Genomic DNA, 144,179 nt, shown 5'->3' with positions numbered 1-144,179 from the left:
GTTGTGGTAATATAGTTACTAGAGTTGTGTTAATATAGTCATTAGAGTTGTGGTAATATAGTCATTAGAGTTGTGGTAATATAGTCATTAGAGTTGTGGTAATGTAGTTATTAGATGGTGTGGAAATATAGTTACTAGAGTTGTGGTAATATAGTTACTAGAGTTGTGGTAATATAGTTACTAGAGTTGTGGTAATGTAGTTACTAGAGTTGTGGTAATATAGTTATTAGAGTTGTGGTAATATAGTTACTAGAGTTGTGGTAATATAGTTATTAGAGTTGTGGTAATATAGTCATTAGAGTTGTGGTAATATAGTCATTAGAGTTGTGGTAATGTAGTTATTAGATGGTGTGGAAATATAGTTACTAGAGTTGTGGTAATGTAGTTATTAGAGTTGTGGTAATGTAGTTATTAGAGTTGTGGTAATATAGTCACTAGAGTTGTGGTAATATAGTCACTAGAGTTGTGGTAATATAGTCACTAGAGTTGTGGTAATATAGTCACTAGAGTTGTGGTAATATAGTTATTAGAGTTGTGGTAATATAGTTATTAGAGTTGTGGTAATGTAGTTATTAGAGTTGTGGTAATGTAGTTATTAGAGTTGTGGTAATGTAGTTATTAGAGTTGTGGTAATGTAGTTATTAGAGTTGTGGTAATATAGTTACTAGAGTTGTGGTAATATAGTTACTAGAGTTGTGGTAATATAGTTACTAGAGTTGTGGTAATATAGTTACTAGAGTTGTGGTAATATAGTTACTAGAGTTGTGTTAATATAGTCATTAGAGTTGTGGTAATATAGTCATTAGAGTTGTGGTAATATAGTCATTAGAGTTGTGGTAATGTAGTTATTAGATGGTGTGGAAATATAGTTACTAGAGTTGTGGTAATGTAGTTATTAGAGTTGTGGTAATGTAGTTACTAGAGTTGTGGTAATGTAGTTACTAGAGTTGTGGTAATATAGTTACTAGAGTTGTGGTAATATAGTTACTAGAGTTGTGGTAATATAGTTATTAGAGTTGTGGTAATATAGTTACTAGAGTTGTGGTAATATAGTCATTAGAGTTGTGGTAATATAGTCATTAGAGTTGTGGTAATATAGTTACTAGAGTTGTGGTAATATAGTTACTAGAGTTGTGGTAATGTAGTTACTAGAGTTGTGGTAATATAGTTATTAGAGTTGTGGTAATATAGTTATTAGAGTTGTGGTAATATAGTTACTAGAGTTGTGGTAATATAGTTATTAGAGTTGTGGTAATGTAGTTATTAGAGTTGTGGTAATGTAGTTATTAGAGTTGTGGTAATGTAGTTATTAGAGTTGTGGTAATATAGTTACTAGAGTTGTGGTAATGTAGTTATTAGAGTTGTGGTAATGTAGTTATTAGAGTTGTGGTAATGTAGTTACTAGAGTTGTGGTAATGTAGTTATTAGAGTTGTGGTAATGTAGTTATTAGAGTTGTGGTAATGTAGTTACTAGAGTTGTGGTAATGTAGTTATTAGAGTTGTGGTAATATAGTTACTAGAGTTGTGGTAATATAGTTACTAGAGTTGTGGTAATATAGTTACTAGAGTTTTGGTAATGTAGTTACTAGAGTTTTGGTAATGTAGTTACTAGAGTTGTGGTAATGTAGTTATTAGATGGTGTGGAAATATAGTTACGAGAGTTGTGGTAATATAGTTATTAGAGTTGTGGAAATATAGTTACTAGAGTTGTGGTAATATAGTTACTAGAGTTGTGGTAATATAGTAACTAGAGTTGTGGTAATATAGTAACTAGAGTTGTGGTAATATAGTTACTAGAGTTGTGGTAATATAGTTACTAGAGTTGTGGTAATATAGTTACTAGAGTTGTGGTAATTAAGTTATTAGAGTTGTGGTAATTAAGTTATTAGAGTTGTGGTAATGTAGTTATTAGATGGTGTGGAAATATAGTTACTAGAGTTGTGGTAATATAGTTATTAGAGTTGTGGTAATATAGTTATTAGAGTTGTGGTAATATAGTTACTAGAGTTGTGGTAATGTAGTTATTAGAGTTGTGGTAATGTAGTTATTAGAGTTGTGGTAATGTAGTTATTAGAGTTGTGGTAATGTAGTTAATAGAGTTGTGGTAATATAGTTACTAGAGTTGTGGTAATATAGTAAATAGAGTTGTGGTAATATAGTTACTAGAGTTGTGGTAATATAGTTACTAGAGTTGTGGTAATATAGTTATTAGAGTTGTGGTAATGTAGTTATTAGATGGTGTGGAAATATAGTTACTAGAGTTGTGGGAATATAGTCACTAGAGTTGTGGGAATATAGTCACTAGAGTTGTGGGAATATAGTTATTAGATGGTGTGGTAATGTAGTTATTAGATGGTGTGGAAATATAGTTACTAGAGTTGTGGTAATATAGTTACTAGAGTTGTGGTAATATAGTAACTAGAGTTGTGGTAATATAGTTACTAGAGTTGTGGTTATATAGTTACTAGAGTTGTGGTAATATAGTTACTAGAGTTGTGGTAATATAGTTATTAGAGTTGTGGTAATATAGTTATTAGAGTTGTGGTAATGTAGTTATTAGATGGTGTGGAAATATAGTTACTAGAGTTGTGGTAATATAGTTATTAGAGTTGTGGTAATATAGTTACTAGAGTTGTGGTAATGTAGTTATTAGAGTTGTGGTAATGTAGTTATTAGAGTTGTGGTAATGTAGTTATTAGAGTTGTGGTAATGTAGTTAATAGAGTTGTGGTAATATAGTTACTAGAGTTGTGGTAATATAGTTATTAAAGTCGTGGTAATGTAGTTATTAGAATTGTGGTAATATAGTTATTAGAGTTGTGGTAATATAGTTACTAGAGTTGTGGTAATATAGTTACTAGAGTTGTGGTAATATAGTTATTAGAGTTGTGGTAATATAGTCATTAGAGTTGTGGTAATATAGTCATTAGAGTTGTGGTAATGTAGTTATTAGATGGTGTGGAAATATAGTTACTAGAGTTGTGGTAATGTAGTTATTAGAGTTGTGGTAATATAGTCACTAGAGTTGTGGTAATATAGTCACTAGAGTTGTGGTAATATAGTCACTAGAGTTGTGGTAATATAGCTACTAGAGTTGTGGTAATATAGCTACTAGAGTTGTGGTAATATAGTTATTAGAGTTGTGGTAATATAGTTATTAGAGTTGTGGTAATGTAGTTATTAGAGTTGTGGTAATGTAGTTATTAGAGTTGTGGTAATATGGTTAGTAGAGTTGTGGTAATATAGTTAGTAGAGTTGTGGTAATATAGTTACTAGAGTTGTGGTAATATAGTTACTAGAGTTGTGGTAATATAGTTACTAGAGTTGTGGTAATATAGTCATTAGAGTTGTGGTAATATAGTCATTAGAGTTGTGGTAATATAGTCATTAGAGTTGTGGTAATGTAGTTATTAGAGTTGTGGTAATGTAGTTATTAGAGTTGTGGTAATATAGTTACTAGAGTTGTGGTAATGTAGTTATTAGAGCTGTGGTAATGTAGTTATTAGAGCTGTGGTAATGTAGTTATTAGAGTTGTGGTAATATAGTTACTAGAGTTGTGGTAATGTAGTTATTAGAGTTGTGGTAATGTAGTTATTAGAGTTGTGGTAATGTAGTTATTAGAGTTGTGGTAATGTAGTTACTAGAGTTGTGGTAATGTAGTTATTAGAGTTGTGGTAATGTAGTTACTAGAGTTGTGGTAATGTAGTTATTAGAGTTGTGGTAATATAGTTACTAGAGTTGTGGTAATATAGTTACTAGAGTTGTGGTAATATAGTTACTAGAGTTTTGGTAATATAGTTACTAGAGTTTTGGTAATGTAGTTACTAGAGTTGTGGTAATGTAGTTATTAGATGGTGTGGAAATATAGTTACGAGAGTTGTGGTAATATAGTTATTAGAGTTGTGGAAATATAGTTACTAGAGTTGTGGTAATATAGTTACTAGAGTTGTGGTAATATAGTAACTAGAGTTGTGGTAATATAGTAACTAGAGTTGTGGTAATATAGTTACTAGAGTTGTGGTAATATAGTTACTAGAGTTGTGGTAATATAGTTACTAGAGTTGTGGTAATTAAGTTATTAGAGTTGTGGTAATATAGTTATTAGAGTTGTGGTAATGTAGTTATTAGATGGTGTGGAAATATAGTTACTAGAGTTGTGGTAATATAGTTATTAGAGTTGTGGTAATATAGTTATTAGAGTTGTGGTAATATAGTTACTAGAGTTGTGGTAATATAGTTACTAGAGTTGTGGTAATGTAGTTATTAGAGTTGTGGTAATGTAGTTATTAGAGTTGTGGTAATGTAGTTATTAGAGTTGTGGTAATATAGTCGCTAGAGTTGTGGTAATATAGTTATTAGAGTTGTGGTAATATAGTTACTAGAGTTGTGGTAATATAGTTATTAAAGTCGTGGTAATGTAGTTATTAGAATTGTGGTAATATAGTTATTAGAGTTGTGGTAATATAGTTACTAGAGTTGTGGTAATATAGTTATTAGAGTTGTGGTAATATAGTCATTAGAGTTGTGGTAATATAGTCATTAGAGTTGTGGTAATGTAGTTATTAGATGGTGTGGAAATATAGTTACTAGAGTTGTGGTAATGTAGTTATTAGAGTTGTGGTAATATAGTCACTAGAGTTGTGGTAATATAGTCACTAGAGTTGTGGTAATATAGTCACTAGAGTTGTGGTAATATAGTCACTAGAGTTGTGGTAATATAGTCACTAGAGTTGTGGTAATATAGTCACTAGAGTTGTGGTAATATAGTTATTAGAGTTGTGGTAATATAGTTATTAGAGTTGTGGTAATGTAGTTATTAGAGTTGTGGTAATGTAGTTATTAGAGTTGTGGTAATGTAGTTATTAGAGTTGTGGTAATGTAGTTATTAGAGTTGTGGTAATATAGTTACTAGAGTTGTGGTAATATAGTTACTAGAGTTGTGGTAATATAGTTACTAGAGTTGTGGTAATATAGTTACTAGAGTTGTGGTAATATAGTTACTAGAGTTGTGGTAATATAGTTATTAGAGTTGTGGTAATATAGTTACTAGAGTTGTGGTAATATAGTTACTAGAGTTGTGGTAATATAGTTACTAGAGTTGTGTTAATATAGTCATTAGAGTTGTGGTAATATAGTCATTAGAGTTGTGGTAATATAGTCATTAGAGTTGTGGTAATGTAGTTATTAGATGGTGTGGAAATATAGTTACTAGAGTTGTGGTAATGTAGTTATTAGAGTTGTGGTAATGTAGTTACTAGAGTTGTGGTAATATAGTTACTAGAGTTGTGGTAATATAGTTACTAGAGTTGTGGTAATATAGTTATTAGAGTTGTGGTAATATAGTTACTAGAGTTGTGGTAATATAGTCATTAGAGTTGTGGTAATATAGTTATTAGAGTTGTGGTAATATAGTTACTAGAGTTGTGGTAATATAGTTACTAGAGTTGTGGTAATGTAGTAACTAGAGTTGTGGTAATATAGTTATTAGAGTTGTGGTAATATAGTTATTAGAGTTGTGGTAATATAGTTACTAGAGTTGTGGTAATATAGTTATTAGAGTTGTGGTAATGTAGTTATTAGAGTTGTGGTAATGTAGTTATTAGAGTTGTGGTAATGTAGTTATTAGAGTTGTGGTAATATAGTTACTAGAGTTGTGGTAATGTAGTTATTAGAGTTGTGGTAATGTAGTTATTAGAGTTGTGGTAATGTAGTTATTAGAGTTGTGGTAATGTAGTTATTAGAGTTGTGGTAATGTAGTTACTAGAGTTGTGGTAATGTAGTTATTAGAGTTGTGGTTATGTAGTTACTAGAGTTGTGGTAATGTAGTTATTAGAGTTGTGGTAATGTAGTTATTAGAGTTGTGGTAATATAGTTACTAGAGTTGTGGTAATATAGTTACTAGAGTTGTGGTAATATAGTTACTAGAGTTTTGGTAATGTAGTTACTAGAGTTTTGGTAATGTAGTTACTAGAGTTGTGGTAATGTAGTTATTAGATGGTGTGGAAATATAGTTACGAGAGTTGTGGTAATATAGTTATTAGAGTTGTGGAAATATAGTTACTAGAGTTGTGGTAATATAGTTACTAGAGTTGTGGTAATATAGTAACTAGAGTTGTGGTAATATAGTTACTAGAGTTGTGGTAATATAGTTATTAAAGTCGTGGTAATGTAGTTATTAGAATTGTGGTAATATAGTTATTACAGTTGTGGTAATATAGTTACTAGAGTTGTGGTAATATAGTTATTAGAGTTGTGGTAATATAGTCATTAGAGTTGTGGTAATATAGTCATTAGAGTTGTGGTAATGTAGTTATTAGATGGTGTGGAAATATAGTTACTAGAGTTGTGGTAATGTAGTTATTAGAGTTGTGGTAATGTAGTTATTAGAGTTGTGGTAATATAGTCACTAGAGTTGTGGTAATATAGTTACTAGAGTTGTGGTAATATAGTTATTAGAGTTGTGGTAATGTAGTTATTAGAGTTGTGGTAATGTAGTTATTAGAGTTGTGGCAATATAGTTAGTAGAGTTTTGGTAATATAGTTAGTAGAGTTGTGGTAATATAGTTAGTAGAGTTGTGGTAATATAGTTAGTAGAGTTGTGGTAATATAGTTACTAGAGTTGTGGTAATATAGTTACTAGAGTTGTGGTAATATAGTTACTAGAGTTGTGGTAATATAGTTACTAGAGTTGTGGTAATATAGTCATTAGAGTTGTGGTAATATAGTCATTAGAGTTGTGGTAATGTAGTTATTAGATGGTGTGGAAATACAGTTACTAGAGTTGTGGTAATGTAGTTATTAGAGTTGTGGTAATGTAGTTATTAGAGTTGTGGTAATATAGTCACTAGAGTTGTGGTAATATAGTCACTAGAGTTGTGGTAATATAGTCACTAGAGTTGTGGTAATATAGTCACTAGAGTTGTGGTAATATAGTTACTAGAGTTGTGGTAATATAGTTATTAGAGTTGTGGTAATGTAGTTAGTAGAGTTGTGGTAATATAGTTAGTAGAGTTGTGTTTATATAGTTACTAGAGTTGTGGTAATATAGTTACTAGAGTTGTGGTAATATAGTTACTAGAGTTGTGGTAATATAGTTACAGTAACATAGTTGAGGTTAGAGAGTAAGGCACCACCGTGTACGGTGCAAACATACTGGGGACATATTGGAGCTCCTGGTGATGAAAAACAGACAAAACAAAAACGTACGTATCACATGAGCGACCTGTGTGAGCTCACCTTTGGAGGAACCTCAAATGAGTAGTTGGGACTCATTTCACTGGAGGTTGGCAACACAATTTTCTTAGCACTTGCAACCTGGAGCAAAGTCAGTTTCAGTGGAGGGAAACAAAAGATACAAATTTAATAGCCAACTCAAGAAGGCCTTATCCCAACAATAAATTAGTTTGTGTATTTTGTGCTGTATCCTGGTCAATCATTCTTATTGAAACAGCAAATTATGTTTTATGCCAATTGTCTAGCAATGCACCAATCTTTACCACAAGAAATTACTTGCATGTGAAAATGTACATGGCAAAATAATCAGAATGACTTTATTTCGCAAGGTGCATTTTTTAAATGAATTTATTTTATTTTACCTTTATTTAACCAGGAAGCCCCACTGAGATCAAAAACCTCTTTTACAAGGCCAAGCTAGCAGCCATACAAAATCAACTATATAATACAGAAACATGATAAACAAATGAACAATAAAACTACACGTACAAATTACATGTACCAGGAATTTGTCATTTTGTGATTATTGCTGCTTGTTTACAGACGATTAGCACTACAAAAAAGAGGTGGTCTGAGAAAAATAAAATAAAATAAAATAGAATAAAAAGTAAGCAAAAACTAAGGAGATTGATTGTAAAAATAAACTCGTTCACATTGGCAGTAGTACATTCAAAGACAGTGCTCGTCATGCAATTTTGAATTATGTCCATGTCAACAAGAACGTAAATCCTGCAAACCATTTTGTACTCAGTTAAATACCATAAATACAATACATTCTCATCCTGAACATGGCAAGTAATGCACTATGGTCAAAACGTCTACAGATACAACTTAAATTCCAACCAAAAAATGACCAAGAACATGATACAAACCAGTATTTTACGCTCATGGCTGACTTGTGCCACGTTACCTCTTTGTATTGCTCGTTCTCGGCCATCAGCCGCTGGTTTTGCTCACTCAATTCCCGCATCCCCTCTTCCTAAAATGGCATCGAAAGGGTTGATTATCATTTAGTTACACTTTTAGAGCATTGCTACCATAACACTGGGTAAGGTCGAGGAATGGGTTGACTAAACCAGTGGTAACCAAACTGGAGTCCCGAGGGGCTCCTCAAAGCTATTGTGGGGGTTGCAGCAAAAACATTTTTATTTTTTCTTCATTATCTTTTTGACATGTTTTGCCCACTATCTATCTCTAGCAATGTTTAAATTAAATGTCAAGCCCAAAATTTAATCAAAGGCCGAGTGTGTTTGTACAACTTTCTTTGGGATTAAACAGTTTATCATGAAAAAGTCGACAGACCTGTGTGTTGAGGCGCTGCAGCAGCTCCCTCTCCTTTTTGGAAGTCTCCTCGTCTGCTTCGGCACATACAGGTTTGTTCTGGAGTTGGTTTAGGAGGTACAGAACCTGGCCGGGAAAGAGGGGAGTTAACAAAACATCATTTATATTTATTCACCACGGAAAATGTAACATGCATGGAACACACAAACACCTTCTCCTGATGCCTTTGCTCCAACTCCACCAGCTGCTGCTGGTGCTCCATGTCCATAATGGACATTATGCTCCTCTCTTCAGCCAGCAGCTTCGATAAGTCCTGTATGTTCGCATTCGCCTGTTTGAGCTCGCTCTCCACCCTGGCGTTGGACGTTTTAGAAGAAACCAACTAAATAACAGAAATGATAAAAATATTAATAATAATAAACACTACTGGATCAGAAACGATGACTTGAATACAGATATTTTGTTATCAGAGATGAAAAATCAACCTCAGACATGAGGACTTTGAGAGCACATTTGGAATCCACGATGCTTGTGATGCTGTCCCAGCGCTGCTTCGGGCGCCCTTCATTGTCAGCATCCAGAACTTTCTGCTGGAGATCAGCAATCTGGGCACTCCTATCACCGAAAAAAGAGTGGTCAAAAAAGATTTGTCTCTGCCTAAGCCAGTATAGTTGTAGCTAATATCTTCTTCTTACGGCTGGTCCCGTTAGGAGTCGCCACAGCGGATTATCTCCCTCCAATACCTTCAGTTCATAGTTGTAGCTAATATACAGTAGCTAAATGTTGAATTTAAGGCTTCATTACAGTAAAGTAATGCCTTTTTCTTGACTTCATAGACTGTTCTAATCCACGCAGCTACCTGCGTGGTTATAATATCCACATTACAAATGTACTTATGAAAGTACCAATAGACATCCTCAAAATAGCTTCAAAATATCCAAGGCAATGTTATCAGTCAAGAATTATATATTGTAGTTTTACTTTAACTAAGAACTATGAAAGGAGCTGATCTTCGGGGCCCACCTGAGGTCCATTTCAGTTTCCAGATTCTCCACCTGTTTGCTCAGAGGCGTTTCCAGCTCGACATGGTTTTCTAGCTCAGAGATGATAAGCGTCCGTCGCTGAATGTTGAAAAAATAAGAAAATGTAAAAAAAGGAAAACAAAATTTAAGACTGTTTGCATTCAGTTATTACTGTCTTTTATTCATTCAAGTATTGCAGGTAAGCGGTATATATTTGGTACATGGCAAAAGCAAGTATGAGTAGGCAGAACGGGGTTAGGAATCTCTCTCTAATCTCTACAAGTAAATATGATGGGAACGTTCCGGTTCAGCTGTAGTTTTAGGGTTTTATAACACCAGAAATGTTGACTGATGCAGAAGAAGTTGACTCAGTGAAGAAAAATCTGATAAAATGTTGAAATTAAATTAAATATTAAATTCAAACTCAAGACTGTAATCACTTTTAAGGAGATAATATATGTACATCTGAATTCAAGAAATTTTAAGTAAAAGCTGGAAACCACCAATCTCACCCTGATTTTGGTAGGCTTTTGCTCGCCGGCCTCCACCTGTAGTTTGAGCTGGCTGATATCCTGCGCCAGCATCTTGCGGTCCTCCAGCAGGTCCTTCAGGTGGCGCCGGGCTTCCTCTGTGCTGACCTGAACCTCCACGTCATTCAGAATCCACTTCTGGACACATGAAGTCACACAGTTGAAGGCAGTTGTCACATTGGGTGGGGGGAATCCTCTATCCGTTGAATATTTACTCTATTAAACAATCATTTAATGATTAATGATTCTTTGGCCATTTAAGATTAAAATGCATTAAAAGTTTTTTTAATATTTACGTTTTCCCCTCAGCGAGCACAAAATTTTGTCTCTTTCAGATGCTAACAATTCAAATAAATGCATGGGCAACTTGATCCCCACTAGAATGCATATGTCAAGTCAAAACACTGCTCAAAATTTTTGTTTTTTTGTTAATTGAAAAACAATAAGTTCATCAAAAACACCTTAAATAAGGGATCGCCGAAAGTTTAGATGATTAAAATATTTTAGTTTGAAAACATCAGGGAAGAAAAATAATAATTTCTGACCATCATATGCATTCTAGGATTAAGGTCTTCATTTTTACTTATCAGACATGTTAATGTCACACATATATCTTGACATAGAATCTTTATTCATGAACGCTCTGAAAACAAGGCTGAGCACCTTCACTCTGGCGGCAGGTCCCTCGGCTCCTCGGTTCTGGACATCCCTTCGTTTTTCTGTTACTTCGCTTCTCTTCTGCAGAGCGTTTTTCAGACGCGTATTTGCTGCTGCAGCCTGTAAAGGGGACGCCTGGTTAACCTCTTACAACACGCATCTGGTTCCCGCACACGCCTTTAACAAAATTTGTCTAAAGGTCCTTAGTCATTTTAAACATTTCCTTACAAATCACAATTTTCTTATTTCCTTTTAATATGCATCTTGCTATACCTCTTCTGTTTTGCGTCGCAGGACATTGGCTTGTTTCTGGAAATCCCTTTCAAGTTTCAGCAGCTCATACTGACGTTTACGATCCTATAAGAGGAAAGCGAGCGAGTGAAAAAACAACACTGTTTTGAATAGCTGACAGAGAGCAGAAATAGTACAAATCTCATTTTTCTCAACAGGAAACAGCATCGGACATAGGGGCGTAACGATCCACTCAGCTCTCAGGTTGGTACGATGCACAGTATAGTGTTCACGGTTCCATTCAGTCACAACATTTGCAACTAAGTTTGAATGGAAAATAATTATGACGGTAGAAGATTGCGTCTTTATTCCTCTAGCTTTAAATATGCAAATACAATTATTTAAACTCCAATGAGTTTAAGCTTAATTGTTATAAGCAGTTTATTTCGTTTGTTTAGTTAATATCATTTTACTAAATAAATCAGCTTTTAAAAGCACACGATTGTCGAAATAAAACAATTGCAATGAAATTAAAAAACTGTGCATTTCAGCTTTTCAGGACACATATTGGTCGCTGTCAACCTGTGATTAACCTGAGAAAGCTGGATTGCCAGTTATGCCCTCTGGTGGAACTAAATATGTAAATGAAAAATAGTTAAGACCGTGATCCATCGTTTCACCCCCAATTGGGAGTGTGATCGAGAACCAGCTGGTGATGGTGACACACCTTCTCCTTGAGCTGCAGAACCTCCTTGTCCTTCTTGCTCTTCCACACTCTGAACTTGTCCGAGTCCGTCTTCATCTGCCGCATCAGCTGCACACGCTGGGCCTTCATCGCCTGCATGGACACGTCCAGAATGCACAGACAATTTCTATACATCATTATATGCATTTCACAGCAGGACAAGGCAAGAAGTTGATCCCCCTCTAAATGGTTCATGTAGCACTATGTAACTTTTGTTTTTTGGGATTTGGTGGTCCTACAGTTTCTGAGTGCAACTGCAATTTACACCAGTCTTAAAACTCTTACCGGTGTCTGAAATTAATTTATTTTGTCTGACAAATTTGAACCTTATCAGTCACGTATCACGGTCTGTTACAAATGCTCCCCTGGAGCCGTGGGGAGAGAGGCCGCAGGGATCCGTCCTTTGTTACCGGTGTAGGTACCAGATGTGCACGGCCTGGCAGATCGCTCGAGTCAAAGGGTGAAAACAAAGCCTGTGGTGCAATGAAAGTGAGTGCCGGCTCGCGCTGTCGGGGCTTGGATGAGGTGGGATCCCAGCCGCACAACTGGCCTGTCTCATCGCTGCCGTCGAGGAGGTGGAGCATTATTATTGGACATTAAGTAATTACCGGAGCCAAACATCAAGGCAGTGACGTAGTGCCATAAAGCGTAAGACACTTTTCCTGTAGTTTTGTATCCGAACACAGAAGTTACGTACGTCCACCTTCCACCACGGCATATTGGGGGCCGGTTCAGAGCCATGCCTAATCTGGAACCAGTTGGCATTTCGACAGCAAAAGAACCAGCTCTGGAACCTGACAACTGGTTCCAGAGCGGCATCACTTCGAAGCTGGATTAAAACCAAGAACCGCTTATGACCGCCATTTCCTTGGTACTGCTTCAGCAGTACGGAATGCATAGATGTAAAATCTAGTCCGTGGAGCTCGACAAATCAACTGGACATATTGTTAAATATATCATTATCATTCCAGCAGCTTGCTCGGCAATGGCAGCACTGCTGGAGTTTGAGCCCCCCTCGGATTTAAACATTCACAACCAAATTGTCTCGGTTTTCACCACAATTAAAATAAATTAATAATAATAATAATATTATACTTGCTTTCAGCACCAACATAGATGTTTATCATGTTCTGTCCCACTCAGCACCTAACCTAATAAAAAAACAATACAGGTACTCCTAACTTAACGACCGAATTAAAGTCGTTAAACAGGTAGGCCGTTAAACAGGCAGGTTGTTAAACAGGTAGGTGTTTAGCAGAGGATTACCTGTACAACACAAAACATAAGGGATAATAATAATAATAATAATAATAATAATAATAATAATAATAATAATAATAGTCCCCCATCCTGATGAAAAGACGTATGCTGACATCTGCAGTGACGTAATGACGTGGCTCTCGGACCTATTTTTCCCGTGGAAAAGCAAACCGGTTTTGAGAAGGTTCACAAGTTGAACCAACTGCAAACCGACACTGTTTGCATTAATGGAAAAGGGGTAATAGTGCAAGAACAGACGTTCAGGGTGGTGGGTGGGAATGAAAGAGGTGCCGTTCTCCATATTACAAGTCAGTGTACCATCAAAATGATTCTGAAGCTGTTATTTTAAAAGGTAAAAAAAAGTCACATAGTGTTGCTTTAAACAGATTAGTATTCTCATGCCATTTAATTGCATTGATGTGATTAAAACACGTTCGATGGATTTCAAGTGGTTCCAAAGACATTGCATCATCGGACCACGATATGGAAAAAGAAAAAGAAAAATCCTAAATAAAGTAGTTACATTCCAACATACACCTCACCTGAATCTCCTGCGTGAGTTTGGACACGTTGCGGGCAGAGGACTCCTTGAGTTTAAGCAGTTTGGACTGATCCAGAAGTTTCTTCTTCATATCTACAAGCTTGCTCTCGAGCTCTTGCAGCCTTTTCCTGCGTAGCTCGCTCACTCTTGGAGAAAAAAAAAGACAGAGCAGGACAGGGGTTTTATTGAAATAGATAGAAGTTTTGATTCGGTAGATTTTAATTACTATTTTTTGTGATAGGATTATCCGTGCTAATCAGGCGTACTTGATAGCCCTGGTCAAACTCTTTCTTACTTTGCGCTGTTGGTATCTTTCTTTGCAGACTGTAGTGCCAAAATAAGTTCCTCCTTCTCTTTCTGCAGAGAATCCACTGAAGACTGCAGGCTGGTTACATTTAGCTGTGGAGGGGGAGAAATAAAGACAAATGCATTACATAAAAATCCTAAAAATGACTTGGATGTAAGTGTAGTGTCAAACTAACAAAGCAGAGCCCTATAAAACTGTGTCTCCTCACCCTTTAAACATACAATGAATGGCACAGGGAAGGTACCCCAAAAGGTTTCATCAAAAAATAGGTGTTGCAACAAATATTTACTAATATTTGTTGCTGATGAATATTGGTTTAATAGTTATTAAAATATTACTGAACCTGCACTTGTATTTATATTAAACCTGGCCACTCACATCGTTTTCACTTATTTTAGCTTATTTGACCTCTTCTATGGAGAAACTGGGTGTGTACACAATACTTTGACAGAGTCCCATACAAGCACGTTTAAATTGTATGAATAAATATGGTATTGAATAAATATTCTTTCTAAAATTAATATAGTTGCACAAAACTAATTAAGTTGCACATTAGATTTAACTTTTCCAGGACAACTCTTGTTTTGGAAGAGGAGGAAAAAAGGAGGCATGCATTGGCACATTTGAAAAACAGAATGCTTCTCACCTGATGCTCTGGCTGCATCGACTCAAGCTGGCTGTCATTCTCACACATTTTCTTGACAAAAGCCTCCTTTAGAGCCAAGACTTTGTTGAGCTCAATGAGTTCCTTGGACAGCTGGGCCTGATGCAGGGCATGGTGGGCCGCGAAGCCCCCAGGCAAGTCACTGTCAGCTGGTGCATCAGCGTTCTGTTCAGCCAGCTGAAAGAGTGAACAGTGAAAATAACATTCATCTTGGACTTTAAAAGCAAGAGTGGTATTAAATACATTTCCATGGAAACCATAAAAGTATTAAAATCTGTCCCTAATGTCACCCCTTATCTAATGCAAACATGAGGAACGGAAAAAGAAAAGTCTACGCACTGATGGCGAGTCCTCTGTTGCATCTTTACTGCCGCTCTCAGATGCTGCATCTCCTTCCGTGGCCACATCATCAATGGAGGCAGCAACACACATACTTTCATTCTGAGAAGCAAAACGGTATGAAACAAAAAATGCACAGAAAATACAATCAACCTAGGGTGGGCACATTCAAAATAAATGAAGAGAAAATAGTCATTTGCACAGTAGAAGTCGCCTTTCCGACCATCTGTACATTTTGAGACAGCTGTAAGTTCATCAAAATTTCATCATGCCCATAAATATGTAAAAGGTTGGCCACCGAAATTTGATTCTGAGACAAAGCTCTTTCCACTCTGCTTGGATGACGGTCAAACGCATAAGACAGGCATTCTATCTCAGATACAATACCCTATTGTTTGTGAGACAGCATCTGGATACGTGTCTGAAGAAGACTGGCATGTGGCATTCAATTAAAATTTCAACTACTATTTATTTATTTATTTAATTTTATTTTTGCACTTTTGTATTGGGATATCAACATTTCTGAATGTTTTACTCACCTGCAGCTCCAGGAGGATGTCCTGCAGGTTCCTGATCACTTCCACCTTACACTTCAGCTCCGGGTCCTCCAGTGTCTCAAACACATTTTGGAGATCCAATTTACATCTGAAACAGTCAACAAACGTTACGTTTTGCTGACTGAGCTTAGTTACTATATAAACTCAATCTTCAATCTTTGTTTTAATCCACATATCCACGGATATGCTGGAGTCATGTGTATGAGCCTTAAACCAGTTTGATTTTATGCAAACGGACTGAACGACAAATTTAAAAGTACCCTACATCAGCAACCAGTGCCGATGGCGTCACGGTGCTTAATCCAAATTGTATTGAATTAGTAATAAGAGATATGACAACATGATTAACATATTATTATGTTTGTTTATAAACAGACTAACGGAGCCAGCACCCCATAGCCCAGCCTCCTCCTCCCAGCTAAATACTAATAGTGTGTGTGTGTGTGTGTGTGTGTGTGTGTGTGTGTGTGTGTGTGTGTGTGTGTGTGTGGAGACTTTGGTTAGTCGGAAGGTGAATCAGCGAGAGTAAGTTAGAAATTTGGAGGATGAAAAATGAGAGACCAGCCCCCCCATGGTGACGTCTGGATACCGCCTCCTACCCTCCATGAGGTGTGGTGTTTTGTGGTGGAGATGTGGTGTTTTGTGGTGGAGATGTGGTGTTTTGTGATGGCTTGAATGTGTTGTAATGTGAGGTGATGGAGGAGGAGCCGCCCTGTGCTCATCTGCTCCAGGCTGTTTATCTGTTGAGCTCGTCATCGACTGCAGTGCCAGTCGGGAACGCCTCGGTTTCCCTGGCGACCTGTGTCCGGCTGTGGAACTCTAGGAACCACGAAACCCCAGTTGAGGAATGCGTGTGCGTTTTTATATATATATATATATATATATATATATATATATATATATATATATATATATATATATATATATATATATATATATATATAATTTATTTATTTATGTTTTAAACCGGCCCAACCCTAGCCTTTATACTTACGCAGCATGTTGCCTCAACTGTTGAAATTTGGCTTGAAATTTTTCATTAGCTTGTTCTGTCTATAAAATAAGAAAAGAGAAAAATAATTATGATTATCATCGACTTCAGTCATGGCTTCGGTCACTTAAATGTCTTTAATGTACGTTTTTGAACTTCATGGACTGTTCTAATCAATGCCTCTATCTGCTTGGTCACAATCTCAACATTACTTATGATTGTTTGTCAGATATTTCTTATCTGTAAATATCTTATGAAAGCGCCAATATTGATCACCAAAATAATGTCTAATGGTACTCAAAAAATAGTATTGTGATATTTTATTTTGTCAATATCGCCGAGCTACAGTCTTCTTTATAGTATCACATTCAATGTGGTGGCTCACAATGATGATCTTTTCGAACATGACGGCAGTCTGTCCTGCCGCCTCGCTGAGCACTCTGCTCAGGTTGCTGTTCTCATGCTGAAGGGCACGGTTCTTCTCCAGGAGCTTTGTCACATTCTCAGCTATCTCTGACCTGAAGGTTAAAGGGGACACACATCCGCTTGTTATGGACATCTCCTTCCAAGCAAACCTTTATTTACCATCTCACTTTAATAGGATATTACTAAGGAGTGCATGTAGATGCCAAATCGTGCAGAACCCTTACCCCGAGAGTGTCGGTGCCACACCCCCACGGGCATGCAACAGCATCACTTGCAATTCCTGGACCTAGAAAAAAATAAAAATAAATGCATTATAGATAAGAGATACATTCAATTAAGGTTCAATCATTTCAATTTTCAAAGAATGTATTCCTTTGTGGGCGATTTTAAATGTTTAGAACCACGCATGGATTTGCAGAAAGTTTGTACAGCAAGTCAAGGAACACAAAAAAAATGCTTTGTTAGTGCAAACAGGAGCTCCAGCCAGCTTGTGGGGCTAATATCATAAAGTCAAACATCCGCACAAACCACCAACGAAAATCCACTGCAAAGGGTTTAAAACTCTTTTAAAAACTTAACAATGGTCCATTATTGTGTGAATATATTAGTAATTGCAGTACCTGTTGTTTCAGGTGTTTCATTTCCGCAGCTCTCGGATCCTCATTCCGTATTGGCTTGTTTTTTATCTTACGAGCTCTGTCGGCGTACCGCAAGGTATTGACAGTCTCGTCGATGTTGGAGTCTGCGGGGCTGATGCACGCAATCAGAAGCGTGTGGCTGTTGCCTCCCAGGGAATCTGACACAGCATAAAAAGAAGACTTTTAAAACCAACAATCACAAATCACTCACTCAACAAATTAACTGGCTAATAGGGATGCCCCAAAACTAGAGAACTGGCCGATAAAAGCATAGATAGAAATTGTGGAAAAAGCTAATAATATTGAGAACACTGATTTTGAAAAACCCTGCATAATGTGGCGTATGGTTTTCGATCATAGGACTCTGTGACTGATTTACATTATGACGACAGTATCTGCTGGTGCAAAATCACATCACACACTTGGGGCCCTCAGTACCTTGCAGCAGACGAGTAAGCTTGGAGTCTCTGTAAGGAATAAAAGTGCTTTTCTTGCTTTCGTCCCCTAGGGCGCTGATCACATTACCAAGGCACAGAAGGCCTCGGTTGATGCTTATGCCTAAAAAACAAAAAAATTAAATAAAAAAAAAAAAGTAATGAATATACCGTCTGTTCTGATCTTCACTTACTTAACATCCTATGATATCATATCAACGTCATATAATTCACAGCCCAGTAGAATAGTTATACATTTCATATAAATAACTTGCTATGTGCAATTCAAGGATTGACATCAAATTCGAGGTTGACAGCTTTCAAAACATTACAATTATGACATGTCTGAAACTAAAATGGTATCTACAATATAATGAAAGTATTAAAGCGTGATGTTTGCAATGACAGAAATGTAATTATGGCAGTCAAATAATATGGAGATAATTACACACGTTAACCATCAAAGCGAGAGAACCCTGTTATCAGTCTCTTGTTTGATACGTGTAATTGTTCCAACCTCAATGAGAATTTATATTCTGCCTGAGCATAGACGTAGCATTAACAGTTTAGGCCTACCTTCCTTTAGACGATCGCCCTCTGCCTTGGTTTTCTTCTGCCTCTCGGAGCCAGCCAGATCCACCAGTAGCAGCTTAGACACAACTGAGTCAGCTCTACAAAATGATAACATAAACACACAAGGTTACGACCAAATACTGGATTTGTCTTTGACATTTTAGACACATCCCCAAAGATCATTTGGGTTTATTCAATGTTCAATTCAATGTTCAATTCGATGTTGATGAGCCTATTTCATTAGCCCAGGTTGTGTTGAATCAGAATCTTATTTTGTCCCCATTTTCCCAAAATATGTGCTAGACCCATCACTAACTTGTTTTCAATCAAGCCTAACCCATAAATACCCACTGATTCATCAAGCTCGACTCTCTATCAGGCACATGAATATTTAAGATCTAAATAGAAAAAGGTCCAAGAAGAGATTTAACAGAAAGTAAAGTGCTGCTTGTTGACTGACTTATCTGTCCCTCTGCGTTGCTCTAAGGTGATGGTGAAGATTGCGTGCGAGCGTGACGAAGCAGCGTTCATTGCAGTTGAGCCGACGGTACGAGCTGAATTTCCATGTTCCAGACAGTTCACCATCTCGCAGGCAGAGAATACCTCCTTTTCCGTAAGTCCTACAATCTGTGAGAGAATTGAACTGTAGTCAGAACTACATATAAATTACCTGACATGACCTTTTCCTGCATATTCTCTATCCAGGTTTGTTACCTTAATGCCTCCCTTCGGGTCCTCACGAATGCTGAGAGCAGGTTTATCTTTAGATGTGCACAATAAGTCAAGTATCTCTTCATTATATATCTATAATTGGAAGCAAAGCATGACCCAGTTACATTAAAAACACTCATCTTTGCATTGAGATGCAATGTGTCTGTCTGTTGCCAAAGCCAAATCGTAATATCAGGGTAATGAAGTATGATGCACCAACACACCTCCAGGTAAGATACCCCAAGTGAGAATTTGCAGTCCGTCTGCTTCTCTCTCTCCTGGAATATCTTTTTAATGACTCGTGGAATGACCCCTACAGAATGCTCATTCTCTTGAGAAGACGTGTAAGTTCCTCCCATGGAAAAAGTCTTCCCCGAACCTGTCTGTCCATATGCTATAACTGTAGCATGGCAACCTACAGAGAGATCACACTGTCTTAAAATTGGCAAATCCATTTACTGTAATCAACGTCTGAGTCTAAGTTGACGATGCCACAGAAGAATTAAGATATATTGTAGCTACCATTAAAAAGCCCACAAAGCAACGGTGAGACTGCGGTATTGAAGACTTCCTCTTGCTCAACCATGGGGTCAAACACATAGTCATAGGTAAAAGCCTTTTCGGCACCAACAATCACCTGAAACAAACAAAATGCAAGTTGAATATACCAGCTTTACAAATTCAGAATTATCTTATCTAATTATCTTATTAAAACCTATATAATGGCAGTGGTTATTTTACTAAGTTGATATAGGTTAACAGTCGGAGACTACTTGAGTTTATCACGCTTCTGAAACACCTACCACCAACTACTACTTCACAACCAGTCAACTCCCTGGGGGGGCTATTCAATACAGACCTGTGGCTCCCCAGGCACAAATGTGAGACAGCCCTTGCATCCTTCATTGATTTCCTTGCGTACAAGTGGACGACATCGCAAGGCAACCCGCACTGGGATGACCTTTTCGTCGTCCTTTGTCATAATGCAAGGTATCAATTAAAATCTGTTATTAAGAAACACAGAAATGGGACAGCGGTGAACAGGAAGGATAGGGCAGGATTAACAGGAATAGAGCACTTTAGTTCTGACAAGTAGTGTATATAGTGTAATCACATTTGACCTATAATCTATCAGCAGTGACACCATAATTCACAACTTTTGACTAACACAGATTTTTGGGCAAATCCTCTCTCTCTTATTCAACAAAGTATTGCAGCTTAGTACTGAGTATTTGGTACGGGGCAGGAGTCAAAGAGTTTTATTGTCAGATGCATAGAAAAACTCAAAGTCAACTGGACACCGAATTTCTTAGGACAAAGGCACAGCATAGCTACTTAGGAGACAAATAACATTATAATAACCCAATAAGAGATTAAAACAGTGTGTTTATGTGTGGGTCACTGACTGACTGACCGTCCTCTTTCCTGCCCGACTACCTCCGGGTCCAACTTCTTTACGTCCCGATCCCACCCTAACCCCATGGAATATTCACATTCACATGCCACTTTAATTCACATGCCACTTTAATGCACATATCTGTATATACATAGGCATATTCCTTCTATCTATTCCATTTTATTTCAATTTATTTTTATTGTATTTTATTCTATATATTTTTATCTTATTCTATAAGTATTCCACTTACTGTATTACGTTTTAGGAGTCAGTTAGTCGGTCTATTAGAAAGGAATTTTTTACTTTTATTTTTTCCTAGGACATATTGTGTGCTATCACCGGGTGCGTTGCATTACATTTCACTGCATATATGTATGGAAGTATGTATATGTATGTGACAAATAAAAAATCTTGAATCTTGAATCTTGAATATAGGCTCCTATTATAATCTAGTCCAGGTCTGATAACTATAACCACAGTAGTTTTTGACTTAAACCTGGTCATACGTGGTCCGTGTGAACTAAAAAAAAAAGAAGCTAATTCTGAGGAATTTGACCATGAAAAAAGAAATTGCAAACTTCCGCTTGGTCTCCCTGAATATTACTCTTCGTATCTTCTCGCCTCCACTCCCTGTCACCCCGTCCACTCGCATGTCACACTTTTCTACACAGTCCGCGATAATCATCACACGGGAACTACACTTGTATATATGTATATATGAATAAATAAATATATATATATATATATATATATACACTTATATTCGGGTTGAAATGACATTTTCCAAACCTTCCACTTTCCGTTCGTCGACCGAGTCGAAGCGCCACTTTCAAACGCTTCTTCTTTTCTAATCTGACGGCGGTCGGCAAACAACCCCGGAGCGCGTCACCGCCACCTACTGGCCAAATGTAAACCAATCAAACGACAGGATTTCGCCCACTTCCGCCTCCGCTTCTTCCTCTGCTACTACAGTTTCGGGCGGACTAGACGCGACAGGGGGTGTTACTGGCCTCTTCCGTTCGGAAAAAAACCCTCCTCCTTTAACCCTTCTTATTGTAATAAATAGACTTATTTCGTTTAAATTATAGTTTATTATTTTCTTATAAGAATAACACAACGATACACAGACAGATCGGCTGGGGCTACAATGTTCCAGAAACATACCGTACATTTATTTTACAGAATGTTTGTTCATAAATTCAAAGACATTCAAAATTGTTTTGAGGTTGAAGCGTTAGAGCAGCACACACAATGACACATAGGAAATAACAATAAAGGAATACAAGCAGAAAATAGAAAAAATAATCCACAATAAACAATAAAAGTGCACCAAACCTCGTATATGTAAACGTACCTGGCGAAAAGGAACCGATTCTGATTCTCATACATTTTAGAACAAGGAATAAAACACCCTCAACAAGCAACAATTGGAAGTAGCGAATTGCGCATGTATGTGTAATACACAGGGTAATAGGCAGAGTGGTTATAAACAGTAATAATACAATCTTGCAAAAGGTGTAACAGCTGCAGCATTGATGGAACAGTTATAACAACTGACTCACATCACCCAGACCAAGATAGCCACCTGAATCTGTTTGTTGCAATGTTTAATGTCAATGAATTTCTCTTTTTCGTAATAATGTGCATTATGAAGCAATTACATTATAATACATCATAATACTACCTTGGATTGTAAATCTGGACCACATTTCGCACGTGGACATTAAAATTACCACTGTGGAATATAACACGGACTATACTGTGGACATTATTATATATACTTTACCATATACTTTTCTGTTCTTTGCATATGGACATGTTCAAGGTATTATTGTTAGTTGTACAATATTGTTCTATTTCTTACATTAATACTGTTTATCCCTATTACTATTGCTATTGCTATTGTGATTTAATGTCACTTTCCATTATGCCCATTGCATATTATTGCTTCACTGCTTACATGTTTAATGTAACTGCCATCTACCACATTGGGCTCACAATAGCATAGTGGTTTTATATATATATATATATATATATATTTTTTTTTTTACATTTTATTTCCTCTTACTTACCTCTTTCCTTACTTGCACTGTTTTTGCTGCCGTAACACCTGAATTAATATCTATTAAGTATTACTGTACCTTATTATCCATGTATACAATGATAAAGGCATTACATGAACAAATAGACAGTTGAACTGTTGATTATATTCATCCATTCACCCACTGTAAAGATACAATATTCCAGTATTTTATTTATTTATCATTACCATTTATACACTCTATGCCACATACACGTTGCAGACATCGTAAATACATGTTTTTTTTTACAGATCCTACCAAATGCATTTAATTTCTTCGCTTTTTTGGGGTCTTTTTTCTTTTACTTCTATTTACATTCTACTGCATGTTCTGCGGGCACTGGGGGTCACTGACACCCGGGGTGGAATTCGTTGTATGCGTGCGCATCATTTGGCCAACAAATATGACTCTAATCGCAATTGTTTATTTCAACATGTATGTCGCTAAAGTCCATGATCGCGGACGTCCTAGCTGAAGTGCATGTTTGAAATGGGTCAGGTGAACATCTAAGACAAGAGACGGTTCGGCGGAGATGCTGTGCAAACAGCTGCGGTCGATCCAGACGATTTTTTTTGAAACGACCACACGATCGAAGACGTTTAGTGACGTCACGGCACGCCTAAAACATGTATAACTGTGCGTGCGTTTTGCCATCACGGCCTCTAGTTCGCACTTTCAGTGTGAAACTTGAGTGTGTTCCAGTGAACACCGAGCTGGCGCCGATGAATTAATCCATATTGACATCAGAAAAGACCGTTGGTGTGGTATGTTTCTGCCTCGTTGCCGCGGGGAACCATTTCTTTTCTCCATCTATTTTTCACTTGGAAATGCGGCAGCGCTCGGGACTACGCATCATGTGTAGAAATCGAGCGCAAGATATTCTCTGAATCCAGTTCCACCGTGGAGACACGAACCGCGGCTGTGCCGACGGAGGAGCGATCACAGGACTTCTGCCCGAGCGGCGCTGAACGGCGGCAGCGGAAAGACGGGCTGCGGACCGAGGCTCGGCCCGATCCGGAGGATTTCACGTCGGATCGACGACCGAGAAACAGGAATGTCCCTCCGTTGTCCACGTTGAATGGACGACGAGCCACCGACAAGACTTAGAACAAACTTTGAGTTCGGCGTTTGACGCGGGGCTTGTCATCGGGCTTTTCTAAACCCAGCGGGTCCGCCCGCAGAGACCATGCAGGTGCAAAGTGAAGCGGGTCTAGGCCACAGACAGTGACATGGCGCGGTTCGCCGTGCCGTACCAGAGCTGCAGCGTCAGATGCCATTTTACTCTGCGTTACTCGGAACTTCCAGTGCATTTGGGGCCCGTCGTCTGAACCACAAGTTCGCAGGGGCGGGGGGGGCGTGCTGGTAAACAAGCGGCGGGTGGGTGATTTAGCTACGCTGTCAGATGCATTGTGCGCTATTCGTGCCGAAGCTTATGGGTCCCGCGTACTCCAGCTCCCGGCTCCCCCACAAAGAGGAGGCGTGCTGCGGGGGAACACCGCGCCGTGTGTCCGCCTCACATCTGGAGCGCCTGGCTGCACCCGTCTGCGGCCTGGTCTGATCCCGAGCTGCGTGGACTTGGCCCGGTGGATTTCGTGTCAGTGAAACGGGGAACATTTCGATTTTCATTGTAATCTACAAAAGAAAGAAACAAAAAGGGACTGATCGTGGTGATTGCTGAACTGGCTGTCTCGCCGCGAGGGAACGAGCCGCATCGGGCTATGGAGTCGTTTGCGTGATTTACGCGTTTTTTGAAAGGCGACGTCAGGGTGACATTGCAGTCCCCCCCCCAGCCGATATCGGTTATTTCGTCACAAAAGTGAACGCGAAACGATCCGTCATACGCATCGATCGCGGCACCGGGATTCCTGCGTGTGGTCGGCGGTCCGCCCCCCCCCAACCCCCACACACCCACCCGCCCTTCCTTCCCGCGGTGACGGTGACGGTGATGGGTCGGAAGCGGTGTGTCGGTGCAGATTGTTCCAAGATGGCGGCCGGGTGCTGCGGGGTGAAGAAGCAGAAGCTGTCGGGATCCCCCGGGTCGGCGGGGGGTCCCGGCGGGGCGGGGGCGGGAAGCGGGGCGGGGGCGGCGGGAGGAACCGGACACTGTGGCTCGGACCTGGGGATCGGCTCCTCCACGGCGGTCGCGGCGGGGAGTGTGAGCAGGGCGAACGGCCTGGGGGGACCCGGGGGGAGCAGTAACAGCAGTAACAGTAGTAGTAACAGTACTAGTAGCACAAGTACTAGTAGCGGCGGCAACAACGCGCTGTCCCCGAACCCGGCCGGCTACAATTCCTCCGGCCTCTCCCCCAGCCTCAGCCCGGGACCCGGAGCCAGGAAGATGGTGGTGTCGGCGGAGATGTGCTGCTTCTGCTTCGACGTGCTGTACTGTCACCTGTACGGATACCAGGCTCCGAGGACCCCCCGGTTCACCAACGATCCCTAGTGAGTCCCGGCTCTTTGTTGTGGCGGCCGGATGGTGTTTCTGTCTGTTTGTCCGCACATGGCTGAGCGTGCACCGGATCTCCTCTCAACGGCTCCCGGGTGTGAAGCGCGGTTGTACAAGCAAAGGACCGATTAGACAACGCGGACGGAGTTGATTGAAATTTGGACTTAAAAAAAAACCCCAACAACAACAACAACAACAAACTAAAGTGGCGACCACTTGCGTCCGGGCTGTAGTCGGGGCCTGCTCTGCTGGAGCCGGCCTAACCGTCTAACAATCACTGTGGTCGATACTAATCGATGACAGTCATCGGTGGTTGTTGTGACATCCAATCCGGGGTCCGAAGTATTAAGCGGGGCCCGCACACACTCCGCTGTTAATCAACTCAGATAACAGTTGATAGCGTTAAGCCTATTTGCCATTAGCATGCTAGTTAGCTAGCCACTCGCTACTCTCCCCCAAGCGAACAAGAGGTGGAACAAAACATTAGGATTTTATGCAAAAGTCAAAACGTCACCACGCCGCGATGGAGCATAGACAGATTAAACCGACGGCGTTAAAACCAGGCCCGATGTGTGTCTCTGTGGAGGGTTCGACAAACTAGATGCACTTTGGCTTAGCTCGCCCGGCTAACGAGCACACGGTGCTGTGCAGCAACTTGTATTGTCCTGAAAAGTCCTTTTGTGTCTCCGCTCGTTCCAGCTCTCGTCGGGACCAACACAGCGACCCGCTCTCACGGCTTCACACGCTGCGCTCGTCGTTGGGCTGGTTGATCCCTCTTTTTACTAGAACTTCAATTGTATTTTTTACATTTGTTTGGGGAACACAACAGTTAAATGGGCGATGGCTGCTGCAGTGTTTTTCAGCCGCTTCTCAAAATCACACTTTCAAACTAGACGCGGGCGGCTCTTGTGTTGCAAGATCTAAATGGCAAAGGCGGGCACGGACTCCCCGGCGGAGCAGCTGCCCCGGATTAACCGGGCGGTAAACGGAGTCCTCGTCGCGCCAATAAAGCGCGTTTGGATTTTGACGGAGAACCGGGAACTCTCGGAGAGCGACGATGGCCAGCGCGTTAGACGCGTTTGTGACGTTTTTTTTGCGGGGTGAACAGAGGAGGCGCCGCCCGGGGAACCTGGAGGCGCCGCCCGGGGAACCAGGGGGCGCCGCCCGGGGAACCTGGAGGCGCCGCCCGGGGAACCTGGAGGCGCCGCCCGGGGAACCAGGGGGCGCCGCCCGGGGAACCTGGAGGCGCCGCCCGGGGAACCTGAAGCTTCGGCTTCGGCGTCGGATCGCGTCGCGGCCCCAAACACAACAACACGTTGTTCGGCGGCTTCGCTCGATTCCTGCGCGTTCGGCGTGGCTGCGCGATGGCGACCCCTAGCGGACGCTGCCTCGTCCTGCAGCTACAGGGACTGGCTGCCAACCGGTGTTTTATGTTTTTTACTGTAACAACTTTACTTTGGTCATTTTGGCGAAAACTGAAGTAAAGTACCACTGAATAAGTATTATTATTATTTTTTAAATCCATTCACTAAAAGAAGTGTTTCCCCAATCTCTTTCTTCTCTTTTTTTTCTCTTCTACCAGGGCACACTGACCACAGCGGATGAATTAGTGCGTCCTTGCCATTTTGATCTTGCAACGCAGAAACTTATCTCTGTTAAAAAATTTTAGGTGGAAAATCATTTCGTTCGTCTTTTCGTTTGAATTGACACCTGATTGTATAAAAAAATAAATTCTACATTTTGTTAAACATATTAGTTTTGCCCAATTCTGGGCCACATGGTGTTTCATGACTCCTTTCTGAATCAAACTTACTTCTGGGATTAATATCTTTCATTTCGTTAACTAAAATGGTTCCCTTATATCTTATAATAATTGGACCTAAATTATATGTATAACAGTTGAGTTGAGTGCTCTCCAGGTTTTAATCAGTCATTTGATCAAACTCAGATTTGTTTTCCAGTAACTGAAAGCGCTGAAACAGTTTTCTTTCTTAATATTATAAGTGCTGCACGATTATGGCTGAAATAATAATCACGATTATTTTACTCAATAGTGTGATCACAATTATTTATCATCATTATTCATCCATTTTGGATGAATAATGATGAATTATTTTATTAACTTTGTAAGTTAATAGAAAATGGGAGCGGGAGCCTGCACAAAATGTATCAGGTCTCCATGATTATTTGAAATACTAATGCTACAGATGTTACTACGCAAAAACTTTGACAACATTCAATTTCCCAGTCCTATAGAAACCGGAGCATCTTTTCATATACTGGATGTCATACACCATCAATTCTAATGAGAAGCCATTTCTGCTTGAAGATCCGTGTAATGAGACCTGTTTCTAATTATAGAAATAATATATGCTTATAATATTCAGAATACCTAATGTTTTCCAGTAAGCCATGTTTTTTTTTTCCTTCCTCTTGATTTCAATCCATCAATTTCAATTATTTTTAAATTCAGATTTTCGCCATGTTCTTTTTGGTTGACCATGGTTTTATATCATACCATCGTTGAAGATACATTTTAAAGACTTCCATCATAATTGTAAGAGCTGCTGCTCCATTTTGTTGTATTATGTTCAGCAATATCTTGCTAAATGAAATAATGCTGTGGTTGAAGCCTAACAACCTGGTGCAGTTCCCATGGAATGACTCATGAATGAAATACCCAATTATGAATTTACAATACAAGAAAGAGTTGAGCAACTTGTTGTATTGATAAGAAAGTAGTTGCTTCAAAAGCAATTTATATTCTGGGAGTGTAATCTTGCTCTTCAGAACTAAGGCACAAGCCAGACACATTAATTTCAGGGGTTTTTCCCCTGAACTCATTTCTCAGAGTGTCAGCAACTTGGACAGTTAATTAGATTCCAGTCCTTCACAAATTCCTCCGAGCAGTTAGAAGAAATACAATCAACACACAACGCATTCCTTTCTTGGCTACAGTTTCCACTCTGTCACAGATTGCAAATCGATGGCGATGAAAGCTGTCGTTGAGTTAAACCGTTTTGCATCCGAGTCGTCGTCCTCCGTACATACACACAAATCGATTCCAAAGCAGAAGTTGCACATTTATCCTGCTTCGTCCATGTTCCTTCGTGAGATTGCTTGGTTATTTTCTTTCCTCGTGGCATTGGTTGTGACTTGTGAAGCGACACTAATACAGAATGAGACCTATATCTTTGTATTTTATCATGTATCCATCTGCCAATTCAATAAGATGCATGTTATCCAGCCTGTTTCTAGGACCAAAAGCTGTTGGAAAAGTGTGTTTGTGTGTTGACGTAATGCACTGCCTGCCTTGAGAAGGAGTACACTACGTTTAACGAAGCAAAAGTTCCTAAATTGCATCCTTGTTTCTTTGTTTACCCCTCCCCTTCAGTCCGCTGTTTGTCACATGGAAAATAGGCCGAGACAAGCGGTTGAGGGGTTGTATAGGTACATTTTCTGCCATGAATCTGCACTCAGGACTCAGGGAGTACACCCTTACCAGGTCGGTACAAAATGAAACTGCAAAATCGTTGGTGTTTTTTTCTTTTTGTTGTTCTTTTTTCACCTTTGATACAAAATAGATAAACAGAAATGCTTATTTACACATTAAACGTGATTGATTGATTTCTTCATAATTCATATTAGTCTGAGTGTTGGAATATTGTTTTTGTACCGTAGTGCAGGCTACCCACAAAACTAGTGAGTGACCGGTACATAGTGTTGAAAGCAGCCGTCCGCTCTCTGACAGCAGCGTTGGCTCTGTGCTGGTTTGTTGCAGTGCCCTTAAAGACAGCCGCTTTCCCCCCATGACGAGGGATGAGCTGCCTCGCCTCTTCTGCTCAGTGTCTCTTCTCACCAACTTTGAGGATGTTGGTGATTACCTTGACTGGGAGGTGAGTTGGCAGCAGCCACGGCCTATCAGACCGCTCCATCTTCCCCCCGCCTTGAAGCACAACCGCTAGAATGGCTTCCAGCGCAGGTAGTGCAGTGTGTAACGTTGGTCTTTTCCTGTTTTGCAGGGGAAAAAAGATTTGAGTGAATGAGCGGATACGTATTCTCCACTCTTTAGGAGGCAGAAAACAAATAGTGTCCTTGTGATGTCGTCTGAACCCGGAAGCTGGCTCCTTCCCCCTGCCCAGACCTCCCCATGTATTTCATTATTTTTTTTCCCCATTGAGTTTGAATCGATGTAGAGAATAGGATCGGGTGGATTTCACTGTAAAATACTTAATGCTAAAACAAAATCCTTAAATCATCAAATTAGGCCGCGATCGCTTCCTAAAAGAAATGTAGCTGATGGCAGGGATGAAGTTAAAGGCTTTTTAAAACACTTCTAAAATCAATTTCAAAGATGGTAGAAGAAAACCACGATAGACCTTCTTGTGTGGAACTAACCCAACCCAAGCTGCAGAAACCCGTTGCAGACGTCTGGATTTTGGGACTACGAAGTGTAACACGGCCTGCGATGGCCTTTCTGGCTGTAACCGATAAGGCTTCTATTTATAAATTAACTGGTTTTGACTGGACCTTGTGTCCGCCCGGCCCCCGAGCGCAGCCTGGTCCTCAGGATGGCCTGGGCGCGTTGGGCTGATGTTTAAATCAGCTAAAAACTTCGGACAAACATTTTTCGTGGTGAGTTGACCAGTGCGTGGTCACCTGACTGTCCACAGCCACCTCCATCTCACTTCTCTATGAGTGTATGACGTCAATGAGTCATTTCTCCACTAAATGACGTCCAATTTGAAAGAACGGGGGCAGAGGGTGCAATAGAATTAATTCATTAGTATTTTATTTCTTTAATTTCTTTTTTTTTTTTTTATCTTGACGCCATCCAGTCCTAAAGCACAGCAAATCAGTGACATTTTAAAATCTTGCAAAACGATAGAGTGGCTTCTGCAGGGTGAGAGTTTCCAACTCCACTTGCAGATGAATTTCATTTGGATGCAAAAAGAAAATCCAAACAACTGAGCCCAGTGTTGCTGCTGCTGACAGCACAGGTTAGAAATTGGCCTGAATGGGACGGGCTGTGCGGTCTGGGCCTTGGTGTTTTGGTCACCACCAAATCCTTTTTTTCCCCCCCGGCACAAACACTGAGCCGTGAAAGAAAATTTCACCCATCCCTTGGCCCTGCACGCGGCCAAAACCTTACATTTGGTTCTGATCCGCTGGCCGATTCAAATGTTCTTATTCTTTTTGCATTTCCATCATTTTGCATCAATTGGAAACATTGAAATCTTTGGAGCGAGGAAGGAAGCCTCCTGTCACGTTGTGCTGCCTCTGCTTGATGGAAGGAATGCACGTCGTTGCCTGAAGATTTGGTTGTGAGAAAACCTTGTTTTTTTTCTTGCAGGTGGGTGTTCACGGTATTAGAATAGAGTTTTTCAATGAAAAAGGATCAAAGCGAACCGCCACCTACCTACCGGAGGTTGCAAAGGAACAAGGTGAGGTCACCTGGAGCCGTACCCAATGGACCCTCACGTGCGGCGGTCGTTTTTTAAATGTCCTAAATGGATGCTGTGTTTTGTGTCCAGGTTGGGACCACATTCAGACCATAGATTCCTTACTTAGGAAGGGAGGTTACAAAGCTCCCATCACCAATGACTTCAGGAAGACCATTAAGTTAACCAGGTGAGACCAAGTTTACCCGGTTCCCCAAATACAGCTGGGCTAAACACTTCCCTCCAGGTCCTTTTTATACTTGTGTGTGTCGGTGCCTCACCGTTTACAGTTCTACCAAGTCAATCATCTTCTTGCTGATGCGTCGTATTTAAACTCGGTTGGAGTAGGTTCTGGCGCTCAGGATACCAACACGTGTGTTTTCCTCGTCCTCAGGTACCGTAGTGAGAAGATGACAATGGGGTATGCAGAGTACATCGCCCATCGCCAGCACCATCACTACCAGAACGGCATCGGGCACCCGCTACCCCCCTACAACCATTATTCCTGACAGCGAGCCGCATGACCAGTCACTGGACCTCTCCGCGGACCTATTCCCAGGAGAGCCCGCCCCCTCCTGGTCTAGCTATTTCTACTACTGTACCATTTTATGATGATAGTTTCCGTTGCCATGCTGGCTGTCTCCCAGACGTTGACATGGCAACGGGTGGCAACAAAGCGATATTTGAATATGGCAAGAAATCAACTTTTTTTTTTTTCTCCAACTTTATTTACCTTCAGTTAATTTTTTTGCAGCATATAAACGTATAAATCTATATCCCCTTTCTCTTTTGAATTGAACATAAGTTTTTTGACTCTGTGGATGGAAAGAAGTCTCTTACGGTGGAGTTGCCTCGCTCTTATATTCTTTAGGCATTGCTATGATTTCACATTTTGGGTGGTGGGGGGTGGGGTTCTATTCTTTAACTTAATGCAATGCTTTGTAAATCATGTAGCAAGGCCAGCGCAGCTCCAGGAAGCTGCATCTCCACTCAGTCAGTCCTCACAATAAAAACCATTGACTGTTAAGATGGGTTTGGCCTTGTAGACTCTGTGGTGTCCAAGTCGGAGACGGATTTTGAATCCAGAGTGTTGTTAATAGAGGTGTGTGTGTGTGTGTGTGTGTGTGTGTGTGTGTGTGTGTGTGTGTGTGTGTGTGTGTGTGTGTGTGTGTGTGTGTGACTTTGGTTGGTCGGAAGGTGAATCAGCGAGAGTAAGTTAGAAATTTGGACGATGAAAAATGACGTCTGGACGCCGCCTCTGACCCTCCATGAGGTGTGGTGTTGTGTGGTGGAGCGGTGGTGTTTTGTGATGGCTTGAATGTGTTGTAATGTGAGGTGATGGAGGAGGAGCCGCCCTGTGCCCCTCTGCTCCAGGCTGTTTATCCGTTGAGCTCGTCATCGACCTGCGTCCGGCCGCGGACCTCTAGGAACCACGAAACCCCGCTTGAGGAATGCGTGTACTTTAATTTTTCTGTGGTTATTTGTGTTTGGAGTTTACGAGCAGGGAGTCCATTGACGGGGACGTCATAACTACTAAAAGCCATATACTCATTTTATTTTGTACTTCATGGTTTGTTGGCTTGAAAGCCATAGAACTGTTACTGATCATGATATCTTTAAAAGGTCTGAACCCAGAATTGCTGCACCACTGTGTACCTGCTCACCCCGGGGGGTCGTGCTGTTGTCAGCTGGAGTCTCTCACCGTGACGTTAATTCATCATGATACCGATCCGTTGTTTCCCCGAAATGGCTCATTTTGTTGTTTTTTTAAGCAAACCACTTGATGCAGCACAGCAGTCGCTGCACCGTGTGTTAAATGTGCAGCCTTGCACAACCTCTTGGAATTAATTGTGGAAATGCTTTCCGCGCTACGCTGCTCTTTGAAGAGGCCGGGCCGCTGGGCCGTTCAGGTTGAGTTTCCCGTGTGTTGTCAGCTGTCAGGCCGTCGTCAGAGCAAACAAACAGTGGATTTGGCTTGGACGCGATCTCCGCAGGGGGCCTGATGAGGCCGTTTCCTAAACAGAGAGTCGCCTCCACACACCATCGCCGAGTGGGGAATATGCTTTTTGTTTTGGGGGTAGAAGCGGGAGGCGTCTGGTGTCAACTTGTGATGATGGGGTTCCTCGGGAGGTTCTTGTACTTGACCGACATCTTCTTTTGTATCAGCCTTTACTAACTGACAAGTTATTTTCTTTATGCAAAATGTCAAGGGCTTTTGGCACTCCATCCACAGTAACCCTAAACAACCCAGATTTAAGTTGTGTTGCCTTAAATAATTTAATAAACGATGGACCAGTTGATGGTGCTTTGAGTGTTCTGCTCCGTACTGTGTTGCTTCGCAGTCACACTCATTGGGCGTTGTTGACATTTACTGAAGCAGTTAGACTTTGTAACTACAACCTGATTGTACAGCTTTTTAAATCCAGCTGCTCGTCATCAACACTTGTTTTGCTTCCTTTTAAGAACGTGTGGCCCCAATACTTCAATTCTGGGGAAGACAAATTCAAGGTTTTACACATTGATTTATCACAAATACAGTTAAAAAAAAAAAAGGAAAAAAGAAGCATTTCCCAAACAAGGAACAGTCGAGCCATCATTTCCTGGTCCATTCAATACAGCACAACCTGAATTATCCTGCTGCAAAACCAAATTGACCATGTTCTTTCACTTCAATGTCTTTCTATAGACATGCAATGTATTCAGTTGCATGTGTGTATGAGTATGACCTATGGTTTAACCCATGATATGCTTGATCTGTGGTTCAGACACTCTTGAACCGTTAAGAGATTTAGAAGACAAACATGGTGCTATTGGACCTCATGCTGGGGCTGTTCACACTTGACGTGACTGGTCATGCGGACTCATCCATCATATCATACTCAAATATGTGACGTGTAAGATTTTCTCTCAAATAAAGCGTCGAGCGGCTCGACGTCGATGCATTTGCTCCGCGAAGCCGAGGCGGTACAGGATATTCCTGTAGGTTACACATGGAAGCGGTGGAAGCGTTAGCGTGTTCTGGGGGGTGGGGGGCGGGGGGGGGTTCTTGATCACAACAAGATGTATATTGAGGGACAATCCTACATGAGACCTTTTTTTAAATATCCTCGATATATGCAGATCTGTTCAACAGGTGTTTTGTTTTTTCCTACCAGTGCAAGTCGTCATCCCTGCAGGTTTGAAAGGACAAGAAGTCACTAATGCCCCCCCCCAAAAAAAAAAACCCCCACCCACTCTAGGAAACCCAGACACTGTGGCCCCCCCCACCTCGAGGCCTGGGTCTGTCAAGGTGTGACGTCTGTTCTTTTATAGTTTAAAAACTCGTTGACTGTAGTTGTTGTTCATCAACCCACAGTCGGCCCCACATTCAGCTCCGCCCGCCGAGCTCCTCCCGGGGGCTCGGCCGGTTCGATTCCCTGCCCGACGGAGAAGCATCGGCGACGTCGAACTTCAAATAAAGCTTCTGAATCGGTGCGTCCGGAGCCCGACCCCCCCCCAAGCTTACCTGTCTGGGTTGGTTCTACGCAGCGATACCTCAGAGGATGCTGCCAGGAAGTTCTTCTCGTGTGATGTAGCAGACTGTCCTTTGGTTCCATACCAGGGTTCGAGTTCAGCCTCGGCGTTCCCCGTGCGGCCGTTCATATCCTTGTGGAACGCTCAAGCTCGTGTTACCTTTGTATGTCGGCTGAACCAAAGATGCCACCGGCCACACCCCAATGCTGCTCTCCAGGCCTGGCTTCCTGTCCTTTCAAAAACACCCCTGCAAGACGTTTTCTCTGTCAAGGTGTGTGTGTGTGTGTGTGTGTGTGTGTGTGTGTGTGTGTGTGTGTGTGTGTGTGTGTGTGTGTGTGTGTGTGTGTGTGTGTGTGTGTGTGTGTGTGTGTGAGTGAGAGAGATCTCAACTGTCTTGATTTATAAAAGCGACCTACACATTGAGTGGATTTGTTCTGTCTGTGAAGCCTGTTTGACATCAAGGACGGGCTGAATGGTTGCAAATGTTATTGTTACTTACTTTGTTTATTATTGTTATTATAATTGCTATAATTTTACAAAAAAGAAAATCCCATGGTGTGCCTCCTAGCTTTATGGGTTTCTAAATGTTTTTTCCCCCCCTGAAGACCAGCAGTTATACTTTATATAAAAGATGGATTTTCCTTATTTTTATGCCATTTAAGAGGAAAAAGAAAAAAGCCTGTTTTCGTTACTCTGGACCCAGTAGCTGCACTGGTATACAATCGCACTGATAGATGAATACTTAAAAAAATGGATCAATAATAATGACAAATGAAATAAGAACTACAATAAACTTGTGTTTGGAACTTTTATTTAAAAAAAAAAAAAAAGAACAAAAAAGACTGACCGTTTTTGTACATCAAAATCAATTCTTTTCAAAAGAATATTTTTGATCTAGTTTCAAAATTATTTGAGTGATTTTTCTATGTTCGGAGTATTTGAGACACTTGAGTTACAACATGTCACTGTATACGACAAAATCCTATTCTGTTGCAGTGGCCTGATGGGCTGGGAGGGTTACCTGGTGTAACTCCTCATACCAATGTTTATTTCTCTTTTTTTGTTGTTTTTGTTCATTCATTTCCTCTTTGCTTTGGTAACTTAAAAAAATCTTGATGGAATAACATGAAAACGGGAATTTTAAGATACTCTCCTGCCCCCGCCCCACCCGTAGAGCTAGATCTCCCTTCCCCATTGAATTGCTGTTAGTGTGATGAGACTTGAAATGGGCATTTATTATTATAGTATGGCTCCCCCCAAAAAAAGGAAAAAAATTATCAAAAAGGAACACAAAAAAAAGTGTGGGGAAGGTGAAAAACATATATAGATGGGTTATCAATGAGTATGTAAGCAATGGCTGTGAAGACGATAATGTAGTTTTAAACCTTGTTATTACCTTTTAAAAAAAACATTTATTCAATAAAAAATACAAAACCAAGTGAAAACACATGTTTTACTTTTGTTGCAGTGTCTTCAATTGTCAGCAACCGTTTAAAGGAGCCACGTTATACTCTTTTTCAACAAGGTAATATAAGTCTTTGAGGTCCCCAAAACATGTCTGAAGTTTTTGTGCTGGAAATACCACTCAGATGATGCAGTCTAGCCACTCTAACATGCCTCAAAACCATCCTGTTCCTGACTGACTGCTTCAGTGTGCGTCGCTTTCTGAGCAAATGAGCTGCTGCAGCCTTCTGAGCCAATGGGGTTTGAGCACGAGGTCGGGCTCGTTGTATCAAGTATATAAACGTTAACTGATTCTACCTTATCAGTCCACCAAAACGAATTAGAGGTGAAAAATAAGCAATCCAGTTACTAAGTTCCCCATTTCTCCAGACAAAACAAGTGTTTTTTGTGTTAGATGTATGTTTCCTAACTGAACTAAACTGAAGAAAGCCCTGTGCCGCTCACGCACGTTAAAGCCTTAGAGCTGACCCTGCTTTAGCAGTGGGATCGTTCCATGAAACCATGTGCTTTTACTTCTGATGAAGCCCAGAGACCAGTTGATGGATTGAAATCACTTTTATTGTCAATACAGCACGACATGAACAGAAAATAAGAGGTACACAAGTTTGGTTTATCCCTTTTTATCGTGAAGTATGCGCCTCAACAAAACCACACATCCTCCACACTTGACCTGGGAAACCGACCGAAACGTTCTGTCGTCCATCAGGGTTAATACTTTGACCAGAACATCTCGCTGAACCAATGCCCCAAATTAAGATCATGCAGATACAGAAACAGAGTATATGAAGTATGCGGAACAATTCTATTAATTTCTTATGACGTGGAACTCTTGACCTGGGTACAATGAACTTGTGACAGGATGAATTGCCTGTTTTTCCAGCATCTACCCAAATTTGGCAAACCATACAATTGATAGCAATGAAACTGACCGTGCGGTTGCTGTTACACCTGACTGAACATGGTCCAGTATCACGGCCACATACAAAAACAATCAAAATAACAAGAATACACCAGTGTAAATCAACAGGGCAAGAGTCCTTACTCTTCCTTTCAAACGTCAGCGCAAAACGAAACCATGGCCCCTGGTCACTGGAATGTTCTTTATGGTCTGGTTACAGAACGCTGCGTCCACCTCTACATGGTGAGGCCAGGGCAGCGCCACACAGGGACGACTCGCTTTGTCATTTGTTCTTTTTTCCTTTTTCAGTCATGACACCAAAGAGGCAGACGGCAAACAGGCTACAACCATAAACAACTGTGGACTATACTACAATATTATACATCGCTGTATGTTAGACACACACACACACACACACACACACTGTAACAGTACAGTAACCGTGAAACAAGAAAAGAAAAGTGGAAGGACTTCAGAGCACTTGGGACATTTGTGGACACACACACACACACACACACACACACACACACACACACACACACACACACACACACACACACACACACACACACACACACACACACACACACACACACACACACACACACACCCCCCCCCCCCTAAAAAAAAAAGGCGTTGATCTGACCAGCTCAATGCCAACAAGCAGTACTGTGTCTTTATACATGCAAGTATTAACGGAAGCCAACTTCACTACTAAAAGAACGACGGGTTCATTGACCTGAAATACATAAAAAAAATAAACTAAAATAAAACCAAAGAAACAGGTGAGGAGTGCTAAAAGACATTAAAATGTTAACTAAAAATAACTCCTATGACAGATCAGGCATTTTGAATGGAAGGCTGTGCGTGTGCATGTTTAATGGAGCTTCTTGCTGCGCAGCCGGGCTCCGTCCAGCAGGGCCCGGCAGACGGGGCCCGTGTGCTGGCAGAGCAGAGTCAGCGCCTTCCCATGCACCAGGGTCAGCAGCGTCTGGTGGCCCGTGGCCCACACCCGGTACCAGGGGCCGTAGAAGGGGTCGGAGACAGCCGGACACAGCATGTTGTTCAGGTTGACCTCCGTCACCTGGTGGAGAGGAAGGAGGGGGAGAAGAAAGAAATAAACAAGCAAACAAACAAAAGTAAAAATGAATCGCTGATGAACGGAAACAGGAGGAAACCCCGAAAAAAGTATCACCCGAGTCTGCAGCTCTGTACAATCTTTTTTATTTGACTTTACTATTTATTATAGTTCTACTTTCACATGTTTCAAGCTGTTGCCAAAATGCTTCAAGGAACCTTTTTCCTTCATTGTTCTTTACCTACTGATGTCTTCTAAGAATTGTTTAAGCCAAAAACAAAACAGTGTTATCTTTTTCTTATTAAAACCAGATCATATATAAATATACATCATAAATAAACATATATAATAATACATATAAGTTAAATATATATATTTCTGAAATCCGGTCATTTTGAATCCATGCTAATGAAGCTTATCATTGTCATTAATGTCAACACCCAAAAGGAGCTCCTACGGTCAAGTCTATGGTGAAACTGCAATTTATATCAGCGCCATCGTACTCATTGAATTTGCACACAATTATTATGAAGATGTCTCTGACTAAAGACAAAAAAAAAAAATCAAATACCCTGCATCAGGCTAATACAGCTGAGCTGAAGTAGTTGGGTTTGGCACAAGATATTTGTTGATATTTCTTCAGGAGCTTATCAGTGCTGGGCATCAATATTAGATTCCACAAACAATTGAAACTTTTAAATGAATCACTTCACTCCTTCACGTCACTCAAAGTGTTTGTCATTCTATGAATACTGAGGACCACTGTGCACTTCTGTTCAATGTACCTTAAGTGATTAAAACACTTATTGATTGATAATGATCCTTGTGGGTCTCGTTTGTGGAAATCTGCCACCAGCTTGAATACTCATGTGCTACGATTTGAACAGATCCATTTAGATCCAGCAACAAAACTTTCTTGGTATTTCCAAGTGAAATAGCGAGTGCGTCCAGCAGATGGCGCTGTCTTACCAGGCCCAGGCCCTGCAGGAAGATGAAGTGATACAGGAAGAGGATGCCGGTGGAGAGCAGCGCCCACCACATGTCCCCCAGGGGCTCCGGCTTGTAGGCACCTGCACAACCAAACGGTCAAAAACAATCTTTTTGACTCATTTATAGGTTACGGGGGATTTGAGCCCTGTCTTTGGCCAAGCGAGAGGAAACAACTCCACATATTCATTTAGTTTATCAGTTCAGTGTCACAGCATCAAACTTCACACTTCAATTCAGGGGATTTAAGGTCCTGTAAGAGATGACACAGTTCATATTGAATGTTGTTGCAGCCTTATCATTCAGAAAATGAGAACCGATTCAACCAGGAAAGATATATTTTATGCAACATGCACGTTGTCACAAGGACACTGCACATGGCATCACAGAGGTGAACATGTTCCTATTGCTTTGCATCTTCTCCCAGTCAGAGGCAGCGACATTGATAATATAAAATCCATTCAATTGAATTGCTGGGCTGTGTTAACTCTCATTGTGTGCAGCCTTTGACTCACAGCAGATTCTATTTAATGAGGTAGTAGATTGAGCAACGTCAAAGCCTGAGCTGACGTACTGGATCACAGCTTGGACGGTGTAGAGAGGGGACATTTGAAGTGAATTTCAAAATCCGCTATTTATAAACACCTGAGGTAAGAACAGTAGCAATCAACATAAATGACAAGGCTTCCAATCATGATTTCTACCCGTACTGGATTTGACTGCTACAAAGGAGAAAACTATTTCAGAATGTACCGGTATATGAATTTAAATCCGCAGTGAATAAAAGCGCATGGTCGGCCGCTGGGGCACTGACTGGTGAGTGAGGTTTCCACCCGATCGACACCTTTCCTCAACAGATCTGGGTTCCAGTCAGCCAAGCGCCACTACACCTGTCTATGCCGCCTTACAAAAGACCTCGGAGAGCTACCGGCTCTGGATTTCCGGGTTGTGAACCGATCACGATACCAGAAGGTGATGAACTCCCTTCCTAGCTTGACATCACAGGCCACTGAGTTTTAGCAGATGGAAGCAAAAAAATGATCCATCACCGTTCTCCATCTTAGACACACACTAGTGGTCGACCGACTCACTAGTCTCATTCGCTCCACTTTGTCCTGGTGTAAGCTCATTCAAGATGGCCAAAGCAGAGCCTCCGCAGCCGACTTTGACAGAAAACAGCAGGAGTGCTGTTTGGAAATACTTAATATTTGAGGCAAACGTACACTCAAGAGAATTGGAGTGGAGTTTTTTTTTTCCTCCTCAAGACAGCGCTGCACGTGGCGGTTTTCCTGTGTTTTTATTTTCGATCTGTTTCTTAGCTTGTATTAAAATGTTTATTTTTTTTTTTTATTTCTTTTCTTAGACACAACTGAGTGAAGGGACTGTCCCGTTCTGTCCCTTACAAACAAAATCCCGGTGTGTCCCGTGCCGCGTCACACGTCTCCCCCTGTTGCTATGGAACGTCATTTAGCAAAAACTGTTGTTAGCAAAAAATGTTTTTGTGTTAATAATTTACCTGTAAAAAATGAATCCTGCCCTTCTGTAATGGGGAGACTATTTCCCAACCATACTTTAACATGACGCCATTTATTATTAGGTTTTTTCTTTTATTATTATTTATTTTTCATCCAACGTTAAGTTTTTGATGACCTGTGGACATTTATTTAGTTGATAAATGTTTTATATAAATGTATATAACATTATTATTATTACTTTTTATATAAATGTATATAATAAGTGCACTACAGAGACAATGCAAACAATAACATTAGTGTTAAATAAATTAAGTTCAGCAATTTTGTGTCTTATTTGTTATTATTAAATTGTTGTATTTTATCAGATGCAAAAAACAACAACAACAACAATATCAGCATTATATACCAGCCATCCCACTCTCTAAATATCTGCATCAGCCATTGAAAAACCCATATGGTTCGACCACTAACGCACATGCTCATCATTCTTTTTCAGCTCAGCTCAGTAAGATGTCTTGCATGAAGCGGAGCAGCACTGACAACATTCTAACGGGCTGCAATGGTGACAGAGTCAGAATCATGACGTTACCTTTTCAACAGTCAAATGAGGCAATATGTAGAATGTAGCCCTCAGTAAAGTACGATCACACAGAAAAAAAGGGACTCTCAATTGGACAAATAATAATTGAACTGATGTGTGAAACATGTGCACTGGTGGTTGTCAGCCAAAAAACACACACAGTGCATGCTGCATGTGCTTTGTCCAACCAGGCACTTCAAATTAGCATTCAAACACGTTGGTGCTGCTCCTTTTGCTAAAAGTAGTTGTTGACTTTCTTTTGCTCTGCAAGAGAAGGTAATATGAAAATGTCATGTGAACATAAAACCGTTGTTTTCACAAACTACTTCCTGTTCAAAGACTACGCTTAGTTTCCATTGTTGATCACATGCTACAAATTGCAGGGAGGAAATAAAAATGCTTGATACCACTTAGTCTGGGTCTCAGGAGGAGGATAGTAGCACTCAGCTTGCACTGCACTTGAAATGACATTTTGATCAGTTTGGCTTGCCTAATACTAGTTTCATATTCTACTGACAGCATAAATCTGTGTGTCTGTCTCTACCAAGAGCTTCCTGTGTTTCTCTGTGTAGAACACTTTGAGGTTGCTTTTTTCACACCTGAAAAGGTGACACCACAATTCTATCTATCAATAGAGAAACAGATAAAAACTGATTGGCTAACGGATTCTAAAAGAAAAGAAAATCTTAGAAAAACCCCTCACCTCTCTATTCTTATGAGAATGCATCCTGGCATTTTGTTACTTATAGGGCACTAGACTAAAAGAGCCTTGTGCTTTCCAAGCAGGCAGCAAAAGTGCCACAATCAGTGAAAATGCACAAAGGCCTGATGCGCCCGGGGCAGGCTGGAGCTCATCACACTCAGGAGCGGAGAGATTGTTCTGGAGTAGGAGACGCTGCCCAACCCCCACACTGAGCAGATCGGCAGTGGGCTCTGTGGAGTCATCGTCTACTCCCTGCACAGCGCTCATCTGGAGATGCTGGGGGCACCCACGAGGCCACCCAGCTACGCCTGCTCGCGTTCCAGGCACGCACACAAGCAGGCCACCATTTGTCCACAGGTCCTTTAATGTGGTCACCGGTTCATCATTACCTGGTCATCGGTGAGAGCGACGAAAGGGAGGTAGAACAGACACCTGCAGAGCAATGTCAGCAGGACAAAGAAGCTGGGGGGGGGCGTGTGTGGCAAAAAGGAGCCACTGGAAGCCCTCACCGTCCGAGGCGGCTCTGGTCCTTTGCAACTGCTCCGCTGCCATTAGAAGGTTTTACTCCAACAGCACCATCACTACACTCATCTTACACCTCCTAGAATCCTGAATATTAAAGTCAACGCTATGTACATAAAGAGTTATCTTCACTGACTTATTTATGTCTTATTAACTTATAATTACACAGTATTTCAGTGAACAGAGGCATTAGTGTGACGAGTCCCCGACAACAGTGAAATGTAAAATGAATGTGCATGAAGTGCCACAAGCAATCATGGAGCAGCTGTACCTAGTGCTTCACTCTCTGGTTCACTACCTTTGCTGCCCAAAACAAAGCAAAAGTGCTAGTCATCGCTGATCCATTGTAGATCAGAGTTTTCCCTCATAAGAAAACATGCTCATGCTCATGCTACCTGATCATTCTATTCACCAGGACCACAAGAGGAACAAACCATTTGACTGTTACCTGAATGATCAAGATGGAGCTGAGAGAGACAGTACCTTTTGTAACCTCCAGAGTCAGATAGACAGACACACTAGGGATGTGCAAAACTCATATTTATCATGGTCGAATAATTAATGGGTGGTATGAGTGAATAAGGGATTATTCGGATGTCCTTACCTCCTTTTCTTAAAAGGTAAACAGGCACCAGGTAGAGCATTGAGTGCTGGATGTAATAGATCTCCTTCTCAAATGGAAGCTGAGGATGAACAAAAATATAGTTATATTTAAAGTTACCAGCTCAACTGTAACAACATTTTCCAAAAGTACAAAACTATTTATAGCCATTCTGCAGGTAACTATTTAAAGTTTCCATTCAGAGGCAATAAAGGGTGAACTATAGGTCCGCCTCAAGGATACTTCTCAACACCTTGCTACCTGGTTTGGAACGTTCCTTATTTGGTTTCCTTTAGTCACAAGGTTACGTAATTGACTACATTTGGCATAGTGGTGTCGTAGGAGCCCATTCAAAACAGCACGGCCGTTCCAGTTACCATGGTGGTCTGAAGACCTCCCCAGTATTCTGAGTCAACCATCTGTAATAATTATAAGAACCCAGAGGTCCAACTAATGAGAGAATCTGTTGGTTCAGTGCATGGAATCCCCCTCCTCTGGTACCGCTAGTCCAGCACGGGAAACAGGACCAACTGACTCCATTTACAAATAAACTGTCAGTGTTGAAAAATTGAGTGTGAGCCATGGAGGACCTTTTGTTTCACTGGAATCTTTTTATACAAACTCTAAAACCAAATCCTAATAAAATAATTGTTAATCCTAATAAATAGAATTGTTTAGTTCTTCCCTGGTGTCATACAAAGGTAACTTTCCAACTTGGAAGTAAACGGTGCTGTCTACTGTAATGACTAAGTGATTAATTCATGATTAAGTACTAAGTGGCCCTATTTCCTCAAATTAGGTGTAAGTAGCTTTGCAAATGTGACAATACAATATGTATTCAGATCAGCAGTAAACATACGTCCCACTACCTCTGAAGGGTTTATTGCAAAGTGTCTTTGTACTTACCAGTCTAGTGTTGAGCACTGGGAACATGAGAGCCAGTAGTGCACCATTGAGCATGTGGACCTGAAGCCTGAAGAAGAAATAATAAAACACCCTTTAACTTAACTCAGTTTCAGAGTTCTGAGTGTTACGCCAACATGTTCAAACACACATGGCAGACAGCCCCGGAACCTGATGGGAAATGGTCATTCCACACATCACCTCAATGGAAGCGCAATCAATCCATCACATCTGTTAAGACGTGTGTAGGCAACTGGTAATTAGAGGATGTGACTTCAAATCATGGTCTAAATACTTTAAAGACCTGAAAATACAAGACATATTTCAGTCTTTTTTTGATCAGTTTCTTGAACCACACAGACTCTGTTCTTCCCGTTCACTGAGTGAGTGTGATAAGCAAGTGTAGTTTACCCACATATAAAAAAAAACAAAAAACCTGTAAAATGTTTGTTTTGATGAACAAAAAAATCACAGTGACACAGGTAGCAGTGTTGTCGGGGTATGACAACACTGGTCAGTGTCTGCTAGTGCTACACATATACTGTGGAAAGTCCAAGCTGCCACACAGGTTGGTGGAAATTAAGGACAAGGCTGAGATTTGAAATTCTGGATTTGTATGTATCTGTGCAAATAGTAAAAGGATCCGCCTGGCACTGGTACTCTTGATTCTGGTATTATGTTGGAAAATGTTTTTCATGATGTCAAAATGTCAGTCAAATAAGAATGAGAACGAATAAGGTGGTATGTTTTTTCCTGTTAGATTCAAAAGAACATACTTTGAAACAAGCAAATAACTATTTTGTTTCTAGAATTTGGTTATTATTAATCGACTACGAATAACGTTACTTTGATGTTCCTTTTGTATATTACAAACAGATTCACAATGAATTTGCGTATTTGGAGAGTATTTAATTCCATACAAACATAAAGTGAAATACAGACATAAGCTTAAGGAAATAAATATGTATATGTCGCTTCCACTTCTGGATTTCCTTGTTATAAGGACAATGACTGGTTAATACCTGGTCATTTGTTCTCCTTGATCGCAGTGATTTGTGTCATGGCTTTTATTGTTTATATTTTACTACACATGCAGATAATTACGGGGCTTAACTATGGATCACACAACCTATCATCAAGTCTTTTTTTCTTTGGTCCTGCCTCTCCACAACCACTCTTCTTCATTTCCTCACTGACCTTTGTTTTAATGTAAACATGTGAACTTATTTTCACATTAAAGGAGTGTAACCAGTAAGATGCGTAATCCATTCTTTAATGGTACAAATGACACATCCATATCCAACTGTGTACAGTTTCTACCACCAAGCCCTGGGTGCTGACACTCAAAATTCAGGAGTTGCTTTCTGACAGAAATGACTAGTAGTAGTATGGGTGCATCAGTGATGTCATGCTATTTCAAAGAGCAATGACGTTTGACAAAAACATCAAGTTGAATCGAATGAACTAGTACTTGCCCATTAAAAATGTAAGACTTTCTAAGACATTTGAATGGCGCAGTTTAACAAACCGTCAATGACTCAGTCCTGTGTTCCACAATGTAAGATGAAACTGCCGGTTAAAGTCATACCCCGCAGAAAGAGAGTCTTTGTGACTCAGTCGCAGAGCCCTGAAGCCCCGCCCCCTGCTGGCTCGCTGTTGATTGAAAGTTTATTAAAACACATGTGTGTCCAAATTGCACCAAATTCAACACGGCATGTCCTTGGGTCCCCAGCAATACACCGCGAAGCGTGAAGTAGATCGGACAGACAGACAGGGTCAGACAGACAGACCGACCGACCATCCTTTATAGTTAGATGTAGCTACATCACTTACCTAAATACGATCATTGCTGTTTTGCATGGCGGGCAGGCCAAAAGGAAGATCTGTTCAACAAACCACAAGAGCAAAAGGAAAATCAACTTCAATGTGTGCTTTAACACTGCACTTTCATTTTAATGACTGGAAAACTGGAATCTGGCACCGTTGTATGTGGTTGTGCTGGTGTTGACAAATACAAAGTAGTTCCATTATAATAGCTGCATGTTGTACATTCAAGTTCAACTTTTTGTTTTTGTTTAATTTAAGAACATGCATGAACATGTGTAATGAAAACTATTGTATTGATGGGTCTTACTAATCACTGCAATATACCAGCAAGCAGCCCAGCCCTGTCCCTCTGTGATGTGCTGCAAACCTCCCTGGGCAGAGATTGCTGTTGTCAGGTTTCGTGAGGCCAACTGACTCAAATACACAATGCTTAGCTCTCTTTGTAGTACACTGGATCAATTGCTTTGCATTGTATTCAAGTGCGAAGAAATCAAGTAGGTCTTAAACAGGTAAAGAAACAGGTTCCTCAAGTAGGATTAGTAGCAAGCGAACACCTTAGCCAAAACAATGTAAGAGCTGATGTATTCAAAGTCGTGTGATGATGTGCATGTTTTCTTTATGACTATAATGAGCCGCGGCCGTACATCTACACCAAATGCGGTGCAAATTTACAGTGAAAATTACGCCCTAGCTCTCACCTCTATTAGTAGAGTACGTTTCTCACCTACAGATTAAAATGAGGTCACGTCCAACTCTCCTACGTGCTGTGACTCCTGAGACACTGCCCTAATCTGAAGTGAGGTGAGGGCTGAACGGGGAATCAATTTCATTGTATCAAAGGCCCCTCTTAATATTATGTTTGTGAGCGCCCTCTTCCCCCCGACAGTGTCACTATGCTAACTTTAAAATCGCAGTTAAATCTTCAAATGCAGCACGCCTGGCTCAGGGAGTCTCAATGCAGCAGAATTTTGCTTTGTTTTGAATGCCAAAGTTTGCCCAGTGGCTAGCCATTACCTCTCAACGCACAGGGTGATACAGTGGAAGATGTCAATAATAGCCAAAAAAGACAAGCTTACTCACTGACTACTCAAAGTGAGACAAATAGTTCACAAATGAGAACATGTTAACACGATCTTATTTTTTCAGCTTTTAACACTGGAAAGGCCAAATCTTGACCCTAGGGGTGTTCAAAAGTTCAGTTTGGTTAGAATTAATAAGAAAGTAATTGAAAAATAAGCGAATAGTTTCAGGAGCCAACACTTGTCTTCTCCTTCTGCCCCCCTCTGCTGAGCAGCCAAAAGCTGCACTACTCTCCAACGATGAGGTGTTCGGCTTCATTCACATATCAAAACAATTTCACATATGCAAGGCTTCAAATTACTCAGATCCCTAAACAATAGAGATCATGATGATGCAGTAGGTCAATAAATAAATATGGAATTATACTGAACGGTAATCTCTATGAATTACCCACAGTAAACACTGACATTTCCGCGAACACTGTTTGATGGACATAGAGGAAATGTGAAAACAATGTTAGCAATTGAGAAATCAGAATAAGCAAACACCAAAGCAGAAGTCGACTTAGACAAACTATATTTACTTCCCTTTGGGGAAAATATGTATGGCCAATCAGGTAGATTCGAAGAGTAAAAGCAAAAGTGCCAAATGCAAATGTGTCTCACCATGAAAGTGGGTAAAATGTCAGTAGGTTTTGGCATCTACTGTCGGGAAATGAAGTAGAAGGTCTTTGGCATCAACAGTAAACCCTAATAAGATTGTGGAGACCACGGTGATAGTAAAAAAATATACATTGTTCAAACCGTGATGTACCAAAGTACACAGAAACAGACCATGCAACGGGCACAGTAAGAGAAAACCGCTCTGAGGTTCAGTGAATTGCTCATTTAGGTCTGGTGTGAATGGCGTTCGAACAGGAGAGCCAAGCGGCATTAGGCTTGTGTGAATTGTTGCAAGTTGCAGAGTAGAATAAAATCCCTGTAATTAGGTTTTTAGTCTGTGTGAAAAGGGTATAGAAGGTCAGCAGAACAAATTGAAGCACAGGCTGTTGAACTAGCGCATGCAATTGTCAACTGATCTTTGACGTTAAAAGGAACTCTAAGTTCTCTAAAGCAATGTTCAATCTTCTTTATTGCGTACCACAGTCAGGCTGCGGCAACGCCCAGGTCTGAGTGCCATGATACACAAACTCCTATTGCCTGGAGGCAAATTTTCCAAAGCACCAACAGCAGAAAATGATATTTTTCAACAGTTATAGTTCACAAATTCAACACCAACCCTCTTTTCTGTAGTTCACCTGCATATTTCTCGATTAAATGACATTCCGTTTATTCATTTCAACCATAAAAAGTGTAAACAGATGTTAAGTATTATCTCACTCAGAGTAGCAGGCTCCTTCCTAGCTATGCCCAATGCCTAATCTGAATGAATCATCACAAATACTGTGAAATAATACCATCCAATGTCTTTTGGGGCTCCAGACTCTAATATGTGTTGCTTGACTTGCTGTGTAATATCACATTTATTCACCAATTCTCAGATGGTGATAATCTGGTTTGCATTGGATTTGAAGAGCAACTTAAATGAATAAGGATAAAGGCAATGAACAGTCGAATAACCTCAAAGAAAAGAAGAAACCTTGACACACGTGGTGTTTTGGTATCTTTTGATAATGGTTTAACAACTATTGGGTAAACTATTGAGCATCCCTGTCCCTGATGACACCCACCCGCCCTGCTAATCACTAACTATGTCTTTAACAGATGCTGAGTGTTGCTTGACCTGCACCATGGTCACCACATGGCAGGTGTACAGCAGGGATTGTTTTTTAACGGATGTTGGGTGTCGCTTTGGTGAAGTCTTACCTGCACCATGGTCACCACATGGCAGGTGTACAGCAGGGATTGTTTTTTAACGGATGTTGGGTGTCGCTTTGGTGAAGTCTTACCTGCACCATGGTCACCACATGGCAGGTGTACAGCAGGGATTGTTTTTTAACGGATGTTGGGTGTCGCTTTGGTGAAGTCTTACCTGCACCATGGTCATCACGTGGCAGGGGTTCAGGAGGTAAATCACAGTCTTGGTGGCAAACTTGAACCCGACCTCGATCCCAAAAGTCATGCATAGGGCGACCAGCAACAGGTTCTTCCCCAGACTGTCATCCCTCGACTTAGTCCAGTCCTTGGCGACCACCTGCAGTTCTTTGGAAATGTTTATCTTCCTTAGTGACAGCGCAATCTCCACTATTGCGATCATAACGAACACCAGACTCTCGCTCATGCGCTGCTGGGGGGCAATGAACGCGGCGCACTCCGGGCCCCCGTTGCCCTCAAACTTGGGGTCCACACCGCCGTACACCCAATCCAGCAGGCTGTATATGTTATACCTGGACATGTTCCTCTTCTCGTGCTGGAAAAGATACAAACAAGACGGGATAAAAGACGTCACACTGACTTCTTGGCGAAACATTAACTGCGAGATTTCCGCTCTGAGGGGTGGACATGAACGCACCACCACGCACTGGCTGGTGTACTGACCTAACCTCCACCTTCTAGTTCAATTTAACTTCACCCTCGACCGGCCATTGACTATTCTGTTGAATACCGACTCGGTTTAAAAGTGAGCGAGCTAACCTCCTCCCGAAAAATGGAAACCGAGGCGTGTTCATATTCTAGTTGGGGGAAGAGGCATCTCGCTGCGGGGCAGTTGACGTGTTGACGCTCGGTTTGTTTCAGCAGCTAAGCTAAGCTAAACTAAGCTAAGCTAAGCTAAGCTAAACTAAGCTAAGCTAAGCTAAGCTAAGCTAGCTACCGGTCACATGACCCGTGCTGCCTTCCAGCTACCTCGGAACTTCACAACGGAGAGCCTCTCCAAGCAGGAAAGCGCTGCAATGGCGTCCAGCCGTAACTGGAGAACTCCAACCTCCTTCTCAGAAATGGACACATACCACGGCCATTTAAATAACTCCACGTCGGAATTTTCGGGGCAGATCACTCGCGCCCAAGTTTGCTAAGATAACTTAAGACGTGACGTCAGAATGACATGGCGTCAGACGCCGTTAACGGCGAACCAACTTATATCTGCGTCGGTTTTTATTCGAATAAATGTCTTAACCTCCAAATGAATTGCATATGGAAACGTACTTGGTCTGCGTTGGCCGTTGCATGTAGCATATGAATGCCTCTCTCATGACAAGCGGTTGGGTGTCCGTTGGAGTTTTCTATGAACGTATTGTGCACAGTGTCCGCAGCGACAGCCTCACGCCAACCGCCGCGTTCCTCCGCTTTAGAGCGACTCTGAACGCAGCACGACTGACCCAAACGCCACTTTTCAATTCTCAGTGTTACAGGCGTTTGCACTGCGACCGAGTACAGCGTCAGCCCAGGTGTCACATCGCAAACCGAGGCAGCAGGGCCCGCCGGCAGCAGGGCCCGCCGGCAGCAGGGCCCGCCGGCAGCAGGGCCCGCCGGCAGCAGCACCGGCTCCGGCTCCGGCTCCGGCAGCAGCAGGCCGCCGCAGGCCGCCGCAGGCCGCCGCAGGCCGCCGCCGGCAGCAGCCTCAGCGGCCCCCGGTCGCTCCATTCGCCAGGAAAGGATTCGATCCGATTGAAATGTGATGCCGCCTGGCGCCATCTGGTGGTTTGTTTGGGAACAACGCTCAACTCGCTCCTATTTGTTCCGCAGACGTTTCATCCTTTTAATACTTGAATCAGTTTAATAATGAGGGAGCTTAGTGGAGTTAGTTTAGTTCGTCTCAAATATTTGCCCCAATAATTCCCTCCGTGGACCAAAACGGGTTTTCTTTCCCTCTAAAATATTTTACGATCCAATTGTGATACAGTCATTGAATGTAGAACAATATTGGGTTTTAATCGCTGTCACTTACATTCAAGCAGGGAACGCGAGCAGCGTATGAGAGAATATTTAATCAACAATTAAATAACTTTTCCACCGCTTTAGTCAATGTTGGCGGGTTCGGTTGACACTTGGTAATAAACCATCGCATTCAAGTCAACTTGAACTTCCAGTTCTGTCGTTTTCGCCCAGTCCCTCCAAACCGCCGCCCTTGTGGTTTTTCTTCCCAAATGTTTTTCTGCGAGAGGGACACACATTAAGAAACGTCCTTTATTTTTCTACAATTCATTGCAAGTTAAAGTAAAATTAACACGCGCCAACTGAAAACAAATACATGTATTTATTTATTCAACAACCACAACACTGAGACTGGGGATCAGCTGTGAGCAGCAGTGACGACACAGTACCAGACACAACGTCACATCTCAAGCACCATGCACAGCGTGAGGCTAATGGGGTCAAACAAACACAAATACATCTACAAATTGAGCACAACAAATACAAGTAAAATAAATGAAGTTCCCCACTGTTTTACATGGATAAATTGTTGAGTCTTTGAATTTGTTGTTGTTATTATAATGATGATGATTTTTTTATCTTCATCATCATCATCATCATCATCATCATCATCATCGACCCTGTGGTAACTGTGAGTATTTGCACTTTTACCAGTAATGCACTGCACACAAGAAAGATTGTAATTTAGCCTCAATCTGTCACCGATAGGCCACCCTGATGAAAGCAAAGAAGAGGAACATGTGTGACAGTCTCTATTTGCTGTTGGGGGAAGCGATAACTTTTGGGGAGAGGTCTGGGACCTAAACAGGGGCTGACTGGGAATCCTGGCTCTCTGTGCAGGAGGAGCTTTTCCTCCTGACGCTTGGATGCAGCCACCAAGGGGAGACGTTTTCCCGCTTTAGGGGAGCATCCGCAGTCAGGCATTTTGAGGACATTTTACGAATGACAAAATTGAGACAAGCATCCTGTTCATTGTTTGTGTTTCACTGACTGTCGACAGAAAGGACAACGTTTTAAATCGATACTCTCAGGGTCACCAAAACCACAGAGCACGGCCCTTACCCAACAATCAACGTGTTGCTCTCTTATGAACCTCATTTCATATATCCGCTCGTATATAGGCCTGCGGTATATTATTTCTGCTGTAGCCAGTTTTATGTATTTTTTTCAAATTGCTTTGACCCCTTAAATATTTTGCTATTTTCAATATATCTAATTTCTTTCTTTCTATCCATATTTATGTCTGACTTTCTGCCTCCCCCCTTAATTTCTTTGTTTATTTGGGTTGTATCGCTTGGTTTTGTCTTTGTCATGATGGAGCTGTTTTTTTTTTCTAATAATTTTTTAGTTTGTCGTCGTTGTTGTTGTGATCGTGTAACCCTGTGTTCCTTGAGTTGCGACATGTTTTGTTGCATAGAACATCCATGTGAAAACATCATATCGTCATGGTGGTTGGTGAGGCTCTCTTAATATGAATAGCTGGCAGCACGTTGACCTGCAGGGCCGTGCAGGGACAGCTGTCCTTTGCGAGGCAGGTATGGCCGCCGGCGGCCGAGGACGGAGGGAACTCTGCGGAAACGACGTGTAGTCTTTTGTGAGTAAAGGGTATTTGTTAGCAATGGCATTGAAATCAATGGATTCCTGAGGGTCTCGCTGTGCTTTGATACTCCTCCTCAGCACGGAGCAGGAATCAGTCAAGGATATTAATTTGAACATCAGTCATGCATGGAAGCTCCCCACAAGGCGAATAAGCCTGCTCATCCATGCATCTCCTGGGGGAGGTAAGAGCGCTTCAGGGAGGGAGGATGGGTGAGTGTGTCAGCGTATGGTCTCGGGAGATGGGGCATGGGCTGACTTGAGCCACCCAGATAATACCATCCAGATTCCAGGTTGATTTTAATGATGTTGGGTTTCTTTAAGCATTTCTTTAAGCTAATACCAATTTACTGGAAGGATCTAAATTTCATTTTGAAAATAGAAAAAAAAAACCTTTCAAAACAATAACATCTACACTGACAACACCTTGTTTGTGGGTGTGCTGTAAAATAGACGTGATAATAATAATAATGATAATAACACAAATAATAACTTCATTTGTATAGCTTCTTTCAAACACGATAATGCTTTACATTAAAAGGCCATCAAATAGCAACAATAAAAGCAAAGCAAATAGACAAAATGCATTTACAAAGTGGAATAATAAAATACTCAAAAGAATAAAATGCATTATAAACAGGTTTAGAATAAGCTAATAAAATTAAATATACAAAATTGCATTATAAGAAGAAAATCACACACACAAAATGCATTCAGTAATATAGGTAAAGATTATACTAATTACTCTTGAATTGCTGCTCTCTTCTCAAATAATTCTCACTGGTGGACTTCTTTTATAAATGGTGACCTGGTTTATCCTACTGTCATGTGATCCTCCAGCCATATATAAATTGGTGGTAATGCTGTATTAAAAATCAAGATCAAGCCATCTTTTTATCAAGAATACACTGCATTTCTAATTTCCTCCTTTTTTTAAATCTCTGAAAAGAAAAGGGCCATTTTACTCAGAGTTTTCACTGAACATTTTGGGTTACATTCCTACAGCTGTGGAGTCCTTTCCTCCACGGGGGTCCCGAGCTTTCCACTCCACGGCTAATCCAATGTTCTGGGACTGTGTAATGTGCCAGCTGCTTCAGTCACAGGCAAACACAGGCCCTTCCCAATTTTCCAATCACTTCAGGAAACACAGTAAGCAAAGCAAATGACCTCAACTGGCCTGGAGGTTGAAGTACCAACTCATCTCTTGTTGATGAGGTTGATTAGAATCAGAATAAAATCTGTACGTTTTGCTAATGTTAAAGGCTATTTTTCGACAGCCGTCATCATTTGAAAGGAAGGTTTTACTGTGTGGAACTGTGTCTCTCTCCCTTTTAGAACAAGTACGTCCTAGGACAAGTAGAGGGTATTCCACTTGTCCTTTGGACAAGTGCCCAGAAAGATAATTTCCAGCCGTGCAGAGCATTATGCTCAGAGTGGAAACTGGACATTTAGGAGTCCAATTTGTCATTTTTAACACTCAAGAGGAGACTGTGAAAGGATGAAGTGAAATTCTGAGTTCTTGTCCAGCGGTTGACAGGAAGTGGAATGTCGTTTAGAAATCCGTCGAAGCCGATAGAAGATGAGACGGTGTTCTTGTTTGTCACGGCGCCGTAACCGACTGAAGAGACTCTAAGACTTAAAATGTTTCTGTAAAAAAAGGATGATATTTCACTGCCTCTGTCACTATCTCAGCAAGATTCAAGATGCTAAAACTCAAGAAAAAAGCAAGCGTCAGCCGTGCACGACCGCAGGAAATGGCTGTGAGCTGCCAGCTCCATTGATGGAATTTGGGAGAGTGTTGTATGGTGGCTGGGGCATTAGTTTAGGATGAGAAGGAAGAGGGGTTTCTTAACACCTAACAGGAAAAACATGGCCAAGTGGTAAGATGTTATATACTTGTAACCCTTGTCCACTTGTAGTTGTGAGGCAAGAGATAGACCAGAAGGCAGGTGAAAAAAAGAAACAGCCTTTAGCTGGGCGTTTATTACCAACAAACAAAGACGTAAAGCCACAAACCTTAAATGTCATCTGGAGTGGGAGCCCAGCCTCGCTGTCAGGAGGGAGGAAGATGAAACCACTGCAGCTTTTAAGCACTCTGCTAATCACCTCAATCTCCTGTAGCTGCATCCCCTTCCAGTTGCCAGTGCTGGCTCTTCCCACCTGCAGATGGCGCCAAAACCACTCCCAACTGCCACAATACTATACAGTGTACTGCAAGCCTGTTAAAATGATATGAGATATGAGACCCGCTAAAACGAACCTGATTCAATCGGAGACCCCCTTTTTCCCTCTGAGACCCACCCCTAGATACAAAACCCCTTTTCCCCCTCCATGTATTTATTTATGGTTGGCAGCCGCCTTGTCTGAGTTGATTCTATTTTCATGGATGAGAGAGCAAGGTTTTTAGAGTAATACAGGGCAATAAATTATAACATACAGTACTGTATAGCCATGGGTTTTCTTACAATTTACCAATATCTAACTATATGTAAACATGGGCTGTACCTCAAATCCTCTACGGCATCACCCCCTGCGCTCCTGAGCTGTGGTGAACCCCTGCAGGGTCTGGCACCACAGGTTGGGGGATCACTGCAGTCAGTTGCAAAGGACGTTCCTAATTTACCTTAAAGGCTGGGAGCTGTACCACTGTCATTATGCAAAACACCGCCCACACGCTCAGTGGCTCAGTAGCTCAGTGGCTCAGTGGCTCAGTGGCTCAGTAGCTGCTTTTCTCTAATATTAATACTCCTTGAGGTGGGGGGCAAATTTGTGTGGGTTTATGTTCTGTTTACCACCATTTGAACACAACAGTGGCTGTAAAGAACTCTGACTAAAAAGAGACACAAAATCACTATCTTTATTCAGCGTAAATAAGATAAGATAAGATAAGTGGAAATAATCAAGATGACTTAACAAGGTTTTAGTCATTAGAGAAACAAACTTCACTATACAACACTTAAAAAAAAACCCATTTCTGCACCACACATTCTTCAGTCAGTCATAATATCCTCATAAACACCAACTTCATATCTTCTATTTAAATTATGACTGTCTTTTCTACCGTTGACAAAGCTTATTGGATTTGGTGAAAATGTTTTTGTAAAATCATCTGAATATACGGTGAGCTAATAGATGTCTAATAAATGACATTATTTGTCTTCCTTTCTGAATCTTCCATCTCTTGATTTGTACATCTGGTACATCTGCAAACAAACGCCTCCCCCTTTCGTCATTACTCGTGCGAATCTATATTCCTGTATTGCTGCATGCAGGTTTTTTTGTTCATAGACAGTTTACAGTACACAGCATTATTCAAACTGCTCTCTGAAAAAAGGTCAAAACATTTCATTGCACTGACATGCATTTGGTGTTGCTGTGATCAACGTCTCCAATATATTTAATATGCTTGTGCTATGCCGTGGACACATCAATTCAGAATTTGATCCGACAAAAGGTGGACGTAGGCAGGTTTTATCAGGATAAATCCTTTGCTGTGTCAGATTGTTTGAGGTATAGGGTTGGTGTGGATGACAAAGATGGAGTTTGAGCAGTGTTGTACAAAGCGGTGACCGAACGGCGCCACGTGCTGTTCTCAAGAGCCATATTTTTCCTTTGTGCAGAAAAAAGGAGTGGATGCAAATAGAAGAGCCAGTTCAGGATGCTCCTAAAGCGGTGGTATTCAACCTTTCTTTGTTGAGCCCCCCTCCCTAGGATTTCAAAAAAGTACAAATAAAAAATTAGTCTTATACAAACTAATGTCGTTTACAGTAAACCAGGCTGGGCCTTCACATTCATTTGTGGCTTTTATTGCCTTTTCACACAGGCTGACAGGACAGAAAGGTGCAAAGTGATGAAAAAAAAAGAAATAATAATAATAATAATAATAATAATAGTGAAAACAAATTCTCAAACTAATTTCAATTAAATTATTTTAAACATTAATTAGGATCTTATTAGATATAGAAACATCATTTGAGGTCTACTCTTTGGTTTTCAGCTTTCATTTTCTTGCGACCCCTTGCAATTTTCCCACTCCCCACTAGGGGCGCGCACCCCACAGTTTGAATACCAACCACTGTCCTGAGGCAAAGGCTCTTTATCGTTCAACCTTATTCAAATGTCTGCCATTTGTAAGTGATCAAGACCTGGGTTTGAGAAAAAGGAGAACCTGCCCTTTAATAATAATAATAATAATAATAATGCTCACTCAAAATAATTGATCCACAATCCTGACCAAGAACCTATCCTTACGCATCCCTTATTCCTCCATTAGTAGAAGGTCTGCGCAGACTTAACCTGCCGTTTGATTGGGTAAATGAAATAAAAAAACATTTGATTGTTGACAGTTTAACCCGCCATAAATCACATTTGGGATTCATACATATGACCTCATGCACATGTATACAGTATGTCAAATTAGACCATTTTGTTTCTAATGTCTGAAGTTGTCACAGTTCTCACAGGTTTTTTTAGGATCGGGCTGCAAACAAACCTTGGTTGATAAATTTTGCAGTTGAGCGTAACCAAGTAAATCCACCAGACTCCAAGACAAAGTACAATGTTTTTTAATCGCCACTGCCATTTGCTACATCTCATACAGTGAGCACATGAAGAAGACGGGTTTACACAACACACAAAGTCCAGCCAACGAGCATCGGCGACTGCGTCCCAAAGCCCTGAAAAGTGACTGCTTCGGCTCCCTCGCCCGGTGCGTTAGTCCCGACGCCATTAAGGCCGCTGTCTCGATGGATTAGGATTCGGGAGGAAGCGGCTTGAACCCTTTCACAAATCTAAAGCGTCCCGTACCATTTGGACCGAGCAGATTACAACAGCGCCATGAACCAGAAACGGAGGTGGGACGACACGAGGTTCAGAAAGTAAAAGTCCAGCCATGCTTTACCTCCAGCCATGCTTTACCACCAGCCATGTTTTACCTCCAGCTGGTCACTGACCGCTCAGGAGTTGGACTCTGGGTCGATGACGATTAGCAAATCCACATGGTTGACTCCGAAATCCCAGCGTGGGATTTGACTTTCTGAACCTGCATCTTCCACCTCTGCACAGAAAGCACAAGAGGCGCGTGTAACAGTGACACGGTGATGGTAAAGTCGTGACGGGTGGTGACGGAACGACACTGAAGCAGCTCGGCCGTCTCAATTCCGCTGCCTTGTGAGCAACGTTGTCGGGGGGCAGAGGCGGCGGCGGCAGCGATAACTTAGGGCTTGGAGACGCAGCCGTGGAGAGCGACTCCTCAAGGCGGGGATCGGTAAAACATTGACCGACAGGAGTCCGAATCCGAGTCTGAATCCGAGTCCGAGTCCGAGTCGGAATCCGAGTGGACGTTCTGTCCTGGAGCTCTGTGGGAAAAGTCTGCTCTGCCGAGGCTACGGGACATGCAGTGAGAGGACGTGTCGACAGCTTCGCTCGTAGGGAGTCGCTCGTTCACAGTTTGGGGTTTTCTTTTTGAAAGTGCACACAAGTTACTGATTTTGTTTGAAGCTTGATGGAGATCATTCGGACTGTACATCTGAGAACACCATAACACTTAGTGTTACAGAGCGGAATATAAGACGCGTCACTTTATCAAATGTAAAAATAAATAACAAAAGATATTCATATTCACAGAAAAAACATTATTCGATTCACAATATCTACAAATTCACAACTATTCTGAGCATTGGAATCACTGCCATAGTTCTAACGATTTCTTAATTAGTTTTATCTAATTCTTTATCTACGTGATTTTTTTTCACCCATCAAGAGTCACTGCGGTCGAGGATTTGTATAAAACATATATAATGTTAAATGCTGTTTGGATTAGCATAAATATATTCATATATTCAAATATATCTTATACATATAGAGTGGAATGTTGCTGCTGTAGCTAATCTAACTCTGGTCCTAAATGGTAAAAGCTTTTCTGTCGCTCAGAGAGAGGTCGTCCTGGTGATCTGACTCTAGAACCTTCAGATCACCGTGTTCATCCAAACCACTCCAGAGGTCACCAAAGGTCATTCACAGGCTCAAAATCTTTGGATAAGCCAAGTAGTTTCAAGTGCCGGGCTGAGGGCCGTCCTCTAGAATGCATCTAGTTTGTGATCTTTATGCTTTAGATTGTTTTCCTAAACACATCCCACACAAATTCAATCCCTTGGCCAAATTGAATGAACCCAGTGTTGACGTTCTGTCCGTTCGGTGATCACCTCAGTCGTTGAGATCAATGAGGGTCCAGCGCAGCTCCCATCCAGCACAGACACGTGTGGTCGCTCGGCTCTGGACGTGTTTTCTCCTCCATGTTTATTCATACGGACAATAACTCCTCTGGCCACCGACAATAAAGTGTTTGAAATCGTCATTTGCTAAGTTATTATCTCGTTACATGTGGTCAACATCGAAATTGATTATCTCAAAACTTTGATTGGACTTTTTTGCCAATTATTACATCATCCAAAATGGATGATTTCTTGGACATTTTCTGTGGCTCATATATTCAATGTCTCTGTGCTTCGCTTGGCTGAAAGTGGAAAAGAGACACACGCCCCCTTTTTTACAGGATTCTGAGCCTCGTCTTTGCTAGCACTGCTCTTGCTCTTGGAATGACTCATATATCTACTTTGTATATTGCGTACATATGGTGAAAATGTTTATATTTCTTTGTATTTTGCTTCGATTCCTTATAATAATATAATTATGATTAAAAAAAAACATTGTCTGTGAAGAGGTGGCTGACGTCTGCTGAGCACTGCAACATCTGGTTGATAAATGAACCTTTACCGAATATCTTAATCTATTCACGTGAAGCACAAACTGAAGAAGCGACGGGATAACGTGCAAAGTCATGAAATCACTCACTTCAAATTTCACACATGAGGTCAAACCACGGTGTATCATTAAAGCCTGAGTTTTCAACCTGTAAGTAGGACGGTGAAGGGGGCGCTCGGCAGAACCAACGTCCTGTCACCAAAGAAAAGCGTCTCAGTGGATGAACTGCTCAACTCCTCACAACTAGTTTCATTTCCTTTTGTTTTTCTCGGCGTGGGTGGGTTTTGAAGTTTGAACGTAGAGAGCGACAAAGAGCGAAATCTTTGAACCACACGGCGGGATGGTAAAAACACTCCCCGGTGGCTTCCGTCAGCGTGGATGTGACAACCTCCTGGTGGCACCGGCACCTTAGCGGAGCTTATGCAAATTGAAATGGACCTTAATCAAGCTGTGATTACTGAGCAAGTTGGAGAAACAACATACAGTACATACTAATGCTCAGCCCTATTTGAAATTCCCCAGCGGAGGTTGCAGACATACACGTGTGCAGATTGTCTCCTCTAACCTCCACGTGGGGTCAACCCTGGGATGACGCCGGTTCTCCAGTCGGAAGGTGCTCGCCACCCAACACGTGGCTTGAACAAATGATTTAGACACGTGCAGAATAGGGCGTTCTACACAACAAAAAGGAGTGTTTGGGTTTCTGAAAACTGACACCAAATGGATTTCAAATCATGAATCAGTCATCAAGACAAAAAAAAGAAAAGAAGAAAACACCTCCACACCATGGGAAACACATGGAACAACACTCATGTTCGAGAACGATTCCGATTGTTTCTCTAATCTTTGCATGTAGACAAAGCGGTAGTTTGTATCTTGGTTTGTATATGTGCACACATATACTGTACATATATATGTATATTTATATACTGTATGTGTGTACATACAATATATATATATATATATACATACAGTATATATAGATATATATATACATATATACGTATATGTATATATATATTGTATGTACACACACAAACAGTATATATATTTATATATTTACTGTACATATAAATATATATAAATATATATGTACATATACATATATATATATATATGCTGTACATATATATATACACACTGTATATATAAGCAAAATTACAAAATCAACATGTGTACAGAGTCAAAATCAGCAAAAACTCAACATCAAGCTCCTTGTTTGCGACATTATTTTCACAGACATAAATGAAACAAACTCTTGGGATTCTAAATGTGAAAATGAAAAGGAATTGAAATTTCACATAACAACTGCATTCATTGATATAGAGACAGAGAACAGACTGATACACACACACAATAAATGGTCGGCAGGCACCGGGGCTCAACGTTCCGATCAAATATTTGAGGAAAAACGTGAGATATTCATTGCACGATTTCATGTAAAAAATAAACAAACAAAGAGAAAACAAATGAAAAACTTGGTTCAACTCTAATGAAAAATGAGACTTCAGTCTGAGGTAACGGTGTCTGTTCTTAATCACTGTCCAGCTCACTGAGACACACCACCATGAGCTAAAAACTAGAAATATGCACAAGGTTTTGGACGTTTGGCTGAGCTTCCTGTCTCTGCATCTCCTCACAGGTCCATCAGCCTTCCACACTAACGGGCAATTTCACCCTGGTTGGCCGTGGCCCGGGCCCAGCCTGGGGACGCAGGCCCTGCCATGTGGACACCAGCGTGCGTTGCATCTAATGTACACAATGGGATTCCTAAGTGTGTATTAATGTGTTGGTGTGTGTGCGTGTGTGTGTGTGCATGTGTGTGTGTGTGTGTGAAAACCTTTTTTCTTTATGACGTGGGTATTCACAAAGGCACATTGCTTCTTTGTCGCTGAACATACTCAGCCTGTTAAAACAATAAGAGTCACTGGACTAGAAAATGTACAGGCAGGCCCATGGGACGCAAAAGCAATTCCAGATGATATTGCATCGGGTCTGTTGAGATTCAGCGCAAGCTGAAGGCCAGACACTGACGATTATTAATGACGTTCCTATGGAACTATACAGGCTCCCCCTGGCTAAGAGCTCACTATAGCAGTAAACAGCCAACCAATAGCTTTGCTGGCTTTGTCCAATTCATCACTCTATTTGTGTGTGTGTGTGTGTGTGCATGCGTGGGTGTGTAGATGTGTGTGTGTGTGTGTGTGTGTGTATGTGCATGCATAGATGTGTAGATGTGTGTGTGTGTGTGTGTGTGTGTGCATGCATGGGTGTGTAGATGTGTGTGTGTGTGTGTGTGCATGCATGGGTGTGTAGATGTGTGTGTGTGTGTGTGTGTGTGTGTGCATGCATGGGTGTGTAGATGTGTGTGTGTGTGTGTGTGTGTGTGCATGCATGGGTGTGTAGATGTGTGTGTGTGTGTGTGTGTGCATGCATGGGTGTGTAGATGTGTGTGTGTGTGTGTGTGCATGGGTGTGTAGATGTGTGTGTGTGTGTGTGTGTGTGTGTGTGTCTAGACCTTACCTCTAATGAGCTACAAGGAGGATTTCAAACACATGCTTTGCCCTAACGCATCTCTAAGAGCAATGGAACAACCAAAACATACTCAAAACATGTTTTACTATTCTACAAGCAGCAGGCAAACAACGAAACGCCAAAGAAACATTTGTTTACTCACAATAGGAAATGTCAAGTCGGAGCGATGAGAAATGCTCCACATCCACGTTCCCCCCAAACATCTACTACTGTATGTCAGTCTATGCTAAAGTGGCTCCACTGATACAGACGTGCAAAATATCAACATTGCAGAAATGAGACACACACACACACACACACACACACACACACACACACACACACACACACACACCCACACACACACACACACACACACACACCACATGGGGTGTAATGGACTTGGACTCTTCCGAACCGAGTGAGTGTAACTTCAATTTTGATTGTTGGAATTCACGATGGTGGGCTTTCTATTGACGTACGTGGCCCAGTAGACCAGGTTGAAGATGAAGAACAGAATTGGGAAAATGATGCGCGATATCTTGTCCACCTTGCTGACACGGTTGTAGGACTTTTTGGCCTCCATGTATGGGTCTTCCATTTTATGGAGGTAAGGGTGTTTACCAGAGGCTGTGGTTGCGCTCTTGGAAACGGTGGTTAAACCTTGATCTTTAGCTACATTGATGGCGTAGGTGGTTCCCACAATGTTGAATGTGTTGTTTGCCTTTTTGGACAATGAGGCGGACTCTCTTCTCTGAAAAGGAAAACAAAGACAAACAGTAACGGGCGTCAATGCTCAAGCACGGAACTGAAACAATACTTCCATTTGGACTCATATAGAGGAAATAGAAGCAACACCACAAGACACGACACACTTAGAGAACAAAACAAAGCCTAACCATATCTTTAATCCTGGCAATGTTACTCTGAAAGGGTTCCTGAAAAGAAAAGTAGAAAAGAAAAAAGGTTTATCATTTATACCAAATGAGCGAAGTTACATTCTCCATTTGTTAACATCCAGTGTCTGGTGAAAACTAGAACAAGTGCAGTGTCATCTCACACCGGTGCCACCGCTGTCACTTCACACACGGGGCCGACGGCACCGGGCCCCGTGACCAGTCAGCACACACATTACATCACACGCCGCCGGCCTCTTCCCTGACGGCGGCTCACATGTTTGATTTTCGGTTTCTCAACATTGAAGACCATCTCTCGCCCGCTGACAGCTACGCTCCAATGTTTGCGGTTTTGTCACAGTGACTTGATTTTGCCGTGTCAGAATCACAATCACAATTTTTATTTGCCAAGTGCGAGATGTACAAGGAGTTTCTCTGGGTGCGGGTGCCAACAAACAGTACATAAAAACAACATACAAGTATTCAAATGAGAATAAGATACAAGCAATAAAAGAAAAAGCTGTAATAAAATATACAGATTTACAAACACACATACAGACAAGATATACAACAAGACTGCCAATACACACACAAGTGCACAGCAAAGAATTTCAAAATAGGTGTTTGAAGACAGGATAGGAAAGATATGTGCAATGACATATTTTGTATTGCAAATACAAACAGAATCAATGAATACAAAATCCAGCAAAATTAAGTAACTTGTGTTACCGTGGTTGTCAGCGGGACCAGGAGACAATTTTCAGAAATGTTTCTCACCGTAGCTCCTCACCAGGAATGCAACATAAATGTAACAGCAAAGTGCTGTATATCTATTTATTTTATTATTATTATTGACTATTTATGGTTATTTAAATGCCTATTTGTATTTGTATTATATATATTTTTTAAATTAATTTAAACTTTTTATTCTATTTAATTTGATTATTATTTTTATTCTCAGCTTTTTTTCGAGGTTCTGTAAAGCTTCTTTTTTTTTTTAATGCTAATCGTCCGTAGTGAAAGGCACCAAACCTCACCAGGACCAAATTCCTGGTCCATATGTAAATGCGCCCGGTGCAATAAAGTGATCCTGGCTGGCTCTGAAATGCGTGTGCTGACTGGCAAACGGACCAAAACTCCATCAGACACCGGTGCGGCCCTTTAAAAGTGGAAATAGAAACATGCATCGGTGGAAGCGCTGTGACACGGGGCCCAGTCGAGCAGGGGCCGCGCGACGGGGGACTTCAAACGGAGCAGCAGCACGGCGCCTTCAAACATCCCTGACAGAGTGGATCCATCAGGAGCCGCGCCGGCGTCTACGGGCCATCAATTGTCAGAGAAGATTAAGCTCGAGCTGCGACGCAATAAAAGCGGCTGTAAATGCTCTTTGGCGACCGCAGGGAAATGGTAAATTGTCTGGACAGGAAGTTACTCCAGAATGCTAATGCTGCCCTCGCTGTTCACCTGGCAGCTCCGTCCGCCTGGAAGAAAATTAAAGATTGATGTGGCGGCGGGACGTGGATTGGTGGGGCGGGGCAGGGTGGGCTGGGGTGGGTTGGGGCTGGGTGAGGTGGGGGGAGGTGGGGCAGGGCGGGGCGGGGCAGTGTGGGGTGTTTTACCTCGAGCCTCAACCAGTAAATATTAAAACAGACCCAATAAATGTTCCTCTGTTCACTACAGTTGTAGAGTGTGACGAGGTTGAAGAGGATTATGTTCTTAATTCAACATCACATCAGTCGAGAAAGTCGTCAAGCTCATGTCACCACTACCCCAACCCCAACCCCAACCACTGTTCTTTGATGCAGCGGTGCAGCGACTCTGATTCACTGCAGATGAGCATGAAAAGTTCCACTGTTCATCTTTCAGTGTCAACGTTTTCATTTTTTAACACGTCTGGAAAATGAGAAAAGCAGCGAAGAGCTCGGTGCCAGAAACACTGTTTCTGGCAGATGAGAAATTATTATTAATATTATTTCATAAATGAATCCTCAAATTTCTTGTTGTGTTGCTCAGAGAATATTTGTGTGTGTGTGTGTGTGTGTGTGTGTGTGTGTGTGTGTGTGTGTCTAACCCTTGTGACAGTCTCTGTCTGTGTTAGGTTTGAAATGAAGCGTTGGTATATTTCAAAACATCACAGCCCAAACTCAATATCCTTCTGTGTACATGTGCGTGTGTGTATGTGCGTGTGTGTGCCTGTGTGCATGTGAGTGTGTGTGTATGTGTGTATGTGTGTGTGTGTGTTAGTCTTCCTGTGTGTGTTACAGTCTTCCTGTGTGTGTTACAGTCTTCCTGTGTGTTACAGACTTCCTGTGTGTGTTACAGTCTTCCTGTGTGTGTTACAGACTTCCTGTGTGTGTTACAGTCTTCCTGTGTGTGTTACAGTCTTCCTGTGTGTTACAGACTTCCTGTGTGTGTTACAGTCTTCCTGTGTGTTACAGACTTCCTGTGTGTTACAGACTTCCTGTGTGTGTTACAGTCTTCCTGTGTGTGTTACAGTCTTCCTGTGTGTGTTACAGACTTCCTGTGTGTTACAGTCTTCCTGTGTGTGTTACAGTCTTCCTGTGTGTGTTACAGACTTCCTGTGTGTTACAGACTTCCTGTGTGTGTTACAGTCTTCCTGTGTGTGTTACAGTCTTCCTGTGTGTGTTACAGTCTTCCTGTGTGTGTTACAGTCTTCCTGTGTGTTACAGACTTCCTGTGTGTGTTACAGTCTTCCTGTGTGTGTTACAGTCTTCCTGTGTGTGTTACAGTCTTCCTGTGTGTTACAGACTTCCTGTGTGTTACAGACTTCCTGTGTGTGTTACAGTCTTCCTGTGTGTGTTACAGTCTTCCTGTGTGTGTTACAGACTTCCTGTGTGTTACAGTCTTCCTGTGTGTGTTACAGTCTTCCTGTGTGTGTTACAGACTTCCTGTGTGTTACAGACTTCCTGTGTGTGTTACAGTCTTCCTGTGTGTGTTACAGACTTCCTGTGTGTTACAGTCTTCCTGTGTGTGTTACAGACTTCCTGTGTGTGTTACAGACTTCCTGTGTGTGTTACAGACTTCCTGTGTGTGTACCAGTCTTCCTGTGTGTGTTACAGACTTCCTGTGTGTGTTACAGACTTCCTGTGTGTGTTACAGACTTCCTGTGTGGGTTACAGTCTTCCTGTGTGTGTTACAGACTTCCTGTGTGTGTTACAGACTTCCTGTGTGTGTTACAGACTTCCTGTGTGTGTTACAGTCTTCCTGTGTGTGTTACAGTCTTGCCCCAAACAGGGCAAATGCTGCTTCCGCTCCCAAATCCCCCTTTCATTTGTTCACATCCTTCACTTTCTCAATTGTATTTTTGTCTTTGTCCAAATAGTTTTTATTTTGGAATGAACTGAATTTTGGAATCTGTGGGGGGACACAAACCGGAGGCACGGGATCGGTACCAAGACGTGGCACGAGTTCATGGTTTTCCTGAAGACGCCGTTTACTCCAGATGTTTATTCCCAAAACAGTGTTTTATCCCAAACGCCGGCTGTTATCTGAGCTCATTTCACCACTGATCCTCCCATTCCCACCTGGTGTTTACATGGCCTTAGGGGCGGGGCCATGACCGCTCTATGTCATCGAGTCATGATTTAGCCCCGCCCCAAAAAAGTCTGGACAGACAGACAGACAGACAGACAGACAGACAGATAGATAGATAGATAGATAGACAGAGAGATAGACAGACAGACAGATAGATAGAGAGATAGATACATACAGAGAGACAGACAGATAGATAGATAGACAGACAGACAGACAGACAGACAGACATATTGATAGATAGATAGACAGACAGACAGACAGACAGACAGACAGACAGACAGATAGATAGATAGATAGACAGATAGGTAGATAGATAGATAGATAGATAGATAGATAGATAGATAGACAGACAGACAGACAGATAGACAGACAGACAGACAGATAGATAGATAGATAATTTGATAGATAGACAGACAGACAGACAGATAGATAGAGAGATGGATAGATAGAAACACAATAAAATATAACAATATACACTAAAGTGACGATAGTGCCCACGCCCCTTGCGGTTGCCTGCGCCTGCGCTCTGGTCGGCTTCGCACATTTTAGTATTTTTTTCCGTTTTTTGACATTTCACTGCATATATGTATGAAAGTATGTAGATGTATGACTCTTGAATCTAAACCGAATGAAAAAGTAACAAATATACAGTGGGGCAAAAAAGTATTTAGTCAGCCACCAATTGTGCAAGTTCTCCCACTTAAAAAGATGAGAGAGGCCTGTAATTTTCATCATAGGTTCACTTCCACTATGAGAGACAAAATGGGGGGAACGAATCCAGGAAATCACATTGTAGGATTTTTAATGAATTAATTGGTAAATTCCTCTGTAAAATAAGTATTTGGTCACCTACAAACAAGCAAGATTTCTGGCTTTCACAGACCTGCAACTTTTTCTTTAAAAGGCTCCTCTGTCCTCCACTCTGTTTGAACTCGTTATCGGTATAAAAGACACCTGTCCACAACCTCAAACAGTCACACTCCAAACTCCACTATGGCCAAGACCAAAAAGCTGTCAAAGGACACCAGAAACAAAATTGTAGACCTGCACCAGGCTGGGAAGACTGAATCTGCAGTAGGTAAGCAGCTTGTTGTGAAGAAATCAACTGTGGGAGCAATTATTAGAAAATGGAAGACATACAAGACCACTGATAATCTCCCTCCATCTGGGGCTCCACGCAAGATCTCACCCCATGGGGTCAAAATGATCACAAGAACGGTGAGCAAACATCCCAGAACCACACGGGGGGACCTAGTGAATGACCTGCAGAGAGCTGGGACCAAAGTAACAAAGGCTACCATCAGTAACACACTACGCCGCCAGGGACTCAAATCCTGCAGTGCCAGACGTGTCCCCCTGCTTAAGCCAGTACATGTCCAGGCCCGTCTGAAGTTTGCTAGAGAGCATTTGGATGATCCAGAAGAGGATTGGGAGAATGTCATATGGTCAGATGAAACCAAAATAGAACTTTTTGGTAAAAACTCAACTTGTCGTGTTTGGAGGAGAAAGAAAGCTGAGTTGCATCCAAAGAACACCATACCTACTGTGAAGCATGGGGGTGGAAACATCATGCTTTGGGGCTGTTTTTCTGCAAAGGGACCAGGACGACTGATCCGTGTAAAGGAAAGAATGAATGGGGCCATGTATCGTGAGATTTTGAGTGAAAACCTCCTTCCATCAGCAAGGGCATTGAAGATGAAACGTGGCTGGGTCTTTCAGCATGACCATGATCCCAAACACACCGCCCGGGCAACGAAGGAGTGGCTTCGTAAGAAGCATTTCAAGGTCCTGGAGTGGCCTAGCTAGTCTCCAGATCTCAACCCCATAGAAAATCTTTGGAGGAAGTTGAAAGTCCGTGTTGCCCAGCGACAGCCCCAAAACATCACTGCTCTAGAGGAGATCTGCATGGAGGACTGGGCCAAAATACCAGCAACATTGTGTGAAAACTTTGTGAAGACTTTGTGAAAACGTTTGACCTCTGTCATTGCAAACAAAGGGTATATAACAAAGTATTGAGATGAACTTATTGACCAAATACTTTTTTCCACCATAATTTGCAAATAAATTCTTAAAAAATCAGACAATGTGATTTTCTGGATTTTCTTTTCTCATTTTGTCTCTCATAGTTGAGGTATAACTATGATGAAAATTACAGGCCTCTCTCATCTTTTTAAGTGGGAGAACTTGCACAATTGGTGGCTGACTAAATACTTTTTTTGCCCCACTGTATAACCCAATAAATAACTGAAAAACTATAAAAATGACAAATCACAATAGTATTTAAAAGCGAGCAGTGAACCAGGAAGCTGAAGCTACGATGGGAAGAAGAAAAAAGAGATGAACGAAAACAGCCAAATCTGCACACCTGCTGTGTTTCTAACTGGTCTACAACTACACACAGTCACATTTTGTGTGGTTAAATATGAACATTTTAATAGCTATTACTATTGTTAGTAATGTAGTAGTACACTGCTGCAATAAAATGAATACTGCTGAAATAACATTAATACCGCTACAATAAAACAAATACTGCTGCAATAACATTAATACTGCTGAAATAACATGAATACTGCTACAATAATATTAATGCTGCTACAATAACATTAATGCTGCTGAAATAACATGAATACTGCTACAATAATATTAATGCTGCTACAATAATATTAATGCTGCTACAATAACATTAATGCTGCTGAAATAACATGAATGCTGCTGACATAGCATTAATACTGCTGCATCAGTACTAATACTGCTAGAATAATATTCATGCTGCTACAACAATATCCATACGGCTACAATAACATTAATACTGCTGCAATAAAATGAAAACTGCTGAAATAACATTAATACTGCCGCAATAACATTAATGCTGCTGAAATAGCATTAATACTGCAGAAATTGTACTAATACTGCTAGAATAATATTAATACTGCTGCAATAATATTAATACTGCTACAATAACATTAATACCACTGCAATAACACTAATACTGCTGCAAAAATGTTAATACTGCTACAATAATACTGATACTGCTGCAATAATACTAATGCTGGTATAATCGTATTAATACTGCTAAAATAACATAAATACTCTGCAATAATACTAATACTGCTGCAATAACATAAATACTACTGCTGTAATATTAATAGTGCTGCAATAAGACTAATATTGCTGCAATAATACTAATACCGTTGCAGTAATTTTAATACTGCTGAAATAACATGAATACTGCTACAATAAAATAAATACTGCTGCAATAACATTAATAATGCTGCAATAACATTAATGCTGCTAAAACAGCATTAATACTGCTGCAATAGTACTAATACTGCTAGAATAATATTAATACTGCTGCAATATCAATACTGATGCAATAATACTAATACTAATGAAATAACATTAAAACTGCTGCAATAATACGTATGCTGCTGCAATAATACTAATACCGCTGCAATAACATGAATACTGCTGCAATAATACAAATACCACTGCAATAATACTAATACTGCTGTAAAGGTATTTATACCGCTGCAATAACATTAATACCACTGTAATAATACTAATACCGCTGCAATAACATTAATACTGCTGCAATAATAGTGATACTGCTGCAATAACACTAATACTGGTATAATAGTATTAATACTACTAAAATAACATAAATACTACTGCAATAATATTAATACTGCTGCAATAACATTAATACTCTGCAATAATACTAATAATGCTGTAATAACATCAATACTGCTGCTATAATATGAATATTGCTGCAATAACATAATACTGCCGCAATAATACTTATACCGCTGCAATAATACTAATACTGCTGTAATAGTATTAATACTGCAGTAATCACATTAATTCTACTGCAATAATATTAATACTGCAGCGATAACATTAACACTACTGCAGTAATACTAATACTGCTGCAATAATACTAATAATGCTGCAATAACATTAATACTGCTGCAATCATACTTACACTGGTGTAGTAGTACTAATACTGCTGCAATAATACTTATACTAATTCTGCTGCAATAATACTAATACCGTTGCAATAACATTATACTGCTACAGTAATATAAATACTGTTGCAATAATATTAATACTGCTACCATTTTACTTATACTGCCACAATAATACTAATATTAATATTGTTTCAATAAAACTATTGCTGCGTGAATAATTCTTATACTGCTGCAATAATACTTCAACTTATTCTGCTGCAATAATACTAATACTGTTGCAATAATATTAATATTGCTACAATAGTACTGTAACTGTTGCAATAATATTGATTGCGCTAAAATAATACGAATACTGTTGCAATAATATTAATACTGCGACAATAATACTAATATTGTTTAGATAATACGAATACCGATGCAATAATGCTAGTACTACTGCAGTAACATCGATGATACTATTACTGATGCAATATAACTAATGCTAATACTACTGCAAGAATACTTATATTTGGTAATAATAATGTAAGAGGTACGATAATAGACACTGCTGCAGCTATATTATAGCTGTCATTTAAATGTGCAATAGACAACTTTTCAACTCTCCCCTCAATGTGTTTCTAAGTGGTATCGTTTGTGCCGCTGTCGCAAAGACGAGTGGATCATTGTAGGTTTTCATCAGAGCGCGCCGTCCAAATGATCAACACCACTTTGTTAATAAGAGGGAAGAAAGAAGCATGTTCACTGAAGAGGTCAATTGAACTTGTCCCAATTTTAGTTTAATTCGATGTATTTTGTTTGCACAATCATAGACATAATCGACGCCGCATTGACTGCTTGAGCGTGTTGCTGCGATACGTCAACGTCGCCGCCATATTGGAACGGGCAAGACTGGCCTGTAAACAAGTAAACGGGGAAGCTGCGTTTTTCTGGAAAAAGCTCTACAACGTTTACATTTCTCAACCAATTCCAATGAGTCATTTTGATATTGAAGGGTTTATCATCTCACTGGAGTAGATTGCTCCACCGTCCGCCATTTCTGATCATGGTTGTGCGTTGGTTGACGTACTTCCTGTGACATCCGTCCTAATGCGTAGTGATTTGAAGGCTTTAGGGAACCAATCTAAACGCCGATGGTGTCATTATTCTACAGCCATGACACTGTGCAGTCAACACTGACTTCATGATGATAAGTAAAAGCAAAAAAGTTGTCGACTGCCCCTTTAAAGGGTCTGCCAAAAAAGTCCAAATATCAGTAAGTGATTCATGTGCAAACACTGTAGCCCTGAACACTCTGACCCCTGACTCATCCAGAACAAATAGAAATAGAACAGTAATGTTTTTAATGTGTTTTTTTTTGTTGCAACAATACAAAAAAATCCTTGTATTGTATACACTGTTTCTGCAATCGTCAGGGCCACCTTTCTAGGTCTTTCATCTCGAATTTTTTCTTATAACACAGGCGATTGCCATCCAAAATGATTGACACATTTGTATATTGTGACCATGAAACTTCTCAGTCGTCAGGGTGATTCTCAGAATTGCGCCGCAGAGCGGAGGGTTTCTCTTGTCTTGGATGCCCCGTCCTAACGGCAACAGCCTGTGTCGTGTTCTCGTGGGGGCCGTGCTGAGCATGCAGCTGTCATGACGGATAAAAAAGAAATGGGGTCAATAAGGGAGACACGGCACTCCCAGAACGCTCCCAGAACGCTCCCAGAACGCTCCCGGAACGCTCCCAGAACGCTCCCGGAACGCTCCCAGAACGCTCCCAGAACGCTCCCAGAACGCTCCCAGAACGCTCCCGGAACGCTCCCAGAACGCTCCCAGAACGCTCCCAGAACGCTCCCAGAACGCTCCCAGAACGCTCCCAAACGCTCCCAGAACATTTCCAGAACGCTCCCAGAACGCTCCTCGCCAGAAAAATCGACTAGAAAGTAAAGAAGCTGTATGTGCTTCCTCCCTGTGCAGCATAAAGTATCCATCTACCTATCTATCTATCTACCTATCTACCTATCTATCTATCTATCTATCTATCTATCTATCTATCTATCTATCTATCTATCTATCTACCTATCTACCTATCTATCTATCTATCTATCTATCTATCTATCTATCTATCTATCTATCTATCTATCTATCTGTCTGTCTGTCTGTCTGTCTGTCTGTCTGTCTGTCTGTCTGTCTGTCTGTCTGTCTGTCTGTCTGTCTGTCTGTCTGTCTGTCTGTCTGTCTGTCTGTCTGTCTGTCTGTCTATCTATCTATCTATCTATCTATCTATCTATCTATCTATCTATCTATCTATCTATCTATCTATCTGTCTGTCTGTCTGTCTATCTATCTATCTATCTATCTATCTATCTATCTATCTGTCTATCTATCTATCTATCTATCTATCTATCTATCTATCTATCTATCTATCTATCTATCTATCTATCTATCTATCTATCTGTCTATCTATCTACCTATCTGTCTATCTATCTATCTGTCTGTCTGTCTGTCTGTCTGTCTGTCTGTCTGTCTGTCTGTCTGTCTATCTGTCTATCTACCCATTTATCTGTCCGTCTATCTAATCTATTCTGTACAAACCAAAATAACAGGGACTGAATATTTATCAACACTTGTGAATCTATTGTGTCTATTTCTATTTATTTCGTCTGCCATTTCCAGCCACGCAGCTCTCCAATCACCTGGCAATTAGCACGACATTAATGCCCGAAAAACCCTGTCGAGTACGCTCCAAACTGTCAGCGAGAGCTTTTATCTCTCTGCAGACCCTATACGGCGCAAGAACCTCATATGGCGCCGATTCCCGAAAATCTCACACTGAATTAACCCTTTCAATAATGGAGTGAATAGACCTTTTTAAAGCGTATAGTCGACTGTAGCTGAATTCCTTGCAGCACCAGCAACATGCATTTGCCTCAGCACCCTGACCCCAGCACTGTCAACTATGGTCACATGGAACTTCTCCTCAGTGTTCATCCATGTAGGGATTGCATCGATTTTATTTATTATTATTTAGGTTTTGCTTCATTACAGTACACTTTTGAATCATCAACATCGCTTCGATATGCAGAAAGAAAACCATATTTTGGTGAAAAATGTGCCTCCCACCATGATGAGAGCAGACATTAGAGTATATGTATTCCTTCATAAATCATAGCGACTGTCTCTGGAAGTTTACCAGTAAAGCCCAACTCACAGCGTTCTGCACTGCTGTCCCTGTTCCATTTGCTTGTTAATGAATAAATGAAAAGCCTCTTTACAGTCTTTATAGAGTAGGCAGGATGGTTTTAAGGGAGGGGACTTGCTACCAGTGTTTCCAAAGTGCAATTCTGTCCTTGTCGCAAAATGAGGACTTTCTTTCTTCGTTTCTATGCCATCAGCAATGAGCACGGTTCCTCTCTTGATTTTTTATATATTTTCTTCCCTCAGAGGGTTATCGAGGGAACGGAGCAAATTAAAAGTCGTGTGGAATTTTGCGCACAAGGGCATTGGAAATCTTCCGAGAACAGAGACAGATGAGGAAACTCATTCCAGTCAAACGATCTGTTTGTGGTTGGAAACTTCTGCAGCGCCAGCGAGTGCATGAGGAGGGAGAGCGGGGAGTCGAAAAGCTATGTAAATGTTTTATTGTGCAGCGATACCATACCCCCTTACTACTCAAACGCAGAAGTAAATCACATGAATCCATTGCTCTATAATGCAAATTCGTTGACACTCACCCTTATTTCCATGCCCTCTTTCTTGCCATCCCATGCCCAGCTGCGCTTGGTGAAGTAGTTGACGGTGGCAAACTCAATCAGGGCAGAGAAGACAAAGGCGTAGCACACGGCCATGAACCAGTCCATGGCTGTGGCATAGGCCACCTTAGGGAGGGAGTTTCTAGCACTGATGCTTAGTGTGGTCATGGTTAGCACAGTGGTGACACCTGAGAGGAAAAGGGGAAAAAAGACACAAAAAAACAACATTATTTAGAGTTGAGGATACTCTAACCCACCGAGCGATGCATGACTCCACCGCTCCACTGCCTTTGAGCAAGCGGGGATGTGGCGTGACCGGAGGTGGATCAAGCTTTCGTCTGCAGATTCACGAGGAGCGGGATTTATCCTCCGGCAAATTGATGTCCAAGCCGGCCCCTGTAACCTTGGCTGAAGTCGGCAGCGTCATCCGCACGACGCCTTTGCTCCACTGCCGTCGTCGGACCCATGAGAGCCACAAATTAAAAGACTTTCGGTCGAGCTCTGCCAAGACAGTGCGATGATGAAGTGTGCGATTGATGACACCCCGTGTTTATTTAGCATCGCTCAGGGGTCAGTTTCTCGCCGTCTGCCATGGAATTTATGTGAATGTTGAATTAAATGAGTGAATATATGATACATGGAGACGTAGTGTGCAGCACGCTGCCTTTGAATAGCCAGGACCCCAGAATAGTGCCCAAACCAAATGGTGATTGTTCTTTTGCCGGGTACACGGACAGATTGGATATGCAGACACGCTCATGTGCCAAAATACTGCCCGATCAAATAAGTGTTTAATACTGTCAAATGATCTGTCCATAATTGTATTATTAACTGTGACATTGTTTTACAAAACTGTCCTTTCCCCAGACATCCAAAGGGCTCACAACGTCCTTTTTGACAGGAGCTAAAAGCGGCCATGTTTTATTTGGTTCCCTGACAGCAGCAGTAGGACCCGACCTTCCCCACAACTCTAAAGCAATTTAGTCAGGCGAGGTCCCGTTTTGCAGACCACGTGTCTGCGGCAGATGAAACCCGACAAGTTGCCAGAATGATCTGGAGCTCAGTAAGTAATAGTTGTAAAACCTTGGCAGAGGAGTCCAACATCGCTTTAAACGCGCCACCCTTCCCTTCATCACCTCCCTCCACTCAAGGCGGGCGACACCACTTCCTCCAACTGAATTTATTTTCAACTCTGCTCCCACTAATCTGTAATAATCAGATATTCTTTGCAGTGGCTGAGGTAACAATGAGTAAATCTTGTAAAACAAACACATGAAACCCTTTAAACTCTTTAAATTTGACTTTGTTAGAAGATTAGAAGCGACTGCGATATTTACTTTTTCTGCCCTCACATCCAGAGCTGTGGCTGGATCAGAGGAGCAGGTTGATTCATTACTGTACATAGGGCTGGGCATAGTACATAGTGACAAAATCAACAATCAATCAATTATCTTTTTTCTTATAAGCTTTATTTTGATTTTTTTTAATTTAATCTCCCATTCTGAACCCCCCTCCCAGTGAAAATATATCTTATTTTGTATATTTTTATTTTTTACAAATTCCTCCATATCGATAATTTGACGATATTTCGGATTTGACTATTGGTACTTTCATAAAATATTTACACGCCAGAAATATTAGATAAACAATCATTAGTCATGTGGATTTAATTGAAGATTGCATTGCTTTACTGTAATGCATTTAACTATATCCCATTATTATTCCCATTGATAAGATGAATCCCAGATGACATCTAGTCTCATGGTCTCACAACAACATCATATGGATATATGGCCCCGCCCACACTGCACAGGTGTTAATCTATGATGTCATCATTTAACAGCTCCAAATAACCCTGAGGTGCATTTTGAGGCTGAGAAGACAGAGGGAAGCACTCACCGAACACAGTGCGTGCAGGAACGGATTCTCTGTTGAGCCAGAAGGAAACCTGAGACAGTATGACAGTCATGATGCATGGGAGGTAGGTTTGAATCACAAAATAGCCAATTTTCCTTTTCAAATGGAAATATGTAGTCATCACTACATATTCTCCTGAGGTAAAAGGGGAAAAGAGAGAGAGAGTGAGAGAGAGAGAGACAGAAAGAGAGAGTGAGAGATAATAATAATAAAGGTAAACTCAGTCCACAGCCACATTTAGGTTTAATAATGCAAAATTATATTTAAGATGCAGTGTTAGGATTTACTTTCCACACAATCAAACGGCTCCCAGACAGCGTGAGGCAGCGTTACTGTGTACGGCGTTTGATCTCAAAAAAATATATATATCTCAATCATTTTCTCATTTTTATATTCTTGTAATATTGACTTGGCCAGGAGTAGAGACGTAAGCAGCTTCATCTTTTTGTTAAGGTAAGCACATTGAAAGAAGCAATAATCCTTGAGAAATACAGCAGAAAAAAACCCATCCCAGGCCACGTACTGCGAGCCCAGGATGCCTCCCTGGAAAGGCTGCACTGAAGTTTAATTTGACTCCATTTAATTTGCTGGAGGCCTCGTCAGTCAGGCTTCAGGTCCACAGCCCCGGCGGTGCCTGAGGTCTAGAAGCTTGGCGTGCGTCATTAAAACTCCTCATCGACAGTTAAACCTTGAAGGCCGCCGCCCGACGAGACCTGGGCCGACCCCGCCTCCACGGAAGGCAGCGTTCGGCGGCCGCGTGACTCCTCTCAGACAACGGGATTGACCTCTGACCCTCCAAACTGGACGTGCCCGGGGGAAGGGGCCGTCTCGACGGGTCTTCCGACCCCCTTGACCGCCCCCCAGCAGGAGGCCGAGCTCTGAGACTGGGGACACAGCGAGCGGAGCCGACCGGAGCTGGAATCTCTCCGGTGTCACTTAGTTGCAGAGCTCAGCAATCTGGCAGTAATTACCAGTTGCTCCAAGGTAGCAAACCATTATCTACAGGCCTCCAGTGCCTGCAGCATCATCTATAGTCTCCCAGGACGGCAACCTGAAGCACCTCATTGTTACGGAATAATGTCTTTCTAAAGGGAGCGGAGGGCAATTAAAATGACTTCGCGACGACGGTATTAATACTACGATGGATATTTCACTGTTTCCACTGGAAACTGAATATAATGAAGTAACAAGAAATACCTGGGGGCAGGGCGGGGGGGCACAAGTTGTACCCACTCTATACCTTTAACCATCTTTATGAATATCCACAACATAACCTTCACTCATCTCTACCAGTTACATCGTTATTACATGATGTCATTGTTTCATTCATTCATGGTTAAAATGCTGCACAAGCTGAACGTCTGTGCAGCCACAGACTTTCAGCTTGAATGGAAAACGGCGGCAGGGAAAAAAAACAAAAACAAAACCGGTTTTCTGTAACGGCCGAGGCAAGGACGACCCGAGATCCACGTGTCCAGTCCAACAGATCACAGCAACGGACACTCCCCTGACTCTCTCCTCATCTCAGTTGGCTGAGAGGAAAGGGATCGTTTCACCTGTGGTTCAGCTCTTTTTCTTTGAATCTCCATTAAGATCCTTGTTTGTAATTGAAGCAGAGAAACAGAAAAGGTGGGATCGGGCGGAGGCTCCGGAACTATGGCCCCGCTTGGTTTTTCCCTGACTCAGTGAAGCTTACAGCAGCAGGAAAGAAGCACCTCTGCAGCTACATTGATGCTTTGCTGTTATTGCCGTTGTGATTCTGATTTGATTGAAATGGTAGAATACAGCCTCCCCCATCCGCCAAAGTCCAGTGACTAAGTCCAGCACTACATCTGAATTGGGTTCGTTCACACGGAGATTGTTTACGAAGCTCAAGCTCAACAGAAACGTCGCTCGGTGATTTGCCCGTTCCCAACACCGCTCTCACCACCACTGAAACGTATACACGGTCTCCTGTACTTATTCTCCCAAAGAATCTGGCATTTCCAGCATGAACACCGGCCGCTCCTACCGAGGCTTTAACCGAGCCGGTTTCGCCCTCACCTCGAAATTCCCGAAAGGAAATCAATTTGCGAAAAAACAACAGAACAATGGTTCGTGGCCCCAGAGCTCCGGGCGGGGCTGGCAGTGCGGGGTGTACCTGTGCTGGAACTGATGGTTTCCTTCCCAATCACATGCCCTAACAGGTCGTACTGGTTTAGTCTGGACCCGTCCTCTGCTACAGCCACAGACATCTCGTCTCCCTGCGTCCACAGGTAGATCACCTCATTGTTGGTGTAGGCATCTGAGGGCCAGAGGGAGGAGACAAAGGAATGTGATGTCAAGGAGGTGCATTCTGCTGCATTTCTTCATGGCTTAGCCCTTATAATAAAAACATACACATGCTCTAATGGTACAATGAGTCATATTTCACTCCCTCGTTGAGCAAATTGACCGTGATGTGTCAAACATTGTTGTTCAAAACAATCCACTGGTCACTGATTGGGGCGAATTGTCCATTGTTATTGAATGCCTGAAAATGTTATTTAAATGTTATTGAATATGACATTTTTAAATCTGCCATGAATACTACCATCCATATGTAAAACCACAAATCCTACAACATTAGAAGTCATTCATGATATAAATATGAAATATTTAATACAATATATTAATATAAAATACAAAATGAAAAACAAATAAATGATACTGTATATATACAGTATCTTTATATATATATATATATATATATACACACACACAGTATCTACTATATATATGTATAAACAGTATATATATATATATATATATATATAAGATAACTAAACAAGATATAAAATGTATATCTTATTTTTATCAATTTCTTTAGAGATATTGTTTTCCGCAGTGTACAGTAACTCAAGGTTCTGGTACATACACTTGGATACGTGTGCTCAATTTAATTGCAATGCTATACTACCAAATAGGAGTCCTGGAATATCCTTAAACATTACAAAGTGCCTCATGGTAGACATGCACTGTTTGTAATGTGCTGGACTAAAGGAACAACTTTGATCACATCGGGCTGGAAGAAATAGCCGGCGGCTTTTAAACTGTGGTTGGGCTGGAAGTTGTCGATCCGATCTGGCAACACTGGTCGGTGTTTGTGTTAACTCTGATGTCTGTTTTCCCAAGCAAGTAGGTGGACGTTATGAAACGACACCTCCCTTTCAAGGTTCAAACGGCTCCAATGAGGAGCATATGGGCTCTCCGCCTCCAGCAGCTCTTCAGACTAAAGCAATGAGCCATGATGTGTATGAATATGTGGTAGTGAAAGGTTGCCAGAATTATAGTCACCCTTCACTGACTGATTCATCGCAAAGTTCGCTCAGATTCATTATTTGGCTCAGGAGGAGCAATAATAATCCAAATATTCCTGATTCCTGGAATGTCTTACAATATCCTGGATGCAAATTGATAACCTTTTGTTTGTCAGGTACCATCTCAGGGTTAACGGCTAATTGGCCAAACTCCTCTATCGACGTTGGTGAACTTACGCAAGTGTAGATTTGAGTTACATGGGTTAAAACGCATTAAAAGATAAGACGCTAGGTCTTGTGTTTAAAAAATTAAGAAAAGGGTGTGCTCCTTCAACATTAAAGTGACCAGATTTCTGGAAGAAACTCTGGATATTTTAATGAGTGTGGAGACAGACAATACCTTCAGAACTAACTTTCAAAATAGGCTTGTACGCTTTCATATTTCTCAACAATGACATGACTCAGCAGACACTTCTGTCCAGAGTGACTTCATTCGACACCAATGAACACAGCCATCAGGGGTGGAGTGTCTTGCTCACGGACACTATGGCTTGCCATCAGCAGGGAACTTGAACCAGCAACCTTCAGATTATGAGAAGACCTGCTCTACACCCTGATCTACTGACCCCATTAGGAACAATGTTTCTGACAGTTATGCCAAAAATCCCAAGGATATTTTTGAGGCCATTTTTGTGCAACATAAAGCATTATCGGTCGAGTTATTCCTCAAAAAATATTGTGACTGGTCATGTGATCTTGAGTTGAGAGGGCGTACAGTACATCGTTTGCTTGCTTGGGTACTTCGATGTGAGCGGAGGTAGAACACTGAAGAGGTCACGCTGGGACTTTCTTTCTTTGCTGCAAATGATTGGAAGTGGTGTGGGTGTTGAGTGCTCTAATAAACTTCCCTGAGCAAGCACTGCCATTAAAACCAAAACAAGTCTCCCTAATGACCAGGTTTGACGCTCATTTTTCATAACGACGGCGTTGAGTGGTTGAGCCGGGCGGCCGGCGGCGGCTGGCGGAGAGAGGGACGCTCTCGCTGCACCACACCAAAATGCTCCAAAGGGTTTGGAATTTGCAATTTAAAGCCTAAAATCCTTGGTAACGACGCCCAATTCTAATTACCGGTTCATTCTTTCAAGTCCGCGGACATTTCCGGGGACAGTGCCGGCCGGGGATGAAGCACGGAGTCCAAGGACTGTCCTCAGAAATCAGGGACATCAGTTTACCCGACTTAAGGTGGAAGTACAGACGTGGGACTTCAAGTGAAGTTTCTATACTTTTAACTTTCTGTGGAGTTTCAACAACAGTGATACAAAAAAAACAGCCGGACAAAATGATCGGACAAAATTCATGGTTTCAAGCTATTATACTGGTCCACCGTCTGATGCATTACAGTTTCCCAAAATACACCTGACAGAACAACAGCTAACTACAATGCACGAAAAGACACGGTTCCTACTCTGTAATAATTGAGTGCTGAGGGGTTTAACAAAAAAAAAAGACTCTAAACCCTCTGTGATGCAGCACCCTGAACTGCTGCTGTCTATTTCTATTTCTATATATTTCTATATTATTGTAGGACTCACAACTTCCAAACTTCAGAGGACAAGCATGTACATCCATTGGGAAATCCTCCAAGTGCATGGGACACTCAGCATGAATGGTCAACCTGAGAGACAGAGAGAGAAAGACAGCGAGAGAGAGAGAGACAGCGAGAGAGAGAGAGAGAGAGAGAGAGAGAGACAGCGAGAGAGAGAGAGAGAGAGAGAGAGAGAGAGACAGCGAGAGAGAGAGAGAGAGAGAGAGAGAGAGAGAGAGAGAGACAGAGAGAGAGAGAGAGACAGAGAGAGAGAGAGAAGAAAAGAGAGAATTGGGGGAATTAGCATGCTTGACTGGATGGAACATGGCTAAATAAAAAATAAAATAGTGTAATTAAAAATGTAATGAACCAAGCACTTTTGATTTTTTTAATGAAATGTAACTGATCGACAGGTATATACTGTATGTGTACTTATCTGTTTCCATATTAAATATGCATGATATAACATATTCAAATATATTAAATGGTTTAGTTTATAGGAAGCATATAATTTGTGCAAAGAAGTAAAGTATTTAGTGGAATGTTCCTCATGCTGGGTACAGGACTAGGTCAGACCACGATGGTGCTGATCTCTGAAAAGTGACACTTTCATGCTGTTTGGACCAGGAAGCTGCAGATACAGCTACGAGTCAGCTTCTGCCTCCTGTGAGAAAAAGGATTAGCAATGTTTGGCTTTATACTGAGTCAGAAATAGCTATAAAACCCTGCATGTTCTCTTCCCTTATCCTTACTTGTCAATGAAAAAAAAAAAAAGACAAATCTTGTGATAATCCAGGAAAATTCAAATATTTCCAGCCATGGGGGAATCGTTCCCACATCCAATGAATTTATGAGGGACCCTGTATTCAAAGAATCAAACACATTCACCGTTCAATGTAGTAGGGCTGAACACTTTGGAAAAATGATCTAATTGCAATTTTTTCGACCAATATTGCAATTTAGTTTGGAATTTTTTAAAGTTCTATGTTGTCTGTATTATTCACTAAACACAAGCAATAAATCATTCTAGAATATGACCAACACAACATTGGAAACAGTCAACACATAAACTGCTCTTTCCTGTACGCCAGGCCCACGTGTTATGAGATTAATAACATATCTTTATTTAACTATTGAATTGTAAAAAGAAAAATCTTCCATTTCAGCAGAGTATTGATTTAACTTCAAGCTTGTGATTGTTTGAATCTGAAAACTAACTTTCAAAGAAAAATGCAGTCTTTCAGCAGGAATGAATAATTTTTTATATATTGTTGCGTGCACACATCGAAAATATCCACTGTGCTTTGTGCAAGTTCATGAGCTTTGTCCGTCCACTCTATTTTCTATTGTCGCTGCAGGTGCAGAGACAACTTTAAACTCATTAAATTCAGAAATGTAAAAAAACAACCCTAACACTCACTTACCCTAACCCTAACCTTAACCCTAACCCTTACCCTAACCCTAACCCTCACTAACCCTAAGCCTAAGCCTAACCCTAAGCCTTACCATAAGCCTAACTCTAACCCTAAGCCTAGCCCTCACCCTAAGCCTAAGCCGAACCCTAACCCTAGGCCTAACCTTAACCCGAAGCCTAACCCTAACCCTAAGCCTAACCCTAACCCTAACCCTAAGCCTAACCTTAAACCTAACCCTAAGCCTAACCATGAGCCTTACCCTAAGCATTACCCTAACCCTAGGCCTAACACTAACCCTAACCCTAAGCCTAGCCCTAACCCTAACTCTAAGCCTAACCTTAAGCCTAACCCTAAACCTAAGCATAGCCCTACCCCTAAGCCTTACCCTAACCCTAGGCCTAACCCTAAGCCGAAGCCTAACCCGAACCCAAGGCCTAACCCTAACCCTAACCTTAACCCTAACCATAAGCCTAGCCCTAACCCTAAACCTAACTCTAACCCTAACCCTAAGCCTAACCCTAAACCTCACCGTAATCCTAAAACAAACCCTAACCCTAAACCTCACCGTAATCCTAAACCAAACCCTAACCCTAAGCCTAAACCTAAGCCTAAGCCTAACCCTAACCCTAACCCTAACCCTAACCTTAACCCTAACCCTTACCCTAACCCTGACCCTCACTAACCCTAAGCCTAACCCTAACCCTAACCCTCACTAACCTTAAGCCTAAGCCTAAGCCTAACCCTAACTAACCCTAAGCCTAACCCTAACCCTAACCCTAACCCTAACCCGAGGCCTAACCCAAACCATAAGCCTAACCCTAACCCCAAACCTAACACTAACCCTCACTAACCCTAAGCCTAACCCTAACCCTAACGCTAACCCTAACCCTAACCCTAACCCTAACCCCAAACCTAACACTAAACCTCACTAACCCTAACCCCAACCCTCACTAACCATAAGGCTAACCCTCAACCTAACCCTAACCTTAAGCCTAACCCCAACCCTAACCCTAAGCCTAACCCTGACCCTAAGTCTAACCCTAACCGTAGGCCTAACCCGAATCCTGGGCCTAACCCTTACCCTAACCCTGAGCCTAAGTCAAAGCCTAACCCTAAGCCTAACCCTAGCCCAAACCCTAAACCTAACCCAAACCCAAAGCCTAGCCCTAAGCCTAACCCGAAACCTAACCCTAACCGTAAGCCTAACCCTAAGCCTTACCCTAACACTAGGCCTAACCCTAACTAACCCTAAGCCTAACCCTAACCCTAACCCTAACCCTAACCCGAGGCCTAACCCAAACCATAAGCCTAACCCTAACCCCAAACCTAACACTAACCCTCACTAACCCTAAGCCTAACCCTAACCCTAACGCTAACCCTAACCCTAACCCTAACCCTAACCCCAAACCTAACACTAAACCTCACTAACCCTAACCCCAACCCTCACTAACCATAAGGCTAACCCTCAACCTAACCCTAACCTTAAGCCTAACCCCAACCCTAACCCTAAGCCTAACCCTGACCCTAAGTCTAACCCTAACCGTAGGCCTAACCCGAATCCTGGGCCTAACCCTTACCCTAACCCTGAGCCTAAGTCAAAGCCTAACCCTAAGCCTAACCCTAGCCCAAACCCTAAACCTAACCCAAACCCAAAGCCTAGCCCTAAGCCTAACCCGAAACCTAACCCTAACCGTAAGCCTAACCCTAAGCCTTACCCTAACACTAGGCCTAACCCTAACAATAAGCCTTACCCTAACCCCAAGCCTAACCTTAAGCCTAACCCGAAGCCTAGCCCAAACCCTAAGCCTTACCCTAACCATAGGCCTATCCCTAAGCCCAAGCCTAACCCGAACCCTAGGCCTAACCCTAACCCTAAGCCTAACCCTAGCCATAAACCTAACTCTAACTCTAAGCCTAACCCCAACCCTAACCCTAAGCCTAACACTAAGCCTTACCCTAACCCTAGGCCTAACTCTAAGCCTAACCCTAGCCCTAAGCCTAACTCTAGCCTTAACCCTAAACCTAACCCTAACCGTAAGCTTAACCCTAACCCAAGACCTAACCCTAACAATAAGCCTTACCCTAACCCCAAGCCTAATCTTAAGCCTAACCCTAAGCCTAGCCCAAACCCTAAGCCTTACCCTAACACTAGGCCTAACCCTAAGCCTAACCGCAACCCTAGGCCTAACCCTAACTTTAAGCCTAACCCCAACCCTAACCCTAACCCTAACCTTAAGCCTAACCCTAACCCTCAGCCTAACTCTAACCCTAAGCCTAAACCTAAGCCTAGCCCTAGGCCTAACTCTAACCCTAAGCCTAACCCTAAGCCTAACCCTGACCTAACCCTAACTCTAACCCTAAGCCTAACCCTAAGCCTAACCCTAAGCCTAACCCTAACCCGAGGCCTAACCCTAAGCCTAACTCTAAGCCTAACCTTAAGCCTAACCCTAGCCCAAACCCTAAACCTAACCCAAACCCAAAGCCTAGCCCTAAGCCTAACCCGAAACCTAACCCTAACCGTAAGCCTAACCCTAAGTAACCCGTAACCTAAGTCTAGCCCTAACACTAAGCCTTATCCGAACCCTAGACCTAACCCTAAGCCAAAGCTTAACCCAAACCCTAGGCCTAACCCTTACCATAAACCCAACCCTAGCCCAAACCGTAATTCTAAGCCTATCCTTAACCCTAACTTTAAGCCTAACCTTAAGCCTAACCCTAACCTAACCCTAAGCCTAAATCTAAGCCTAAGCCTAACACTAGACCTCACCCTAACCCTAAGCCTAAACCTAACCTAACCCTAAGCCTAAATCTAACCCTAAGCCTAAACCTAACCGTAAACCTAGACATAACCCTAACCCTCACACTAACCCTAAGCCTAACCCAAAGCTTAACCCTAAGCCAAACCCTAGGCCTAACCCTAAACCTAAACTTAAGCCTAACCCTAAGCCTTACCATAAGCCTAACTCTAACCCTAAGCCTAGCCCTCACCCTAAGCCTAAGCCTAAGCCTAACCCTAACCCTAGGCCAAACCATAACCCGAAGCCTAACCCTAACCCGAAGCCTAACCTTAAACCTAACCCTAACACTAAGCCAAACCATAAGCCTTACCCTAAGCATTACCCTAACCCTAGGCCTAACACTAACCCTAACCCTAAGCCTAGCCCTAACCCTAACGCTAAGCCCAACCTTAAACTTAACCCTAAACCTAAGCATAGCCCTACCCCTAAGCCTTACCCTAACCCTAGGCCTAACCCTAACCATAAACCTAAGCCTAGCCCTAACCCTAAACCTAACCCGAAGCCTAACCTTAAACCTAACCCTAACCCTAAGCCTAACCCTAACCCTAACCCTAACCCTAACCCTAACCCTAACTCTAAGCCTAACCTTAAGCCTAACCCTAAACCTAAGCATAGCCCTACCCCTAAGCCTTACCCTAACCCTAGGCCTAACCCAAAGCCGAAGCCTAACCCGAACCCAAGGCCTAACCCTAACCCTAACCCTAACCTTAACCCTAACCATAAGCCTAGCCCTAACCCTAAACCTAACTCTAACCCTAACCCTAACCCTAAGCCTAACCCTAAACCTCACCGTAATCCTAAACCAAACCCTAACCCTAAGCCTAACCTTAAGCCTCACCCTAACCCTCAGCCTAACTCTAACCCTAAGCCTAACCCTAAGTCTAAACCTAACCCTAAGCCTAACCCTAACCCTGACCTAACCCTAACTCTAACCATAAACCTAAACCTAACCCTAAACCTAGCCATAAGCCTAACTCTAACCCTAACCCTAAACCCAGCCCTAACCCTAAGCCTTACCCTAACCCTCATCCTAAGCCTCACCCTAAGCCTAACCCTAATCCTAACCCTAACCCTACGCCTTATCTTAAGACTTACCCTTACCCTAGGCCTAACCCTAACCCGGAGCCTAATCCTAACCCTAACCCTAACCTTAAACCTAACCCTAAGCCTAGCACTAACCCTTAGCCAAATCCTAAGCGTAACCCTAAGTCAACCCTTAGCCTAACCCTAAGCATTACCCTAACCCTAACCCTAACCCTAACCCTAACCCTAGGCCTAACCCTAAGCCTTACCTTAAGCCTAACCCTAACCCTAGCCCTCACCCTAAGCCTAACCCTAAGCCTAACCCTAAGCCTAACCCTAAGCCTTACTCTAACCCTAGGCCTAACCCTAACCCGAAGCCTAAACCTAACCTTAAACCTAACCCTAACCCTAAGCCTAACCCTAAGCCTAACCCCAAGCATTACCCTAACCCTAAACCTAACACTAAGCCTTACCCTAACCCTTAGCCTTACCCTAACCCTAGGCTTAACCCAAACCCTAAGCCTAACCCTAACCCTAACTCTAACCCTAACCCTAACCTAAGCCTGTAAACCTAAATCTAACCCTAAGCCTAACCCTAACCGTAAACCTAGACATAACCCTAACCCTCACACAAACCCTAAGCCTAACCCAAATCTAAACCCTAAGCCTAACCCTAGGCCTAACCCTAAGCCTAACCCTAAGACTTACCCTAACCCTAAGCCTAACCCGAAGCCTTACCATAAGCCTAGCACTCACCCTAAGCCTAATCCATACCCTATGCCTTACCCTAACCCTAACCCGAAGCCTAACCCTAGCCCTAACCCGAAACCTAACCCTAACTGTAAGCCTAACCCTTAGCCTAACCCTAAGCCTAACACCAACCCTAACCCTAAGCCTAACCCTAAGCCTTACCCTAAGCCTTACCCTAACCCAAGGCCTAACCCTAACAATAAGCCTTACCCTAACCCCAAGCATAACCTTAACCCTAAACCTAAGCCTAGCACAAACCCTAAGCCTTACCCAAACACTAGGCCTAACCCTAAGCCTAACCGTAACCCTAGGCCTAACCCAAATCTAAACCTAACCCTAACCCTAACCCCCTAACCCTAACCCCTAACCCTAACCCTAAGCCTAACCCTAACCCTAGGCCTAACCCTAACCCGAAGCCTAACCCTAACCTTAAACCTAACCCTAAGCCTAACCCTAACCCCAAGCATTACCCTAACCCTAGGCCTAACCCTAACCCTAAGCCTTACCCCAACCCTAATCCTAAACCTCACCCTAAGCCTAAGCCTAACCCTATCCCTAACCCTAAACCTTACCCTAACCCTAACCCTAATCCAAACCCTAACCCTAACCCTAACCCTAAGCCTAAGCCTAACCCTAGGCCTAACCCTAACCCGAAGCCTAACCCTAACCTTAAACCTAACCCTAAGCCTAACCCTAAGCCAAACCCCAAGCATTACCCTAACCCTAGGCCTAACCCTAACCCTAAGCCTTACCCTAACCCTAGGCTTAACCAAAACCCTAAGCCTAACCCTAACTCTAAGCCTAACCTTAAGCCTAACCCTAAACCTAAGCCTAGCCTTAACCCTAAGCCTTACCCTAACCCTAGGACTAACCCTAACCCTAACCCAAACCCTAACCCTAACCCTAACCAAAAGCCTAACCCTAGCCCTAACTCTAAGCCTAACCCTAACCCTAACTCCAAGCCTAACCTTAAGCCTAACCCTAAACGTAAGTCTAGCCCTAACCCTAAGCCTAGCCCTAACCCCAAGCCTAACTCCAACACTAAGCCAAACCTAACCCTGAATCTAACCCTTAGCCTAACCCTAAACCTAGACATAACCCTAAACCTCACCCTCACCCAAACCTGAACCCAAACCCTAAGCCCTAACCTAAGCCTAACCCTAAGCCTTACCCTAACTCTAGGCCTAACCTTAAGCCTAACCCTAACCCTAACCCTTAGCCTAATCCTAAAACTAACCCTAAGCCTAACCCTAAGCCTTACCCTAACCCAAGGCCTAACCCTAACCCTTACCTTAAGCCTAACCCTAAGCCTAGCTCTCACCCTAAGCCTAACCCTAGGCCTAACCCTAAGCCTAAGCCTAACCCTAACCCTAGGCCTAAACCTAACCCTAACCTTAAGCCTAACCCTAAGCCTAGCCCTAACCCTAAGCTTTACCCTAACCCTAACTCTAAGCCTTACCTTAAGCCTAACCCTAAACCTAAGCCTAGCCCGAACCCTAAGCCTTACCCTAACCCTAGGCCTAACCCTAACCCTAACTCTAAGCCTAACTTTAAGCCTAACCCTAAACCTAAGCCTGTAAGCCTAAATCTAACCCTAAGCCTAACCCCAACCGTAAACCTAGACATAACCCTAACCCTCACACTAACCCTAAGCCTAACCCAAAGCTTAACCCTAAGCCAAACCCTAGGCCTAACCCTAAGTCTAACCCTTAAACGTAAGCCTAACCCTAAGCCTTACCCTAACCCTAAGCCTAACCCTAAGACTTACCCTTACCCTAACCCTAATCCTAACCCTAAGCCTTACCCTAACCCTAGGCCTAACCCTAACCCGAAGCCTAACCCTAACCTTAAACCTAACCCTAACCCTAAGCCTAACCCCAAAGATTACCCTAACCCTATGCCTAAACCTAATCCTAACCATAACCCTAAGCCTAACCCTTAGCCTTACCCTTACCCTAGGATTAACCAAAACCCTAAGCCTAACCCTAACCCTAACTCTAAGCCTAACCTTAAGCCTAACCCTAAACCTAAGCCTAGCCCTAACCCTAGGACTAACCCTAACCCTAGGCCTAACCCTTACCCAAACCCTAAGCCTTACCCTAGCCCAAACCCTAACCATAAGCCTAACCCTAGCCCTAACTATGAGCCTAACCCGAACCCTAACTCCAAGCCAAACCTTAAGCCTAACCCTAAACCTAAGTCTAGCCCTAACCCTAAACGTAACCCTAACCCTAAGCCTAGCCCTAACCCTAAGCCTAACTCCAACACTAAGCCTAACCTAACCCTAAGCCTGAATCTAACCCAAAGCCTAACCATAAACCTAGACATAAACCTAACCCTCACCCTAACCATAACCCAAAGCTGAACCCTAAACCTAAGCCTAACCCTAAGCCTAACCGTAACCCTAAGCATTACCCTAACCCTAGGCCTAACCCAAAGCCTAACCCTAAGCCTAACCTTAAGCTTAACCCTAACCCTAAGCCTAGCCCTAACCCTTAGCCTAACCCTAAGACTAACCTAAAGCCTGACCCTAACCCTAAGCCTTACCCTAACCCAAGGCCTAACCCTAACCCTAAGCCTTACCTTAAGCCTAACCCTAACCCTAACCCTAAGCCTAGCCCTCACCCTAAGCCTAACCCTAGGCCTAACCCTAAGCCTTACCCTAACCCTAGGCCTAACTCTTACCCGAAGCCTAAGCCTAACCCTATCCTTAAGCCTAAGCCTAAACCTAAGCCTAGCCCTAAGCCTTACCCTAACCCTAAGCCTAACCCTAAGACTTAACCTTACTCGAACCCTAATCCTAACCCTAAGCTTAACCCTAAGCCTTACCCTAACCCTAGGCCTAACCCTAACCCGAAGCCTAACCCTAACCTTAAACCTAACCCTAACCCTAAGCCAAACCCCAAAGATTACCCTAACCCTAGGCCTAAACCTAACCCTAACCATAACCCTAAGCCTAACCCTTAGCCTTACCCTTACCCTAGGCTTAACCAAAACCCTAAACCTAACCCTAACCCTAACTCTAAGCCTAACCTTAAGCCTAACCCTAAACCTAAGCCTAGCCCTAACCCTGAGCCTTACCCTAACCCTAGGACTAACCCTAACCCAAACCCTAGGCCTAACCCTTACCCAAACCCTAAGCCTAACCCTAGCCCTAACCCTAACCATAAGCCTAACCCTAGCCCTAACTATAAGCCTAACCCTAACCCTAACCCTAACTCCAAGCCAAACCTTAAGCCTAACCCTAAACCTAAGTCTAGCCCTAACCCTAAACGTAACCCTAACCCTAAGCCTAGCCCTAACCCTAAGCCTAACTCCAACACTAAGCCTAACCTAAACCTAAGCCTGAATCTAACCCTAAGCCTAACCCTAACCCTCACCCTAACCCTAACCCTAAACGTAACCCTAACCCTAAGCCTAGCCCTAACCCTAAGCCTAACTCCAACACTAAGCCTAACCTAACCCTAAGCCTGAATCTAACCCTAAGCCTAAGCCTAACCCTAACCCTAACCCTCACCCTAACCCTAACCCAAAGCTGAACCCTAAACCTAAGCCTAACCCTAAGCCTAACCGTAACCCTAAGCATTACCCTAACCCTAGGCCTAACCCTAAGCATAACCCTAACCCTAAACCCTACCCTAAGCCTAACCCTAAGCCTTTCCCTAACCCTAGGCCTAACCCTAAGCCTCACCCTAAGCCTTACCCTAACCCTAGGCCTAACCCTAAGACTAACCCAAAGCCTAACCCTAACCCTAAGCCTTACCCTAACCCAAGGCCTAACCCTAACCCTAAGCCTTACCTTAAGCCTAACCCTAACCCTAAGCCTAGCCCTCACCCTAAGCCTAACCCTAGGCCTAACCCTAAGCCTTACCCTAACCCTAGGACTAACTCTTACCCGAAACCTAACCCTAACCCTAACCTTAAGCCTAACCCTAAACCTAAGCCTAGCCCTAAGCCTTACCCTAACCCTAGGCTTAACCCTAACCCTAAGCCTAAACCTAACCCTAAGCCTAACCTTAAGCCTTACCCTAAACCTTAGCCTAGCCCGAAACCTAAGCCTTACCCTAACCCTAGGCCTAACCCTAAGCCGAAGCCGAACCCTAGGCCTAACCCTAACCCTAACCCTAAGCCTAACCCTAGCCCTAACCCTAACCTTAAGCCTAACCCTAAACCTAAGTCTAGCCCAACCCTAAACCTAACCCAAACCCTAGCCCTAACCCTAACTTTAACCCTAAGCCTAAACCTAAGCCTAACTCTAACCCTAAACCTCACCCTAACCCTAAGCCTAACCCTAACCTAACCCTATGCCTGAATCTAACCCTAAGCCTAACCCTAAACCTAGACATAACCCTAACCCTCACCCTAACCCTAACCCAAAGCTTAACCCTAAGCCTAGGCCTAACCCTAAGCCTAACCCTAAGCCTTACCCTAACCCTAGGCCTAACCCTAAGCCTAACCCTAAGCCCTACCCTAACCCTAACCCTAACCCTAAGCCTAACCTTAAGCCTAACCCTAACCCTAAGCCTAGCCCTAACCCTTAGCCTAACCCTAAGCCCAACCCTAAGCCTAACCTTAAGCCTAACCCTAAGCCTAACCCAAAGCTTAACCCTAAGCCTAGGCCTAACCCTAAGCCTAACCCTAAGCCTAACCCTAACCCTAGGCCTAACCCTAAGCCTAACCCTAAGCCCTACCCTAACCCTAGGCCTAACCCTAAGCCTAACCTTAAGCCTAACCCTAACCCTAAGCCTAGCCCTAACCCTTAGCCTAACCCTAAGACTAACCCTAAGCCTAACCCTTACCCTAACCCTAAGTCTAACCCTAAGCCTCACAACAAAGCATAAAGAGCAAAGGAGCCAAAGAAAACAATCAAATCATGTCATTATCCCTGAGAAAGGAGCCCCCCCCAGGCTATGCTCCCTGGAGGAAGAGGAAGAGGAAAAGGAAGAGGAGGAGGAGGATGAGGAAGAGGAAGAGGAGGAGGAGAAAGAGGATGAGGAGGAAGAGGAGGAGGATAAGGAAGAGGAAGAGGAGGAAGAGGAAGAGGAGGAGGAGGAGGAGGAGGAGGGGGATGAGGACACAGCCCCGAAAATGTTCATTGTAACTTTTTAAAATTGTAATAGATATTGTAAAATATTCAAACTAATGTGTTTTTTTGTTGTGAATGTTCCAACGTGAGCTGTGACCCGTGCTGACAGCCCTGTTGGTTAAAACAAATATCATAATCATTTTAATTGCAGCCTTTTAAGATTTGAAAACTGTGTTGGATTACATTGTGATGTCGGTTTGAATTCAGTGAATCATTCAGCCCTGTAATGTACGGGAAATCAAAAGCTGATGTATTCTTAAAGAATAACCTTTAACAAGCAGTGGCCTTATGGTTGTGGAGAACATAAGGTCCTTTGAGCTCGGCTGTCGCAGCGGTGGAGCGGCTGAGGAGCCGCACACACTCAGTGCAACGGCTGCAAAATATTCTGTATTGGAAAAAAAAAATACATTCATTTATTTTATTACTTTTTCAATGGAGACGATCTGCCATGCACCTTATATATCAAGGTAATAGCTGGAGATATACACGGTATATTTCTGTGCCTGTGCGTAGTGGCCCTCATATTATAGGGTAGGACTACTATCCACTGAACCCAGCTACACTTGTGAAGCAGACCTGGCTCAGCCAGGATGTGTCTACGTTTCTGACAGACAGGACAACTGGGCCAACTCTGTACAACTCAATGTCCCATCTGATCCTTCAAGGCATGACTGAGTACTTTTCACAGTATCAACCGTGGGGGACTGCTGTGGACCCACACTTCTGAAGACAAGTGCATTCTTATGCAGTGGATTAAGTGACAACTTCACAATTGAAGGAGTATCAAAGTTTAAAACAATCACAGTGGTAATCCACGTCACTGTCTGTGTTGGGTGCATTACCCTGAATTCTGTTGGAAACTGCAACATTTTTTTTTTTTATCATTTGTTCCACATCCGGGTTTCACTACGGGTGTATTTTCTCCAAAATTTGCTGTCTTCTAATTCATTCCCCCCCCCCTTGGTCACTTGAGGTGGAAGACATATTTTTTCTGCTCTTTTTTGTGAATGTTCATCCACATCGAACGTTTACTGACCACAACCAGCTGCGGCACTTCATCAACCTCCGCCTTCCACCAGTTTTGGCATATCTGTTTGCCGGCTTGAAAAAAGTATCAAATATGGGATTTATATAATAAAATAATTCTGTGGATAACCACTTCATTGTTCAAATGTTAAATTAAAAAGGGGCTCACCTCATTGTGTAGAGGAGAGTACCGTTGTCGACCAGTCGCAGCAGCTTGTTGGGAGTCGTCATGTTGTGGGCCACAGATTTCTTTCCATTGTGGAAAAAGGTGTCGGGGGTCCAAATCTTGCTGGCCAGGAGGTTGTTCAGCGGGAGGACTTGCATGGGTCCGTCAAACTTTAGCCTCTCATCCCTCCAACTCTGACGGAAGAAGACGTCAATTGTGTACTCCTGGAAGGCATGGAAGAGGAGGAGAATGAGTCTGTTGCTATGACCACGCCTCACAGAGCCACCGAGGAGCGGGAGACTAATTACCAATCATTCATTTGAGAAATGTGATATTCTAGCAAGTAAAACTCCATCGTCAGCAGCTTATTGAGAGGGTGGAGGACAAGGAGGGTAATCGGTTGAAATGACTGTCTGGGTGTAATAACACACATTGTTGTTAATCAGTGGAAACACATTGTGTACGGACTGTGGGAGGAGGCTGCTGGCTCCATAGCTCATTCATTAGTGAGCTGCTACCAAACAAAGTAACCCCCACCCCCAAAAAATGGTGTGCTAAATCTTTACCAAAGGAGGATATAAGATCTGTCCACTAAATGACGCCATTCAGTTCTTTACGGGAGGTGCGGAGCCACAAGGGACAACAATCAAGAGGGCGCCTTGCAAAATCCCTGAACTCTCACCTAAGTTGACCTGGTTGGACCTGCTATGCCCGATGACTCTACTATGAAATAGCTCTGTCAAGAAACCCTATAGATCAGTGTTTTCCAAAGTGTGGCCCGTGACCGTCTGTTGGGCTGTGACGGTACCGCAGGTAGCCCGCGAGAGGTCAATGCATTTGCAATAAATAAATAAATAAATAAATAAATAAATAAATAAATCAATAGAAAGTTAGCAATTTGTTATTAAGTTTGAAATTACCATAATATATTTACGATTAATTTTATTTACATTTAAAAAAGTCATCAGAACGAATAAAAGCCATGGGATTTGGTTGTGTCATTCTTCATTCATCTGACCTATTTTTGAACCAGATTGTATCTGATATCTTGTCATTGAGTTGTGATTAAAGGTTTGGGAGGGCCGCAGAGGATTTTCAAATTTCAAATCGGGCCGCTGCATTGTTAAAAGTGCAGTGTGTATAATTTAGTGGCATCTAGCGGTGAGGTTGCAGATCGCAACCAACTGAATAGCCCTTCCCACGGTGGTGCATCATGGCAGCCTCCGCGGAAGAGACAGTGGCTGCGAAAATCGTGAAAAACGAGAGCCAGTGTTTGGTTTGTCCGTCCTGGGCAAGTGTACAACAAACATAGTGGTGCAACATGGCGGCCTCCGTGAAGCGCACCCGTTCCCTCTGTAGATCAAAAACAGCTCATTCTAAGGTAATGCCAACACAACGATTCTTATTTTCAGGGGATTATACACAAATGAAGACATGCTAATGAATACTATAATCCAAAAATCCATTCCGTAAATTCTCCACACTGCACCTTTAAGGTTGGGATGGCTGCTAGAGATAGAAGGCCCCAGTTAGTAAAGTAATTTTCTAAGCCTTTTCCCCATCTATTTTCCGCTTTTAATTGCTGTTCTCTCCGGTGGCCACTTAATCAAACCTCTACTTCTGTCATCCTCTGCCTTTAATTGTATGCAGCCGCTGAAACACCACTTTTGCATTGTCATTATCCTACTCTCATAAAAGGCAGCATACAACATATCAAACAAAGTGTGGAAGACAGAGTCATTTGCAGACTGAGCCAAATGACACAACACCCAGATGGGATAATACAAGCTGCTGTTCCTCCGAGGACTCAATGATTGATTTCTCTTGAATGGAGGAAACAGAGCCCAGTATCTGGCAGTGAAACGGGACGGAACGAGAGGAGAGGACAGATCAGGAATAGACACTTGGTCTCAGTTTTACAACACAGTTATATCACCTGAGTGACGGCTACATAACCCTCACATTGTCATAATCAAATTCCAATATCAGACATTATGACGTTTTTTAATTTGCTACCCGTGAGCCATACCGGTGAGACCACGTTGGCCATATAGTCTTTCATACTTCAGTGTTCAATTCTTTGTATTTGTAATACAGACATGTTTATTACTCCTTGCTTATTAGCTATTGGTTTGTTAAATGTTGGTTACAATTGTAACCATGACTTTTCAAATGTGAAATGGTCACTGAAGATAAAGAATAAAGTGAAAAAATAAGGATTCCACTCGCTGATTCAAAATCATTAGGGCGGGAATGATGAGGTCATGATTTGGAGGAACGACCATGAATCACCAAAATATGACTATCACAACTTTTTGGGACATTCAAAGCAAATCACAAGTCACGGGACAGGTAACAACCAATCAGGTGTGCCGACCTCCCTCCCCTTCCATCTTGCAACGTCACAATATCGGGAACTTCTTCTCGCTGAAGTAACTTCTACACTGTAGGTTAGAAAGTGAGTTAAAAATATTGCTAGTTTTGCTTTGTTTGCTATTTTTGCTTTGTCACTCCCTTCACCTTGTTTGCCTTCTCTGACTGATCCTAGGGTTTTGACCCCTGCCTGTTTTTTTTTTTAATAAACCTTGTGAACTTTGACTTCTCACTGTACCTGTACCTTGATTTTGTGTCGTACTTATGGGTTCACATCCGTTCTGAGTCAGTGAGCAATCTGGCCAGAACTGAACCCAGCCGACTAAGACACTCTCAGACGAGAGCACATGCTTGTGCTCTTACACCAACACAAGCAACAACTCACCGCTGTTGGGGGGGCTCTCCAGAAATTCTCCACACGCCAAGACTAACGTTCAGAGGCTCTCTGCGACCGGGTCCTCACTTAAGTCAAACGACGGCTGCCGCATCATCTACCAGTTCTTCTGCTCCTGCCGTTTCCAGTCCGGAACCTCACCTCTCTGCTCCTGAATGCTTCTCCAGAGCTGCAGGTACCTGTCGATCCTTCCTCACACTCTGCTCGTTAACTTTTGAACTGCAAACCCCTCACATATCCCACGATCAAGCAGTCTGAGTGGGAGAAGCAACAGTTACGACAATAGTTACGACTATTCCACTGAGTTTAGGACCCTCACAGCAGAGAAGGATTGGAATCGCTTCGCTGGTCGACGCCTTTTTCCATGGGCTTTTTGATGTCATCAAGGAGAGCTGGCGGCTCGGGATCGGCTGGCAGATCCACACCAAAATACCCTCTCATCCCCTTTTCCCTGTTCAGCTGGGATTTGCCAAGCCGTCCCACACGACATCATTGACTCTGGAGCTGATGCTAATTCTTTTGGACTTCCTCCTGGCAGAGCAACTGGGCATTCCCTGGGAGCCTCTGTCAAAACCCATCGACGCCAGAGCTCTTGATGGTCACCTTCTCCGCAACGTCACTCACCATACTGTTCCTGTACAGGTTGGCATATCAGGTAACCATCATGAAACTCTTATATTCACCTGATGGATTCTCCTCAACTACCGATGATCTTGGGTTTCCTTTGGCTCCTGACACATAAACTAAAGATTGACTGGAAAACGAGTTCCATTCTACAATGAAGTTCATACTGCAACTCTATGCCTCAGATCCGCTCCGTCGCCTGTCCTGAGTTCTCCTTCTCCCGCTGAATTCCCTCACCTCTCTGGAATAGCTCCTGAGTACTTGCCACAGAAGGAGGTGTTCATCAATGCTCGGGCCACCTCGCTTCCACCAAATTGGCCGTATGACTGCAGTATTGAGCTCCTTTCTGGTTCTATGCCCGCCAGGAGCGGACTATACAGTACTCCCTTTCCATCCCGAGACGAGGAGGGAGACAAAAATAAAACGGCTTTCAACATCCCCAGGGGACGTTATGAATATCTGGTCATGCCCTTTGGTCTCACTAACGCTCCTGCAATCTTCCAGGCCATGGTGAATGATGTTCTCAGTGACTTTATTAATGTATTTGTTTTTTTCTACCTGGATGACAATCTTATCTTCTCCAGACCTGAGCAGGAGTATGTTAATAGTGTTCTCCAGAGGCTTTTGAATCCAGAGGCTTCTGGAGAACAAGCTTTTTGTGAAGGCGGAGAAGAGTGAATTCCATGTTCTCAAGGTCTCCTTCTTGGGCTTTGTGGTTGCTGAAGGGAACGTGCACATGGACCCAGCCAAGGTTCATGCGGTCCTTGACCGACCGGCTCCGGCCTCCAGGAAAGAGTTGCAGCAGTTCTTGGGGTTCGCCAACTTCTACAGAAGGTTCATCCGGAACTATGGCTTGGTGGTGGCACCACTCACTAGGTTGACTTCCCCAAGTTCTCCATTCCTCTGGTCACCTGCGGCAGCCAAGGTTTCTCCTGTCAGCTCGTGGTGGAGGTGGATGCCTCAGTCTGCTGTGGACCAAAAACTTCACCCCTGTGCCTTCTTCTCTCCCAAGTTATCCCCTCCCGAGTGCAGTTATAACATTGGGAACCAGGAGCTGTTGGCAGTCAAGATGGCATTGGAGGAGTGGAGGCACTGGTTGGAGGGAGCAGAGAAACCTGTCTGGACTGACGTCAAGAACCTTGAATACATCCGGTCAGCCAAGCAGCTGAGTCCCAGACAGGCCAGGTGGGCGCAGATTTTCAATCTATTTGACTCTTCCTTGATGCCCTTTCTCGTGTCTACAATGCAGAGGGTCATCCTTCACAGCAACAGGAGATTCTGCCCTGATCCTGCATAGTCGGTGTGCTTACCTGGGAGGTGGAGCAGAAGGTAAAGGAGTCTCCTTCTAACCACCTACCTCCCAGCACTTTCCTTGATAACCGCCTATTTGTGCCAGGTTCTGCAGTGGTGATCCCAGTTAGCATTCCATCCAGGGGTAGCCAGGACTCTCGTCTTCCCCAGTCCCTCCGCACCCGTCCCACCTCTGACATCTCTTAAATTGTTTGCTAATGTTCCTCACAATACGTGTTTCCTGTTCCTTCCGTCCGAACCTCTGCCTGATTGCCTGTTCCCCTGGACCCTGATTCTCTGCCTGTTCGCTTGCCGAAGTTTGCCGTCTCTGACTGATCTCCTTGTTTTGACCTCTGCCTGTTTTTTTTTTAAATAAACCTTGTGGACTTCTTAGCTGATTGTTTTTGTGTTGTGCTTTAGGTTCACATCCGTTCTGAGTCAGTGAGCGTGGCAGCTTGACTTTAGCGCAAATTTTCTGACCTAAAAAAAATGCAATCGCCACGCCTGGTGTTTTAGTTGCATATGAATCAGTCCTTATTATACAACAGTTAGTTCCGGTTTAGTAAATTGATTGATCAAGATCACTGGGACGTTGTATGTATCACTCCACTTTGCTTGCTTGCCTGTAGTCATAAAACTGTTCACGTGTTACTCAGCAACAGTTTGAGTACTTAATGGAATCCTGAAGGAACATGCTTTGTTGGCAGAACTGGATAAACAAATAATCTGTCTGAAATTACTATTACTTGATGAATAGCTTTGCTTACAGAACTGTTGCATAAAATCAATGTCACACTCTAGTTTCTACTGTTATCATTAATGCCTCTTGTGGGTGCTTAAGTGTTGCTTAAATGCCAACTCAATGAAAGGATGGCTTCGCTATTTTCCTACCTAGGTCTTATTAAAATGTTGGTTCCCATCGTTTATAAATGTTCATAGCACAAAATTGCTGAACGCTTAACGATTGAGAAAATTTGCGCTATGCTGCAGCTTCCCACTGTGCTTAAAAGCAGTTCAATGGGGCAAAGTTTTAAACAATAAAAAAACATTCAATCTCCTCAGAAACACCTAGAAGCTCATATTTGTGTATTTTAACATGTTTTAAGTATCATCAACAGTTACATCACATTTTCATCGAAAACAAGTTCTTCTAATTGCCGCAGTGCATCCAAGGCATAACAGCAGGTTGCGAGCACAAAGCGATGCAACTTCCTGTTTGTAGTCTCTTATGTGAGCACGGATGTAGCCAAAAGAGCTGGTTTGAAGAAGTGCAAAAGAGTCAATAAAATCCTGAAAAATAAAGTGTTATGTGAGGTTGTGCTGAAATGGCAAAGCCATCATTTCAACAACTGATACACAAACGTGAAGTGTGTCTCAAGGATTGATTCTATGTATATTCAGATGCAAATGCAAATCTTCTACTTCTCTTCCCCCGTGGGCTGCTCCCGTTAGGGGTGGCCACAGCGGATCATCTGCCTCCAACACCTTCAGTTCTACGCATCTTCCTCCCTGACACCACCCGCCTGCATGTCCTCCCTCAGCACCTCCATCAAGCTTCTCTTTGGCTTCCTCTTTTCCTCTTGCCTGGCAGCTCCACCCTCAGCCTCCTTCTCCCAATGTAACTCTCGTCTCTCCTCCAAACGTGTCCACACCATCTCAATCTGGCCTCTCTTCCTGTTCCACCAAACTGTCCAACCTGAGCTGCAAATGCAAATAATAACTGTAATATATACTACAATAATAACCCCTCCTTCTACATGAGTATATATTAAGAGGTCATGTTTGGAACAGTACTAAGCATTGGAGTCTCTAAGTTGTATGTAACAGCAGCATCTAACAGCCTCCCATGGGGGTTGAAGGGATTAAACTAACTAACTGTTTAAAAACAGCACAGCGGCAAATTAGCATATTTTTCATACCATTCAGAATTCTCCAGTAACGATATGGTAAAGTATGCTCTCAGAGCCCAAATTGTATAAGTATAGATCATATCTTCATCTCTCCATTAATTAGGACCACAGAAAAGTGCATTAAGAAATGACAATAACCTAATTTCATACTGCATGAAATCACTAAAAGATGACAAATGAAATTATAGAATTATCGCAGACATCATCATCATAATATATATATATATATATATATATACACACATGAATATATATTTTAGAGTCGGACACCAATAACATATCTCCATTTAAAAACAATGCCATGTGGTCCGTGCGACTCATGACAGCAGTGCTGTCCAAACCGGTTTTGGAATATTTTATTGTAATAGTTTATATGACAGGGACAGTGCACATTTAGAAACATTTCTGTAAATGTGCCAGATTTGGCCACGAGGACTAATTTTCAGCTGTCGTGCCTGGCAAGATGACAGCTGGCTTCCCAAATCCAATGTGTTTTGGCACACTGACTCCTGTGTGTTGAGTCGAGTGAACTACAAGACCACCAACATTGTTATTCATAGGGAAGGTACGAGGTGCAGTTAAATAATTGAGAAACTGAAGAAAAATATTTATGAGGGCGACTTGTTCCCATGCAGCTGTTGAGACTGAATTTAAGGCTTATGGCTTAATGGTGTGTAACTAAGGCAACAAATAGAGGCTCTTGATATGCAAAAAAAGCTGCTCAGCTTTTAAATGTATTCCTCACCAGAACATGAATCACACTCCTGACAATGGGAGACATGATGATGACCTGCACCGGAAGAAAAAGACACCAGTAGTATTTTGGGATTGGCAATTTTTTCTCTGTGGCTCAAGGAAATCATTTTAGTTTTAAACGTACCTCCCCTCTGCCCTACTTTATTCTCCACAGAGGACTGGGCTTGTTTTGTCCCCCTTTGAGAGTGGACTCAATTATTTGATGCAGAATCCTAATATTCACGCAGAGCCCCTGGTGTGAGAAAGTGTTTTTATATTCTAGTCTCATGGGAAGGTGATGTATTGGTCACAAATTGTTCACATGTGGAAATGTTGTGCTTCTGTCGTCCTCATGTTTACCTCCAGCAGGGCTCGTCAGTGGGGATGCTCCAATTACACCACCTTATTTTGTTAACCACATTTCTTTGCAATATTTATTTAGAGATATAGTGAACTCATTGATGGAGCCTGTTCCCACAACAAACACATCTGGTTTTGATGCAGGAATGGGGGAAAACGCGGCCAAACACGGATCTTGTTTGTGTGTTTTATGCATATTTCTTTGTTGTGAAAAAACAACCCAACGGAGCCTCATCCTTTATAATGATGCAATTGTGCGGCCACTCAAACAACCCGTCGAACAGATTGTGAAAGGAGAGGGAGCGCGGCAGGATCAATGCGGCTCAGACTACTTTTTCCAGCGACATCCTGCGTTACCTGCGACGGGCGAGCGAGGCTGGCTTCTAACGAGGAGCACGCCTGTCGACGGCAGCCTGGAAACACATTTGCACGCCGCACCATTGTCATACATCACCGCAGACGTTCAAAGTGAGAGCAATAGAGAGAGAGTTACCGAGGCGGAAGGATAAAGAAGTTGCGAGAGGTTGAATTCTTTGGGAATGGAGGGAGGCCAATGCATCGCCTGCTTTCTTGACATCGGCATCTACCTCATCATCCACCTTCACTCAGACATGGCACAAACCTGGAGCAGCACGCTGCTTTATTGGCTGATAGAGGTGTAGCGTAGACCCGCGCTCATGCAGTTCACTCTCACTGTGCTGTGAAAGTGGGTGGGGACGGGAAAGGGGGCGTAGTGTGGTGTGGAGCGCAGAGCGAGCCACCGGCCCCTGGGACGGCGACAACGAGACGTTTCTGGGACACGCGATGGCACAGGGATGGAAAATTGGACCAGCGGATGTGCAGAATGCAGGATGCTAAATTGCCTTCACTTATATTGTCTTCTATCAAGGAAAAATATTGTAGATCTTGACGACAACAGCTTTGAAAATACCTCATGGTGTCAAAATATCTACCGACCTCTATACCTCACTATGTCAAATATCAAATTTTATATTTATATTTTCATATTGCAACTTCTATCTATCTATCTATCTATCTATCTATCTATCTATCTATCTATCTATCTATCTATCTATCTGGTAACCTAAAGTGTATGCATCCCCAGTACAAGACCAGCAATACCTATTTTTGGAATATTAGTTACAGTATTTTAGGTCAAAAGCCTATTTGCATATCGTCCGTTAACCAATTTGATGATATATCATGTGTTACAAGCTCAACAGGGAGTTGGCCAAGTGTAAATATAATGAGAAGACAACATTTTAACCAAAACAAGCTCCTGCTTTGTCTTAATCAGGCAGAAACCTGGGCTTAAAACAACCTTCCCTCCTCCCTTGTGTGCAGCACTAGGTGACCACAGCCAGAGCAGTGTTTGAATGACGACCTTGACCTGAAAGCTTTTCTCAATATAGACTTTGACTTTTTATGCATTCCAAGATGTCACAAACAATATGTAAACAATTTCACATTCCCTTAAAAAGTGACCCCTCAAGGTTAATTTTTCCTCCCTGTTTTATACTTCAGATTTCCTTTGGCCAACGCACCCACAGGAAATGTCACGTATTGAAAGGCAAAAACATTTTCTCGAGCAAAAACTGTGAATAATAAATGATATCTCCAAGAAGCCTGAGCCTCAATTTAGATTTATTGCTCAGATCGGATGTTTTTGTTTGGCTGTATTGACATTATTTTTAAAATGTGGCCAAAATCAGATTCCGGTGTGAAGGGGTCACGGTCCCGAACTGACCTGCACGCTCACGAGCAACAAAGACGTCACGCGCCGCACGCCGCCGTACGGAGCTAAACATGGACGGCAAATGCAGGGTGGTTGTGGGGCGACGTGGGAGCCTGCACACACACACACAACAAACACACACACACACACACACACACAACACACACGTACGCACGCACACACACACACACACAACAAACAAACACACACACACACACACACACACACACACACAACACACACACACACACACACACGCACACACACAACACACACACACACGCACGCACACACACAACACACACACACATGCACACACACACACAACACACACACGCACACACACAACACACACACACACGCACGCACACACACAACACACACACACATGCACACACACACGCACGCACACACACAACACACACACACATGCACACACACACACAACACACACACGCACGCACACACACAACACACACACACAACACATACGCACACGCACGCACACACAGCATTTTTAGATGCGGTGCTGATCATAACACACAGTGAGTTGGGAGCCATCGCTGGGTCGGTCTATTTATCTATTTATCTATTTATCATTTATTTTCCCTCCTGTGCTGCATCCCCTGTGGGTGGGGGTACCGTGGCGTGGGTGGGGGTGCCGCAGTGGGGGTGCCGTGTCGGGCCGTGAACATTTTGTGCTGCGGGCGGGTCCCTGATCATAGGAAGGTGGGGAAGTCCTGATCTACGGGGACGTGAACGTGGCTTGAATTCCCATTTGACCGTTCAGACTGAGGTGGCGTTGAAAACATGTGACCTGTGTCCCTGCAGGAGCTCACATGTAAGTGGCCCAAAGGTGATTTGTGCTGTTTACACTGTTATGAAAACACAGATCTGAGTCACGTTTGAGAAAAAAACAAATCTGATTCTGGACATTTTAACCTTCAGTGTGAACGTCTCCTGGTGGTTGCTTTGCAGTTGATTTTCATGCCGTCGTCTTTATCCAAGACTAAAATACAATGAGACATTTACAATATCCTATGAAAAGTCATATTTATGTAACTCATAACTCCTGTATAAATGTTTTATCTTATCATGTCTTAATTATAATAACGTGACCTGAAGGAAGGCAGGTGTTATAAAATGCAGATGGAGCAAAGGACAGATTGTGGCATAAGTTATGCAGCTTTTAACAAGCGTGCTGCACCAAGGTTTGCGCTGTCAACATGTTCTCTTTCCACCTTAACACACACCTTTTTAACACACACCTTTTTAACACACATCATCAGCTTCTAAAGTCAGACTAACTATGCACTGTGTTCTATCTATCCATCTATCTATGTCTGTCTGTCTGTCTGTCTGTCTGTCTGTCTGTCTGTCTGTCTATCCATCTATCTATCTATCTATCTATCCATCTGTCTGTCTGTCTTTCTAAACAATAACCCTCACAATGTCAATATTATGTCCATGTACTGATCAGCCCTGGCAGCAGTTCCCTAAACTCTTCCTAGATTGGGTGTAGTCAGAGAAGAGTAGTCAGCACATGTTGACATCATCCATTTCAATGTATTTACACATTATTCACCATCGTGGAAAATCAGATGTAATGCCAAGCCATCAACAAATTAATACTTTTATTTATGACATTATTTCCAAGTTAAGTTAAGTTAAGTTTCTCTCCATCGCCGGCTTACAGTCGTGACTCTGCCTTGAAATAGGTGATCATTTCAACACGTGACTTCTCCACACCCCATAAACAAACCTCACTTTCCCTGTTTTCTGTCACGTGAACCAAAACACATGATTGCACTTCCCTGATTGAAGTCCCTTTTCATGAGCTCAAAATGCCCCCGTCCTTCCCCACCCTTTCACTTTAAGATGAGACGCTCGCAGCATTACATATAGATTAGAAAACCATGCGAGCAACTGGGCTCCCTGCGCTTCCAACATTGTTGCTCCAACTCTCTGGACGGCGCCGAGGAGCCAGTTCACACAAGGTTTGGGCAGCTTTTGCGGCGAGCGTCCCATTTGCAAAGCACCCGCCAACGGGGAAACGCACCCGAACTGCGCTGCCACACACATAGCACAAATAGTCTATTATCACCTGTTTAAATGAGGCATTATTCATACATTTGGCACAAAATTGCCCCCTTTCTATGTAAATGAGCCTCGTTGCAAATGGTTTCCAATTCACCAACCCCAGCGCTAACAGACACAAGCAGGTAGAATTAAATGATTACCGTCCGTAGAGACCTGGTTGTCTTCCCATCGTCTTCAGAGAGCTTGTGCAAATACAATGTATTTATAAGGGGTGTCACACCCAGACTTTACAGTGATGTGTAAATTATATTTTGACATTATTATTCTAATTGTTATTATTACTGTCACGGCATCCCAAGGCAGCGCTGCCAGTCTGTGGTGGTTTTCAAAACGCACTCCCAAATCAACTTGCTGAAACTTTGAATAATTTATTAATCAAATGATAAAATAAGGCATTACAAATGTTGTTGTTCCTATTCCTATTGAACACAGAAGATATCGAAAAAACAACTAAAAGTTACAGGGAGCAGCGTTAAAGCGATCCGTCCCACGCTGCTGCTGCTGCAGCGGCCGAACGATTGAGGCCCAAGGACAGCTCGGCTCAAAACCATCTTTTTTATTGGAGTGAAAAAAAATAGATGAAAAATAAGGTTTATTATATATGGGAGAGTATTACGGCCACGCGGATAAAATAAAATACAATGCCCTGTGTTTTTGAGAATAAACTCTGAAGCGGGGGATGGCCCCAAAAGCTCATCATGGAGAGGGAGCGATCAGAGCGCTGCCTCTCCCCATTCCCCCTTTTCCAAAAAAATGAAATAAAAACAGAACCTTTTTACTTTCGATTTATTTACTGTCCTACATTTTCTCACTGAACAAAACAAAGAAAGCCCTGTGTGCGCTGCGTCCGCAGAGCCATCGATACCCACTTGTCTCTTTCTTTCCGCCGTCGTCCTGACTGCGGTGTTCCATTTCAACATTGCCACATGGATCACTGCGCTCACACACAAAACCAGGGGAAATTGCACTCAGCAGCAAAACTTTATGGCCGTGATGGTGCTGGCATATCATTAGCGCAACAGAAGGAGGAGGAGGAGGAGGAGGAAGAGGAGAAAGAGGAGGAGGAGGAGGAGGAGGAGGTGGAGGAGGACGCTCACCATGTCTGTGTCCGACACCGGTCCGAAGCTGGTGACGTAGATGTTTGTTTTCACCTCAGTTACACTCTCTGACGCGGGAGGAGAAGCAGAGCTGGTGGTTAGTGTCAGAAAGAACTCCAGCTCAGTCTCTGCACAGAAAGCCAAAGAAGAAATCATCAGTCTTTGTTTAAATGGTCGTCTTGATTGTCAGGCACATCGTACGGTGCCGGACCACAGGCAAAACAGACAAACAAAAAAAAATAATAATAATAAAGAAAACCTTGAAAGTCTATCGTTCCCTGGTGGGAAATGGAATTTTACTGTGTCAATTTTACAGGGAAAGCTTTTTCCTTTATTGTAGTCACCAGCTGCACATGAAAAATGAGCCTATGAGAGATGTGCTTGTGCTATTGATGGGGGGATTTTTACTGACCTACCGCCTCTGGCCAAACAGCGAATGGCCCTCAGCTCAACTTCCTCCACTTAGACAGAATGTAAAGAGCCAGGAGCTACAACTAAGAAGCACCGCTGCTACTCACCCTCTCTGAACAAACAACAACAACATCAATCTGAGCTTGATATATCTGATCTGAAATCATCTTATTTATTGTTGTCTATCAATGTCTACCCATCCATCAGCGTGTTTACATGCGCTCAATACCCCCATTAAGCTCAATAGTAGCATTGAGGTAATGATGTCATTCAGGTGTTTACATGGGATTCCTCAAAAACCAGCGGCGTCATCGGGTTATCGACGGGAAAACAATCAGACACTTCACTGAATATGTCCCCATTACCTCACTTTATTTAGCTCCCTCATCAAACTCCACATGAAATCCCTCTCACTTTCCGGCCAAAATTGCGTGTGTTTAGCGGTGGTTGCCATGGCGTCCGTTGTTTTTTACGTAAAGGTGTTTACACGCCTCAATAAATGGAATGATTGAGGAGAAATCTAGGTCTGTTAATGGGGTCGTGCTTGCAGCTATTACGAGTCTAACTGGATTAAGATAATCAGTGTAAGGTGTTTACATGGCAGTTGCAATGTAATAGACAGTAATGTCTCCTAAACCCGACTGTGAGGAGACTCATTGAGGTGCATGTCAACGCACTGACTGAAATCAACCAAAATCCGCTTTCTTATATTGTATATCATCAAATAGATGTGTTCAAGTCTTCACAGACATTTAATTATAAAAATGACACCTAAATCAAACACTTGTGCTAAAACAAGTCTGATGTCTGATTGTTTTCACTGAACAGCTGTAAAAAAAATAAAAAATAAAAAATAAATAAAATACATTGTCATTACAATATTGTGTGTGTCAGTAAAAATATAGAAAAAATATACAAAACATTACCCATTCAAAATAAAATACTATATGGGATGAATCAAGACTGATAAAGCTTGACAAACTTTAATAAAAAACACTATAGATTAAATGATATTCACCCTTGATCATCGGTCCTTGGTGGAAACCGCCGGATTTGTAAAAAAAAAAACCATTAAGTGCAACATACATGGGAGTACATCATTTCAGCAGGTCATAATAATTAAAGTTATCTTTTTGTTGAAATATGTTTTGGACAAGATAATACTATGCTTTTCATCCCACTTTGAAATTCTAATGAATCCGTTGGACAACAAAATGAAACCCATTATCCGCGAACAAGGGAGTATCTCATTACAGACAAATTGAACTCTAATTAAATAATCCCATGATGTTTACGGACTGAAAAAGGAAACAACAACGTTTTTTTGTTTTTGCCTGTCTAAAATTTGGTTTTTAATTAACACGTGTATGTCACATTCCTATGGGATAATACCTGGGAGACATTTCAGGGTTTAACTCATTTTGTTTACTCAGAAAAGGTCAATTAAAAGGCAAGAAAAAAACAAGAGTATGAGGGTAACATTTACCCTAAAAAAAGGAAATAGAGGTCTGAAATATGACACCAAAAATTCAAAAATTGGTTCATGTTGTTCCCATTCAACCTCTTTTTTACTTTATTTATTAAAATATATGTGGCCATAATCCATAACCCCTTTCATTCTGTTTTTCGGGCCCATATTTTGGTGCATTTACAGCGTCTTGGCTGATGAGGATGGCCGCAAACAGCAAGACACTGACCAGGCCCAGCTCAGCCGGGACCTCGTTTCCCGATCTTTTCAAGCCCAAGCCATCGTCTTCAAAGGAAGCCTCATGAGACGCTGGAGTCTGGTGCAAAACCTCATGAGACGCTGGAGTCTGGTGCTAAACCTCATGAGACGCTGGAGTCTGGTGCAAAACCTCATGAGACGCTGGAGTCTGGTGCAAAACCTCATGAGACGCTGGAGTCTGGTGCAAAACCTCATGAGACGCTGGAGTCTGGTGCAAAACCTCATGAGACGCTGGGGTCTGGTGCAAAACCTCATGAGACGCTGGAGTCTGGTGCAAAACCTCATGAGACGCTGGACTCTGGTGCAAAACCTCATGAGACGCTGGAGTCTGGTGCGACACCTCATGAGACGCTGGATTCTGGTGCAAAACCTCATGAGACGCTGGAGTCTGGTGCGACACCTCATGAGACGCTGGAGTCTGGTGCTAAACCTCATGAGACGCTGGAGTCTGGTGCGACACCTCATGAGACGCTGGATTCTGGTGCAAAACCTCATGAGACGCTGGAGTCTGGTGCGACACCTCATGAGACGCTGGACTCTGGTGCAAAACCTCATGAGACGCTGGAGTCTGGTGCGACACCTCATGAGACGCTGGACTCTGGTGCAAAACCTCATGAGACGCTGGAGTCTGGTGCGACACCTCATGAGACGCTGGAGTCTGGTGCTAAACCTCATGAGACGCTGGAGTCTGGTGCTAAACCTCATGAGACGCTGGAGTCTGGTGCAAAACCTCATGAGACGCTGGAGTCTGGTGCAAAACCTCATGAGACGCTGGAGTCTGGTGCAAAACCTCATGAGACGCTGGAGTCTGGTGCAAAACCTCATGAGACGCTGGAGTCTGGTGCGACACCTCATGAGACGCTGGAGTCTGGTGCAAAACCTCATGAGACGCTGGAGTCTGGTGCGACACCTCATGAGACGCTGGAGTCTGGTGCAAAACCTCATGAGACGCTGGAGTCTGGTGCTAAACCTCATGAGACGCTGGAGTCTGGTGCGACACCTCATATGACGCTGGAGTCTGGTGCTAAACCTCATGAGACGCTGGAGTCTGGTGCTAAACCTCATGAGACGCTGGAGTCTGGTGCAAAACCTCATGAGACGCTGGAGTCTGGTGCAAAACCTCATGAGACGCTGGAGTCTGGTGCAAAACCTCATGAGACGCTGGAGTCTGGTGCAAAACCTCATGAGACGCTGGAGTCTGGTGCTAAACCTCATGAGACGCTTGAGTCTGGTGCTAAACCTCATGAGACGCTGGAGTCTGGTGCAAAACCTCATGAGACGCTGGAGTCTGGTGCAAAACCTCATGAGACGCTGGAGTCTGGTGCGACACCTCATGAGACGCTGGAGTCTGGTGCGGCCGCAATCACACCTGTTGTTTTTATGTGTTATTTGTGTCTGCGTGCATGTGTGTGTGTGTGCATGTGTGTGTCCTCCATCTGTTCACTGTGAAGGAGGTTGTGAACGGCGTCAGGTCAGCGATGAAATTAAACTTCTCGCGACCTTGATGGTTTTGAAGGTCCCAGACTTTTTGGCCGTGGGAGAGATGGCTCCGGTCGGTAACAGCTCGTCCTGACGACTTTGAATAAATACTCTGCTGAAGAATTTGATTCTATTTTGCTCAGAGATGATTGCTGTGGCTTGAAAAGGTATCAAATCACAAAAATATAATAGTACATGTAAAAGAGCCCGACACTAACTTTTACATGCCGTGGAATACTTTTGCAGTTGATGGTTGCCAAGATTGACTAAATGGTTGCTTTATAATTGACCCATCATAATTATAATCCATATTTCAATATTCTCACTTGCTCCACCATTTTTTACCGCTCTAATTCTTGTTTTACAAATTAAAAGTGGTTTAAAACGGGGCAACCAGATGGTCGACAATGACCCAAATCTGGTTGCCCAGGGCAAGGAGGCAACCGTTATTGTCGGGCCCTGCTTTTAGGCGAAAAAAATAATTGCAGTTTTTAGAATTCATACATTGTTGAGTTTCTTGATTAAAAAGACCTACCCTGCATATGAAATGGCATACTACATACTTGGTATAGCAGACTACATACTTGCTATAGCATCCTACATACTACATAGTATATATATACTTTGTACTATATACTTACCACATACTATATACATACTACATACTTCCTATTGCATACTACATACTACATACTACTGTATACATATTACATACTATATACAGTACTATATAAATACTACATACTATACAGTATACTGTACATATTATATACACCCTTTTGCATACTACATACTACATAGTATATACATACTACGTACTTCCTATTGCAGACTACATACCATATACATATAACATACTATATACTATATCCATAATACGTACTATATACATACTACATATTTCTTATTGCATACTATACTATATATACATATTAAATACTACATACTATATACTATATACATAAAAAATACTATATACATATTACATACTACATACTATATACTATAAACATACTACTACTATATATATACTACATATTTCTTATTGCATACTACATACAATATGCATACTACATACTACATGTGCGTCCAGCGTACTAGTGTGTGAGTAATAGGAAGGATGGCTTCTAAAACAGACTACGCCGTCATAAAGCTTCTCCTCTTCCTTTCAACACCTTGTGGGTTGATGATGACATTGTATCGCAACTTGTACATGTATTTCCCTCACAATGCATTGTGGGATATGCTTGACGGCATAGTGTGTTGGGTTACATACTGCAACATGCCGTCCTGGTATTTTTTTGGACATACTACACACTCCTTGGCTGCACTACACAGTACACTGGGGAGCCATTTGGGACGCAGGGCGGCTGGGCTTACCCCCCAGGCCGGGGCGGAGCCTGTTGTCGTAGCCGTCCAGCAGCCGGTCCAGAATGCGGGTGAAGATGGTGATGTTGTCTCTGCTGTCGTCGGGTAAAGGCTCTCTGTGCCCGACTAGAGCCCTGCAGCAGGAGCAGGCAGAGGGGAGTGGGAAATAAAATAATACTTTTTTGGTTTATAATTATTTATTTATCCCCACAGTTAAACTTGAAGCTTAAAACCCTTCGGGAAATGTCTCCCAAATAGTTTTCCTCTCCAAACAAATATATATACTTTTGTTAAATATATTTAAGACATACAGATTAAATGTGCTAAATGTACTAATAGATAGATAGATAGATAGATAGATAGATAGACGGATAGACGGATAGACGGACAGACAGACAGACAGACAGACAGACAGACAGACAGATAGATAATAGATATCACTACTAATTAACTCGTAATGTATTATAATAAATCTTTGTTTTCATATTTAATGTGTAGCACAAAGGTGGGTTGATGAAGCTTAATAGAAGCAAAATATGCGAAACATTCTTGCATTAATAATGATAAACTTACGTCATTGAATCTGGTTCGTCGCTTCAAAACAACACATACATTTTTAAAGTCTTTCTTTGTCAAATGATTAATAACCTAAAATAAAAACTAATTAAGTTCGTATCAAAAAAAGATAGCCTGCAACAAGTCTTGTTAATAAAATGATGACAGCGGCACAGCATAGCTCCTCTAATTTTAGAGGCCGCTGAAGGATGGTTTTTCCGGAAATGATTCCTTTCCAGGGAAGAGGAATGAAACAAGCGGCCGGCCTCTCGTTGTTTCATTACCGGGGTCTTAAATTCCCTACTTAACAATACGCCGGTAATATGAAGAGACGGCTGTAGGTACAAGACTAATGAGCGAACGGGTATTATCTCTAATTAAAGTGAGATCCTCTGCGGAGCCGGCCTACGGTGTCCCAGAAGCCCCGAGCGAATCAACGTCTCTTTGGGGCTTTGACAGAGCAGCCATCTGTAGAATCCCGAGAACGAGCGCTATCAGGACCGGGCGGCCGCAAGATCGCTTTACACTACGCATTCATATTTTCCCAACATCTTGGATAAATGAATGAAGTCCCTTTCAACGTTTTAACTTATGAAATCATTACGAAGTCACCTGCATTATTTAACACCTGTGATGTGTCACACTGCAGCATCACAATCAGTTTCAGAATCAGAATGACTTGATTTCTGGCCAGATGCATTTACAGGTACTAGGAATCTGTCATGGTGATTATCAATGCGTTTCCACACACGACTACCATAAAAAAGATTGCCAAATATACACAAATAGCCGAAGAAAGTAAAAGTAAAACAAGTATACGGACCAAAAAATATATATGTATAAATATGCAGACTATACAATGAGATCCTATGCACAGGATAGGTTATCGGTATGGTTCTAAATTATAATTATGAATAATTCTGTGTATGACATGTGTATGAAGAAATGTTTAGGAAATCACGTCTATCTGGGAGTTTAGTTTGTGTATAATGTATCAAGTATGGAGTATAAAGTATTCTGTATTACAACAAACTTTTGTGCTGATGTTTGAGAAGTTTGAGAGCAGCGCTGCTCTAGTTTCAGCTGCTCTAGCTGGGGCGTCCAGAGGATGCTTCAAACCATCTCACACGGGGGCTTAGTGTGGTTACAGCACTCTGGTGACTAGATTGCAAAGATCTTTGAAAGTAAAAGCCTCTGGTGCTTCCATCCACCTTATTAAGAGAACGGAAACGAGAACCCTCTCCTCTCAGGAACTTGGCTCTGCATAATGGTTAGCTCGATCCAAATGGAACGCACGGCATTTTTTCAAACGATGTTAATGGTGATTATGCCACCACGCAGTCCAATTGCTTTATTTTTCCAAATTCCAGTGTCAGTGTGATGTTCATAAAAGGGTTGTGAGATTTATTTTCAAGGTCTATACATTTTTGTTTTATTGAACATGTAAAATGGTGTTATGTCTTGGTTATTCATTTATGTGCTGCTTTGGGTTGTGACAGGAGGTGGTGGTACCTCCCTATAACGTCACTTAAACTGCCTGTGCAAGTGCGGTACTGATCTTCCTCCATAATCCTGACTGGGAGAAACAGAACAACACGTTGTATCCCCGTGTCTTCTTTGTCAACCACGTTTTAGGGTTACTATGATCTGCCAACACGGTTCCCAGACTGGGACCTGTTACACATTCTTGGGGTCTGGTCCGAGATCTTCTTTTCGGGAGCTGATCCATGCATGATATCAGGGACCTCTGAGTTTAGTGTAGATCCTTCGGTTGGAGCAGAGACTGCATGATTGCTTAACTGTCTGACCTAATGTGAGGGAAAGACGCTACAATGTCGGACACAAAGAGGAAGAGGCTAGTGTGGGACATTAGGTCAAGTCAAGTCGAGTCACACTATATTTATAGAGCGCATTTCATACCAGGGCAACACAATGCGCTTTACAAAGAAATTCAAAAAAGAAAGATAGAACGTAGTTGTCAGCCGCTCATTACAAAGGAATGCCCCTGAAACCACGGCAACAACAAAAGCAACAACAAAGACAACAAAAACAACAATAAAAGTGACTCCAGCCACAGTGGCAGCAACAGCAACAGAAAACAACAACAGCAGCAACAACAGCCAGAGAAACAACAAGAACAGCAGCAGCAACATCAACACCAGCAGCAACAACAACAGCAGCAACGTACACGTAAAGACGTCACCGGAACCGGAAGTGGTAGTTCTCACCGGAACCGGAAAGGTCACTCAGGTTAGAGATGGTTAAGTTGAGGTATAATGTTGCGTTAAGTTGAGGTATAAGGTTACGTTAAGTTGAGGTATAAGGTTACGTTAAGTTGAGGTATAGGGTTATGTTAAGTTGAGGTATAAGGTTACGTTCAGTTGAGGTATAAGGTAAGCGAGAGTTAAGTTTAGGTATAAGGTTAGCAGCATCAACGACAACACCAATTAAGGTATAAGGTTAGCAGCACCAATAACACCACCAGCAGTAATAACAACACTAGTGGCTACTGTACCAGTAGCAACAATAGGAGCAGCAGCAACAATAGCAGCAGCAACAACAATAGCGGCCGCAATAGACATTAGGAAGAGCCTGCTCAGCTTGTCGACAGAAGAGCTCTTCCACAAGGACCAGTATGAGCTAGAAGAAGGAAAGTACGAGGGTTGCTTTGAATACATTAGATCCTTTATGTACAGGAAGAGCCTGCTGCAGTCAGAGGACGGGGACAGTTGACTTACTAATTTTGAAATAGTCTGTTTATGCCGTTATTAAGAACCAAGAGGTTGTGCATTTTCTCAAGGAAATGGGTGATTTAGACAACTTACCATTCAGGGAGATCAACAGTCAGTTCACACTAAAGATGACAATGCCAGTCCCATTCAAATGTCTCCCGCTGTTGAGGTCATAGAACCGAGGTTACCCTATGTAACCATTCGTTCTATATCAGTCAACGGCATAGCAAATAAAGTCAGTTCAAATACAATTTATTCTTGAATAATTCTGCAAGGAGTTCCAAGGTCTTAATTCCTGCAAAGCATAGGAAAGAACAAACAATCAAACACACCAAAATGTGTGTTTGCGTGTGTGTGTGTGTGTGTGTGTGGTGCAGACCCGTTAGGTGTGCTCCATTGTCCCAAGGACAGCGGAGGCCATAGATGATGATGTCATATTTAGGCGATAAAACCTGGCAAAGGTTAGAGATGAAGCCCAGCCAGCTGCTGTACAAATATCATCTAGTGAAGCACCCTGAAATAAAGCCCATGAGGCAGCCATACCCCTGGCGGAGTGGGCCACCACACCGGTGGGAGGGGACACACCTGAACTGCTCTAGGCCCTAGCAATTGTGTCAACCACCCAGTGGGCCAGTCGCTGCTTGGATAAAGCTTGGTCTCGCACTTAATCTCCATAGCAAACAAAAGCCCATCCGTTTGCCTAATTGTGCTGGTGCTAGCCACATGGCTTCTCAGGGCCTGAACATGGCACAGTGAGGGCAGACTGACTGCTTCGGGGGAGTCATGAGGTGGAGGATGAAAAGCCTCAAAAACCAATGGACGAGAAACAAAGGACAGAGGTAGGACTTTGGGTTTAAAAGCAGGATTTGGAAGGAGAGAAACAGCAGAGCACCTGGCTCTTCCCCGAGCTGCATACATGAGGGCTGTACAGACAATGCATGTAATTCCCTCACACACCTTGCCAAGGCAATGGCAAGCATGAAGGCAGTCTTGAGTGAGAGGAGCTTCAGACTCAGACTGGTCATGGACTCAAACGGAGGCTCAGCAATAGCAAACAGGCTCTCGGTGGGCGAAGACAACTTACCCCTCTGAGGAATCGGCCGGAAAGAGAGTGTGAATTGTCCGGTCACCAATATGATCATGGCGGTCATATATGGCAGCCATATAGCCCCTTAATGTTGACTCACCAAGCCCCTTTTTGAAGAGGGACTGAATAAATGATAGCAACACTGAAACCTTGACACTTCAGTCGAAACAGTCAATCAGTATTGACCTTTTCCAATTCTCAGATTGGTTGATTTTGTGGCACATTTGAAACACTGTGCCATGTTGAGCGAACGTGCAGGCAAAGTTGAGCGTGCACAGGGTTGAGAGGTTGAGTGAGAGAGAGAAAGCTAATGCGAGTACACCGAGCAAGAGTTTTTGAGAGGGAATATGAATAAAACTGAGTGGGCGGGGTTATTATTGCACGTTGATATGGATAATAGCAAACATGCAAATACATTTATGGTGCACAAAATCGATTTTTGTTTGCTCAAATAATTGATGATTGAATTGATAATTGATAATTGATGCTTGCAAAATATATTTTTCTCTGCGCAAAATCTACAACTGCTCAGTCAGGAATGAGGCACAAATACAACGCCATATCATATCTCCTTGTGTAGAGAGCTCTTGATACTCAGCACTGCTGGTTCTCGGCCACACAATCCCCCCGATTGTCCAGGGGCCAAACATTGAGGTTGAAGATTCCTGGGTGGTGCCAAAGCAGCCCCTGAGCCTGCGACAGCACGTTAACTGTGAGAGACACCATGGGGCCCCCACAAGAAATTCCCTCAGATCTGCCATCCACAGCTGGTCGGGCCAGTCTGGAGCTACAAGCAGGCCCTCTGCCTTTGATACCCTTATCCTTGCCAGGACAACTGGCAGAAGAGGGAAAGTGGGGAAAGCATAAAGCCATCCACCTCCAATGTCCCTTTGGGTCTCACCATTGAGTACCACAGATGGCAATGAGTGGTCTCCTGAGAAGCAAAGAGGTCCACCAGAGCCTCTCCGAAGAAAGACCACACGATGTAGCAGATGTCACTCCACAGATCTGGGGCCGCCCCTGGACAGAAGATGGGCTGGCACATTCGCCATCACAGACAGCCCTCAGAGACAGCCCTCAGAGACACCCCTCGCGCATGAGCTGTTGCACCGGGCGTGCAGAGACCTCACACCACCCTGGTGGTTGATGTAGGACAGCACCCAAGAGCTGGCCAACCGAATGATGACACGCTTCTCCTGCACCATCGGAAGAAAATGAAGTAGGACACAAAACACAGCCATCTCGAGAAGGTTTATGAGGTTTCTCGCCCAAAGAGCTCCCGAGCTGGTCTCTGAGGTGTCTGTTGTTATGAATGTCTTCACAAATACTGGCCCTAGCGGTACACCTTCCTGGAGGCCAGGGTTTGAAAGCCACCAATAAGCCACAGAAAGGCAGTCTGTGGTCAGAGGATGTAGCCCATCCTTGTGTGGGCTCACCTTCTGTTAGGTGCGATAATGGATGCATGTGAAACAGCCCCAATTTAACAACCTGCAGCCATCAGGCCGAGCAGCCTCCAGCCACACTTTACAGCAACGTGCTTCTACAGTGAACTAGGATAAGATCTGTGTCATAACATAGATCCTCTCTGGCGTCAGAGAGGCTCACATCAGGACTGAATTCAATACCAAGCTGAGATAAGTCACTGTTCTCAAAGGGGTAAGGCAACTCTTCTCCCGGTTCAGGGTTAGGCCCAATTCCCTCATTTGGGTCAGCACCGTCCCCTTATCGCTCCTAGCCTGTTGCCTCAAAGGGGCACAAATTAGCCAGTCATGGAGGCAATTCTCTATGTGAATATCCTGGCAACGGAGTGGAATGAATGCCTCATCCATAGACTTTTTGAAAGTGCGTGAGCCAGACCAAATGGGAGAACCACATACTCGTATGATCTGCCCTGAAAAGGTATTTCCTTTGGGCCTCATGAATGGGGATGTGAAAATATGCATCTTTTAGGTCCACCGTGGTAAACCAGTCACTGTTCCTTAGATGGAAGGAGACAGGACAGGCAGGGCATCCGAAAAGGCAGGTGTTTCAAGGAACGGTTGAATTCCTTGAGATTTGAGCAAATAGGTTGAATAAAAACCCTGTCTGGCTTCCACCAAGGGCAGGGTTGGAATTGCTCCCTTTCCAAAAAGATACCTGACATCTATTGAAAGAGCTTTAGCGCTTGTCTTGCCCCTCAGTAAGGTGGAATTGACCCCCGAAACCGGAGGGGCTTGGTTTTGAATTGCAGTCTGTACTCTGACTCTAGGGTGCTGGGCACCCAAAGTCACCGGGTACACTGGCACCACTGATGGAGACGCTGAGCTGTAAAGCCCTGCACCAGAGGCTGGCAACAGTCACAGACGGGGCCGACCACTTTGAGATAGTGGCTCACCAGCACGAACCTGCACCTGGTGAAAGGAAAGGCAAGGCACTCCACCGTAGGACCTGGTTGAGGCACCCTGGAAGGTGATCCGTCATCCACTAGAGTGGGCCTAGCCACCCGAAGGAACACACTCTCTACACCTCCTCTCATGATGTAATCCCACAGCCTTGTACACTTTTACCTTAAATCAGCCACAATGAAGTGGCAAAAGATCAGAGAGGACAGTGCGATTGGAGAAATCATAAGACTCAAAGAGACAAATGAGAGACTTACAGATGAGAAGTCTATAAATGGAACCACCCAAAAGCTGGAGAATGGAATCCTATTCCAGTGAACAGCAGAGAGAAGACAGTTAGTCCTCCCTGTCAAATACCAATAATTGGTATGTGTATATGAATATGTGTTTGTGAATATGTTGCCTTTAAACACCTTCATGACAAAATGGGACATGTGGGTACAGAGAGGGTACTTCACATGGCCAGGGAAAGGTTTTGCGGGCTTTATATGAAAAAGTACATAGAGGACTATGTGACAGAGAAATGCTGTTGTATTAAACAGAAGAAGCCACAAAACACGAATGTGCATATGGGTGGTATAATGTCGAACTCATCCCTCAATGTTGTCTATAGAGACTACTACTTTGATCTTGAAAATAGTAAAGGAGGCTACGAGTACATCTTGGTGGTGATCGACCACTTTACAAGGCTCGCTCAAGCTTAGCCCACCAAAAATCTGGCCGAATCTGTAAATCTGCAGCAGAGCAGATTTACAATGACTTTGTACCTCGTTTTGGATATGCAAACAAACGCCACCACGACCAAGGGTGCAAGTTAGAAAATGAACTCTTTTGAACACTCGGGCAGCTGTCAGGCGTGTGTAACCGGGCTGCACGCTGCTCCAGATGCTACGAGCACTGACAAAGAGAAAGAAAAATGAATATAACATCTTCCACAAGTGATACATGCCTATAACCGTTAACAACCATGAGTCCACTGGATACTCACCTCACTATCTGCAGTATGGCCGACACCCTCACCTCCTGGTGGACCTTCTGTTTGGTCTGTTGGAGGAGTCAGATCCAGTGATACACAAAGGATATGCCGAAAAATGGTCGAAGAGAATGGGCAGAGGCATATCGCATTGCAAACAAAAACAGCCTGACAGCCAGTGCCAGAGGCAAGTCCTACTATGATCAAAATGAGGGGGATAATGCTTCAGCCAGGGGATAAAGTTCTGGTTAGGAACCTAGGCCAGGGAAACTGCGATCCTACATGTAGTTCAGGATCAGGTCTCAGACAATTCTATGCATGTGATTCACCAAGAAGAAGACAACATGGGAAAAACAAGAACACTGCACAAAATTTTCTGCTGCTAGTCAACGACTTACCGCCACAGCCAGCTAAGTCATTATCAAGGGCACCACAAAGGCAAAAAAACTTTCAGTTGAGAACACGCAATGCAAAAGACCAGGCTCACAGTGATGAAACATTGGATTGGTTGAGGACAATAGTAGACAGGGCTGAGTAGAGATCAGTAGTGGTTGCTGACAGACCAAGAGTGTCACGGAAAGAGCAATTACCAATGTTTGAAACACCAACCTCACCTGCTAGAGTATCAGCACAAAATCCTAAGAGACCTGCTCTGATCGGAAGAGAATATGCCACAAGCATACCCGTGAGAGAGACCAAACCTATGAATCCATACTTACCTGTACCTGATGTAAGGGCAGCTGAAAGAGATGAACAAATTGGAGGACAATACTCACCTGAATCAGACTTCATACCAATCACAGACGAGCAAGTAGAAAAAGGTCAACAAGAACTAGAGAGATGAAAGTTAGACATCCAGCCAGTGAGAGAAGGCCCAAACAACTGTTTACATATGAGACAGCCTAGCTTAGTAGCTTTTAGCCTCAACCATGTTCTCGTGGATGCAGCTGAATGGGGCTACGTACAGTACGTGTATTTGATTTATTTCGTTCATTCCATTTTTTCTAATCTTATAATCTTCATCTTATTTTCTAAACTTTGTCTTTGCTGTTTATAGAGCGTTCTATAAAGGTATATGATCAAACAATGACAACAAAAACTGGACTGGTGGACGAGGGAAAATAAGTTATGTACTGTATATTGTATTTGAAATGTGTTTTTTTATTTGCAAGTATTTAACTTAGATAGGTACAGGAAAAGAACGTTTATGTTACATTTATTTAGTCATTTTTATTTTGTCTAATGAAAGAAACAAACTGGATATGTCCAGCAATGCTGTTTATTTGAAACAGAGTAACACGTTGGTTTCCCGTGTCTTCTTTGTCAATCACGTTTTAGGGTTACTATAATCTGCCGACACGGTACCCAGCTCGGGACCTGTAAGTAACGTAAGGTCCAACGTTTTGTTTTGCGTCGGTAGCGCCTACTTTGTCAATTAGCAGCCTCACTCACGTCAGCACCGGGCTGTTAAGGGCCCTCTTAGCTCAATCTGCGTCCTCATGGAAGACTCTCGACATGAGGATTTAAGGGGTGTTTAGGAGGTTGTCTCAAAAAGTCAAAAGTCTCCTTTTGTTCATTGTGGGGTAATCGTAAGGTTTCCTGATGGTTTTCCCCGTTTCCCAAATTGGAAAAACAGCAGAGATATTACTGCTGTCAGTCTGTGATATTACTGTAGCACGATTTCGTACTGAGAACACAACTATTTGGGTAAAACGTTTTCTCTCAAACTAGTATATGTACTGTAGTCGTTTCCTGAAATAGAATGGGAAAAGAAGCCCCCCTCCCCTTTACCAAGACACTGTTAACCCACTAACATGCGTTGCCGTGATAATCAAACAGACTTCTTTATTGCTGAAGCTAAGCTCCCCAGATTATATCTTTTTTGCAAGATAACGGAGTTCAAAACACAAATAGAAATTATTCGTTAAGGCTGTATTTAATACTGTTCTCCAATACTCCATGGAATAATAATACCCCCGCTGCTCATTTGAGGAAGGTTTCTGTGACACAGCTGGTTCTGATCTTCATTCGTCTATTGATCTCAAACAAACAAACAAACGCTCTGTGGGCAGGAGTTGTGCTGCTTGAGCATCCTGAATCCAGTGTACCCCCCTTCCTCATAAAACACCTCGCTGGCTTCCCTCTATCTGCGTGTCGCTGTGTCTCTGCGTGCAGCGCCCGATGACTGATAAGGAGGCCGATACCCATCAACCACTAGTGTGCATGGGCCCCACACTCACCCCCTTCTGCTGCTGCCGCTGGAGCACCAGGGGCGACCAGAATCAAAGAGAGGGGGATTAGCGGGGCTGCTCTGAGCTTTGAAGAAAGAATATATTAAAAGATGATGACTGAAGTTATGGAGGATATTGGTTTATTTATTTATTCTGGCCATAGGAATTGCACCGAAAATCGCACTTCCAGTTTATTAGGCGAGGTCATTAGGTGAGGTGAGGCGCAAGGCAAAGTGGAACACAGTCGTTAGGCAGATCAAGTTTGTGATGAAGTCTCCCATTGAGGTTGGCTGAAGAAATAACTGCTGAGAAATAGTATGAGCGGCACGAGTGCATTTAGAAGAGGTCCACAGGCGAGCGTAGGTGTACACCGTACATTTTGATGTACATGTATACTTGCACTTTGTTGGTCAGGAACAACGGCATGGAGCCATGGCGGAGCTGGAGCTACTTCTCTGAGCTTGTTCCCTGAACGTGTGTCCTTCAACAAGAGAGAGTGAGCTCATTTTCGTGATTGTGCAGCTCATTACACATCATTATGTCTCAACCCCCCTGTGTAATTAACATCTTTCACAATGTGATTGATTTGATGTTCTTCTTTCGCTTTCTCTCTTTGGTGTCTTCCGGTTTTGAACAAAGTTTTGCGCGACAGAGAAAGTGTCGCGATAATACATTGTCCATGAGCCCAGCTATGCACGACATACTGTGTCAGTCAAATGAAAACATAAAATGGCAAAGTCAACATTATGATTTTATCACATAATCAACACGGACACAAATTTCTAGAAAATGCGCAAATAGATTTTCTGGACAAACATGCATCTGGTGGATGGTTGCGTAAGAAAGCATGTGCAAGAGAAGAGGGAAGTTGTCTTCAAAGGTCTGAGATCTTTATAAATTATTAAGAATGTATAGGCTAAATCGATGGACCTGTCTGACAGTACTGAGACATCAAGCATGGCGCCTGGTCGAGCAGAATATGTTTAAAACACCTAACTTGGTGAGAGGCTTCCTGCAGCTTCTCTGTAGGAATTGAATCCAGAAACACTGCTTCCATCAAGTAGCTGTTACACTCTGTACCCTCTGTGCGCAGGTTTTGTTTATGTTATTTGGGTCTTTGTGTGTCTGCTGTTAGAGGGAGCTTAATGAGTCCACATTCATGGTCCTGACAACCAAGGATAGTGGGAGGGCAGTGAAATGCTGCTGGAAAATCCATTCCCCGGGACCAAATGAGAAATGGTTATCTGTCAGAAAGGGCATGAATACCATTTTTTGAAAGACAAGTATTTCACAACAGTGATAATTAGGCTTATCAAAATAAGCTGAATCGCTCCCTTTAAAAAAACAAAACAATTTTGTACACACAGTTTAATAGTTTATGCAACTCAGACTGAAAGCAGCTACTCCTATGGATTATGAATACCAGCCCACCAGGGCTTTCACCTTGAAAGAATGCGATTGCAATATGATTATGTTGTCCGCTGAATAATTGCTAAGAAATATTGAGTTTGAAAGTATGGCGGATGGATGTTCTTATACATGGTGAAAAGCGGATGCCGCCAAAAAAAAAACACCCTTGGGCAACACCAAACAAACACCTAATACACTGGAGCGGATATTGAAATGCGGAGACGGAGATTTAACCTGCACCACGCAGCCCGACGCACTTTAGGGGCTTGCACGATGAAGTAGCGTACAAACATCTCAAGTGATTATAATAGTGCAATCATCAGCAGTTCAGGAGAGGATCATTTGAAGGGCAGTCTGGCTGCTCTGGAGAGCATCACCCTCTCAAATAGGAGGCCAGGAGCATCAACGCTGACTGATGCTATCGTTCCACATCTAGTTTTCTCTTAAGCTGGGAGAAAACTAGGCCAAAAGCAATTCAAGCGGAATTCAAAAGTTCCTCACAGTTATCTCTTTTTTTCGCTGCTTGGCTTCGATATCATTTTTATGGTTTTCTTTTTCTTTTTTACTTGAATGTTTTATGTACATACATGTATTAATTAATTTATTTCTAAAATGTTGCTCTACTTTTTTTTGTTTTTATTCTGCTACTGTTGTTCTGTAGTATGACGAGTCAAAGTCCTTGAATTGTATGTGTGATCGTACTTGGCCAATAAAGCCTGATTCTGATCCGAATATTTTTGAGTAAATACTCATCCCGCTTAAATTATTTCCCACGTTTGAATCCATCACTTGAGTTTGTTTTTGTTGTCTCTGTAAAGTGTTTTTTGGGAGCGCCGCTAATGTAAACTCCAAACTAAATCACTTTGCCGCCCCTCGTCCGTCTTTCCACCTGACGGAGCAGAAAGGATGGTGTTGTGGATCTGGAACATTTTTGACTGTTTTTAGTTTGAGATAAATGATAACGACAACATCCTTTTTTAAAGATACTTCACATATTCCAGATGTATCGGCTGCAGTGAGATCATAAAAAAAACAAAAAAAAACATTTTGATTGATTTGAAGAATCTTGCAAATATTAATCATTTTAATGTTTCACAAGTGTTTTTGTTTTAATATTAAACCAAAGGGAATTTCCACAGCAAATCCCTTTTTTTCTAAATATTAGTTCTGTCTTTCTCACAGTGTATTATTTAGCGGATTGGGGTGGTGGGTTTTTTGGGGTTATTTTCAGTCACACATTTGTTTGTTATTATGGAACAATATGGCAAATGATGGAATAAGAGTAATATGATTAAATATCTGTATAGATAAATAACATTATATATCCACACCGATCAGCCACAACATTAAAACCAGCGACAGGTGAATTATACAACATTTCTCATCTGGTTCCAGTGTCACCTGTCAAGGGCTGGGATGTATGGGGCAGCAGGTGAACAGTCAGTTGTTGAAGTATCAAAATGGGCGTGGTCAGGGTCTGAGCCACTTTGACAAGGAGCACATTGTGATGCTGGACGACTGGGTCAGAGCATCTCCACAAGCACAGGTCTTGTGGCTGTTCCCGCTCTGCAGTGGTTACTACCAAAAGTGTCCAAGGAAGGACGACCGGTGAACCGGCGACAGGGTCATGGGGCCCAAGGCTACCTAGCAGTATATATTGTTACACTAATGTCTCTGTCGCAATGTAGCTTGAATGTTATTCTCCCTTGTAAGTCGCTTTGGATAAAAACGTCTGATAAATGACTAAATGTAAATGTAAAGGCTCATTGATGCACGTGGGGAGTGAAGTCTAGTCCATCTGGTTCGATGCCACAGAAGAACAACTGCAGCACAAATAGCTGAAAAGTTAATGCTGTTACAAGTTAATGCTACACAGTGCATGGCAGCTTGCTGTGTATGGGAGCGCTCGCAGTGTACACCCCTGAAAGCACCTACAATGGACACGTGAGCATCACAACTGGATCATGTAGCAATGGAAGAAGGTGGAGGTCTGTTGAATCACCTTTTCTCCTCCATCATGTGGATGGGTGGGGTTAGGGTCCGATCCGATGGAGCATCTGTGGGATGTGCTGGAACAACAAGCCTGATCCATGGGGGCCCCACCTCCAACTTGCAGGACTTAAAGGATCTGCTGCTAAAGTCTTGATGCCAGATACCACAGAACACCTTCAGAGTCTGGTGGAGTCCATGCCTCCACCTCACAGCTGTTTTGGTGGCATGAGCTGCACAATATTAATGATATTAGTGGTGCTTTTAATGTTGTGGCTGATTGGTGTATATTGACATATTATCACATTATAAACATTTAGAAAAGAAGACACAAGAGAAAAATGGTCAGAGGGATAACTTGTACGGATAAAAAACAAAACGGTTTTGAATGATCATCATGTGATCTGGCATTGGTTCAGTTCTTGACTGCAGTATTTGTATTTAGTGTATTTACACAGAGTGTAATAAATCTTATCCAGTCCAGGGGTTATCATTTTATTTTCATGTCATTAATGAATGCTACTCCCTTGGGTTTGAGGTGGCAGGAAATCTTTACTAGGGCAGCAAAACTGTCAGGCTGAGAGCTGCGTGACGGCAGAGAGGCAGAGGAAAACAGGAGTAAAAGATCCAGTGCCACTGTTGTGCGCTCACACCAGCGTAGCAGCTTCAAAACTAATTTGTGCACAATGTAAAACTGCATCTCCGCCCTCTGCAAATTAAATGTCCATTATTTTCCTTTCACTTCAACATTTCTCTTTCTCACACTTTTATGGATGACTGTAATCGATTTGATTCATTTGTAGCCACCCTGCGTTAAATAATGATTTATCCCCAAATGAGTTTGTTAAAGTTACATCAATTACAATGTAAGTTTACTTCAGAATAATTGTAACTTGTGTTTGTCCTCAATGTTCCTCAGAGTGGGACTAGAGACCAGATCAAATGATGATGAGCATGATAGGGGAAAAAATGTGAATTTAGGCCATTTAAACATACCACCTAGTCGAATAGAGGATCCATTATGTCACGACACTTACAATAAGTGCATTTGTCGACGGTAGTTGAACCGACTACATCACAGGCAAAAACCAACAATGGTGAGGTCAAAGTTTTTGTTCGTTAGTAAAGATGCACGGTCCTCAGAGGGTCAGTGCAGCTGAACTTCAGTTGGTGGCTGCGTATATACAGTGCTGTGTTCTATTTGAAATACGCACATTTGCATAGTGTGGAATGCAGAAGGATTAACAACAGAACAAAAAAAACCTGAATCTGCCTGAACAGGGGATTTGCATCAAATCAAAATGATTAAAAATGTCTCAGGTCAAGTCCACTTTTTTTCGGACATGTCTTTTCTTCAGCAGACAATGTTTTCTCTAAAACAGGCCATTTTCCACATTTACCACAAAGATTTTTTTTCCTTTTTTGTTTTAAGTTTCAACGACAACAGCAGCTCACTGGATGTAAAACAGCAATGAGGGAAAAACCAAGCGGAGCATTGGCCAGATTTATAGCATCCCAGCCTCTTTAATGAGGGGGAATCAGATATTGAGTGTTTGGTGGCATCAGAATCTCCTCCTCGCCGTTCGCAGCTGCACAGACACCTACTGGGGGGATCTTTATGGCTTTCTGTTTGACTCATGCCTGACTGGGGAAGTTCGCTAATTAGTTCGTTTGAAGCTGATTGATCATTTACTCCCTCTATCAATACCATTTCTTTCATTCGTCTCGGCGGGAACGCAGAGCAATTAGCACACGGATGAGTCAAATTTGAAGGTGTCATTTGTATTTTGGAACAGAGCTTTCCTGCTGATGCGAGGCCTGTGTTTTGGTTTTGTAACCCTACTCATGAATGTTTCCCACCACGACCAGGAAGAGTCACCGCATAGCGGGAGCCCTGAGTTTCTCCTTCTCGTGGCAGGAGTCGGAGGTTCCCTCGCCGGCCATGCAATCAGCAAAGAGGCTCCGGCTCTGCGCATACATTAACCCTTTGCAGACCTGTGACACATTAACCTTGACAACAATACCGTCACACAATGTTATCTGTGACCCGTCACATCTTAAAGTGACGGCACTCCCTTCCACCCCTTGAATAATTCATGGGGGGCAGAGCTCGGGAAAAGGAAAAAAAAGCTTGGCAACTTCCGAGGCGATCCATAGGCGGAGTGTACGTACAGCACTCACTCCCATAGCTCCCATTGATTAAGTGTCACTTAAGTTGCCGCTGTCTAAACATTTCACCCGCAAAACAGGCAAGAAGACGGCCCGGCTGTCCACGCTTGTTAAGAACTGACCGTCCGGGGGGGGAGCGCTTGAATGTTAAGCGCGCTGCCGGAAGGTCCGGAAGACCTTCATAGCGACCCGGAAATAACCATCCTTCTCATTCCCGTGAAAGAGTGTGGACTTAACGTGGTCGTGGGTTGGGGCGGTCGTGTGTCTCCATCAAGCCTGGTCTATCAACATGTGAGCAAAGAGCCAATGAAGCCAGGTGCAGAGTTCCAGAACACTTTGGGGTTTGGTCTGCTACACCTTAATCCGTTTACAAAGTCTCCTGCTTGAACTGCAGCAAAGCTGATTTGGAGCCCGGCAACGCTATCGGTGGGCATCAGGGAGCCGGCAGCATTATGGGATGGAGGGCTTGGGTGATTAGGAGATATTCTAGTAGAGTCATGAGTGCAGCGGTGCGGTGAAGTCTAAAAGGATTATTGCTTACATTCATAATTATACTTTAATATGCAATCAGTGGGTTGTACTCTTTTCAGTTGATTAAATAATAATGATGGGGACACCGCAATACCTTTTTACTCACCGAGACAATTCTTTGCCTACTAAATAGTCGCCTTAAGCCAAGTCAATTTAATGACAATTGACAAACTTAGACCTGGCGCTCTCACCCAAAAAGGGGTTTTACGTCGACCTACAGTGGCAGAGAAACTACGAAAAGTCCGGGGTCACCGAGAATTAATTTATTTGGGAAACACGCGCCCGTCATGTCGAGTGAGGAGCTACGATACCACAAAAAAACTGCTCAAAAACACGGCTGTCTAAAGTGCGCTGTGTTGGCCTCGGTAAGGCTACGCGTCTTCGTTTTTGGTATTTTTGATGCAGTTTTGAGTCGTTTCATTCAATTTCATGGGCAGGAATATTGCTTAATGCAGCTTTAAGGTTCTAAATCGAGTGGAAATAGGTGGGATTAGTGCTAATTTGTTTTATGTAATGTCTCATAAAATAAAATCAAGATAAAAGATTGTGAGAATACTGAATAAACATAGTGAGTCACATGTGCGTAACCAGAGACTGTTGCAGTACTGCTGGGAGCCTGGGGCACTTGGGCAATAAAAGACGGAGTAAAAAATGTCTTCTCCCGAGGATTACTACACATTAGCTCATTCTTTAATCAGTTGTGATAGTACCAATGGCCTTTAATGAACCCGATTTTCATACGGACTCCAATACATTTTCATTAAATCTGAATTAACTCTCTTAATCCCCAAATGTTTTTATTTAAGGCTCTCCCTCTCTTTGTTTTTGCATTTTCCTTATTGGGAATACATGATTAACTGTGTATGTTAAAAATGGAAATTGGCATAAAAGGCTTTTTAAACAAGCATTCAAGGGTACATGTGCAGAGTCACATAACTGGGATAGAAAGCTTGCTTGTTGGGAAATCCCAGGATGATAATAATTATAATATAAATAAATAATAATAGATTTTTATTATTATTGTTATATTGTAATTTATTTATTATTATTTTATCTATTAGTTTTAGTGTTAACTCACCATTAAAATAAAGTAAATCATTAACAATTTTCGAGCTCATTCTTTTTTAAAACAGCGTTAACATTTTATGAAAGCAGCAAGCCAGTGATTTTAAAATCATGTTGCAGGCGCTGTGAAGCATTGTGGATCTACCCTGAACTCAACAATAGGCCTTGGAAAACTATTATCTTTGCCTTGAATGAGGACGCATGCCTGTGTCATGACTGTTTTGTGCAACATCTTAGACTTCTCTCTTCCGCGGCTTTGCCACACCTTTCTGCATCGCACTTGCACTATGTCATTTGCAGCCAGTGGATGCTGCTAATAAGCCGAGAGAGTCAAGTGGCACGATGACAAAGCAATCTGGGCTAATCCCTGTCACACTGTTCCAATTCCTCCCCTCAGTCTGCCTTCTTTCAGGTTTACTGAGCCTTTCCTGATGTGAGAAATCCTGGAGTATTTCTCATCTCCCTGCCATTGCCTCCCACCTTGTCGTCCGTGCAAAGACGGTGCCCTGTGCAATCCTTTTGAGTAGAAATTAGAAATTAGAAATTAGAAATTGTACAGTTTAAATGACTACTAAACATGCTGTAGCTTTTTCTTTCTACTGACTCCAACACACAGTCTGAGAAATGTGCCCTGAATGCAGAAGTAAAAATCCTGTGAAGGGGCAATCATAGCTGTGGTGGGCTTCACAGTGCAAATGAATTCGACAGTCAGTAGGTACAAAAAAGAGACCATGGAGGTGGGAAATAGACAATCTCATTTGTGCTGTTTGTGCGTCCTCATTTAGGGCAGGGTGGTGTGGATTGTTCCATGTTTAATGGCAGAAGTCCCGCCTGTAACCCAGCAGGTCTTTAAGCAGGCAAAGCTTGCACCGCTGTTGCAAGGCTGCATGTCGCTAAATGGAATTATTCTGGCACTAATTGATCACAATGTGTTTGAGTCTTGACAAAATCAAATATCATGATGTTTTTTTTTATTTGGGGGATGACTATTGGTGCTTTTCGTAAGATATTTACACACATAAAATATTTGAGAACCATCTTTAGTAATCTGGATATTATGACCAAGAGCCATTGATTTGAAGAGCTCGAACATTCCTATGCAAGCCCTCCATATCCTCTCTCACCAGCATCAAAGCATGTCGTTTCTTCATTTGGCTAATTAAGAGACCTAATAAAAACAACTCACATGCGTTGCCTGCTTATATCAACGGCACAAACCTTTGTACAGAGCATAACTACAGCCAAGATAAATGTGGGATCGTTTACCTGGCTTCAGGAAAGACATTGAAGAGCAGAAGGCAGATCCACATGCCAGAGACCAATGGCACAAATTTCCAAAGTGTGGCAGCCATGCTAGTTTGCACAAAGGATAGCTGCAAGAAAGGAGAGGAGAGGAGCGAGGGCGGGGTCAGTTAGAAGCCAGGACTGCCAAACACAAGGGCATGTGAACACAACGGCACAGTCATGTTTGAAGTCAGGCGGCACAACATACTCACAAAGCAAGACGAGCAGGGCCCCGAGTCCAGGGCTTGGCCTCCCCTCCGCGTCAGCGCTACGTCGCTTCAGGTCACAGAAAAAGAACAGAGTGCTGTCGTTAGGTTGAATTGCGAGAAGAGATGTTATTCACGTAAGGTTTTTGTCCGAGGCAACTAAGCCATAATTATTGCGGTTGCAGCTAGACTGGCGATGTGTCTCTTGATCTGCGTCCGGAGCTCTTGAACCGAAAACTCAGCGTCCCCCCGCCAAAGGTCCCAGTGGGACACGACCGTTCTCCACCTTCCATCAACGAGGACGGTGTTCATGCAGCGCAGCTCGGAAGACGACGTGACGCGCGTGGATGTGCTTTTGCGTCAGATGAAACCCGCCTCTTTCCAGAGTTAAGTAATTCATCCATTCCAGCTGGACCAAATTTGGCAGAACATTTAGCTGGGGGCCCCTGCATGTGCTTGCAAACGAAACCAATACAACTCCTTATGATCACGATGCGTCATCAATCATGTAATTCATTTCACAGGTGAATGACAGAATAAGATATTGCAGAGTTAATATGGCAAAACTGGTATTACCTCGTAAGGAACAGCGGTTCCCATTGCCAAACAATATATGTGCTCCAGGCTTTTCGTTGTAAGTTTAAAATCCGACATCATTTTGAGTATGTAACATACTAATGTGTGCATACTACATTTACTTTCTGAACATACCTAATTATTTCCTACATTTTCCATTTTCCTGTGTATTTTTTCAGACTGTCATTTAAAGGGTTACTACCGTTAAGGAGAATCAGAAGACAAACACTCCATCTCTCTTTCCTTCTCTCGACCATTTATTTCCCTTTGCATTTGGAAATGGTCCTTTATTACAACTAATTCTGGATCATTATCCATTAGAGATTCCATTTTCCTCAGTGAGACAGAATGATGCCCCCTGGAACCGCCGCCATCATTTCCTTGGCTTCACAGCGTGTCTGGAAATTGCATTTGTAATTTCCTGACGTAGATTGCTCGCTATTCAGGCGACTTCCACTTTACAAAGGGGTCATCGCCGCTATGTGTCATCCAAATGACAGATAAATGTCCACGGGATATTTATGTTTAGAACACACCCCGTCCTGACTGTAGACGCCTCCAAGTTCACAGATAAATGATCCAAGAGCCTCAATGACAAGTGCTGTGGTCTGCAGGACGACTTTACCTCAGAGAGACAGAGACATCACTGTAACAGGAAACAACCAAATGAAGAGACAGAAGACCACAGTCACACTGAGATAACAGTGATTTAATATTACACTCACACAGTTACAAGAGATAGACAAACAGGCAGACAGCTAGATAGATAGATAGATAGATAGATAGATAGATAGATAGATAGATAGATAGATAGATAGATAGATAGATAGATAGATAGATAGATAGATAGATAGATAGATAGATAGATAGATAGATAGATAGATAGATAGATAGATAGATAGACAGATAGATAGATAGATAGATAGACAGATAGACAGATAGATAGATAGATAGATAGATAGCCAGACAGACAGACAGACAGACAGACAGATGTATAGATAGAGCGATAGAGAGATAGATACATAGCTATTGACAACTAAATAGATGACTAAATAGATAAAAAGATAGGAAAGTAGTAGGCAAAATAATAATATAGCAATACAATAAAAATATAAATAGAAAAAATAAAATGTGAAAAATAAAATGGAAAAATTGAAAATAAGATATGGGAATATACACTAAACCTAGTGTTAAACAACAGATAAAAATACCTAAAAATAAGACTTAAAAATAACGATAAAAACTGTAAAATGTAAAAGACCTAAAACAATATAAGAGGTCATGTCCAAAATGAAAACATACAGTCCTATACATTCAATCATGAAATAAAGAGTGAAGCAGAAAGGTGAATAAAGATAAAAATGGAGCTGTATGGTTCGGGGAATGACATTGTGATGTTGTCAACTGTTACATTTGGGAAGCAGCCTTTTAATTTCTTCATCATATCAAAGTCTTATTAGAGGCTGAAACATTGGTCCTGTTGGGATTACCCCAAAAAGCCATTAGCAGCCAAACCCACATCCACGCACTCACGCAGCAGGCCACCGCCTCAAACTCCGTGCCAGAGTTGACCAATATTTGCAAATGAGGTGTTGGGCCGCCTGCAGGGCTTGGACGGGTTTAAAAAACACAGAGTGGGAGAGAAGAAGAGAAAGAAGGACTGTGTAACACCACCGGGGGTTGACATGATTTGGGGTCTGTTTGGTAGAAATGATGAAAATGTACCTTCACACATTTAAGGAAAATAGATCTCTCCACAGTTGAAAACTACTTAAGTCAAAACAATAAACCATAGTTACGTAAGTCCACAGTCAAGGGTCGAAAAGCTACTGTTTTTTTTATTCTCTGCTTGCAACCCCCCCCCCCCCCCCCCCACCAAAGTACCATTGAAGTACAAGTCCTTTTCTAATATACATTCCTTCATTATTATTTTGCTTTGTTCTGCCTTTTACTTTTTAGCCTTTTATAATCCTTTGGTCCGTTTGGTTTCTGTTTTGAATCCAAACTGACTCATCGTATCCCTCTTTACATTTTTTGCAACTTTTTAGTTAAATTTGCAATAAAAAAAAATATTGTGTAGAAGATTATGTAAATAATTAAATGGTTATACGATTATGGGACATTGAAATAAGACACAATAAAGTATATAAAAAAAGCACAATTTCCAGGGAGTAATCCGTATTAAAGTTATAATTTATTCCTTTATTCATTATACCTTTAAGAAGAGATTCAAAATATTACAGTCCAACCTCATATTCCGTGTTTCAAGTAGGATAAATCTTCTGGAGGGAGCCAGGGCATCAGGGATACATTACAGTGGAATCAACTTTGACATTTAACAAGACATCGCTTTTAACGGGTTTCAGTGATTGCACTTTTCCGAGCCAAGGGCAAAACCCAAATGGAGACGGGAGATCTCACGGAGCAGAAGGAAGTGAAGTAATGAGAGATTTGCCGTCACACGAAACAAGTGGGAATGGCTGTGAACAAAAATGGCATCATTCAAACAAATGTTGTCTTTCACAGATAACATTTTAACCAAACCTGCGCTGCTGGTGAAGCGAGCAAATGGACATTGAAGTTGGTGCATAAAAGACAAAAAGCAACACGATACAAGCAAATATGAACAATATGTCGAACAAGAAGAATTTAACAAAATATGAATAGACAAATATTTACACACTAAGTTAAGAACCATAAATCACGTAGGCTGTGAGCGGCTTAGAGGCAGTGAGAGGCAGGGGGCTGCTTTGTGAGCCCAGAATGGAAGTCTTTGGAGGCGGTGCTCACCGGGTTTGGGAGGGATCAGCGGTGATCTTTCCTGCTCTCTCCCTGCTCTGATGTAGTGATCACCATTAAAGTAAATAGCCAACTGGGCTAACCATCTGTTTGTTACAGGGTTTCAAATTGTGTTGGCACCAATGTGTATTTTACAATGTGCTGTTTCCACTAAATGCTAAAATGCTTCTATATGAGATACAAAATGTGATATAAAAAAAAAAACCGCTTATCAAGGTTTCAGATCAATAACATACTTTGAGGGTAAGATTTGATTAAATCAGTCATGTAAATCAGTGTGGCTTACTGAGTTGATCTCCTAAGAGTCATTACAGCAATTCATTTAATATGCTTCTTATTGAAATACAATGTGCCTGTGTCAGTGGGGACAGGCTCTGCTTCGGAGGCACACGCTGTCACAGAGCATTACCCATTCCTGTTGAAGACCAGTGCCTCCATTACCATAGCTTTGTTACATTATGGATGCCTCCTACTGCTTCAACTATGCATTGTTGGCAGCGCTACAAACCTCCATTTTCTATAATAGTAAAATAATAATAATAATAATAATAATAATAATATTCATTTTAAACTGCATTTGAATAGCAACAGGAGATGCAACTCGAAGTGCTGCACAGTGAGTAAAAAAAACAATACAATTAAAAACAATTATACAATAAAAATAAAATAAAATACAAATAAAATATACAATAAAAAATGCAAAGTGGGGTAAAATACAAAGATTATAAAAAGATCAAAACACTATGTGCATGAAGCAAAATGTTAAACATTGACAATATTGTAAATAAAAAGAAGGAAATAAACTCAGAGTAAAAAGCTGATTTAGCCAGGTTTTATTATTTTAACTTACGTAAAGCTTGTTTTTACTTAAATGACTAAATAGGCCACATCTGAGTAACATATTCCATTGGGAGACGCCTCCTCCCTCCCTCAACGTGTGTTTCATCATGTGGCTGTTTTTTCTCTGTGTGCACACACTAGATGTTGGGAGAAAAGTAATCAGGATAATACCCATGACGAGAGAATAAACTGTGTCTAGGTGATGGAATTGTATGACGATAAGTGCAGCCTTAAATCATTCCCGTTCAGAAAGCACAAGGTTGTAATGCGCCTCGGCGTGGTCGGCGGCTCGAGGACCAAGAGAATTAAAAATCCTCTGAACGTTTTACGTCTACAAACGTTGAACACGGCGTTGTAAAACCTCCAGCCAGTTCAGCCGAGAGAGTGGGCGTGGCTTCTTAATGTGGGTGTGGTTTCTCGGTGTGATGCTGTTATCTGATTGGCTGTATGTAAACGAGTACGTCTGATGACATGATAATCTGAAAAAAAAAAGATTGACTGATCAAAACGGAGGAGGGACCCTCTTTAAAATAGATAAATATAAATACAAAAATATAAAACTATTTCTACCTTTTATTCGTATTTTTTTGTGAGGAGACGGAAGAAAATGCAAGATGAGCAAAGTTATAAGTGATGGTGCAAACAATTTGGTATAAATTTGGGTCCGACTAACAAAAACAATTGAATAGTCAAGTTTCCAAAGATAAAAGAAATTAATAAATACAATGAGTTGCTAGTTAGACTGTGGAAGTGGCACTACGACTCAAAGGAGGAACATTTTGTTTGTCCAGCACGGCCGACAACATTAAACGGGCAAGGATAAAAGAGTAGAAGAAGAAAGAAGAGGAAGAGTCACCTGGGAAGTCTTCTCAGCCCCGGGCTCCTTCACAGAAAGCCCCACAAGGTTTCCCCCGGTGAGGCAGGAAATGCCTCGGATAAGGAGAACAACGGCCGACTTCCTTCACGTCACAAAAAATAACTTTTTCTTCAGCGAAAAGCTTATTTTAAAATGTTGTGATAAAGTGGTTGTGATTGAAAGGCCAACATCAGGTGCTTGAACTTACTAAATTGATAACATAACGTCCTTGCGTTGGCATCATACAGCTTCAAATCAGCCGCTGCCCACTAGAATTAAGCACATGGCACATGGGGTGAACACTGGATCCTGATTGGCTGAAGGGCGTCTGGTCAATGGGGACAGCGACTACGTAGCTCTGATCAAACTGACCGCCTGAGTACAAACCTTCCATGAACGCCTTCCAAATTCACCAGCAGCATTTAGCTGATGTCATTGTCATCCTTGAGCACAACCTTAATAAAATAAAACCTCTATATATATTGCACATGTTTGTGTTGACTTTACACGGTGTTTCGTTGACACCACCCGAACCCGATAGGAGGAAAATGCCTTGGTGATCTTTTAAAAAGAAAAGAACAACTATTTATAATTCATTTCACACTGATGGTGTTGATAGTGGCTGATGAGGTGTGGATTATGTTGAAATCTGTATTTATGATCATACATTCTGGGGAGCACACCAGCATCAGAGCTAATTGAATGAAGGTTAAACAATGTGACGTAATAAAGAGATAAGAACATACGGGAGACATCCTCTAAACCCCCCATTTATCAGGCCACGTTCAAGTTGGGGCAGATGGGGATCGGACGTCACGCGTCTCCTTATCTGTCTTCAAGGTTGCAGACAGGACTGATGAGTGCAAACAGAACTCAGCCGCAATACAAAGCTCTTCAGTGTGTGAGGGAAAGTCTGAACCAGCCCCGGTCACACTCAGGTTGGGACAGCCAACTGGTCCAAAGGTGAAGCAACAAATGAAATGATGAGATCCTAAAGCAAAAACAGGAATATTGACAGTTATACGGCATCGTACAAAGACGACAGAATAACAACCCTGACATCATTTATTGGAAGGTGTATTACCCTGAAGCCCCGTGACCTGCAAATCAAAGCTTTTACGCTTAGAAAGCACGACTATAGAACATTCAAGGACATTAATGGAGTGATACACACTCACAGGCCGCCACACTTCTTTGGCCAAACAGTCAGACAAGGCTGAGAGAAAAGAACAAAATGAGACGGAGAAAACGTACGTCAGGGTTTGTTTGTTTTTCTTCCAGAAATGACGATAAGTGAGTGTTGTGGAATGACACGCGAGCGGGACAACGTCACGGTCTTTCCCCGGTCGGGACCGTCGGCCTGCAGCTGCATCTGTGAGCTGCTCCACACATCACGTTTCCACTGGAACCAAGAGGCTCCGTGCTCCAACACAGCAGGTGTTCTCCAGCCCTTAACCTTTACCGCCCTTTCACCAGATCCTGGCTCACGGCAACTACTCATCTCAAGTTTAATAACTGTTGCTAACCCCATTACATAAATGCCATTATATTATATTATATTAAATTATATTATATTATATTATATTATATTATATTATATTAACTTATATTATATTATATTATATTATATTATACTATATTATATTATATTATATTATATTATATTATATTATATTATATTATATAACATTTTCTTTTAGCATTATTTTAAAACATGGGATTTTTATGTAAAGCGGAAAATAAAATGTGTATCATTTTTATTATTATTATTATTATTATTATTATTATTATTATTATTATTATTATTATTATTATTATTATTATTATTTGGGGTCCAGCCAGCTGGGCTATTGTTATTGTTCAGATTTTTGTTATTATTATTCACCTTGGCATTTTTCGGAACAAAAAACCCACTGTACCCACAGACATGGTTGAGGTGTCGTTAGAACCGGGATTCCTCAGACATGTTTGTACTTTAATTCATATCGATCTATTTGGAGCAGGAATTAGTGAAAACCAATGAAATTTGACCGGATGTAGCCGAATGTTGGTGCATCGCCCACACGCCAACGTTCAAAAACCTCCGGTCGGGTGGTGCAGCGAGGTGAGTTTGTTGAGTAAGATGCTGTTCCACTGATATTTCATCTCTTTTGCTCTTTTTGTAAATGAAGGCATTCTGTTTGCATCGTACAGGATAACTCATTGTTGGCCCACACAGTATCAAATGGTCACGCTTCCATCACTACGTCAACGGTCACCTGTCCGTCACTGAGAGTGCGGCTCTATTCCCACAGACCGAGGGGAGCCCGCCCTGCTCTCAATGTAGACTTGGAAAACCGTGCTGCATTTCGGAGAACCCGGGAAACGGTAATATGTACCATCTATTAAATTACAGTATATTATGTTACGTTATGTTTTGCAGCACAAAAGAAAAATAAATTAGATCAAAAATGAAACAAAACAAAAGTTTTTTTTTATGAACATCAATTGGGAACAACCGCCTTAAAACAGCGCACTGTCCACTTGTGATAGAGAGACGGTTGAGAGATGTCTGTGTCTCAGGACGTGCAATCTACTCATCCTGTCTGCCTTATCTGACCTGTGCACACCCAAGAACTTGTAGGATTTCCAGCGCCTCCCGCCGCTCGACGGTGACACCTGTCTGTGGCTTCCGGTCTAATCTCAAATCCACTCGCAGCTTCTGTGCCTCAGTGACAACGGGATCTGCCGATGAAGTTCTGAAACTTCAGAAAGCCACGAGAGAGACGTATGTTTCTACACCTTCAGCAGGTCACACCCTCCTTTCTGTCCTATACCTACAAACACAGGAATCTAATTGGGCACAAGTCATAAACAAAGACTTCATTTAAAATTGGGCTTTTTATTCTTCATGATTGGATAAAAACAGACTGTGCTGCACCATCAATTCCAGTCACCTTGGGGAATATACAGGTGATGTTCTCCTTCACGCTCCAGACTGTGACCATTTCTGGAGACAGTGATATTAACTTTTATAACTAGGAGCACCAGCGCGACTTGCAAATATGCCGACCGCTTTATTTTAAATCATCATCGTATATCATGTTAATACACGAGGAGGGAGCGAGAGTTGGTGTGTGTGTGTGTGTGTGTGTGTGTGTGTGTGTGTTTGTGTGGGTGTGTGTGTGTGTGTGTGTGTGTGTGTGTGTGTGTGTGTGTGTGTGTGTGGGTGTGTGTGTGTGTGTGTGTGTGTGTGTGTGTGTGGGTGTGTGTGTGTGTGTGTGTAAAAACTGGGATTTTATCTGACAGCATGAGGATTGGATTTATACTATGGGATGTGTTGTCAATCTAATGAAGTGAACAAAACCAAAGCAGTCTTTTAACCTCACACCCATTGGAAGAACTGCTTTCCTAAGAATCCATCTTTTTGATGGAGCCCATCAATATACCAGAACGTGTTTGGAATATGCTTGATGAGCAGCGGCGGTGTTCATCAGGCTGTTGGGCGCAGTGCGCCGGTGCAGGACTGGGAGCCACTCAAGGAGCCACAGTCGTTACTAACGTAAATGACAGATGCGTCACCCAGCTGTGATTGGAATGCAAGCACACACACACACACACACACACACACACACACACACACACACACACACACACACACACACACACACACACACACACACACACACACACACACACACACACACACACACACACACACTCACAGCAGGCACTGTACAGGGTCCCGGCAGAATAACAGCGGATCATAAATCAACCAATCATGCTGCGCTTCACCTTGAGGAACAGGAGGCTTTAACTTTGCCACAAATAATGTTGGAAGAGTTGGGAAGGCTGCTGATCCTGGATCCTAATAGGAAAGTCCTGTTCCATTTCAGCATCATCAGTAAATCTGATCAGTAACGCTGTCGTGATTGTGAAGGTTTAGCTGGCGATGAATTGTAATTTTAAAGGGGACCTATTATGCAAAACTCACCTTGTCAGTGCTTGTGCACATGCTGTACATTTGGGTCTAGAATGGGTCTATTAACACACAAACTGTGAAATAAGACAACCCACGACAACAGTCGGCTTTTTGTGAGCTGTAAGTTAAGAAAACATTTGATGAAATGAGGCGTTCAGTTTTGCAGTCATAATATACGTCATCGCAGTAATATACGTCACTTCAGTAGAATTCAGTGGAACTGCCCCCCATCTGAGTATCTCCATCCAAGCCTGGAGCACAACCTCACCCGCTAGCATCGAAGCTAAAAGCTAATCATGGGAAGTGCTCTGTTGACTGCAGAGACCAGCACAAATCTTTTAAAACACTTTCGCAACACTACAAGACGTTGCTGCCTGCACAGCACAAATCTTTTAAAACACTTTCATAACAGGACAAGGCGTGGCTGCCTGCACAGCACAAATCTTTTAAAACACTTTCATAACAGACAGCAGCACCACTGACAGGTTGTGATCATGTCATTTTGGAACCTGCTTTGACTAATGAGCACCAGGGGCAGGTGGACGACCTACTGGAAACGATCAATAGCTGGAATGTTTCGAAAAATGTTGACGGCGTCATCCACAACACGCCCTACGTCCAACTTCTCCACCCGCTCATTTTCAATGGAGAACATGGCCGATCCACTCAGTCTGTCCCAACCTCAGATAGTTTTGAATGAGTTGAAGTTTGGAGAATGAGCGCCCGGCCGTCGTCACGGTGACGGGAAGAGTCTGAAACTGTTGACAAGTGCTGGATGATGACGAACAGAGTTGTTGATGAAGCAGCATGTATTACCCAGAATTCATTTGGGAGTGATTCACTCGTACATCTGCAACGATAACAGTGAGCGTGCAAACAAAACAACTACTCATGCAACACAACATTTAAAAATAATTTAAATCATTTGAGGGATTTATTTCAGTCATGACTCAAATTGTTGTCTATGTACTACCAACGTGGCTGTTATTCCTTTGTGGCACATATACAGTTGAGTGCACTGACTGAAGGCATGGTAATGCTTTAAAGGTGACATTCTATCAGTGCTTAAGCTGATTTTTATGTTAATACATGTTATGGGCCCGCCCGACATGCCGAGGGGCCGCACAGACTACTCAGGCCTGGTATTGGGCAGCCCATTGTAGGGCGGCTCTTCTGGCATTTGACCAATTGCCAGATGGCCAATCTGCCACTGCATCCACCTCATGAAGATGAGCCATCTATTAACATTGAACATTAGAACTGAAAGAATCACGTACACAGTTCCTCAAGCCAACGAATTGTTGCAACATTTCTCACATTAGCTTTAAAGTCCTTTGCACGCTGTCTGCTCAAATAACTGCGATTTGGTATGTAATAATACGTTACGTAATTATTGCAACATCAGTCTGAAAATCTATCAAAAAACATTGCACTGCGACTGAAATTCAATTGTGCATTTATATTTTGATGATTTCTGACATATTCAAACAGGTACTCTTGACACAATAAAGGAGGCGAAGTGATGCATTGTGTTTTGAAAATACACTATGTTGTATTCCCCGTTTTGTCTGGAGTTCTACCTTTGTTTTGCCAAATAGATGGTCGCTGGGGCTGTTTCAGTGGTGGGTCGGATTCCAGCAAGTGTGAATGATGGAGGCTAGGAGGGAGCCTCTGGCATGTGTGACTCAAACTAGGGCTGGTCGGGATGTTGTGGCAAACAGATGCTGCCCCGAATCTGAAGCACTCCAGCGAGCATGGCGAGCGAAAGAGCCTTTCCGGCAAAGCGTGGCCCTGAGAGTCGCCGGCAGGAGCGTGACTTTGGCTCGCAATCCGGGACTGTTAAGCACGGCTGCTGAGCTCCTCTGTCACAAGGAGGAGAGGGAAGAGCAGGCCTCACATGTGGGGCTACGGCTAACTTGGCAAGGCTGACTTCACCTCCAGAAGTCTCAAGGATAAATCAGGCTGTGCTGGAAAAACTCCAGTTTATAGTGGGGCCAGCTCGCACAACATGTTCAGCACAATTACTCCTTTGCAGCTCGAGCTGGGCTTCTAGCACAGAACTGGGTGGCCAAGCATTATCTTTGGCTCGCTGGAAATACAAGCCATCCGATCGCATTAAGTTGACAGCTAACCTACACATTTTCCATGTAAAAGCACCGTTTCCTCAATATGATATGAAAAAAAAACAAAATATAAAAGAGAAGGCACACCATTCAGACACCAGGAGTCAAAACAATGCCAGACCATTGCAAAAGCAAAAAAGTTAACTTTTTTTTACTCAGTCTGTTGATATTAGTTCTTTGTGAGGTATGAGGTGCTTGTGTTGTGAAACCGAAGAGATCCCTCATATAAGGGCAGAGGGTGAAACCCATAATTTTTCCGACCAACATCCAACATGCATTTTGATCATGATTCCAATAATAACGTGAGAAGATAAGACAACAACTGCACGTGGTTCGGAAGCCTTACAGTATGTTGGCCACATCCGGCCTACACCTTGCACGCTATACACCTCCAGAATGCAGGACGTGAGCCTGGGACACATAATGTGTACATGGGAATGACACCTGATAATAGTCCCGACGGTGCAGGCTGTCAGCGGTAGTTAACGCTGTGAGCGTGGCGTGCGTGTTAGCAAATAAGTCACTGTCACAAGAATCAGAATCAGGAACTGGTTTAACTGATAAAGAACTATTGACAAACCTTTCAGCCTCAAGCTTTGGTCAGAGTTGGTTTGGCGCTACTCTTTATGCTACAATACAATCATTTACTCATTTTTCAGTTTTCTTCTGAGGCTGAGTTTGCTGTGTTTTGGTGCAACCCACCTCATATAGCCCAGTTTACTTCTGCTACTTTATTGTTGGTGAAATTTTGAACGATTCTGAACTAATGAGCCTTACTGATAGTAACTGAAGTAACTCCGTCTAACTCCAATGAGAGCGAGAATTTTATTTTTCTCTTACGTGTTCACTTTGATACTGAAAATCAATCAATCAGACAGTTGTTGACCACTGCCTCTAGTTACCTTCAGAGGAAAACAGGGCCACGCTGTAATTGGAAGATTATAAAAAGACAAATAAAAACATGACAAACATGATATGAAAACTCAATCTGTCATTATGCATCAGAAGAACCCTGAGCAGGACAGAAAATAGAGCGGTAATCCCTCATGGCAGACGTCGTAGACAGCAGAATTAGTTAAACAGGACCCAGATTTCAACATTCACCCTTCAACCATGAGAGAGAACCGTTACAAACAATTTCTGGGTCAACCACAGCACTCAGAGCAAAAGACTGGACTAAATCCAACAAAAATAAAATGTGAACCTACCTCTTGTCAGACAGAAACCCTGGTGGCTTGTGTATGAGGCTTATTGATGGTAAGAGAGACGCCTTGACAAATCTATCATCTAATAACCTTGTGGGCAACCTTCACAATTGAGGACATTTTGGGCAGTTTTTCTTATTGTAGAGAGAGAGAGAGAGACATGCAGCATATGACTGCAGGTTGGATTTGACCCAAGGATGCTGCAGGTGTTTTGCCTTTGTACATGTGCTTATCTCACCAGGATGCTCTGCAGTGAAACCATTATACCAACATTGAAACATATATGTAATATATTGAACCAAATCACATTCTTTGCAATATCCTATTAGAACCACTTATAGAACCAAATTAGCTTATAGACCATAATATTCACATGTGATTACATAGATGGCAATATATGGGAAAATACAAAAATATACAATGCAATATACAAAAAAACCTAATGGTTAAATTAAAAATATACAGTATATACACTGAACCTAATGATAAGCACCAAATATATCCCAAAAAATTGCAGAAAAACAATACAAATAAATAAATAAATAAATAAATAAAATGACCCAAAAGATAATCAGCACAAATGTGGTCATATACTACGAGATATGACAGTGAACTAGAAAAATAAAGCTAAACATGGGAAAATAAATTAGTAATGTACAATAAACCTAATGATAGAGTAAATAAATAATAATAATAAGCCAAATATTTTGACAGAAAAACAAAAGAAAAATAAGCCAGAAAATGTCAAACAGAACGTTATTGCAATGTATTATCAACATAGTATATAAAATATATATAATAATATATATGTGACCCATCGCAGCAAAGCCCGTCGCGCATTTCTAAAATTGCCTACCTAAACTTAACCACCTCTAACCTTATACTCTAATTTAAATATCTCCAACTTCGTACCTCAACTCATCTCTAACATCTCTAATCTCAGTGACTTTTCCGGTTCCGGTGTGGGCTACCACTTCCGGTTCCGGTGAGGCCTTTGCGTGTGCATTGCTGTTGTTGCTGCTGGTGTTGATGTTGCTGCTATTTCTGTTGCTGTGGTTGTTTCTGTTGTGATATTACAGTTAGAGGATCATAAGAAGGGTGTGTTGTCGGAGAGAGAGAGAGAGTCAAAGGGATCTCCCTCCCGAGGTCTGTTTGGAAACTTGACCCGTAACTTAGGGATGCTAATTAAAGGACCATGACTGGATTAAGATGAGATGGTGCACACCGTTGAAATTTCCGTTTCCGGTGAGAGCTACCACTTCTGGTTCTGGTGACGTCTTTTCTGTGCTTTACTTCGTTGGGATGAGATGGTACACACGGTTGACTCAATACAGATGAGGAGATTTCTGGTTCAGGTGAGAGCTACCACTGCCAGTCCCGGTGACGTCTTTGCTTGTGCGCTGTTGCTGTTGCCGTTTTTGTTGCTACTGTTGTCTGCTGGTGCTGTTGTTGGTGCCGCTAACCTTATACCTTAACTGGTGTTGTCGTTGCTGCTGCTAACCTTATACCTAAACTTAACTCTCGCTTACCTTATACCTCAACTTAACGTAACCTTATACCTCGACTTAACCATCTCTAACCTGAGTGACCTTTCCAGTTCCGATGAGAGCTACCACTTCCGGTTCAGGTGACATCTTTGCGTGTACGTTGCTGCTGTTGTTGTTGCTGCTGGTGTCGATGTTGCTGCTGCCGTTGTTGTTTCTGTGGCTGTTGTTGCTGCTGCTGTTGTTTTCTGTTGCGGTTGCTGCCACTGCAGTTGGAGTCGCTTTTATTGTTGTTTTTGTTGTCTTTGTTGTTGCATTTGTTGTTGCTGTTGTTTCAGGGGCATTCTTTCGTAATGAGTGGCTGACAACTACGTTCTCTCTTTCTGTTTTGTATCTCTTTGTAAAGCGCATTGTGATGCTCTAGTATGAAATGCGCTTTAAATAAATAAAGTGTGAGTTCACTTGACTTAAATAATTCCACTTCTATAAAACATGTATATTTTTACTGTTAAATAAAAGCTTTTTCAAAAACAAAGATGTGTGTCGACGACCCTGTTCAACATTCCCTATAAACACAAGAACAATGCAGAGACTGCCCCATTCAGCAGGGTGTTAAGTAGCCACGTGGCTCTGTTGGTACTCCATGCCATTTGCATTCTAGGAGCTGGCAGAATTAAGCCAAGTGTTGGGGAAACTTTGTGGGTGATTATCTCAGAAACACTGTTTGCCACACCCTCGTCATTAACAAGTCATAGCTTGAAAAATATTTGCTTGATTCGCAAAAATGACACCTTGTTTGGAAGCTCTGCTTCTCCGCTTTCAAATGACATGAAAAAAAGTCAAACAGCACCAAAAGTACTTAAAATCTGCGGTGGGTCACATATATTCCTAAACAGTGTGATTTTATTTTATTTGTTTTCGAATTTCCAGTGATTCCAATCTTTTACCAGAATTGTTCGCAAATCTCCCCCCTCCGTCGGAGACACGACGCAGGCTTTTTAACGCTTCCTCCTGCATCACTCGTTGCATTTCCATGTACTTAAAAAAACCGATCGCAATCGGGTTAAGGCAATACTCTGACTATTCCAACTGTCATGTAAACACCTTACCCGGATTATCTCTATCGAGTTAAACCCGAATTGGACGCTGGCCCAACCCGATTAACACACCAGATTTGACCCGGAAAGAGTTGAACAGATAAACAACAGACGCCATGGCAACCGTTGGTAAACAGGCACACTTTGGTCGGAAAGTGAGAGCGATTTAATGTGTAATATGATGAGGGAGCTAAATGTCGTGAGATACAGTATTTGGATGGGGACACATTCAAGAAAGTGTCTTAGAGGATGGTAGGCGAAGGTTTTTCCCGCACAGTAGAGCAAGTACTTCCTGTTGATAATCCTGACTGCGCCACGCGCCATTTAAACTCACTTTTTTCAGTAATCGTATTATTTTCTTGACTGGAATATTGAGCTTAATCGGGGTATTGAGTGCATGTAAATGCCCTGAATAATGGCCGCATAAACTGGCACATCGGGCTAAACTCTTCACAGCAGGATTTGAGGCCGCCAGGTTGAACCTCCGCGTGCTGTACACTCCACACACTTCAAATCGGTTCTGCTGCGTCCTTTGGCCTCGCGCCACCCAGATTTAATCCCACACCACCTCACTTGCGACGTTTTTCCATCCTGGCCACATGGGTAGAATCAGCTCCTCATCAACAAAGAGTTTTAGAGGGACGTTTCACCATTCATCATTCAAGTCACTTTTCTTTCAAACCCTCCCAAAATAAGCTTCCCCTGAGGTGCGTATTCACCGAGGGTGTCCCGCCTTTTTTCCCGACTTTCTTCTCCCGTCTTCATCTATTATTCAAGGCGGGTAAAATGTACTTCTTGAAAACTCTGACCCAGTACTCAACACTCCGCGAGGAAAGCCGGGTCATTGCAGTTTATTTTGCCTCAGCGGCCTTTAAGGTGGAATTTAAGTCTGCGGCGGCCAGATGGAGACGGCTGCTGATTTTACATTCGTAAACTAGCGATGAGAGCGCGGAGCGGAGTGGGCGGGGGCGTGAGGTCATGTGCAAATGTGAAATCTCAGTG

The 144,179-nt window shown here is 42.4% G+C and overlaps 4 protein-coding genes across 9 annotated transcripts in view; 1 reads left to right on the top strand and 3 right to left on the bottom strand.

Annotated features, from left to right (window-relative positions):
- kif4 (kinesin family member 4) overlaps nucleotides 1-20,121 on the bottom strand; it is a gene marked incomplete at its 5' end in the record, with an annotated part of 37,188 nt that extends 17,067 nt beyond the window's left edge. Inside the window, 26 exons of the mRNA XM_080013615.1 lie at nucleotides 7,236-7,313; nucleotides 8,143-8,211; nucleotides 8,535-8,639; nucleotides 8,725-8,895; nucleotides 8,999-9,128; nucleotides 9,537-9,634; nucleotides 10,048-10,203; nucleotides 10,729-10,842; nucleotides 10,996-11,079; nucleotides 11,681-11,791; nucleotides 13,501-13,645; nucleotides 13,795-13,898; nucleotides 14,453-14,647; nucleotides 14,810-14,911; nucleotides 15,349-15,454; nucleotides 16,361-16,419; nucleotides 16,743-16,875; nucleotides 17,008-17,069; nucleotides 17,404-17,579; nucleotides 17,860-17,979; nucleotides 18,432-18,526; nucleotides 18,889-19,055; nucleotides 19,143-19,232; nucleotides 19,364-19,554; nucleotides 19,662-19,776; nucleotides 19,999-20,121. Coding sequence (XP_079869741.1) covers nucleotides 7,236-7,313; nucleotides 8,143-8,211; nucleotides 8,535-8,639; nucleotides 8,725-8,895; nucleotides 8,999-9,128; nucleotides 9,537-9,634; nucleotides 10,048-10,203; nucleotides 10,729-10,842; nucleotides 10,996-11,079; nucleotides 11,681-11,791; nucleotides 13,501-13,645; nucleotides 13,795-13,898; nucleotides 14,453-14,647; nucleotides 14,810-14,911; nucleotides 15,349-15,454; nucleotides 16,361-16,419; nucleotides 16,743-16,875; nucleotides 17,008-17,069; nucleotides 17,404-17,579; nucleotides 17,860-17,979; nucleotides 18,432-18,526; nucleotides 18,889-19,055; nucleotides 19,143-19,232; nucleotides 19,364-19,554; nucleotides 19,662-19,776; nucleotides 19,999-20,121 — 3,099 coding nt within the window. The remainder of the gene's footprint in view (nucleotides 1-7,235; nucleotides 7,314-8,142; nucleotides 8,212-8,534; nucleotides 8,640-8,724; nucleotides 8,896-8,998; nucleotides 9,129-9,536; nucleotides 9,635-10,047; nucleotides 10,204-10,728; nucleotides 10,843-10,995; nucleotides 11,080-11,680; nucleotides 11,792-13,500; nucleotides 13,646-13,794; nucleotides 13,899-14,452; nucleotides 14,648-14,809; nucleotides 14,912-15,348; nucleotides 15,455-16,360; nucleotides 16,420-16,742; nucleotides 16,876-17,007; nucleotides 17,070-17,403; nucleotides 17,580-17,859; nucleotides 17,980-18,431; nucleotides 18,527-18,888; nucleotides 19,056-19,142; nucleotides 19,233-19,363; nucleotides 19,555-19,661; nucleotides 19,777-19,998) is intronic.
- Nucleotides 20,122-24,318: 4,197 nt separating this feature from the next.
- On the top strand, nucleotides 24,319-31,352 carry ammecr1 (AMMECR nuclear protein 1). Of its 2 annotated transcripts, XM_080013778.1 has the most exons (6): nucleotides 24,452-25,058; nucleotides 28,457-28,567; nucleotides 28,844-28,958; nucleotides 30,416-30,506; nucleotides 30,597-30,693; nucleotides 30,898-31,352. In XM_080013778.1, the coding sequence occupies exons 1-6, from the start codon at nucleotides 24,562-24,564 to the stop codon at nucleotides 31,010-31,012; spliced, it is 1,026 nt and encodes a 341-aa protein (XP_079869904.1). In that variant the 5' UTR covers nucleotides 24,452-24,561; the 3' UTR covers nucleotides 31,013-31,352. The 2 variants fall into 2 exon arrangements, with proteins under 2 accessions (XP_079869905.1, XP_079869904.1); XM_080013779.1 differs by having other exon boundaries at nucleotides 24,319-25,058; nucleotides 30,416-30,693.
- Nucleotides 31,353-37,026: 5,674 nt separating this feature from the next.
- Nucleotides 37,027-49,343, bottom strand: tmem164 (transmembrane protein 164). Of its 4 annotated transcripts, none has more exons than XM_080014425.1 (7): nucleotides 49,218-49,343; nucleotides 48,106-48,483; nucleotides 45,061-45,110; nucleotides 43,231-43,297; nucleotides 42,328-42,406; nucleotides 38,426-38,526; nucleotides 37,027-37,462 (listed from the first exon to the last, which is right to left on the bottom strand). In XM_080014425.1, exons 1-7 carry the CDS (start codon nucleotides 49,245-49,247, stop codon nucleotides 37,256-37,258), a joined length of 912 nt encoding a protein of 303 aa, XP_079870551.1. In that variant the 5' UTR covers nucleotides 49,248-49,343; the 3' UTR covers nucleotides 37,027-37,255. The 4 variants fall into 4 exon arrangements, with proteins under 4 accessions (XP_079870551.1, XP_079870552.1, XP_079870553.1 ...); XM_080014426.1 differs by lacking the exon at nucleotides 49,218-49,343 and adding an exon at nucleotides 48,612-48,793; XM_080014427.1 differs by lacking the exon at nucleotides 49,218-49,343 and adding an exon at nucleotides 48,708-48,792.
- Nucleotides 49,344-61,251: 11,908 nt separating this feature from the next.
- On the bottom strand, nucleotides 61,252-128,098 carry gabra3 (gamma-aminobutyric acid type A receptor subunit alpha3; the record flags this gene model as incomplete). Of its 2 annotated transcripts, XM_080014055.1 has the most annotated exons (10): nucleotides 61,252-61,572; nucleotides 61,718-61,756; nucleotides 72,960-73,165; nucleotides 74,877-75,029; nucleotides 77,035-77,178; nucleotides 79,765-79,847; nucleotides 92,025-92,245; nucleotides 104,640-104,707; nucleotides 109,636-109,757; nucleotides 128,013-128,098. In XM_080014055.1, 10 exons carry the CDS (start codon nucleotides 128,096-128,098, stop codon nucleotides 61,252-61,254), a joined length of 1,443 nt encoding a protein of 480 aa, XP_079870181.1. The 2 variants fall into 2 exon arrangements, with proteins under 2 accessions (XP_079870181.1, XP_079870180.1); XM_080014054.1 differs by lacking the exon at nucleotides 61,718-61,756.
- Between the last annotated feature and the right edge of the window lie 16,081 nt (nucleotides 128,099-144,179).

Source organism: Zeus faber (genome assembly GCF_960531495.2).
Source record: "Zeus faber genome assembly, chromosome: 14".
NCBI lineage: Eukaryota > Metazoa > Chordata > Actinopteri > Zeiformes > Zeidae > Zeus > Zeus faber.
Note: the sequence above shows the minus strand (reverse complement) of the source record. Positions and strands in the feature narration are given on the sequence as shown.

Bases quoted from the DNA above. Each gene is read 5' to 3' on its own strand.
- ammecr1 (XM_080013779.1), top strand. From the start codon at position 24,562: ATGGGTCGGAAGCGGTGTGTCGGTGCAGATTGTTCCAAGATGGCGGCC. The intron at 28,959-30,415 runs GTGAGTTGGCAG...TTTTTCTTGCAG, and splicing joins GTGATTACCTTGACTGGGAG to GTGGGTGTTCACGGTATTAG. The intron at 30,694-30,897 runs GTGAGACCAAGT...CCTCGTCCTCAG, and splicing joins AAGACCATTAAGTTAACCAG to GTACCGTAGTGAGAAGATGA.
- tmem164 (XM_080014424.1), bottom strand. From the start codon at position 48,543: ATGTTTCGCCAAGAAGTCAGTGTGACGTCTTTTATCCCGTCTTGTTTG. The intron at 45,111-48,105 runs GTAAGACTTCAC...TTTGTTGAACAG, and splicing joins ACGTGATGACCATGGTGCAG to ATCTTCCTTTTGGCCTGCCC. The intron at 37,463-38,425 runs GTAAGACAGCGC...CCTCTCCACCAG, and splicing joins TCCTGCAGGGCCTGGGCCTG to GTGACGGAGGTCAACCTGAA.